The 144,179-nt window shown below is 37.2% G+C and overlaps 8 protein-coding genes across 16 annotated transcripts; 4 read left to right on the forward strand and 4 right to left on the reverse strand.

The window, feature by feature from the left end:
* The first annotated feature begins 9,636 nt into the window (after positions 1–9,636).
* spock2 (SPARC (osteonectin), cwcv and kazal like domains proteoglycan 2) lies at positions 9,637–37,035 on the forward strand. Of its 2 annotated transcripts, XM_046871206.1 has the most exons (11): positions 9,638–9,954; positions 18,944–18,952; positions 19,228–19,273; positions 21,627–21,741; positions 24,981–25,086; positions 25,896–26,010; positions 26,831–26,953; positions 27,262–27,480; positions 33,238–33,300; positions 34,062–34,199; positions 34,838–37,035. In XM_046871206.1, exons 1-11 carry the CDS (start codon positions 9,763–9,765, stop codon positions 34,981–34,983), a joined length of 1,272 nt encoding a protein of 423 aa, XP_046727162.1. In that variant the 5' UTR covers positions 9,638–9,762; the 3' UTR covers positions 34,984–37,035. The 2 variants fall into 2 exon arrangements, with proteins under 2 accessions (XP_046727170.1, XP_046727162.1); XM_046871214.1 differs by lacking the exon at positions 18,944–18,952 and having other exon boundaries at positions 9,637–9,954.
* A 63-nt stretch (positions 37,036–37,098) lies between these two features.
* tysnd1 (trypsin like peroxisomal matrix peptidase 1) lies at positions 37,099–41,019 on the reverse strand. Its single transcript, XM_046871195.1, has 5 exons — positions 39,631–41,019; positions 39,363–39,493; positions 38,892–39,077; positions 38,372–38,563; positions 37,099–37,127 (listed from the first exon to the last, which is right to left on the reverse strand). Exons 1-5 carry the CDS (start codon positions 40,686–40,688, stop codon positions 37,114–37,116), a joined length of 1,581 nt encoding a protein of 526 aa, XP_046727151.1. The 5' UTR covers positions 40,689–41,019; the 3' UTR covers positions 37,099–37,113.
* Positions 41,020–41,814: 795 nt separating this feature from the next.
* On the reverse strand, positions 41,815–46,987 carry sar1ab (secretion associated, Ras related GTPase 1Ab). 2 transcript variants are annotated; one of them, XM_046873207.1, is made up of 7 exons: positions 46,787–46,987; positions 45,509–45,580; positions 45,284–45,403; positions 45,085–45,150; positions 44,833–44,936; positions 44,554–44,685; positions 41,815–42,749 (listed from the first exon to the last, which is right to left on the reverse strand). In XM_046873207.1, exons 2-7 carry the CDS (start codon positions 45,564–45,566, stop codon positions 42,633–42,635), a joined length of 597 nt encoding a protein of 198 aa, XP_046729163.1. In that variant the 5' UTR covers positions 45,567–45,580; positions 46,787–46,987; the 3' UTR covers positions 41,815–42,632. The 2 variants fall into 2 exon arrangements, with proteins under 2 accessions (XP_046729163.1, XP_046729153.1); XM_046873197.1 differs by lacking the exon at positions 46,787–46,987 and adding an exon at positions 46,396–46,459.
* A 429-nt stretch (positions 46,988–47,416) lies between these two features.
* Positions 47,417–55,873, reverse strand: ppa1b (inorganic pyrophosphatase 1b). Of its 2 annotated transcripts, XM_046865174.1 has the most exons (12): positions 55,743–55,873; positions 53,676–53,787; positions 52,337–52,401; positions 51,959–52,012; positions 51,653–51,772; positions 50,868–50,954; positions 50,664–50,790; positions 50,419–50,546; positions 49,631–49,716; positions 49,134–49,209; positions 48,030–48,069; positions 47,417–47,738 (listed from the first exon to the last, which is right to left on the reverse strand). In XM_046865174.1, the coding sequence occupies exons 2-12, from the start codon at positions 53,734–53,736 to the stop codon at positions 47,710–47,712; spliced, it is 873 nt and encodes a 290-aa protein (XP_046721130.1). In that variant the 5' UTR covers positions 53,737–53,787; positions 55,743–55,873; the 3' UTR covers positions 47,417–47,709. The 2 variants fall into 2 exon arrangements, with proteins under 2 accessions (XP_046721130.1, XP_046721122.1); XM_046865166.1 differs by lacking the exon at positions 55,743–55,873 and having other exon boundaries at positions 53,676–53,827.
* Positions 55,874–56,154: 281 nt separating this feature from the next.
* On the forward strand, positions 56,155–59,301 carry eif4ebp2 (eukaryotic translation initiation factor 4E binding protein 2). The gene is made up of 3 exons (XM_046865187.1): positions 56,155–56,475; positions 57,433–57,615; positions 57,734–59,301. Exons 1-3 carry the CDS (start codon positions 56,343–56,345, stop codon positions 57,763–57,765), a joined length of 348 nt encoding a protein of 115 aa, XP_046721143.1. The 5' UTR covers positions 56,155–56,342; the 3' UTR covers positions 57,766–59,301.
* Positions 59,302–60,780: 1,479 nt separating this feature from the next.
* On the forward strand, positions 60,781–74,535 carry pald1b (phosphatase domain containing paladin 1b). 4 transcript variants are annotated; one of them, XM_046865127.1, is made up of 21 exons: positions 60,781–62,475; positions 63,669–63,728; positions 64,015–64,215; positions 64,767–64,869; positions 65,384–65,563; positions 65,855–66,019; positions 66,149–66,309; positions 66,392–66,467; positions 66,973–67,124; positions 67,325–67,424; positions 67,535–67,639; positions 67,746–67,841; positions 67,977–68,111; positions 68,310–68,426; positions 68,518–68,697; positions 69,973–70,170; positions 70,270–70,410; positions 70,525–70,596; positions 70,767–70,907; positions 73,290–73,445; positions 74,151–74,535. In XM_046865127.1, the coding sequence occupies exons 2-21, from the start codon at positions 63,685–63,687 to the stop codon at positions 74,298–74,300; spliced, it is 2,673 nt and encodes an 890-aa protein (XP_046721083.1). In that variant the 5' UTR covers positions 60,781–62,475; positions 63,669–63,684; the 3' UTR covers positions 74,301–74,535. The 4 variants fall into 4 exon arrangements, with proteins under 4 accessions (XP_046721083.1, XP_046721099.1, XP_046721091.1 ...); XM_046865143.1 differs by lacking the exon at positions 63,669–63,728 and having other exon boundaries at positions 60,782–62,475; positions 63,995–64,215; XM_046865135.1 differs by lacking the exon at positions 63,669–63,728 and having other exon boundaries at positions 60,783–62,475.
* A 137-nt stretch (positions 74,536–74,672) lies between these two features.
* LOC124396139 (microsomal triglyceride transfer protein large subunit-like) lies at positions 74,673–83,599 on the reverse strand. The gene is made up of 18 exons (XM_046865154.1): positions 83,455–83,599; positions 83,021–83,205; positions 82,751–82,876; positions 82,081–82,188; positions 81,782–81,898; positions 81,223–81,362; positions 80,934–81,084; positions 80,606–80,745; positions 80,359–80,527; positions 80,178–80,285; positions 79,839–80,048; positions 79,507–79,718; positions 78,362–78,459; positions 78,071–78,192; positions 76,784–77,011; positions 76,424–76,548; positions 76,076–76,246; positions 74,673–75,786 (listed from the first exon to the last, which is right to left on the reverse strand). Exons 1-18 carry the CDS (start codon positions 83,519–83,521, stop codon positions 75,636–75,638), a joined length of 2,628 nt encoding a protein of 875 aa, XP_046721110.1. The 5' UTR covers positions 83,522–83,599; the 3' UTR covers positions 74,673–75,635.
* Positions 83,600–85,211: 1,612 nt separating this feature from the next.
* rps24 (ribosomal protein S24) lies at positions 85,212–88,786 on the forward strand. 3 transcript variants are annotated; one of them, XM_046838339.1, is made up of 7 exons: positions 85,212–85,226; positions 85,685–85,792; positions 86,458–86,523; positions 86,605–86,814; positions 86,980–87,093; positions 88,238–88,257; positions 88,717–88,786. In XM_046838339.1, exons 2-6 carry the CDS (start codon positions 85,790–85,792, stop codon positions 88,241–88,243), a joined length of 399 nt encoding a protein of 132 aa, XP_046694295.1. In that variant the 5' UTR covers positions 85,212–85,226; positions 85,685–85,789; the 3' UTR covers positions 88,244–88,257; positions 88,717–88,786. The 3 variants fall into 3 exon arrangements, with proteins under 3 accessions (XP_046694295.1, XP_046694307.1, XP_046694302.1); XM_046838346.1 differs by lacking the exons at positions 85,212–85,226; positions 85,685–85,792 and adding an exon at positions 85,860–85,882; XM_046838351.1 differs by lacking the exons at positions 85,212–85,226; positions 88,238–88,257 and having other exon boundaries at positions 85,698–85,792.
* The last annotated feature ends 55,393 nt before the right edge of the window (positions 88,787–144,179 follow it).

Genomic DNA, 144,179 nt, shown 5'->3' on the forward strand with positions numbered 1-144,179 from the left:
AATCTAAGCACATAATAACTATCCTGTAGCTAAATTACCATGCTAGCTAACATCAGCTAACTAATTCAGTGATGTTATAGATAATCTTGTGGACCAAGCTGTAATTTCTGTTGTCAGAGATTCAGTAATATTTAAAAAAAAAAGATGAAAATCCTAAAGCAGATAGAGGACTTAAACTGTAAATATTATTTTGCTGAGTGACAGGGGCAGGTAGCACTGCAGCCTTACACATCTATTCTGGGGGCTTTGCCCTTAACCAGGGTTATGGGCTGCATGGCCATTTTGTGTTTTCTCCTTCCTCCTTCAAACTTCCTATGTGTGATTGTAATGTGAAATAAGAAAATTGTTTCAATTATTTATATTTTCTGAATGATGATGTTGTTGGGGTTTTTTTTATTATTATTTCTGAGCAGTTTCTTTTCTTTTATGTGGTAACACTTTAGAATAATTGTTCCACCAACTAATATAACAATTCAGGCCTTAAACAGGAACAAGATGTTCCTTCATTAACACTTTCACTGTTACTCCAATTAACTACTAAGAAAGAAAGTATATTAAATAATCTAAGCTACACATTTTGAGCCTTTTACAGTCATTAACTAGAATTAAATTTTCAGTGTAGCCCCTGTATCGCTTCTCTATAACAACATTTAGAATAACATTAATTCCCAGTAATTAAGACTTAATCTTCTTTGTGAAGATTGACCAGCGAGTATACACTAAGAAGTACTTAATTTTCACTTTATAATACTGCTCTATCCATTGTTTCATCAGTAACTGCAGAAGAACCAGAAACTCACAGTAAATACTCGGTCATCAGAATTGGTAAAATATGATCCCTGTTGCTTTAACTGTGGCATGGTTGTTGCTGCCAGATGGGCTGGTTTAAATATTTCAGAAACTGCTGATCTTCTGGGATTTTCACACACAACAGCCCCTGGTGTTTACACTGAATAGTGTGAAAAACAACAAATGGTGTGCAGAGGGTCTGCAGGCTGAAACACCGTGTTGAGGAAATATGCATTGTTTTGCCATCTACAAAAGCACACAGCACATCAAAACTTGATGGAAAAGCTACAGCAGCAGAAGAGCAAACTGAACATTTAAAGACTGAAAAGTACCTTTTTTATTGTGATCAACTTTATTATAAAAAGCATTTTAGTTTTATTCACTTTTTCCTTGTAATTAAAACTCCTGCTTTGTACCATTATAAAGAATGGCTAAGATTGTAATTGCAAAAAAATGATTTCATGTTCCTTCAACCACTCCTATGTTGATTTGAATGTTTGGCTTCTTGACATTGTAGAAAACAACCTGTAACCTAAAAGTCATCTAACCACCTTGACCTGACTGGTGGCTCATTATCAATCTTAGGGTCCTTAGGTGTCCTTAGTACAATCATTCACCTTTGAAAAATATTATAAATGCAATTAATTCAGAACTTTACAATGATTTCAGTTTTATTCTTAATTGTTAAACACTGGTGCACCAATAGAATGATATCCACCTTTAGATGCACTTTAAATAAATATGTACCATTGTCTTCAGTGAATTTTTATCACACTCTTCTGTGAAGTCTTTTATTTTTTTTATAGTGTGGCTGCAGGGATTTGTGCTTAGTCGGCCACAGGAGCATTAGTGAGGTCAGGCAATGATGTCCAGTGAGGCAACCTGGAGTGAAGTCAGTATTCCACTTCATCCCAAATGTGTTTAGTGGATTTGCGATCATGGCTCTGTTCTTCCACACCAACCTTGTAATTGTCAACACTTCCATGTCCTCCCTGTCATTGTAAAGTGAAATGCTTTCTTTTGTTTATTTAATAAAATAGTCAGTGTAATCTATGCTATTTCATTAAACAGTGTAATTATGTATTCCATGCTATTTAAGCATTTACTTACACATATTGTCCTGAATTCAATTCAATTCATTTTTATTTGTAAAGCGCTTTTAACTTTGCATATTGTCTCAAAGCAGCTGTACACAGACAAAGAATGAATGAGATGTGTTCTTTATGTGTCCCCGAAAAACTACTAGAGATGGCATAAGGAAGAAACCTTGAAAGAAACCAGACTTAAAATGGGAACCCATCCTCATCTGGGTGGTACCGAATGTCCATTTATTACAGCTGAACGATGTTGAGGTGTGCAGTGATGGTGATCATATGTAAACTGTAGTCTTGTGTCAGTGTAGGAGACTGTTGACATTAACTACAGTCCAAATCCAAATCCTCAAAGCTCCTGTTCTTACTCTGTAATTTCATGGCTCTCTAGGCTGTTGATGAGAAACCATCCCCAGCTGCACAGAGTGGCCTTTAATTTAGAAGAACACCATTCAGAGGCAGGCCGGGACGATGCGGGAAGATCCTAGAGAGTAGAGGGGCAGAAACACTGGTCACTAGAACCTCAGGAGCATGATTAACTCGACCAAGAGAGAGAGAGAGAGGAGGGGTGACAGAAAGAGAACAATATGGATTATTAAGTATCCTTATTGTTTTATAAAATTCAAGGACATTGTGCAGTTGGGGACTCCTGCAAGACTCACTATGGCAGCAGAACCAGAAGGTAACACATACATGAGGGATCTCTGGGATAAGAGACCACCCAGTTCACCGAACACTCTATATCAATGATCCCTTCAGATCTGCTCCTTTAACTATGAAAAATCTGCTGATATAAGGCTTGACTAAACAAATATGATTTCAGCCTCGATTTGAACACTGAGACTGTGTCTGAGTCCCGAACACTAATTGGAAGGCTGTTCCATACCTGAAGGAGAAATGTACTTCTGTCTTATCTTAGTTGAGCAGAAGGAAGTTATCATCCACTGTCTAATGTCCTTTACACTCTCCTCAACAGTTTTAAGATGATCTCTGTCATATGGCTTTGCTTAAATATACAACTGTGTATCATCAGCATAGAAACAGAAGTGAATACCATTTTTATGTATCATTTCACCCAGAGGCTGCATATATAAAGAAAAATGCAGTTTGGAAAAATGAGAGTGTGGAGAACCATTTACATCAACAAACTGATAGCAATCAGTCAGATAAGACCTACGCCAGGAGGGAGCTGTTCCCTTTATTCCAACAGCATTCTTTAGTCAAGCAAGGAGGATAGTATTATCAATGGTGTAAAAAGCTGCACTAAGGTCGAGCAAAACAAGTAAGGACAACCCTGAGCAGAGTCTAATAACAGGTCATTTACCACTTTAACTACTGCCGTCTCTGTACTATGATGAGGCCTAAATCCTGACTGATACATTAAAAAAAGTTATTCCCATGCAGATGTGAGCAGAACTGCTGTGCTACAACCTTTTCTAAAATCTTGAAGATAAAGTGGAGGTTTGATATTGGGCTTTAGTTGGATAGCTGACAAGCGTCAAGGTCAGGTTTCTCAATTGGGGGAGTTAATAACTGCAGTTTGAAGCATTTAGGTACATAACCAGTGCTGATGGAATAGTTTATAATTTTAAGAACAGGTTCAATTACTTTTGGAATGATCTGTTTGAAGAAAAATGTAGGCAAAAGCTCGAGAATACAAGTTGATGATTTTGATGAAGAAATAAATTAAATTAATTCACTCTCTTTAATGGGAGTAAAACTTTGTAATTGACAATCTGTTATAATTATAGTGGGTTATTTATGCAACAGGGTTATTTATGCAATAGTTTGGATTTAAATTAATAGTCTGGATTTTTTGCTTGATGTTTTCAACTTTATTATTAAAAAAGTTAATGAAATCATTACTATCGATTGACGGTTTGCATGTTAGTGCATTGCTTATATTTTTGGTTAATTTTGCTACATGCTGATTCATATTCTAAGATTATGCTTGTTATTATGAGGGTAGAGAAATATGCTGATCTAGCAGCACCAGGTTCCTTTTGTCTTGTAATTTGTGATTTGTTTTGTTGTGTTCATGTTTAATGTCTTACACTGCAAATAAACCGATCTGCACTTTCATAAACCTTACTTCTTATTACGTGTAATCCACACAGTAGTTTATCATCCATGCAACAATAGTTACAAGTTCTATAACCTGCAGAACATTCAATATAGAAACTATAACAGAAAATTGCAATAACTTGGTATTCACAAAATGTCTGTTTATTTAATTAATTTAAGTTTTAAATTAGGCAAATTAAATTATTTGAAATTGTGATCAAATATCTTTGCTGTTAGACTTATAGATCAGAAAGTGCAAATCCTGTGAATTCAATAAAAAAAAACTCTCATTTTTTATGAGATTAATGAAAAGAAAAAAATGCACCTTATACTGATCATGAACATGGTAAATATGTGTGACTCAGTAATGAAGGACAATGGTACAGAGCTTTTTTTTTCATTTACCACACAAGGGGGTTATTTGGTCGTTGCAAATGTACTAATTTAACTACATTTCGCATATCAAGATAGAGATTAGCAGCCTCATTTACTGAAAGAACAGTGGGCACAAAAACTAAATCCATTTATTTCTTTATCCATTTATTTTCTTGTCCTCCAGCAGTGATTCTTTCTGGTGTTTTAGCTCAATACAAAGACATTGTGTAAATTATAGAATGACTGAAAGCCAGCCTTAATTAAGTATGTGTGAATCAGCAATGGTAGACCATGGTGGGAGTTTTGTCACTTATCACACAAGGTGGTTGTTGGGACGTTGCCAAGGTACTAATTTAACTCAATTTCTCAAATCAAAATAGAAGTAAGAAGCTTAGGTTATTGGAAAAACAGTGGGCACAAAAATCTAGTATTTACAGTAAATTAATGCTATTTAAAGAAATATACACATAATATGTGCACCATATCTGCTTACTTCTGGAGGGAAGACTTTCCGCTGTGTCTTTGCTCTGAAAGTGTACTTTATTTTTATATCATGCAGATCGATCATATGTCATGCCACGCAGTAAAATATTAGATGTTAGATTTTAATGGTTTTATACAGAGATGTGTGGTGTATTTGTGGTGAGATAAAAATCTGTCAAATATTTGGTAGTGGGGTTGTGATGGTGTTTGTATTTGTGCAGTCCAGCAGTAATGCTTTTTGTTGTTTTAGCTCAATACAAAGATGAAGCATTGATGACAAAAATCTAACTTCAATTCAATTAAAAAAAAAAGTCTTTTAGCATATGTATGAGATAAAGCACGTAGGAAACAAATATAAGTGCTTTGCATACAAAGTTCACAAAATACAAGCATTATTGTAATTTATATTGTAAATAACTTTTTTACTATGCAGGTTAATGATAATGGGAAAATGTGCAATAACAAAAGTGTACACTGGGAGGCATTCATGTGCTATTATAGTTCATGTAAACCAATTTGTTTTAGAAAATACTCTTGGACACTATTGTTTTTCTAATTGCACAGGCATATGTATGTTTAATAACATTATTAACAACAGTGATGTATCAGAGTCTACATTTTCTACAAGCTCTTACTTATCTGTAGTACACATCTCAACCTCTGCCTGCATTTAGAGCAGCTCCAGCAAACAGTACTGAATAGATTTACCCTTTTTGAATATGTGGGGCATTATCCCTGCTCTACATGGGTGGCTCTGTTTCAGAAGAATAGCTGAATTCTCTGTGTGATCGTCCATGGGGCCTTAATGCTGATAGGAAGAGTTGTGTTAAATAGTGAGCAATGCTGAATCCAATGTAGAGGGAGTGCTGCAGGAGAGTCCCAGGGCTGCATGGTGTAGTCTGTATCCATAGAAACGCCATGCTTTTAGAACATGAAGGCTTCTGTTTATATGGGCCGCATCTGCTAAAAGTCCTGAAATCTTTAGTTGCTGCCTCTTCTTTTCTCAATTCTGCAATTGTAAACTTATGTAGCAAACATGAGAAAATGAAAATATATATAAAAAATTGCACATACTTGAAAGAGTTGTTTGTATTGACACTAAAGTATATTTTAACATTGTATTACATATATAGAATGATAACAACCAAACTACAACAAAAGTGCAATCTACAACAAACTATTATATTCTGTTATAACATGTTGTGGTAAATGGAGTGAGTATGTGGTTTGTACCTGTGGCCATCTCCCTCTCCCTCTCTCTCTCTCTCTCTCTCTCTCTCTCTCTCTCTCTTTGTGTGTGTGTATACTCTTAGTCACTGGCTAAAACATTGTTCCATTTACAGTTTGATTTATGGCTGGTGGAGCTAGAAGAGGATTCCAATTCCCTAAGGTGCAAAAGAAACAGTGATGCTGGATAAATCTTGCTGAAAGGCAATGTTCTCTCTTTCAGTTCCCATACGTTGCACAGCACCTCTTTGTACAGTCCTAAGGTTAATATGGTGGAAAAATGTGTATGCAGCTGACACTTCTAATGTATTATGATATATCAGTAAATTAGTGATATATCATACCACCATGCCACATCGCAACATTTCTGCTGCAGTATGGCATAAACATAAACCTGCTTTCAATGGCTGTTTTGCTATTGGCAGAAACAATAATGTATTTCCCGCTGTTTTCATTCTGGCAGTAATAAATTAAGATTGTGATGTGAAGATTCTCCTGACTTTTGGAAAGTTCAGCCATCAAATAAATTCAGGCATCAAGCCAAGTCCAAGGTATTATCAGGCCATGATGTGCCTTTAGAAATATAATCCAGTTTTTTTTTTCATATTTGATTTGATGTCATTCATTCTTAAAGAAGCCCTTGCTTTCATTAATTAAAAACATGCTGTCATTTATGAATACAGTTTATTGTATTCAGAATAATGAATGAATAGATAAATGCTAAATGTTGCAGTTTCATCAGAAGTGAAAGAACTTAGCAATCAGGAAAAGACAGGATATAATGAAAGGGATGGTGTACAAGCAAAGGACAAACTTGAGATCAAGTAAATAATGCCCAAGGCTCAGCAAGAAAAAAACATAAAAACAAGAACAAGGACAAAAAACCTGTTACCCAAGAAACAGATGGGTGCACAAGGGAACAAAGGAAAGACAGGTCTGTGTCACCAGTAAGCAAAATCACATTGAATCGATCTTATAATTATAATATTATTCGCATAAGTCCGAGAGAAAAGCTGCATTACAGGAGTGGCTTAATGTGTGTTGTCTTAGGTTTGCTCATACCTTTTTATTTAAATAAAAAACATAAAGGCATTAAACCTCACATTAAATGTTAAATGGTTTCACATTCACCTTATCTAAAACAAATAACGTTGATATAAAATTTTAAGATCACTTTTATAGCCCTGAAGAACTGCAGTTGTTGCGGCAATTCATAGTTCATGATATAGCTGAGCCTGAAATCCTTCTCTCCAAAGACTTTTTGACCACCGCCTGGTTTCTTCTTAGAGCAGAGCAGAACAAAGTAAGAAGAAATGGAGTGCAAAGATCAAGCAAGAGAAAGTATCATCGTGAACATGCTCTTTCTCAAAATACTTTCCATAAAAAAGAATGATTAATTACGTACGGTTAGTATACTATGTATATTAAGCTATAGTCTACTGATATAGCATTGTGTTTAAATTTTAATTATCTACTTACAATTGATGCTATTAGAAAGTAGAAGCAAAAACAAATATAAACTGAAACAGTGTGTGACCAAAGTGTGTGCACTGTGGCCAGTATTAGGCTGCAGAACTAATTGACTGTGAGAAGGTATTGATATCAGAGATGTGTCAGTATCTCACTGCAGTTGAAAAAGGGTGAAATCAGAATGAGTCAGTATAGCATTGGTCTTCACTGCAGCATATCAGTGACAGAAGTGTCCCAGCTAGGCAATGATGAAAACTGCTGAGAGCAGGGGAAACTGCCCCCCTTCCAATGCTATATAATACAATCTCATTTCCAAACATTGATGGTTCTCCCTCAGAGGATGAGAGAAGAAAGATTGAACTGGCGGCCTGTAGTCAATAGTCAATCCATTCTGTTTAGAAAAAAAAAGGCATGAGAACAGAAATGGGAGAAGGCCAATGAAATCAGTATAATTTAAGAAAAGTTCAGGAAGTTCCAAAAACATTTAACAACCATCTTAATAATAGCACTTAATAAAAACCTATTTTCAAAATTCAAACAGGTTGACACAACACTTAATCCCTCAGGCCCATATGTGTTTATTATACTGAATAAGCAATCTTATCTGTTTATTTAGATTTATATTCCTCTTTGCATACATTTTGAAAAAGAGAGAAAAATGTAGTGGATTAACATATTGTATGAGGTTTAAAATACCTTTAGACATACTGAAAAAAATATAGTCTTAATATATTCAAATAAGCATGTATGCAGTTCATAAAATACATTCTCCATAAAGATTCACTTCATACCTTCTTTGTTTCATGCCTGCAGCTCTATTATTGAATCACCAGTCACTAACAAACTGTACCTAAGAACCTCAATCACATAACCACATAATAAGCAGCCATAGTCACGTATAACATACTCCTTCAATAACATGGTGAACTCCAGAAAGTTCCCCTGGGTGTCTGTGGTTTGGATTTCACCACATACTGATATATGTGAGTGACACAGGATTGTTCTGCACTGTCACTTTGTAGTTAAGATCAAGGATTGAAAAAAGTAATACAAAAATAAAATATAAAAAGAAAGAAAGAAAACACATTTTTAAAGTGCTAGATTACTTATTTGCTCCATTATAATAACTTTTTTGTTCCCTAACTAGTGTTTTTTTTAGATGAAAGTTTTGCAGAGAAAATCTATCACCCATTCAGGGTTCAGCTGTACGTAAATTCACTCACCAATTTGAATACATTTACATATTGCACATTGGATACTGTGGCTTTCAACGATTTTCTGGACCCTTTGCAAATGTTGTCTCTTGCCTTCTCTTGAAAATGCAGGAAGCTTTTAGTCCAGGCATTCGGAAGGTCACTTCCCTCCATGTTCCTTAGGTAATCTGTTCCCTGACTGTACTGTATGTTCGTTTTTTACAAAAGAAATGCTATATCTAGGCACCACTTGGATAATTGTGTAATGATGTTTTGTGTCAGCTCTTTTTAATTTAATCACTATATACTTTGGGCAAAAGTTTTAATCCTGCACATTAACAGAAAATGTAAACAATGTAAACAAAATAAATAAATAAGTTAAAAAATTAAAAATGTTATTAATATATATTATAACAGTACTGTTGACACATTTTGCATTTCCATTTCTGGATGTAATATAAACTTTTTTTTAATGAATTTTTTTTATTTTATTAATTCTTCTTTTTGTGTATCCCCTGAGCTGCTTTTGAATCCATTCACTTGTAATATTTCTGTTATTACAAGTTAAATATTAATGTTAAAAATGTTATTATTATATATTATAACAGTACAGTTGACACATTTTGCATTTCCATTTCTGGATGTGATATAAACTTTTTTTTTCTTTTTTTTTAAATTAATTCTTTTTGTGTATCCCCTTAGCAGCTTTTGAATCCATTCACTTGTAATTTTTCTGTTAATAATAATATTAATAATAATAATAGTAATAATAATAATAATTATTATTATTATTATGTTTTTAAATGTTTAATTGATTCAGGTCTATTTTTGTACTCATCTGTAGAATATAAAAAAGACAGAATGGAATATGGTTGATGCAAATCTTATTGATACACTGCATCTCTCTCTCTCTCTCTCTCTCTCTCTCTCCCTTGTAGCAGTGTGTGTGTAACCAGCATCCTGTAATCGGGTCACATTTCAGTGAAGCCTCAGCATCCATCTATAGCTGTTAGGAGAAACAGCTCCTCTGACTCGCTGCTCTCTTGCGGAACCCTGGTGAAGGGAAAATCATGATGCTCTTGTGTCTTTTCTCTCTTCTCCTCCCGATCCTGGTGCTCTCGGGGTCTCCGGTTCAGGCGGACGGGAAGCGAGGTGGCAAAGATGCGGCTGAGAAAAGCGGCAATTTCATGGAAGACGAGCAGTGGCTGGCCACCATTTCCCAGTACAGTCGCAAGATCAAACACTGGAACCGATTCCGAGATGTAAGTCCGCTTGAACGCACGAGAGAAGCTGCGGGTTTTAATTCGGTTTCATTGTTTTTGTGTGCATTTTAACGTACGGACACGCAAAGTATATAAAAACCTTCAAATACACTTGAATGGTGTGAGAGGTCTGGCGTCGAGTTCGAGTCGTCTTTAAGGCTGTGTCCGAAACCGCAACCTTGTGTTCAAATAGGGTATTATTCTCACTAGATCCGTTTCCGACCCCCGAGTGAAGCTTTGGATGTTTGAGTTTAAATAAGGGCTAAATAAGTGGTATTTGCCATGCATGTCTAAAATAGATGAAGTAATATATTGGCTGGCTTAGTTTACACAAGATAAGTAATGAAGAGGGTTTCTGAAGACCTGCAGGACTGCTCCTGTTTACTGTTGACAGAAGATGTCGGTCACACACTGTCAGATAAGAGGTGATGCTTTACTTCTCCTCTTGTTCAGTTCATTAATGATTTTCATCTTCAAATGCCAGAATATATTATTGTGTACATTTCCATCACAGCTTTTGCAGTGCATATGTGCCGGGTTAATTAGCCCCTGCTTCTGCAAACAGTGAACCATGTGCTATTTCTGAGCAATTATCACAGCATGCACACCTACTTAAACCATACCAGCAACAATATGAAATAGATTAATATACAATAAATACATTGCAAACTAAATTTAAAGGTTCTGTATTGAGAATTAGAAATGTTTCCCTTAGTCTGTATTGACTTTACTGTATGAACCAGCTCTAGAGAATCAATCCCCCAAAGAGAGCTTTTGATTTAACTGATATTTTCCAATGATTTTTCAATCTTATGAAGGACTGTAGAATTCTCTAAATTGTGGCCATAGACATATTGAGATGGGGATGAATTAGAACTAGGAGCTTAACATGATTACACGACATTTTCATAAGATCTACATAGGAGGCCTGTGTATTTGGATATTTGGATTTGTATCTCTTGCATACAAAATAATACACAGGAATGTCCACAGTCTTAATATTAGCCACCTGGTAGGGATCTTTTTATGCATTTGAAATTGTGTAGTTTTTGAAATTGAGTAGTACAGGCTACATACCTCTTCTTAGCAATCATGTGACTGTTCAGTTCTGCACATGATGATTCAATTCATTTCCCTTTTTTTTCGTGTAGTGCTTTTAAAATGGGACACAATCCCATAGCAGCCTTACAGAAACATATTACTAATATAAACATTAAACTAAACATTAGTCCCTATGAGTTTATCCTTACTGGGAACACAGGGAACACAGATTGTTTTCTGTAAGAAATCAGTATATTAATACATTTTCAACTCATTCATTCAATGTATTGCTTTATTGCTATTACTTTTTTAATATAACTGATTACTGCAGAAACCCCAACTCTCTCCTAACTCTATTTATCACTGTGAAGTGTAAGATTAATATATTTTTATGGATCTAACTTAGCCTTTGGTTATTTTTTATTTTAAGTATGTGGAGGTAATAAATACTTTGGTTTCAGATACACTAATCTTTTTGTGGTACTGATCTGACATGCTGTGTATGTAAGATATATGTAATTTCAGATACAGTACCTGGCCTACAGAGTGCAAGATTACTTAATACATATATCATATTGTGCAAACAGAGAAAGTGCATGGCCTCCTAAATCTGTGCATTGTGCATGTGTTTTTGTTTTGTTTCCATGTGATGCTATAGCTTTCGGGAAGTCACATTGTTCCTAATGGTTACTGAAAACTGCAATTTGGGATTTGTTACCTTGTGTCTCTGGTGAGGAGACACTGGAGAACCCCTGTAAATCTGATCCACCACACCATCTCCTGAGAACAGCTCCAGCCACTGCTTTGATAGAAGTGTGAATTTAGCAGCAAGAAAAACTGAAAATTGTATCACATAATAATTAGTTCTTTTTACTATTGTTGGAAGTGAAAGAAATGTATGAGTAGTTTATGTGTTCTCCGAGGTGCTCAAGAAGGATTATTAAGCTGAGAGGCACATCCTTTTAAAAGAAGGCTGGGGCATCCTTTATATGCATTTTTTCAAGCATGACTTGTGTCGTTTACACTCACTAGAATAATGTGTGTTAAATAACTAGTGTGTTAAAGGACACAACTTATACAATTATGATTTCATAAAAGCAGTACACTCTATACATAGATTTAAAATTTTAATATATTAATTAAATGTCAAATTTTTCAATATTTTCTGAAAAAAAAAAAAACACTGGAAAATTTACTAGGATGCTGATGTTTATCGCTGTTCCCATACATGTATAAAAAGCAGTTAAACTGTACTGAGTTCAGATTGGCTCAGTTTATAAAAACATTTATTTTATCTTCACTTTGTATCAGGGCAAAGTCAAATTACCGAAATTGATTCAGACTTTTAATGCCCTTCGAGACACAGAGTATTGAGTGGCATTGTAATGAATGGTAACAGTAATCCAAACAGCAGAACAAAAAAAGCATATGTCCTCACACACACACACTCACAGATAAATATTTAATGAACATTCTTTATTGTCTGCATCATAGGGGGTTTGTAGATCTGAATTTCCTCTACTGGGATAGATAGATTATTCTGATGGGCTTGAAAACCAGACATGTAAATAGCCTAGTTTCCTATTCTGACTGTCTGCATATAGATCTTTGCATGCCCAGTTGATGTTGAGACACCAGTGTATAAGATGCGAAAAAAATATTGAGGCAATTGTGTTTGAATATTACAGTAGATTTGTTTAAGTATACAGTGTATGTAAAGCTTTTTAATGTATTTAAAATGTCACCTAAGTTTAATATTTAACCATGGCTTAATGTTCATGTTGCCTGTTTATTTATATTTTATGAGATTTTGGTGAAGAGCCAAATTGGCAATGAACAATATTTATGATGAGATTTTCAATGAACCAACTATGACTAGTGTGAAACTGGCATTGCTGAGGAGACTCCTGCTTACAATTGTAACAACATGGCAAAGGAGAATGTCAAATCCGATTTAAAGTGAATGGCCACCTAAAAACAATAGACCATTTAACATGTCATGACTGAATATAATTCATTGTAAACAGTCTTTTTTTTAAACCAGTTCCTTAATCTCTGCAATGTTATGCTATGTAAAACAATAATGAAAGGTGACAGAACATGAATATACAGCATTTCCATTGGATGCAGTAACATTGACTTTTAATAATCTGTTATAATAGGATTATACTCATTATCAGTATATATGCAGCAGTTTCTGTGAGTGCATGTGATTGCCCCCTCCTCCATCAGCAGCTTAGAGAGAGTTTCTCAGAAAGCAGGAGTGAAGCTGTCATCTGTTCCACTGAAAATAAACAACGAACAGAGCCGGTCAATCCTCTGGTGGCTGCCAGCCTCTATCTCTCCCCCTCTCTCGGTGTAGAAGGAGCTCATTAAAAGCAGTGCTTTCCCTCAGCAGCGGAAGACTGTGTCAGGCTTGCACCTGTTACACTGCCACTACATTTTTAATGAAGCAAAATGTTTCATGCATCTTCTCCCCAGTTACCTAGTCATTACTGTGGTATTAAGATGCACACTGGACCGGGCTGAGGTGGGTGTAATAATGCTGCTCTTAGGGAAGCCTGTCATTTGGCAGACTTCCTAATTGCAGATAGGAAAATGTTTTCAGCATGATGATGATGACAGATCTTAATGTCTTCATTGGTGGAGTTAAAGTCTGATCAAGAGATTAATGTATTGCTTCTAATCAAGTGCATTAATCACTGGTAAAAATGCATGCTGGTTTGCATTTGTGAGCCTAATAAAATGAATGAAGCATAGTGTAGTCATAGTGTAGTCATAGAGTAGCAGCTGAAATGCTGAAGCATCCATCCTCACCCTCAGCGACAGGTGAGACACCTGGCTGGGTAGTGTGAAGAGTAAACGCTTGTGACAGTCCCACTGGGCATGTATCCCAGGTATATAAAAGTCCCACAGTTTTGTCATGAGTGACGCTAATCCATCAGGGTTGGAACCACGTGGCTGTGTAGGTGGGTATACCCCTGTCGTTATGTTGTCATCATGGCATATGGGTCATGATTATTTGTAATCCTGTATAATTTAATGCCAGCTAATATAACCATACAGTCAGGGTGTAGACAAATCATAATTCAGCAAGCTGCACTGGCACACAGCAGCCAATGAATCCTGTTTTGTAATGTGCTGGTTTCTTGCTCTCAATCCAGTACTGATAAACTTGCAAGTTTGGCCTGAGGGACTGGGCACAGGCTTAATAGGCAGCAGAGTTGAAGTACATTGAAATGGCAGCCAGTAAAGGGAAAGTCAGTGGGGTGTAGAAGCTTCTGGCCACACACCAGTTTTTGGGGGGCTTTAATTGAGTCAAGAGAAACCGGTCTTTCATCATGCCACTCCTGTGTTCTGTGCCCTTTCCTGCTGAATTGAACATTCAGCAGTGCAGGTGCAGTGTGGCAGGCTCAGCACCAGTTTCAGTGCTGTTCAGTCTCATACATTCCTGAGCAAGACTTTTACATTTCATTTCTAAGGCTGTTATTGAACCGTAAAATTTCCATGATATAGACTGTTTCCTTTTTTTTTCGGTCTAAAATATTGCACATGCTAAAATGAAAAGCAGTTTAAAAGCATCATTTGAAATAAAGCAATAAAAGTCTGGATTGTTGAACAGGGAGAATAGGTGAACCTTCCGTCTTATTCTGCTTGCCTTCGCTAAAGTCAAGGGCCAAACATACCTCAGACTGGGAACTTTTCTTTGAAAGTAATAATGAGTAGCTAGGTTATTTGGCAGAGACTTTGTCCAAATGTCAGGGAGGTGCAGTCTGCCTCTAGCCATAATGAGCCAGAGTATACTGGGAATGCGTTTAGGAAATGTGTAAGGTTGACATGACTTGTCAAAGCTGTCAAGATCTGCTCTACAGCAGTCAAGTCCCTTACTTCTTTCTGCTGCTTTTGGGCAGAATGGGTTATTGACTGCGTCTCATGTCAGATTTGCTCATTTAAAGGCATCACTGATTTTCTGTCTCTCTTGTATTGCTCCCTCTGGCTGTCACCTTTATAGCTGTCATTCAGTCTCATTGGGCAGGTGACAGTGTTTTTGAAGCCTGAAGTGTGCACTGAAGACTAACAATTAGGATGCTTTACTGAGTTAGAAAGCACTTGTTAATTTGTCACTAAAGCCTTTATTCAGAGGCTGAACTCAATTTATGCATAAGGATTGGGATTAATTAAGGCTCAGGATTTGTATTAGTTTGCCTTGAGAAATTAAATTTAGCGCTTATATATAATTTAAGCAGGAAAATGGATGGATGGACTGAGCATTATATTATTATTATTATAGAGCATTCTATATATAAAACTGGCCCTGTTGAAACGGTGTCTATTATGCTTGTTCTTCAGATAATATTCAGTTAATGTTTTAGAACATTAGAATACACAGATAAGGAGGATAAACAGGGAATAGACAATGCACCGAACAACAACACGGTGCTTTAATACATTGATTAATTATCTTTTATAGATGACAGTTTGTGACAGTTTTACAGTGTTAATCCCTGCGTCTTGCCACACCACATTTGATCTATACTTTGGAAATAACATTCATTGACCTCCAGTGACTTTGATAAATGTATTATTATTTCCTAATAATTTAAATGATAGCGCATGTTATCTGAGAACCTTTTTTTCACTTTTGGCTGTCATGTGTCATTGTGTATGCAATAGATGAGTAGTTGTACACATTGGTTTCTTGGACTCTGAATCTAAAGAGCCAGACTACTATGCTGAACCTGCCACCCACATCTTTATGTTTCCCTAATAGATAATAGTGAAGCTTGGCATTAGTCAACTGCAGGGCATTCTCTCAGAGCAGTTCGCTTTATTCCGTGCAAAGCCTTTGGGCTTCTTAAAATGATCTGTCAGTCTGGGTCAGAGATGCGTCTCTGAGGAGCTGCCTGCCTCACTCTTTTGGCTCAGAAAACCTCTTCTGAATTGTAGACCTTCAAGCTTTTTCCTGAACATGAAGGAAGACTGGGATGCTCTAAATCAGCTGAGTGGGCTGCTAGCAGTGCTTTTGATGTGCCATGCAGCTAATCTGAAAAGCCTGGTCAAATAAACCTTGTGCATAAATCAAGTGGGAGGCTTATGTTTGCCTGTCTGGTCCAACTGTGCAGTGACAGTAAAAACAGAGTTCTGGTGGGCGCTTTGCTTAGTTCTAGTCTTTTCATGGTACATGACTGATTGGATTCTCAATTGAACAGCAACTGAATGCGAACACATGTATTTGCGAGCTGTGAGAAGCCCACATGCCTGTTAGTAGCCCAGCAGCGTTATCTTTGTGTGGGATGTGAGACCATTCTGAGGCCTTTACCACACTGATACATCTGATACATTTTGATATAGCCTTCCTACATTAAATCAGTATAACAGTCAAACAGCGGATCTGTCAGGAATTTTAATGTCTCTATATCACTTCAAAGGAGAGGAAAGACCTCATACTAGGTAGAGGAAATGAACTGTAAATGATATTATTCACAGTTCCAGCTTCATCCTGAGCTCAGGTAACTTGTAATTCTTGTGTCCAAGTAAATTTTTTTTATTGGTGCATTGGCCCCCACTCCTGACAAAATCTCCTAGGTGTGAATAGGTGTTTGTGTATATGTCGGTGTGTCTTTAATCTCCTTCAATTAATTGGTGAATTGTTCAGGGCATATGTGTCTGTGACTCTTAATGGATGCTGAACTACTGTGTAAATGACTTCATCTTTAAAAAAAAGACCTCATCTGTTATTACATATGTTTCATTACTTACAACCAGGCTACAAGTATGAATCACTCTTACACCATGTTATTTCTTAAATGTAAGGAAGAAGCTGATCCTGTTCATGCAGTCTTGCTGTTTGCTTTTAAAACCTCATGTGCACAAACAACCACATGCATGCATTAAATTCCTATTATGCGTGCCTCTAAAGCGCAGTTCAATTTTGAAACAGCGTGTTAAGAGATTAGAAGGCTGCCAATCAGTGTTGTCATGCAAACGATGTGAAATATTGCGCAGCACTCAGCGATGAGACATGGTCCTGTGAATGATATCCATGACGGCGCACAGTCAGAGGAGTTCTCTGGAATATCTGATATCACAAAGCACTCACTGGTTATCAAATACAACCAGATGTCACCAGATATTTATGTGCTCAGATAGATCTTGATAAAGATATATGAACTGTTCATAAGAGATTAAGTTATAACTGGATTATTTTGGCAGGTTCTAAAATAAATAAGAAGAACCCCATAGCGGCTTATGATATCAGGAGTATCACACAGACTTCAAAATGAGAGGTTCCCAGAGATCAAGTGAAGGCTAGCAGTGTTACTTTGGCTTTATCAGGGAGGGATGAACAGTGTTGAACATTTGACATATTGTCTCTGATACACAATGCAAAGCCCAGTTTTCATACTTATGATACTTTATGAATATAAAACCTCTGCAGTCAGTTAGCTAACGTTATAGCTATCTACATTCTTTTATAGTATTCCCAAGGGTATCATAAGGTTTTCTAGCACTATTACAGCTTTGTAAGGTGAGATAATGTAGTAGCGATGCTAATGTGTTTCTTAGAATGCTGTTATGTTTCTTATTTAATTTGGCTTTTTTTATATTGCAGTATATGGTTATCGCTAAATATCTTGAACGTCTTGATAATATTTAAAAGCTCTATCTCCCGACCCACATGGCTAGGCACACGTTTTGACATTAGGAGCTCGTGCTGTGGCAGTGTTTCTGTGTGGTGTGGCACAGTTTCATGCTGTGACTCATGCTTGTGTTTGCTCATCATCGCAATGATGAAGAACATATTATCAGATCATTTTCTACTCACGCTGCTGTCTGAGTGTAAAGTACAGAACGTAACAACACATGCCATGTAAACACTTGTGATGATTTTGTTTGCAGATATGTTTAATACGCCTAGAGAAACAGTGAACCAAACACAGAAGTCTCGCCACCAAATACAATACCTTCTTCTGCAAGATTTTTGACGCTTGTCTGGACAATAAATAATGCAAATACCAGGATACCAACATCATGTCTGCCAAGTGCTATAGATCACCCAAGGTTTGAAGTTTTAGCCTTTTAGAAAGTGACATCATTTATGACTTTATTGTACAAGCTAAATGGGCAAAGCTTTTTTCATTATGATGGAGCAGAAAGGCGTTTAGTTGGGTGAGGCGGTTTGATTAATGTTATGCAAATGGAAAAGTTGATATTGTGCCAATCATAGAGCAATTTAGGTCTTGAAATGAAATGCCAAAGTGCCATGCTTTTTTATGGGGAATGCTTATTCTTCTATGGTCTGAAACAGGGCTTTCTGGCAGTCATTTTTTATGTACTGTAAATTTTTAGAGGATTGTATTTCTGAAGCCTCTACAGCAAACGGCATGTAATTTACAGAATGGCGGGTATTTACTGTAGGAGTAACAGCAAATAAGCTGTATATCTCTACAGCTACTGACACATGCAGTGGTTACTTTCACCGACTTATAACATCAGCTCTCATTTTCACTGTATGATGCTCACTATCTTGCTAAAAATCCAATTTACTCTTGCTTCATACTTTCTCTTGCTTGTTATAATCCTTGTGAAACTGCATTAAACAGAAAAAAAAATGATTTAAAGTTTAAGTCCAGTCTTCATATTTGCCAACACTTCTTATTGGCATGCAGAACAGCAATAAGCAATGTTTGCACAGTGAATAATTGGTAAAAATGCTCACAAATGTGGCTGTAAAATCCCCGAACAGAACATTTCTGATAAAACAATTTCACTATTTGAGTGCACACATTGGGAATTATGCAAATCCTGCCTAGAGACCAGTGCGATATATAGAGCAGTGATACATTGTCTTCCATTTCTTTTGTTTTATCTCCTACGAGACTTATTCTCCTCTAACTGTCTGCTTTTTTTTCTTCCTCTTTTACTCGTCTGCTTCACGTTTCACCAGGAAGTAGAGGTCAGTAATATGTTCTAAATCTGTCTTGTGTCCTTGGCTTTCTTTTGATGCTTCTTTTTAAGATGAAGAATTTATAAGCATTTTCTTTTTAACTCCAACCTACTTGTGTCTCTCAAATTCCCTCCTTTTGTGTTGTGTTACTGAAACTTTTACCTAATGATTGTTTTTTACTTAATGTTACTGTTCATACAACATTTCTAATGATTTAATGATATGGTATTTAGAATACATATAGATTTATCTCACCAATTAAATCTTTCTCTCCATCTCTTCAGGATGATTACATCAGGTCATGGGATGAAAATCAAGGTTCAAATGAAAGTAAGTTTCATACCCGTCTTTTGAAAGCAGAAGATAAATATAACAGTCAAATCTAGAGTTCATGAAGACAGACATCCTCATTAAACCTGCAGCCCAGGATTATCTATATGTACAACTTTATAGCTGATATGAAATGACCTCTACAAAGTGCTCTAGTGGAGAAATGGCCAGACACGTTTCAACACTGTATCTTGATTTGCAGTTTAAATGATGACCACCGAATCGAGGAGTCCATTATCACATATCTCAGAATGTAATTAATGAATCATTGTCAGTTCCAATGAAGGCCTAATAAGAGTCCTGGAGGCTTGATTTAGCACTGAGTGACATTGGCTTTGTTCTGACCCACTTAAACTGCAGACATCAAAGGAGTTCCTGCATTTCCAGACATCTTTTTGGTTAGCACTCAAAGTCTGCAGCAAAGTCAACTCTGTGACTTCTAGTGATTTTATAGAAATGAAGTATTTAAAAATGTAAGCACAAGTTCATTCTCACTATTAGGCTTTGCAATACAAATGCATAAAGCAACATTTTATTTTTATGTATTGGTATATTTGGTATTTGTGTGTGTTTTTGTTGTATAGCATGGCATTCCGCTTTGTTTTTCTAATGAAACTACAGAATCTAAAAAAAGACATTTCTTTTAAATTACTTTTTAATTAGAAAAACTACACACTGAGACATACTTTTATTCTAACAGTTATTTGGTGAGGAATGGATGTATTTTGCTTTGTTTTAGCTAAAGTATCAAGTCTTGGTTAAATAATGAAGCAGAAGAAAGACATTTTTGTGACTCCATATAACTAAATCAGTCTGATGTAGTGTCCACTGTAACAACATACTAGACAGAGATTCACTCCTCTTTATAGTATGTTGTTACAGTGCACACTACATCATACTGATTTGGAACAAAAAAGAGACCTTTTTATAAACAGTTTTGGGTTGTCATGTCTCATTGGGTCTGGCTTTGGAACAGCAAAATTGATCAGAAGAAACGTTGGCATTCAGCGGCTCTTTTGCATGTATATGATTAACATTTATAGATGGAAATGATGCTGTTGGAATGTCAGAGTCTATACTCACAATTACATACGGTCAAACATGGTGGCTAATTATAGATCACTTTTATGTAAAAAATCCCTCAATAATATACCATCGTCATCCATAATTATGTGGAAAAACATCATACATGTAAAATGACCTATAAGGTACAAAACAATTATACTGTATTATCTAGTGCACATTAGTCATATTTATTCTCAAACATCTGGAGATACATATATTTTAGTCTTTTCAGCTAAATCCAACCCTCTTATGTTTAAAAATTGTAACACATCAGAGTGTCACATTTAGAGCTCTTTGTTTAATCAGGAGTTTGTGTCTGGCATTCAGATCTAAGACCGTGATGAAACAATGCATGAGCTGGACGGTTAGGCCAAGGGGCAGAGGCAGAATTCATGCAAAAGCAGTTGGGATTTTTTTTACTTTTTCCCAAGCTGAATTTAGCTCTGCCACAACACAGTATGTTTAATTTGGAATTGTAACTTGGTTAAAATCAAATCTGACAAAACATGTCCAGAGAGTGAAAATGGAGAATCAGGGGTAAAGAAATATATGTCTAGGGGGAAAAGGTAATGGAATTCTTGTCACTTATCACAGTCCAGCATTTGTGCTATCTCTATAGTGGGTCTGTTGCTATGGCAACATCATCATTCTTGTGTTTTCTTTAATCTTAGTGAGGGTGTTGTGATGCAACATGGTTTATAGATCCACCCTGATACAGCCATGGTACAGCTGAATACAATCATGCTTCTAAAGGAAAGTAAAAATAATTCTTACCATGACAGCGATACAATGCTGATGATGGGACTGTAATGCAAAACTAAGCACATAAAATGCGAAGTGACTTAAGCATAGATGTGATTGCAAATGAATAAAAAGGGCTTTAAACAAACAGTACATATTAAAACCACTACGAAAAATTTAATTGTCATCTTATGTATTAGTTTGAACAAAACTGGATAGTGTATGGAATCATTAAATGTGTATTTTCACATAATTTGTAAATTTGGATGTTAGCTTGACAGAAAGAATGTCACAGAAGCTCATGAAGATTTGCTTTACAGATATTTGAATGGGTTTGCTTATTTTATGTTAGCCTTATACTTATCAAATGTAGATCACCTGACATACAAGTTATTACAAAATAAGTTATTTTGTTTATCTTTATGCATTTAACCACTGTTTCTCTGTAAGCCTGAATTAGTTGAGAGATAATTGTAGTCTCTGAAAAGCCTGTTTGCCCCCAAAGTGGTTGCTATTATATACTAAAAAGATTTCGCTCCTCCTACAGATGTAGACACCACTAAAGACCCCTGCCAGAAGGTGAAGTGTAGCCCACACAAGGTGTGTGTTGCCCAAGGCTACCAGCGTGCTGTGTGTGTCAACCGCAAGAAGCTGGAGTACAGGCAAGATTAACTCATCCATTAACAATTCATCTTACTCTCTTTCAAAGATTTAAAGGTTGTTTCATTGGCAAACAAAAAGTAAATTTCTATCGCTAAAGCTTGGGTGCAGACTTTGGGGACACATTAGAAAATAACTATAGAAAGATGTAAAGAGAAACAAATGTCTGTCTCCCTAAAAGGATTTTCCTTATGCTGTATATAGAAATCACAGTAAATTACCCTCAATTATTGATTTTATGCAGGTGCATATCAAGATCCTTGTCTTACACTAATATTGTAATAATAATATTCCATTCAAAACACATTTAGGGCATGGCTTTCAACCTTGCTATGAGGTCATCTGAAATGTTTATCTGGGAGGGTCGCAGGAACTCTTTAGCAGCCGTTATTGATAATGCCGTTCTATGTACATGAACTTGATTTATGGAATATTTCATTCAATTTGGATCTCCTCTTAAGCCTATTTTACACCAGACTGCAGCGGTGCCTCATCCATCATGCTGTCATGTTAATCAATTTGGCCTTTTCACTGACAGAGCACAGAGCGGTTATTTAAAATAGAAATACACATTTTTGGGTGGCATGCTCGTGGTTTCAAACTAGAAATAACACATAATACTCATGCTGTAGCTTTCAGTGTATGCTCATGCTTTATTTGCTCATATGCCCATATTTTAAATTGCACATGGGTGAATATTTGAGTCTGTTGAGTGCTCTGGCTTTGGTTAAAATTTAATGAACGTTTATAGCAGGAGTATGAATATTTATTATATTTACAAAACCACAGCACAGAAATAAAAGCCCCACACCCCAGAACACGCATTCTGCAATGCTTCTGATGTAAACTAGGCTTAACACTCATGTTACCACAACCTGACCAAACTGACAAACTCAACCATTGCTAGCACATATTTATGGGACTCAGCGTTCAGTGCACTTGTGTGCATCAAATCAAAGTAGTGATCCAGATGGAATGTAACAGCTGAAATGAAATGCACAATTTTGACTGCATCTCCTGAAGCTGCGGTGAGATTCACAAGCCCAGGCTGCATGATAGACACGGTGAGTGTAGAGTGCCTGCAGTTGAGTGATCTCACACAGTGATTTAAAAAAGCATGTGTTACATATGGTACCAATTTGTCATATTTCCCGCTTTGATTGATTGATTTATTTAATAGGGACAGTACTGATTGATCAACAGTAAGATACTGTAAATAGTTAGCCTGAATAGCTGATTTTTATCTGTTGCCCCTTGCCAGATTTTTTAAAAGGCAACCTAAAAATCAAACACACAATAAGTTATCACACATAAACATACAATAACATTTACAATTACATACAATAACACTACAAAGGATAATAATGGCAGTATCGATGATATGCATATAACTACAAATATGATTTGCTTTTAACGATTTCTTTAATTTATATTAAAATGATAATAATATAAATATTAATATAAATGTTAATAATTTGTACTACTCCTTAATTTATTTGGTGAAGTATTTCAATAGTTAATGGCTCTGGTACGCATACACTGTACAGCACAATCTCCTCTAGTAAATGCTCTTGTTACTCCTGTCCTTCTGCCTTGATGTATAACGATGAAATGTAATGTTCAATATACAGTAAGTGATTTTATGTTTTTATGTATTGGCTTGTTCAAATGAATTTGAATCCTCAGATAGAAGGTTGTCTAGCATTTATTTAAAGTAATGCACTATGAATGTTTTAAAATAGCATGCCTATTATTGCTGCTGAATGAGACTATAGGGGTAGGGAGGGGGTTGACTTTTTTTTTTTTTTAAATGAGGACACATACCATAAAAAGATTGGGTCTCCTGCCTTTTTGAGAATTATCTGTATGCAATATTGTATATTACTGATTATGCAATAAGTACATATTATTACACACTGTATCTTACACCACTTTTTTACTGTAAACCAAATGTACACGTCACATAAGCATCTGCAATCTTAAAGCTGTTTGGGGAAACAAACCTCTAGTTTTCATATCCATGTTAACTCAATAATAATTTAAAAATTATTATGTGTGGATTCACATTGAGAATTTGGCATGGTGGAACTGTTCGCTTCCTGGTTTGGTGCCTGAACATTAGAGATGATTGCTCTGTACTAAAGAACTTTAGATTTATCAATATTTTCTCTAATGGTTGCTGTTAGTGAAAAACCCTGGGTCTGGAACAGCATGATACCCCTGTTTGCCTCAGCATAGTCTCCCTAGAGGAAAGCACTGACAGTTTTGCAGCCTTATTGCTGATTAAAAAGTGTTTAAGGAAACTCTGATTGCAGCTGCAGTGAAGGTAGATGAAACCAATGCAGTAAGCAAACAAAGATCAGTTTCTGTCTGCTGAAGAAAACATCATTCTTAGATCAAAACTCACAACATGTTGTATAAAACAAAAAAACTAACCGAAAAACTGATTTTATGTTGTGGAATTCTGTCTTCGATATCACAGGATATAATGTGTTTAATTAATCTACACTTAGTTGTTTATTCTGATCTAGGTCCAAAATCTGGAGCCTGTCCCAGGAACACTGGGGCACCTAGGAACATTTTATCATAGCCAGTCTGCTTAGAGATAAACATGCAAAGAAACCACAAAAAAGTAACACAAATTGCACATTAGTCATGTTCTGAGTATGAATTGGTTTAAAAAAAAAAAAAAACATGAATGTGGTACAATATATGGACAAAATATTGTGTTGCTTTTTGAACATCTTATTCTAAATGTTGTCCCTATTTGCCATTATAATAACCTACAATCTTTGTAGAGGATGTTAGACTAGATTTTGGAGTTCTAAATCATCCCAAAGGTGTTCAATAGGGTTGAGGTCTGAGCTCTGTAGCAGTCTACTCGAGATCTTCTTCTCCAAACCTTGTAAACCATATCTTTCTGAAGCTCGCTTTGTGTAAAAGGGGAGATTTTAGGTTAAGGTGTAGTAGTTCAAGGAAGGGAAATATTTAATGTTAACACATCCAAAAACATCCTATACAATTGTGTGCCTCCATTTATTTCCACATATGGTTGAAAAAGTCAGGTGTCCTAATACATTTGTACATATTGTAGTTAGCAGAACCTTCTAGGCATAGACTTGAAACCCAATAGAAATTGGGTTCAATTTTTGCATCAAAAAGCAAAAGGATGTGCTTGCCTCAGTCTATAAGCAGTCAGTTGACTTTTTTGAGTGTTACAATGATGAGTATAATTTTACAGGCTGAAGCATTCAATGGTGGGTCAGCAGGAGAACAACTGTAAACCGTGTCCCATGTCCTCCTCTGGGCCTGTGTGTGGTTCTGATGGACACAACTATGCTTCTCAGGTAAAACAAATCTGCCACCAATGTGCAAATATGATTTTGTTATTTATTTATTTTGATCTTATTTCCAATGTCAGGAGAGACTCTGAATTATTGTCAAAACTAACAAAGTATATGTTTTTTGTGCAAGTGATTTATTTTTGTGCATGCTACTGAAGAAAAGACTGAAGAGTCATTGCTTGTAGTTATTTATCCTTTCTGACTCTGCTATGAATCATCATGTGCAGCGGCAGTGGGTTGCTTTATTAGTTTCTTTGTCATCATGGATATCGCATTCATGGTAACCCAAAAGTTCCACAAAACCTTAGATGAAAAGCCAAAAGGAATTGGAAATATCAGGGGGTGGGAGGGCGAGTACACTTAAGAAACATAGAGAGAGACCTGAAGATGAAGAGAGAGAAATGAAAGGCGATTTATGCATAGTCTTGTTTTATCCCTCGCTGACCTTGTTGAGAGTCTGAGGTACTGAAGGAAATTAGTTTTCCAAGAAAGATGATGCCTTATCTGAATGAGATATCATTTTTCTTGTGGTCACCTTTATAAAATATTTGTACAGAATCTTGACTATAACTGGAATTTACCCTGAATACATTGCATGAACAATTGAACACATTTATACTTTATTAAAATAATTTTTTATTTAAATCATCAGCTGTTTCTTCCAATTGGAATTTCTGAATTTGAAAAATCCCACTGCTTAGACAAAGTGCTCTTATGTCCTGCCTCACAATAATAATCCAATGTTCTCACAGCAAGTCTTATCATATCTGAACCATCTTTTCTGTGTGCCTGTGTGTGGTCATTCATTTCAGTGTAAGCTGCAGCATCAGGCCTGTCTCACAGGAAAAGAACTGAGTATGAAGTGCACTGGTCCCTGCCCATGTTCCATTACAGCTATGCCAAGTACAGTGACAGACAGTAAACGTGGTATGTAGCACTTTTTCACTGACCATCAAATGACTGCAGCTTTTCTATTAATATAACTTCCTCCATCACTGGACTACCGCAAAGCTTAAACAGCTCTGTGATTTATTTATTTATTGCAGCACCTGCACACATAGCTTTGTTTTTTGCTGCTGGGGAAATTCTCCTTCAGATCACATGTTTGGAGTAGTGGCCTACTGCAGTACTGTGCCGCTATTAGCCATTCAGTGAACTTACAGTGCAGATTTACTCTGCCATTCACTAAACTCATTTCCATAAGTCATAGCCAACAGGGACTCTCATCACGTCCAAATGCGTGTGATTTACAAACACAATTGAGCTAGTTTGCAAGAAAATGAGTGGGTTGCTAGTGCCAGATGCAGTGAAGGATTCTAATTATAATGGACCTTTTTCAAGGACATTATACCAGAGCAATAAAACAACAGGTCGATGTGAAATTCTATACAACTGTACAACGTGAACGATTTAGAGGCATAACCTGACACATTAATTGATAAGACTGCGCTTGCTTAGAAACAGCCTCAAGGCATTTTTCTCTAAAATCCCCTATATTTCCCCCTGTAACACAGAGTACTGGTTCATCAGCATTCCACAGTTTATTGAGTCTTTCTGTCTTTTTCTTTGTGGATATCTTTGGGAGGTTGTGCTGCCCTGTATCACGGATGCCAAAAGGCTCCAATGGTTTCAATATTTCAAAGAGCAAAGTAGATCTTTTTCAGTTGCCTTTCCTATAACCAATTACTTATCTTGTTTTTTTCCCCCTCTCTGTACATTCTGCTTTTCCTCTCACTCTGTCCTACAGACAGTTGTACAGGCCAGGACCTTGCAGATTTGGGTGATCGTCTGCGGGACTGGTTCCAGCTGCTTCAGGGCAACGCCAAGCAGAACAACACACGCAAGCCTGCTGCAGCCACCTCAGCATCAAGTAAGGCCCTAAGCTCTCAGCTCTCTGCTCAACCATTGATTTGTTGCTGAAAAAGATTACACCAAGGAGGTTTTGCTGAGGCTGCCCTAATCCAAGGCTCACTGCTGAGAAAGTGTACACAGTTAGCATGTTATATCAGAAATGTGCTTCTAAGTGCAAGTTGTTTTCTTTGAATCTGAATTTGCACAAATATTTCTAAACCTGCTTTCCCACCTGCCATAAAAATAATAAAAAATCAGGATCAGTTTAGTTCAATTATGTTGCTTTAAAATAGCGTTTAATATTTAACAATGCATTTTTCTGTACAGTTTTGGACCGCACTCTAGTGGCAACCTGTAAGGATTCCATTGGATGGATGTTTTCAAAGTTGGACACTAATAACGACCTCTATCTGGACCAGACTGAGCTGGCTGCTATTAACCTGGACAAATATGAAGTGTGTATCAGGCCCTTCTTCAATTCCTGCGATTCTTACCGTGATGGCAAAGTCTCCACCGCTGAATGGTGCCTCTGCTTCTGGAGAGAGAGTAAGCTAAATTCATACATAGAGTACCTTATGACCTCTTGACCATAGCTGGATTACCGTATTTTCTGGACTATAAGCCGCTACTTTTTTCCCACGCTTTGAACCCCGCGGCTTAAACAACGAAGCGACTTATTTATGTATTTTTCCTGGGTTTTTCTCGGTTTTACAAACTGCAAGCTAAAAAACTGAGCCCCATAACATTAGACTAATAAAACTGCCGAACGGGTTTAGGTGAACCAATTAAAACTCTTTATATTAAATCGCGCTCCCACTGAATCGGGCCGCACCACATCATAAATATGGATGATGTTCCTCTGACGTTTTACCGCTCACTCGGAATGTCTACAGGAAATGCGAATCATTCGTCACGCTGAAAACAACCGGGCATGAAAAAACACACTTCACCTGTGTTCTGAGCTGCACGGCATCGGGAGAAAAGCTTCGTGATTTTTAAACGCGCGACGATGCCAAAAGATAAACTCCAGAGAGAAATTGTTGTGAAAGGAAGGAGGAAGACAGTGAACAATGACTTTGTTGGTACTGTTTAGATACAAGCCGTTGTAACGCGTTGAGTCAGGGTCATGGGAGAGCTCGCTAACTCCAGTTGCAACAGAAATCATATAAGCACAAACAGGTTTCCAAACCCGTGCTTTTTTATTTTTCTTGGCAACAAGCGTTACGGGTTAGACAAAGAAACTTAGAAATGAGCATCAGAAAATAATAAGGACATATTCCTCGGTCTTGCACACGCAGTAATACCGGGAAAATGCGGCAGCAGGCTATTCCCAAAATGCTGCTCTGCTCTTAAAGGCGCCACAACATATTTCACCCGTTACACCGTGTAACAGACACTGTCTTTCGTTAAAGCCTGTATGAAGTTCATTAGATTCAGTGTAGACACCGGCTTATAGACAGGTGCGGCTTATTTATGTTCAAAATAAAAATCTTCAAATTCAGTGGGTGCGGCTTATATTTGGGTGCACTTAATAGTCCGGAAATTATGGTACTTTATATAATTACAGAAGTTAAACATTCTTGAGGTGATTTCATTTCATTTCATTGAGCTTTTTTGCCTTCTTTTTTGCCTCTTGGCCTAAACATGCCAGTCTATATTTGGCATAAACAGTCTATATTTTTTTAGATTTATCTTTTTTTAAATATTAATAAGATGTTACATCATGGTCTAAAAATAGATAAATCTAAAAAAATATAGACTGTGTATGCCACTAGCCTGTGTATATTATGTAGAAAAATGAAAAAGGCAAAGAAGTTGTTTAAAACCAAAAATATTACAAAAGCTCCTATATTTCTCCTTTGCTAGTTTTTTATGTTAAACAATGATCCTGAATGACCCAGATGCGTATCAGCAATTACTGGGAAGATTAAAGATTGCTATTAATGTCTGATGTACTGGTTAATGGCCGTATCCTTCACAATGACAGAACTCATTCAAACTGCAGTGGATTAGGCTTAATTGGTTTTCTAAATATAATCAAATATTTGAGGGCAAAATTCAACCATATGTGGGATGCTTGGATTAGAGTAATCCAAAGCCCTCAACTCCTTCACAAACAGTTTCACCCTCCCTGGCTGAGTAAAGCACAAGAGTGAGGGGAGTACGGCATGCTCAGTTTTGTTATAGTGTCTAGAGATTTTGTTTGTGTAAGGAAAAGAATAAAAGAACCATCTATCTTTTTCCACTGCCTATTCATGGAATTCTGTACTGAAAAAAGAACTACAGTTTCATGTGACTGAGGATTAGCAGATGTTTTATGTGTGGGTGGCAGTGTTGTGTTTGCTAAGGGGAAATCCCTTTTTATATTCTTGTGTGTTTGTCAGTGGGGCAAAGTGGCATATTGCATATTGTTAACACTACCAGGCTTCTTCCCTCTGTGTGCATGTGTGTGTGGGCATGCCTATGCAATAGAACAGGATGAGACTGTTTTACAAAAACAAGCATATGTTCCACCCTCTAAAACAGGAACGGCACAGAGAAGAATCTCTGCACACACAACACACACACACACACACACACACACACACACACACACACACACACACACACACTGACTTACACACACAGAGACAGCAGTTTTGTTCTTATTTTTATTCTGGTTAAGCATTCTCACCTCTCCTGAGGCAGGTGTATTTGCCTTTGGTCTGTCTCATAACCCCCCACCCCCTAGATTTTCCCCAATGGTTGGGAAATAGCCATCATAGGAAAAAAATTGACAGAAAAAAGACTGTCAATTTGTTGATAGTCTGCTCAACCTGAATCACTTGGGGACCACCCGGTGGAAATTCAGCATGAGTTTAAGACTTGAAAGGCATAGATTGTATATAAATCTTTGACTTTGACTTTTGTGTTAGTGATTGGGCAAATGGAGAAATTTGAATTTAATTCAAGTTTATTATACACATATTAGCAGCCTTCATATAAATGTTCCAGAATAATCTTTATGTAGGCATTTTCTTTTAAAAGTCAAAATGACTGAATTCACAAGTAACATTGTAAACTACAATGGCGTATTAGGGCCAATATGGGATTTTTCTTTTTAAAAGAGTTGGGAGGGGAGGGGTTTTAAAATTTAGAATATTGTTAGTTTAAATTTTAGAAAAAAAAGTTTAAAACTGAGGATATTGTGAAAAAAAGCACAGTTTTTTCCTTGCAAAGTGTATATGCTGTTTCTTTCGTGATAGAAAAAAAACTCAAATTTTTTAATACTCTTTTTTTTCTCGAAAATTTTTACTTACAACATGAACATTTTGAACTCGGAAATTCCCCGCCCCTCCCCCTCCAATTCTTTTTTAATCTTAAATTTGCCCTAATACTCCATCGTAGTAAACTTATTAAAATCAATGCAAAGATTCTATGTGCCTTTTTCCTGTGGTATGAACATGAGGTTGCACACAGAAAATTCCTTTGCTAACTTTTAACATAAGCCTTATTTTTTTGGGATGTGTTTTTTTTTTTACTTGATTTGCATGTTTTTGTAGAACTTTGTAGGACATAATTTCATTTTGATAGTATATTTATATTTAGTATATTTAGTATATTTGAGAGTATTAAATGTTTCTTTTACATTTCTCATTCAGGTGCATGGCATGGTCTGTATGACAGCTGTAGTAAATCAATGTACCATTTGAGGTCTCCAATGTCTCCAATATTTTTAGCCATTAAGTTGCAAGGATGAAATTTGTGAAACAAGATGTTGAGATTTATGTGATCAATTAACTTTTTTTTATTTAATTTCTTGCTTGATCTCACTGCAATATGTTTTTCAGTGGATCACACACAATAATGGCTACCAGCCTGGGGGGGTGTGGGCTAGAATGTTTCCTTTGAGACACATGAAGCCAGTCAACTGCATCTTTTCAAACTGCTGTTCAGGGCAGCATAGCACACTCAGAGGAAAGCACTAACCATCATCTTTCACATACATGAGTTTAGAAATGACTGGCTAGTGTCACTGCGATTGACAGCTCTCTTGGATGATTCGGGCACAGCTTTGCCAGAAGTCAAACACAATCTCTGTATGATAGGGCAAATGTTTTTCTGCTGCACCACCCATGAGCTTGTTTAAGAAAGAATCTTTTTGCTCATATGTATTTCAGATGTTTTTGGCTAATTAATTATTATTACGTATACAGTACTGTGCAAACGTTTTAGGCAGGTGTAAAAAAAAAAAAAAAAAGTGTTCCAAAAATTGTTACTAGCTTATTTTTGTCAATAAACAAAATGTAAAGTAAATGAACAGAAGAGGAATCTAAGTCAAATCACTATTTGGTGTGCAAGCAGCAAATCAGCAAAACAGCATCAATTGTTCTAGGTACACTTGCACACAGTTTTTGTAGGAACTTGGCAGGTAGATTGTTCTACTTTGGGAAAAACTAAGATCTTTTCAAATCCTTGTCTCATCATGTAATGGCAGACAGTATTGATAATGTTGAGATCAGGGCTTTAAAGAGGTCAAACCATCACCTCCAGGACTCCTTGTTCTCTATGCTGAAGATAGGTCTTAATGAGATTGGCTGTATGTATGGGGTCTTTCCAAGGAACCTCCGCTGTTCTTCAATGTTACTTGCAGACACTCATTATTGTACTGCTCTCCAGCCCTTTGGTAAACAACTTGCTTCCAGCTACAGCTAGTACAATTTTGCAGCTGCTGCCATTTTTTTTAGCACCCCACTTATTATGTTTTCATGCATAGTTGAGTCGTTTCCACATAAGAGGTATGGCTTTTTGGCCACAACTCTTTCATGAAGAGCATTTCTGACCAGACTTCTCCAGAGATTGGAGGGGTTTACCTGGGTCCCACTGGATTCCACTGGAAGAGTGCTGGACCTCTTCTGGTGACAAAGGAAAGTAAGCATAATGTGCCTTTCATCCGCTGCATTAAGTTTACTTGGCCGACCACTACGCCTACAGCCTCAATGATGCCTGTTTATTTATGCTTGTTCAAAATAGCTTGAACAGCAGACTCTGAAACTCTTACTTTGTTGGCTTATGCAGTACCTTGTGCAGTACATTGTACCTTGTGTTTTGTTTCTGAGCTCAGTCTTGCCATGGTGTATGGCCTATGACATAAAACTGTCTTTCTCAACCTCACCGTAGTAGCGAGGTTTGGCTGTTCCTTAACCAAGATTAAACCTCCTACACAGCTGTTTCTTTATCAGATAATGTGTGTGTTTTAAAGCTTGCAAGTGTAAGAATTGTTTAAAAAAAAATACAAATAAAAAGATTAAAGGGTAGTCATACCAAATATTGATCTAATTTCGAGTTGTCTTCTGTTTGCTTACTTTGCATTTTGTAAATTATAATTATAATTATAAAATATTAAGATTTTTTAAAGCACTGATACTCTACAGAGTTTCTTCACACCTGCCTAAAATTTTTGCACAGTGTACATATCATTGGTGCAGATTAAATTATTACAATTTTCTCAACACTGGGGCCTGTAAGCGACTTTGACCTTTATGACCCTCAAGGGGGTAATGTTGCCAATTGTCCACTTTGGGTGAGTCTGTGCCCACTATAGCCTCAGAATCCTTTTCTTGGCTGATGGCAGTAGAAACCAATGTGGTCTGCCCATCTGCCTTGAAGTTTGTAGTGTTGTTCTGTGATAATTTTTGTGCTCAAACATTTGGAGCTAAAGTAGACTAGCTAGTTTGACCCACTCTGGAGATTTTGCCTTCATAACCACTCACTCTACTTTTTTTTCTTGCAACCAGATTTTTTTTTTTTTTGGAACCATCCTGTGTAAACTTTGCTGCACCTGAAAATCACCAAAAATCAGCAGTTTTAAAAAACTCAAACCAGCTTGTGCCTGGCACCAACATATCAACATTAAAAGTCACTGAGACCATGTTTTATTCCGATTCTAAGATGTGGTGTGAACATTACTTAAGCTTGAATGTAATATTTTATAATTGGTTTCCAACAATACTGAGAAATTACAAAAAACTTTTTAGAAACTATATAAAGTTAATTTAGAGTATATGATCATTTTGACTTTTTCTTAATGCTGTATTTTATTAGTACTCTTTTCTGAATTTGTAGCTACACACATTTATGAAAGTCTATCAGTCAGTAAAAAAATATATATTAGAGCATGTTTTTAATAGAGCAGCTGCATTGGGAAATGAATGGAGTAATGTCAGTTTCATTAGAGGCAGGTTAGTTGGAGAAGCTCAGCTTTTGGCTGGTGGAGATTAGCACACTGCCTCCCTCTAATGCTTTAATTGTTTTGCTCCTCAGAGCCTCCCTGCTTGGCAGAGTTAGAGAGGATCCAAATGCAGGAAGGAGCCAAAAAGAAGCCAGGTATGTATGAACAGTCATATGGGAAGCATTTGAGCCAAGAACCAGGAGGGGGGGGGCTGAAACATTGTGCAATAAGAAGGGATACAGGAAAAAGAAAATGTGAGCAAGATGCCGAAACCGAAGTGAAGAACTACAGAGAGAAGGGGATAATTTTGGTAAAGGACAGATTGATCAAACATCACAGAGGAGATGCTGGAGGAGTTTCATTAAGCAGATGACAAGCACAAGGCTGGGATTAGCTGTTAATCAGGCATGGGGATTAACATGGAGCAGAGCTGGCAGTGGGCAGTGTTGCATGTTTGGCTCTGTCGTCAGCAGGAATCGCCGAGGACATGCAGATGCAGGAATCAGCCAGAGGTGGCCAAACTCACACATACTCCCCAATGCCTTACCACAAGCTGGCATCATCACCATAGTGATCTGTTCCATTTGTCTTCTAAAATGCACATCAGTGTTTTTTTAGGCATAGCCACAAAAAAAAGTGAAAATGCATTTTTGTTCTGTTTTGTACACATAATATATGCAGTTTATCTTTTTACTGTTAAAAAATATTACATTGAGTAATCAGATGGAAAGTCCTTCTCAAGGTTGTTCCCTGCACACTGCTGTCATTTGGCTTGGGTGCATGACCGATTATTTGCAGAACTAAGGCTGCTTTGCAATCTCAGCTATAGTGCTATGCTCAATTTGATTGATGCATGATGCGAGATCGGAAAAAAAATAAATCATGACACGTCTGAAATGAACACGCGTGTTTTTAGGTACATATATCCCCAGCTGTGATGAGGATGGATATTATAGGAAGCTGCAATGTGACCAAAGCAAGGGGGAGTGCTGGTGTGTAGACCAGCATGGAGAAGAGTTAATGGGCTCCAGAATCCATGGCAACACTGACTGTGGTAAGCACACACAACGTGCAGCAACACAAACACACATACCGAGAGCACAAGGCCTCCTTTGTTGCATGGGCTTAGATACACAAAACCATCAGTCACCCCTCTGACAGAAGACCAAGTGTTACATTCATTAGACCAGGTTCATTACCATTCCAAAAGAGCAGTTGTCTCACTTGAAATAAAGGTCTGTAAGATTAATTACTACTGGCTGTGATGAACCTGCAGGTGATAAGAACAAATACTCTGACAGGCTTAAAATAGCCATTAAAAAGCCCAATTTCTAAGCCACAGGGCTTGTTTGTTTTGTTCAAACAGGTAGCTGAAGCATTCTCATTTCTTCCATTGGTACATTGCTCATTTTGCTGGAATTGAATGTTATTTGATGTTCTCAAAGCAAACTGCTTCCTTTCTTTTTAGTTTTCATTAATAGGTGAACACACAACATGCTTGTCATTTGTCACACTTGAAGCAATTCAATTTGTAATTTAGCCATTGTTAAAAGGAAATTGCACAGTTTGTGGTAGATTTCCTGCGATTGTTTTGATATGCAGAAATCATGTTTAACTGATAAAATTAAACAGCAGATTTATTAAATGTTACATGAACATTATGTCTTCTTAATTTGGATTTGTGTTTGCTAGATGAGGTGGCTGGCTACTCGGGGGATTTTGGAAGTGGTGTGGGATGGGAGGATGAGGAGGAGAAAGAAGCAGAGGACACCGGAGAAGAGGCTGAAGAAGAGGAGGAGGAGATGGGGGAAATGGATGATGGTGGTTATATCTGGTAAACCAAAATGAAATGGTTGCCTGGTCAAGCGAGCTTTACTTTGACCACTGATTCAGAGGCAGCTCCATCTCTTGCTGACAAAAAAATGGTGGAAACTGAATGGTTGGACATCTCTACACTGCACTCCAAACAGCATTGGCCATGGTTGGGGGGGGGTCGAGTTGTGATGAGTGTAGTAAAATAATTGGTATGGCAAAGAGTTTTTAAAAAAAGATCTTATATATACACTTGTGAATTTTTTTTTTGTTGTATGTTCAAGATTGTGATCTTCAGATAAAGTCAATAGCATCAGCAACCATAAGCTGGAAACTAGGTAATTGATAACTGGACATTTTCTGTTTAGATGAACTGGAGCTTTGCAAATGCTATACTGCGTGCTTCATCTCACCACTTGACACGTTATTCTTATGCAAGAAGCATACATTGAATGCACAATATATATTTTTAAATGTTACCATTTAGCCCCAGACTTTTATGGTAGCATTTAGATGGAAACTAGACAGACAGACCTTAAGCGAGAATAAACGAATGACTGAATTTTGAAACTGAGCTTTGGTGAACATTCACAGGTTTACCCAACTCTGTATAGTTTTACAAATTCAAACATGCTCTGATAACTAGACACAACTCTGATTCATTATCAGACTACCAAGAGTTTCTGTCATTTAAAGATACAGCACGTCCCGTTGTCTATCATTTGTGCAAAATTATTTCATTTTTCGTCGGTCAGATAAAAAAAAAGAAAAAGAAAGGCCATGCTTCGCATATTCCTTACAATATTCTGCACTTATGTCCTTTCACACAGTTATTCAATTGAAGGCATTTTTATTGCATTTGAGCAAATAACTGATGTCCTAAAAGTGGATATAATGTGGGTTGTGAAGCACTGTTTCTTGAAACTTCCGACATTTTCCGAACTCAGCAACTTTTTTTTTTTCCTTTTGTAAAATTATGCTGTTTTACATGTCATTCATCTGTTTTATCATAAAATCTGCTTAAAAAGTAGGCTAGGAAGAAAAAAAAAAATGCATTTGCTCTGAAATAACAGTATGTCACAGTAAATATATCTATGAATAGCAGTATGGAAAATAAGATACTCAACCTGACGACAGCCAGGGGGGTCTGTCCGTCATTCTATTTGTCTGTCGACCAAATCAGATCCTCTCATCGACCACGGAGAAAGAGGAGTCTATTGTAGTTACTAGGTGTACATAGTTTTGCTGCAAGGGTTTCTAGTTTTGGTTTACACTGAGGAAAACTACATTTATGTACCAAATGCATTGACATTCTTGGTATAAATGTTACAATTACCAGAAAAGACTTAACTTACAAGATTTCAGGGTGTCTCTGGTGTCAGTTAGATGAGAAGACATCAGGCCCCAGTGATTTCATACACATAAAGACAAGACTTTTTGCATAAACATTGTGCAATACATATCAAACACTGAATAAGTCATTACAAACCCCTTCTGGAGAGAACAACACTGTTTGAAAACGCATTTCTTTGCTCAGCACAAGACGGATGGGCATCGTGCATAATCCATACTCCATGCAGATCTTAAATGTGTGCAAATCACTGATATTATCTGGTATAGTAATGCATTCTGACAGATCCAGGCTGTGAGCTCTAAGCAGGATTGGGTGTGTGATGTAATAGGATGTAATGTGCTTGTCTTCTCTTTAAATCAACAACAGATAACAAGTAGTTCTGAAGAATGAATAATAATAGGATTTCTTCTTTTTTCCCCCCCAGAAGGATTAAGGTTTAATACATGCCATTAGAGTGCCTGTCACTTCAGTCAGATTTTGAGAAGATAACTTTTTGTTTGTTTTCCTCGCGTGTATGAGGGCATCACCTGTGAGTATGGATTAAATTGCATATGGTTGTATTGTCATAAAAACATTTATCATTGTAAATAGTTGGAGTATACAGACACATCGTACTTGCCCTGGCAATTGCATTATATTTGCATTTAGTTGCATGTTTCTTTGTCCCAATGTATCATCTTTTTTTGGCTTGGTATAATAACGATTAAAGGCATTGGGCCCCAAACATCGTGTTCTCTTGTACTGGTTAATTCTGCATTTAAGCGTATAATCAGACGTGCTCTCATCAGGTGGCAAAAACAAATTAGTTCTTCTCTCCTGTTGATAAAAAGCAATGATGAGATGTAAAACTTGGCAGTAATTGATCCCAGCAGGTTCAACCCATTTATGACCTTGTGTTTTTGAAAAAGATGCAGACTTCAAATGTTCACTTCAAGTGCTGCATTGCATCAAACTGAAATACATTTACCACTGCACTTTCCTCTGCTTTTGTGAAACTAAGACCACTTAGACTCAACCATATACTTCTAGTAATTCTGTAAATATAAACCTGGTATCTGTAATGCCATAAAGGACATCCAATTATTATAGTGGCAATAAGCATTGATTAACACTGTAGGAAAATTCAAGGTGGATCTCTAAGCTTTGCTTCAGCATGTTTGAAATATTTTAAAGAAAAAGGAAAAACAATATATGGGGCTTTTATTTGACACACAGTGAGTTTACAATCTGAGTCTAAAATACAACATGTCAGAATCAAAAGACTTTTTTTCCCCAGTCATGTTAATGAGCAGATGAGCCAGTTAGACTTCATATTATAAGCTGTGGAAAGGAGAATTTGTGAACGCAGCAGTAACAGTCCATAGTGTGTCTCCAGTCTGAGAACAACTGCTTCAGGCTTTGTTTGTTTTCTAATCAGACTCTCCTTCCCCCCCAGCCTTACTTCAGTCAGTTTCATTCAGAGTGCCTGATAGTCTCCTAAGCATAAATAATACTGACAACAATATGCATGAAGAGTCACACCACCTGAGGGCATTCCCATTTTCAATTTTTCAAATTTGACATCCATTTCATGCCTGACTTAATATTGGCCCACTCTACAACGGAACAAGAAGATACATTTTCAGGAACAATACCCCAAATGACATTGCAAAATAGAATAAAATCGCAAAATCTTTTTTTCTTATTAAAAATGTATTTAAAATCATTAGAACACTACAATGTTGTAGTAATTTATATATTTTAAAAGTTGCTTAAACCAATTTTTTTAAATCTATAATTTTCATAAGTATACGCAATTGTTTCTATAAGTCTCTATACTTAAAAATTATAATTACATTTGATGTCCGCCAGTCTTTTACATCTATCGACCAATGAAAAAATGATCAGAAAATTATGACCTCAAAATCAACTTCCTGCCTTTCTATTCTTTCAGTAGACAATCAGCAATTCGAAGTTAAGCAGTGTTTGTTAATGCAATTGTGGAATGTAAAATGCAACAGGTTGCACATAATGACATCATTGATATTTGCAGTCGGACATAATGTGTATTCACAGCTTACTTTCAGGAATCTGAAGTCTCCACACTTTCCTAACCTCAGCTTCTGTACTGTCCAGTTCCTGAAAGACTGCAGGGTCTTGTGTTTGTGCAAAGCGACTCAGAAGAGGCGCCAACACAGTAACTGGGATGCTGAAGTTTAAATGGGGATATGTGACCTTGGCTGCAAAGTCTCTTGTATTACTGGACACAATACCTGGATAAAAGCAAAAATATTTATGGGTCGTTAGATGGATATGATGGAGATATTGTAACTTGAACCTTAATTACACTTTAATAATAGATAATATTCTGGAATGCTTTATTTTACTAGTCGGCTAAAAACCTTTGGAAACATTAGTTAAATAATGCCCCCTACTGATTAAAATCAACATAACTCAGTGTCTCAATAGCCATATTGATGTGTGTATGTTGACTGTAGGAATGTTAATAGGAGTGAAAATGAGTTCCAATATACAAGTAATTGTACAATTAATTGCACAAGAAATGAGGCCATTGCAGAAAATTATTTAACACTGTGTTACCTAGCAACTCGCCCGTTTTGGCACGAACGACAGCCCCACCACTGGCTCCACAATTCACCGCACAGGTTGTCTGCAGCATCACTGGCTTGTTTTGCAGGTGCACAACTCTGGAGAGAATCCCTGAGGTCAGGGAAGGGCCACAGGTTTTTCCTAAAGCTCCATAACCCAGCACAAGCACATCCTCACCTAAAAACAGAAATCAGCTGATCTTTAACGTAGCTGCTAAATAATGCATCTGGTTTTAATCCCATTCATTTAAAACAATCCAGAACTATCATTTAATCTCAAAAGAACAGAAAAGTTTTTTCCATGAGCTTTACTTTATTCTCATAAACTTCATTTATGACAGTCTGTGAATTTAGGGGTAAGGGAAGGGTGAAAAGAAGTGACTACAAGAACTACAAAAATGGCAGTGTGACTTATAAGTGCTATTAGTTAACATGCAGCTATTCACACCGACTCTCGTCTTACCAGGCACAAATTTGGTGGTTATCTGAGGCACTATGACGTGTGGAAAAGGCTCCTGAAGCTGCACAACAGCAATATCATAAGGAGAAGTGATCTTTGTAGAAAACAGCACTCTGCTACTCACAGTCTGAGATCTGATAGTGAAAAGACCAGGTTTTAACAATTGTTCATTTAGAAATGATTATGGTGGCTTAAAATACATATAATGCATATAAATATATGTACAGTATATATGTAATATATAATAATAAAAAAAAATGCATGATACAACCTTTGACTAGTACTGAGAGTGACTTTAAGAAGCTGTCTCCCATTCACAACGTGTCTGCACGTTAACACCAAATATGGACTTAACATGATTCCAGAACCCCAAACGTGTCCACATTCAACCACAACCACCATGGGGTAGTTTCCATTTTCTGCATTTTGGTGTGCATCACACGTAACATGAGGTATATCAGTGAAAGTGTGTGTTGATATCTGTCTCAATGTCTGATGAGAGGTTACAGCCTGTAATATGTTTCTCAAAATTAAATGCAGTGAACACACTAAAGTCAGCCCAATCCATTCGTTTGACTTCCAACACAGCGGGGAAGTGATTAAGCCAACAAGATAAAACTTGTCTCCATCACTAATGAAGAGGCCTCCTCCCTGAGTGCCAGGCAGACAGCGAGCATCTGTCAAAATCAACGCATTCTCCTCTCCAGCCAGGTTGCTCACGATGCCTTTGCTCAGTGTACTCATGAAAAGATCTGGACAAAAAGAACCGAATGGAGATCCACACGCTACGACCGAGCATCCTTTGGCAAGCATTGTGCTCTTTATCCAAGGAACAGGATCAACTTGGGCATTTGTGGTCATTTTTAGCACTGCAAACCAGCTCAAGAAATTGGAGTTGTAGGGAATATCACGGTCCTCATCACAATCAGTAAACTTCCACTGCTCAGAGCCAGTAAAGAGGTTTTGAAAAGCCCCCTGGAACTCTACACAGTTGATCATCATGAGCAGCTCAGCAGGTTTATGGCACGTTGGTAACGCATTTGTATTGGATCTCTTGTTGGTGCCCTGGTCCACCTTTCCATCAACGTAGTCTATGTAAATTTGAATTTTGCTGCTAAATTTGTCAGCAAATAATATTTTGGGGTTTTGGCTTATACACTCTTTATCTAGCAGGAAACGAGAAAGCACCAGACCGCTGCAGAGCAGAAGGCCAGACTGATGGCTCAACACCACTCCACTGCAGCTCAATGGATTTCCATTCGACTCCTGCGTCTCACTGCAGCTGTTTTCAGAAACAGAGACAACACAGCACATCTGCTCAACAGACATTTTACAAATTAAAAATTTAACACACACACTTTGGAGATATTCAGCCACTATTTCTCCAAATCGCAAATAAACCCAGTTTCATCCATGTAACTTGCAGCCTACTTATGACTAACTGCGTTCGTGGTCCGTTCGTATAACGCAAACCAAATAAAGAACAGCACCAAAATGGCACAAACGACGTAATGCACATCGAATGGCTTCAACTCATTCTACTTTACATTAGACATGTAAAGCACAGCCATCGTTACAAACCGCACTGCTGCTGCCTCACCAACACGCCACAGTAGGTCAAAATGAAACACTTCCGGGTTTCATCTCATTGGTCGTTGTACCGGTGTTCATCGTTTCCCATTGGCCCTAAAGTATAACCTTTAAGTATCCCGTGTCCTGATTGGGGCAGGGCCAAAACAGCAACGCCTAGTTACATGGAACCACTATTCAGTTTTTAATATAGATTTTTCGTTATGCAAATAGTTCAAAAAAATTCTTTCCAGGGTCGTGGTTATGTAAACAACATGCAAATGATTAATACGTTAACATAAAAATGTATTTCTCACACAAACCCATGCTTTTTTGAACATCCAGTTTTCAGATGTAGACCCTCATCCCTTAACCACTCTGCTGTGTGTGTGTGTGTGTGTGTGTGTGTGTGTGTGTGTGTGTGTGTGTGTGTGTGTGTGTGTAATGCTCATTCAGCAAGAAGTGCTAAGCCCAGCTCATTGATGTCAAGTGAGGAGGCCTGGGGTCCAGTGGGGTTTGAGGTTTTACTTTTCCAGTGAAAAGAGAGTGTAATAAATAATACAGTATACAACTATAGTCATGCTGTTCAGACATAGTGGCATAGGGGGAAAAACCACAATCTATATGTGATGATCACCGCAGCTAGCGATTGTGGTCGTAAAAAGTCGAATGGTCGTAAGTTGCATAGGTTGTAAGTCGACGACTACCTGTATTGTGTTGTGTTGTGTTTTTATACACTTTATGTAGTTAGTTAGTAAGATAGATAGATAGATAGATAGATAGATAGATAGATAGATAGATAGATAGATAGATAGATAGATAGATGCCAAGTACAGCAATCTATAATTTATTAATTCAATAAACAGAACAAAATACAAACAACACATAACAAGAATATTCACTTTTATTTTTTGTCTGCGCCAAAATAAGCCTTGGAGAGTGTGCCATTAAGGTTTTCTAAGCCACATTTAAAAAAGATGCAGTTCTATTTACAAATGTGAAAAGTGACTTAACGTGACTGTATTGTACGAGCGTGCTTTATCCAGAAGCTTGTTGTTGTGCATTTACTCTTGCTCATTGTCGCATGTCAGATGTATTTGCAGCTCAAAAGTGCAGAAATAATTCATAAATTTTGAATGAGTGAATGAATTATTGTATATATTGCATCTACAACAGCGTCGCCTTTAAATTAAAGCACCAATCAGTTGTAGACCACACTACTCTCATAAAGGCACACTGGTGGTAATATTGTTTAAACATAAAAATAATGAATATACAACCAACATGCATCTAATTATTGCACGTCTTATACTTGTTGGTTAGTTTCCACATCATGGCCGAAAATCACTTTTCTTATTTGATCAAACGTGCAATACATATTTAACTGAAAATGTATGTAACAGAAAGTGTATGTAATGTGGATAGACTCAACAAAATCTAATTATAATACTATTTATCCTAAAATACCCCCTGACTCAACATGTACCATACAGTTTGCTATCCTTATTGAATTTAAAAGAAAAAATTATGCAGTCTTGAGACTACACAAATATATTTCAGGAGCATATTCTATTTTTGGCACAATTAAAAAATACTACATGAACAACTGTCAGTTTTCATTACATTTTAAATAGTTTACTCCTGAGTCAAATCTTCAATAAATAGGGTCAGGCATATTTGCAGAGGCTGTTGGGTCTTAATCAATTAGTCAATGTATTGAGAAAGCCATCGGAAACCATCCCCGTATCCTTGTCGTTTTAACACGCTGCACATGAAAAGTTCCAGTGGCCTCATGTTCAGCTCCTTCAGTGACACATTGCCCTAAAGATAAACAATCAATTATTAGCAAAAAACATTTTTTTTAATTATATATATATATATATATATATATATATATATATATATATATATATATATATATATATATATTTATATAAATTATGCAAATATAAAGCTAATTCTACACTGTACTGAGATATATTGTGATCAGAGTATTCCAGAATTGTACAAGCTTTAATGCAAAATATATAGTACCTCACAAAAGTGAGTACACCCTTCACATTTTAGCAACCATTTTATGATATACTTTCAAAGGAACAATACTATAGAAATGAAACTTATATTATTGTATGATATATTTTAAAGTAGTCAATGTGCAGCATGTTTAGCATTACAGATTTACTGTCCTTTTATTTATTTTTTTTCCTTTTTTTTTGTCAAAATAACTGGCAACATAAGTGAGTACACCCTAAGAACTAACAGCTCTATGTTGTTTAACCATGCAAAGTCACATGTCCTATTCATCATGTTCATGTTTTTGTCTGTTTGACAGGACAATAGACATTTGTTTATCTTGTATTAGAGCAGGTAATATTTGGTGCTTTCAGTACAATTCTCTTACACTGACCACTGGTCAGGGCACCTAATGGCACCTCATGGCAAGATTTTTCTGAGGATTTGGTCATTACAATTGTTGCTCTCCACAAAGATGGCCTTGGCTGTAAGAAGATCGGTAACACCTTAAAACAGAGGGTACCACTCGGAACTGGCCATAGAAGGGTCGATCAAAGAAGTTGAGCCCTCGTGCTGTGTATCAGGTGTAGAAGTTGGCTTAAAAAATCAGATGCATCAGCCTCTTCTCAAGCTGGTTCACAATAAAGTCCGCAAATGTTTTGCTGAAGTCAACTTGTCCAAGAACATGGATTACTGGAGCCATGTCCTGTGGTCTAATCAGACTAAGATAAACTTGTTTGGCTCAGATGGTGTCCAGCATGTGTGGTGACACCCTGGTGAGGAGTATAAAGAAAATTGTGTCTTGCCTACAGTCAAGCATGGTGGTGGTAGCATCATGGTCTGGGAAGCTGCGGTTCATTGAGCGGAAACATGGATTCCAACATGAACTGTGACATTCTAAAGCGGAATATTATGCCCTCCCTTCAGAAATGGCAGTTTTCAAAAATAATAACAACCCCAACACACCACCAAGATGAGGGTGAGGAATCTGAAGGTAAAGGTGATGGAGTGGCCAAGTATGTCTCAAGACCTGAACCCTATTGTGCACCTGTGGGGCAGTAGAGAACTGTCATATGTTTAACATCCAGCAGCTCTGCAATGTCATTATGGAGGAATGGAAGAAGATTTTAGCAACAACCTGTGCAGCTCTGGTGAATTCCATGCTCAGGAGGGTTAAGTGCTAATTAACAATGGTGATCACACAAAATATTGACACTTTGGATACAGTCTTGACATGTTCACTTAGGGTGTACTTAATTTTGTTGCCAGTTATTTTGAAAATAATGGCTGCATGTTGAGTTATTTAAGGACAGATTAATATGTACTGCAATAAAAGCTGCTCATTTTCTACTCTAAAATATATCCAAGTTTCATTTCTATAGTATTGTTCCTTAAGAGTATATACTAAAATAGTTGCTGAAATGTGAGGGGTGTACTTAATTTTGTGAGATGCTGTATATAATTGTGGTAAAAGGCAGCTTCAAAGAATTTAGGCCGAATACATTTTTTAGATAAATTTAAAAAGCACATTGAGAAATATAAAAAAATAAATACATAGATTAACCCTAAAGACCATGAATAAGCATATGTTTGTTACTAATTCATTTCCTACCTTTCCAGTAGTTTGTCCATGTAGGCCAAATGTTCCTCTCAATGCATCTTCACTTATTGCCTCAGGTCGATCAATTTTATTTCCCAAAATAAGGATTGGCACATTGGATATGGTCTCATCAGTTAGCAGGGCCTAAAATACAGAACAAAAATTTTTAATAGTAATGATGGAGTTTCTATAGAAACTGTCTTTGTATAGAAAATAATTTTTTTATTATTATTATTATTATTATTGTTAATTTTCAACAATGAAACAACAACAATAATAATAAAAGCTTACATCTAGTTCAACTTTGGCCTCATTTAGACGTTCATGGTCAGCACAATCCACAAGATAGACTATTCCATTTATAGCTGGTAAGTAATTCTTCCAAACTCTTCTTGCTGCAGTTGAAGAACAGAAACATTATAAAGCTGTAAAACCGTTATTTTTGTATGTGCCTGCAACTGTAATGTGAACACTTACACTATAAATCATACTGTTTGATCATGATATAAATCATCAGATAGTTTGATAAATCACAATATTTACCTTGTGCATGTCCACCCAAGTCAAATGTAGTGAAAGTCATCCCAGCAATAGTCAACTCTTCTGAAGCTAAAAGAACGCCAAAACAAAAGCAAAATAAACCAAGATGATCAGGTTTAAAATTGAATGCTTACTTTCAAACCTTTTTCCACATTCTGCATGCAGTGTATCTATGCTGCCCAAATGAACAATGACTACTGACTTGGATGGAGTGTTGGCACATGCAGTCCGAGCCGATCATCCTTAAGCATGTGCAATAATGTTGTTTTTCCTGCATTGTCTAATCCAAGGAAAACCAGCTTTCCGGACTTTTTATACAATCCTATAGAAAGAATGGGTGAAAACAATCAAGTATTATTAATACTCTTAATAGTTAAATTACATGAACAATACTTATGACAAAATGGTTTTATTTCTGATACGTTACCTAAAATTTTTAACACACTACTGAATCCTCTGTAGATCCAATCAAATATGAAAGACATTCTGTAGCTGTCCTCTGAAGACAAAGAAATAACAGAAACCGAACAGATATAATGAGACCAACTCATTAATAATTACTATCCCTGCATTTCAAGTACAACATCTTAAGGTTTACATTGTGGTGCAGTTCGATGGACAAAAGCAGGCTAAAATGTGAGCAATGGCATGGATACACCCATGCATAGCTTCTTAAGAACATCTCATTACTATCTCATACCCCCCCAACACCACCACCACCACCACCACACACACACACACACACACACACACACACACACACACACACACAGTATGGCATTTCTTAATGCATTGTCTGATTTGCACAATTCCACTGGATTTTTTACACCCTGTCCTACAGATGCAACACTATTTAGCAACCTACTATTTTTACGAAAGCGTTACAGATAGTTACCCGATACCATGAGCCAATGGCACACACACACACACACGTTTGATATATCAAATGTATGTATGTGTGTGTGTGTGTGTGTGTGTGTGTGTGTGTGTGTGCCATTGGTATATATATAATTTTTATTTTAAATAAATGTATGTTTACAAAGTTGCACTTTCTTTTGCCAAAAAAAAAATTTAAACGTGTTTCGTGTAAAATAAAACAGCAAAATGTCCTCATAAAATCTAAAATGTCGCATATACTTGTACTTATAGGGACACGGTAGGCCTCTTACAGGTCCCCACAAAGATATTGAAACCTGCAAGCCCACGCGGGCGCACATATACTGTACATACACACACGCGCGCACAAACGTCACTGAAATGGCAGATACACACACACACACACACACACACACACACACACACACACACAAATACCATGAAAACGATGCCTGATTCCCGAACTTTCTGTTTGCGTTTTGGACATGTGATAAACGCGACAAAGCGTCTTATTAATAAACCATAATTCTATAATAAACTCAGGTTTTATTAATTGTAACGTGGCATTTACACTAGGATTTACAACGGGATGGAAACATTGTGGCCGTCGAAGCCCATACAAGTCGCCCTGAGTAGCCTATATATAGAGAGAGCGAGAAAGGCCAAGCAGCAATACTAATCCTATTTATCCCTCTAATAAAGATTAAAAAAAAAATCATCATGAAGTCACATTAATATAGTTGTAAATGCATAAGGCCAGTATGAGGGTGTACCCAGTCTAATATGAAGTGCGATGGTATAGCAGAGTCCTGTTTCAGTATCAACGCACCTCGAGTAGTCACTCCGTCAGCTCCAAGTCACTGAAACACACCTCAGCTTCCTCTCTGTTGTATCCACGACTTGATCGCAGTAGATGTCAAAACTGCTTGTAATCTACATTGGCTAATATCTAAATAAATGCGTCAAGTAAACAAACAGACCGTACTGGAGTATGCACTTACTGAGTGTGCGCAGCGCCCTCGTGCGTGTGTGGTGAGAAAGAGTAATGTTAAACAGCAGCTGTGTGTGAAACAGGGGTGTAGCTAAGGGCTGGAAAATACCACCCAAGCATGTAGGAACTTGGACAAGCAGCTCTTCCTTCAAAGCAATGATGGATAAACAATACTGAGAAAAATGTACAACTGAGCAGTTAAGGGTTAAGGTCCATGCTCAAGGGCCCAGCAGTGGCAGTATGGTGGTGCTGGGATTTGAACTTGTGACATTCCGATCCAGAGTCCAATACCTAACCATGAAGCTACCACCTTCCCATTAAAGTAAAATGGTGTAGATCAGTATTCTACAACCACAGACATGTTCACTGGATCCTGCAACACCCCTGGTGTGAGCACCAACCTTTGATCATTAATACAGTATCAAAACGTTCATGTAGTACATTTGATAAACAAAAATCACAGATGACACAGTGGCAGGAACAAGCAGAAAGACTTTATTGATGCAACTTTCAAGTTTGACCAGACTACTACTTTCCATAACAATCACAGACTGTATGCACATTATATATATATATATATATATATATATATATATATATATATATATATATATATATATATATATATATATATATATATATATAAGGATGTGTTAACCCTGATATTTTTCAATCCATTTTAAATTATTTATTCTGTCTATGTGCACATACTCTAAATGGAGGAAATCAGACTGGTCCATCAAGATTGGGCTGTTTTCTCGTCACTTCTGATAATAAAACCATTTGTCAACTGAAAAAGAACAAAATCACATTAGTTTTTACTTCAGAGGTATTACATTTTGCTCATCACAAAACATGACATTTCTAAGCTATTCAGTTAAAAATAGAGTTTCTAGGACTTTGCCCCAGGACAGAAACTGTCTGTGCCCTACTTTGCTTCAATATCTTAAATATTGTGTATTGGAAGGAAATACAATGCTATTATTTTAATGTCACTTAAAAAGTCTATAGAGAAATTTTTGATATTTGTGTTTAACAACCAACTGGGTAAAAAAAAAAAAAAAAAAAAAGAGCCACATACCTGAGTCTGGAATACATCCTGCCTCGCCACAGGGACAAGTCTGGAAAAAAGAAAAGAGAAAAAAAAACAACAATATGTAAAGACATTAAAGACAGGGGTCAAATTTATTGACAATTATAAATATGATTTTATTTTAATATGCTAATATTACGTAGCAAAACTAGAATTTTACATTTCCTGAATAAAATTTGAATATGCAGAATTAGTCACAGGATGCATTTTTTGCTGCAAAGCAGACATTCCTTAAAACTGCTACCTCAAAAAGGTTATACACTGTAGCTTTTAGCATGTAACCAGAGTTCAAAATACAAGTACAGCTACACAGAAAATACACGTCTTCATCTTATATTATAAATCTATCATCATATTATTCCAAAGAGTGCATTCATTTCTACACCAGGAGTGCCCAGGCTTATCCAGAAGGGTAGGAGGAGGAGGAGGCTTTAAAAGGTAGAATCAGGTGTAGCTTTTGCTTTCTACAAATGAAAACCTGAAACCACACCTCTCTATTGAGGAACAGTTTGGACCACCCTGGTCAAGACAGAAACATATTAATTACCTGAGGGGGGGGACAACAAGAAACAAAAAACACTGAACATCCACGATGTACACAAAAGACTTCTTCTTTCGGCTTCTCCCATTAGGGGTCGCCACAGCGGATCATCCGTCTCCATTCCCCCCCTGTCCTCTACATCTGCCTCTTTCAACCAAACTACCTGCATGGTCTACCACATCCATAAACCTCCTCCTTGGCCTTCCTCTTTTCCTCCTTCCTGGTGGCTCCATCCTCAGCATTCTTCTACCGATATACCCCATGTCCCTCCTCTGCACATGTCCAAACCATCTCAATCAAACCTCCCTCACCTTGTCTTCAGAACGTCCTACATGCACCGTCCCTCTAATAAACTAATTTCTAATCCTGTCCATCCTCGTCACTCCCAACGAAAACCTCAACATCTTCAGCTCTGCTACCTCCAGCTCCACCGCCTGTCTTTTACTCAATGCCACTGTCTCTAAACCATTATCATAAAAAATTTAAAATCAGATATAAATATCTCAATTTCATAAACAAACAAAACTTAAGAGGGTTGAAAAAGTTCTTACGCCATCAACAACTGCCTTGGCGTCCTCCACTGAGAAGAAGAATGGACTTCCTGCCTCTGACACACAAGTGTTTTTACTGCAAAGCAAAGCAAAAAGATCACATCTACTAGAGCAAATTTTGCATAAAATAAACACAATAATATATGACAATATTGCTATTATTCTGGTGTGTATTCCTTTTCACATTTCTAGGCTACATCACTATCCGTTACAGATCCTTGTATTGCTTTATTCAAAGACTTGTTAAGGTTTGTGTGTCTAAAATAGATTTTATGATGTGTTCACATTAAATACATTCACAAAGTATTTAATTTACAGCTTGGATTACCTACAGGCCTTGTCCTAGGAAGTTTACAAATTATAACCATGCTAATATCCAGTGCAATTATATGAAATATAAGCACTCTTAATGCACCCACTAAACCAAATTAGTGGACTGAAACACAACACGGTTCTTTAAGCATTACACTGAAATGACAATGTGAAAATAAACTTACCAGCTCAGACCTCCTGCACTGGTCTGTTGTGAAATAAGTGTCTTCCAAAAATCATGGGTGCTTTTGATTGTCTTAATGGCAAAGTCCTGTATTTTTTTAAATAAATAAAAATAAAAAATAAAAACATTAAATGATTGTTCTGAACTTTACAAATATGCATATTGATGACATTGGTTCAGGGTGAAAATTAATTTATTAGCTACAGTAAAAAAATTCTAATGTGAGCTAATCAAGCACACTGTATTTGCAAGCTTAACAAAACGGTTAGACAAAAAAATGTTGCTTATAACAGAAAGCAGTTTTGTGATACATTTATTTGCTTTAAAATATCCGTGTATCCCTGATATTAAGACTCCCTTAATGAACTAGCCTAGTAGGAATTATTCTACAGTCACTCACATCAGATATTGCAAAAAGTTAAAACATGCATACCAGATTAAAAATACAATAATGTGTCAAGAGATAAGAGTTTTCTTCTTACAAAATCTTACAAACTAAATTAGCAACCAATTAAATTAGCAACCAGAACATGATATCTGTGATTGGTCCACTCCTGTGGCTTGCCCTTCTAAATGGTAAGTCAATGAAATTTCTCATATTTTTTTTTCTTCTTCCTTTTTTAGACATGCAGGTAGTTGGGTTGAAAGAGGCAGATGTAGAGGACAGGGGGTATGGAGACGGATGGTCCACTGTGACGACTCCTAATGGGAGAAGCCGAAAGAAGAAGAAGATTCTCTTCTTCCTTTTTTCTATTGACCTAAACAGTGGGAAAAGAATAATGAGAATACCTTGTCTTTAAACTCCCCATTAAAAGCAAACTGGTTTTCAGGCTTCCCATCTGGTACTTTGTACCGTCTAAACCAATCCACCGTAGCTTCAAGGTAGCCTGGCTTGAGTCGCTGAACATCAGCAATATCTGAAATGAACATCGCAGAGCAAATGAGAACGATACCATTTTTATAAATAGTGTCATGTAAAGGAAAAATAACAAAATAAAAGTCATTCATACAAAAAAGTAAATAAAATCACTCACCATTCAAGTCTTTTGCTTCTGGATCATCAACATTGATTGCAATAACTTTCCAGTCAGTTTCGCCTTCATCAATCATAGCCAGTACACCCAGGACTTTCACTTTGATAACTTCTCCTCGTGAGCATACCTGAAAAATATCACAGTTATATACATGTATAAACTAAACTGCAAATTATTCTAATTTACAGATAAATTAATACATACCCTGCTTCCAATTTCACAGACATCAATTGGGTCATTGTCACCACAGCATCCAGTATCACAGTCTTTGTGGCCTGGGTCTTCCCAGGTCTGTCAGAATGGAAAAAAATGGCTGGAGTCAGAGACACCATGAAAACCATGTGAACCACTGTTAGTGTTTTAATGATTGATTTCAATGAAAGCTGAAGCAATGTCAAGCTTCTGTAAAAGAGCAAGTGCAGTTTTTTTATATTTGAACAGAGCAGCCATTTCAATTCCTTATTAAAGAAATATAATGTATACAACTCTACATACATTCTCAAAGACAAAAATCCTGAAAGAGTCCCCTGCTTTACAATACATTAACAAAGTTGGTTTTATATTTTTACTTAATGTTTAAAAAAAGAGCTAATTGCTGCTTCATTGTTTTTATCGCACTTCGTTCTGCATTTTGTGTGCAGCAATGGTATTGTACTGTCAGAAAAAGAAAAAAAAAAGATTAAGTCATAGTCATAAAACCTGCTCTTGAGAGTTAATAAAGCCTTGGCCTTACACAATGTCACAGCATTAGGGAATAACTTATTCTCATAAATATATATTTTTAAAAAAGAGTTTGGTGCTGTTTCTGACAATGGTGCAGACACAAAAGCTGTGGAACTGCCTAGTCTAGGTTATGGGTCTGGAGGTGGACTAAACTAAAGTAAGTCTGGTTCTGAGCATTTTCAACACAACTGATCACAAGTGAAAATGTATTTAAATTATACACAATCTAATTGGTCAGAAAAGTACATTCATTTTGTCTGCCTTACCTGAGGAATTGCACCATAGTTCCAGATGTAACCTTTATGTGGGAAAACACTGGCCACATATCGCAAATTCCCCTTTTTTACATCCTGCTTTATTGGATTAAGTGGGTCCTTTGTGGCAATCTGAGAATAAAAACACGTTAGAACCGTATCATTTACAGGTAAGACACAGTTATACATATAAATATGAAGTGTAATATAAAGTATAAAGTATATAAAGTGTAAATGAATAGGACACGAGCAATATCACAAGACTTGACAAAAACTGCATTGATGGATTGGCTACAAAATTGTATTTATTAGTTATACCTCCATTTTTGCATTTGTCCATCGGGGTACCTCCACAACCATATGGAAAATGTTCTGTGGAACAAAATTTGATATAATTCATATAAGAAGAAGAAGAAGAATAGTTAATTAATATTATTTTAATAGTAATAGCATGACTACTATAGTAGAAGAAAAATAAGAAACCGAGTGAAAACACTATAACAACTGTGCTAAAAGGTTAGAATTGCTGCACTTTTTTTTTTTTTTTTAAACTTACAACAAATCAGTAAAAGTTGAGACATGAACTCTGATTACACAAGTGGTCTCAGGGGAGGAAAAAAGAACTCTTCTATAATTCATCTATAATTACACCCAAGAGTGAAGTAACTTGACAACTAGGTTACAGGAACACAATACCTGGGCTTCATCTGCGTACAAAGGGATGTCGTGAAATGGCGAAATGTATTTTCCATCCTGGTCCTCTGTTTAGAGAAGAGAAAAAAAAAGGTAACACAAAGGTCACAAAGAGAAATCTAAGATACAGTTTCCATCAGTGAATCACAGTATTAATGCTTTGATGATCTAAATAACTCTATGTAGCGTAATGCAGGTTAGTTATTAAATGTCACATTAGGGATCAACAAAAAGGGGTTCTGACTAAATTGGATGATAGATAGATAGATAGATAGATAGATAGATAGATAGATAGATAGATAGATAGATAGATAGATAGATAGATAGACAGACAGACAGACAGACAGACAGACAGTAGAGGAACAGCATTGAAAATAAAATTCATCCAAAATTCAGGCAGAACACAATACAACATAAAACAATACCTGGAATGAAGGAAGACAGACTGACAGACAGACAGACAGACAGACAGACAGAACTTTCACTTTCAAATTCGTTTCAGTATTATTGCGTCTCATGTCGTTTTACTTTTGTTTACACACGTTATACGACAGCCATAAAACCGAAAATATATCATTTAAATGACATAAAATTCGCATCTAAATGATCTTCTATAAGGTTAGTCATAAGGTGCAGTAAAGTCTTTGGGCAGCGCCTCAGGTCCAGGAGACACTACACGTGTACGCGCAGCCAAGTGAACAGGCGCGTGCACAATAATCCAGTTGTGTTCATACATTAGTGTGAAGGATCAGTAGGAGGATCAGCACCCAGCAGGGTGATGTTTTTAACACCTTTTTAACGTTCCCAAAAACTTAATCGAATAATGAACTCGGAAGCACCATGCTTCATCAAAATCACAGCGCCATCCCATCATTTCAAGAATAGCAGGTTAGTCATGGCGACTCCCATAGCAACTAATCATGGCGTCACTACGGACATCATTCCACGTTTCTCTCGGCGCGGAAAAGAAAATCGGATCCCATTATCTCCTGGGGGTATTTAAGTAACAGAACACTCAATTTACACCAGGGATTTATTTATTTGTTGACTGATTTATATATGTGTAAACAACAGATCCTACAGGACTGATGTTCTGTCATGACAATTAACGGAGAAAAACCTGCCTATTATCTGTCCTGACTACAGCGTCCACAGCTACAGCGTGTTTAACACGTGAACTTGACTTCGCATTGCAGATATGTAGAGTAACTCATCCTAAACTGGTAAATGATGCAACTGTAGTCTATGGGACACGTGGCTCATCCTCTCTAGATTCCAAAAGCTGTATCGTTCATTACAGGATTTCTTTTTAGATGATTAAAAAAAGAAACTCGTCACTCACTGTAAAACACCCTGTAGCTCAGAGTGTTGGGATTTCCTCGTTCTTCGATGGAGAAGCTCATGGCTGCCACCGGTACGCGTGAGGTGAGAATGCGACTCAATGACGTGGTACTCTGAAAGTTCAACAAAAAGCCTTCGTGTTGGAGGAGGAAGAGTCACAATTCAGAGCACATGATCCCTCCCTCACTTGCTCGAGCAGAGCAGGAAATACGGGTTATTTTTAGCTCAAGATTAAAATGACTCCTGATGTTAGAATGAACATAAACTGTTTCTGTATGATATAATCTACATAAATACTTTTACCGAAACAAAGACTTTATTTTAGGTATTTTTTATTTTTTTATTTAGAAGCATACTATATGACCACAAATTTGTGGACACCTAACAATCATACCCAAATGCACTTTTTGAACATCTCAGTCCAGATTGAATCCCCATTTGCTGGGAAGTTTTTTATCCACTTTTCTGAGAAGTCTTTCCACTACTTTTTTGGGTGTAAGTGTAAGGAATAAACCACAGTTTCATTAATAAAGTCAGGTCTTTAAAAAATAAATAAAAAAAATAAAAAGGGATATCTGGGAAACTAAATCTAGTCAAGTCAAGTTTATTTCAATAGCACTTTTCACAACAGACATTGTCTCAAAGCAGCTTGACAGAAATCAACAGTCAAGGTGAATGGTGTATATTTATCCCTGATGAGCAGTGGCGACTGTGGCAAGGAAAAACTCCCTTAAATGTTATGAGGAAGAAACCTTGAGAGGGAAACATCCTCATTTGGGTGACATCAAGAGTGTGATCATAAATCTTTCAACAATACAGAACACTGGAGAGTGAGAACTAACATGAGCACTGGAGTATAAGATTATCAGTAATGTTCTTTCTACAGTCTTATACAGTCGTTATGGTTATAAAACTAGGAGCAACTGAGCAACTCATAAAATAGCTCAACATTTAAAATCATCACAGATCCAACACCAGCTAAATTAAATTATCCAAGTGATCCAAAATGGAGAATATTTGACATGATTTGAATATAATGTTCTACCACACCATACCGCACACGGACACTTTACACCACACCATACCACACACGGACACTTTACACCACACCATACCGCACACGGACACTTTACACCACACCATACCGCACACTGACACTTTACACCACACCATAAATATTTTTATTTTATTTATATCTATATCTATATATATATATATATATATATATATATATATATATAAATAATATATATATATTTTTTAATATATATAATAAGCATTTCACTGCATGTCGTACCCTGTATGTATGTGTATGTGACAAATAAAATTTGATTTGATTTGATGTGTTTTAGCAGATGTTTGGATGATGACATTGGAAAGCACTGTCTTAAGTTCTTTGAGTGTATAGAGGTTTGCTGACTGTGATGGATATAATGTAGTTTACATGATTTTCATGCTCACTGATCTATTTGGAGCACTTGTACCCTGTATCATGTTTAAGGAGACTATAAACTCAGAAATGTTTTCGGATCAGATAAAGGTAAGTGTGTTGAATGTGTCGCAGTGTTGCAGTGATTCATCACTCTAATGCGGAGGCACCCAAACTTTTTCCCTATGAAGGGCCAATAATCAAACTTGATTAAGGGCTGTTGGCCAGGGCACATGTTGCATAGAATTAAATACTTTGGGAAAGCTGCAGAATGTTTTATATCATAATGATAGTAAATAGTGTATTCTTTCAAAACAGCAGACGGTTTCTTCTTGTCTGTGTGCCACTGCTTGGATCTGTCCTTAATTAGATGTTTGTTGAGTGGCCCAAAGCATGTTGTACCTTCATTTATATTCTTTACATTTAAAGCTAAAAAATAATGGAAAATGTTAATGAAAATCTATCACTCTGGCATTTTCCCCCTTCTTTCCACTTCTCATATATAACATTTCAGGCTATACTTTGGGATTATCTGCTCTAAAGGAACAAGTGAGACCAAACTGCGCCCACAGCAGGTTTTCCTTTCATTAATTCGAAATTGGTGCACAGAAAATGTTGTTAAATGTTGCTTAGACTTACCAAAGTCAAAGTTCTTCTACCATAACCTTAAGACTAATTCAAGCCTGTTTTATCCAAATGATTATTTTTAGTAGAATGACAAGGACACATGTTCTCCCAGGGTTCCTCCTCTTGGACTGGCTGCTCTCAGCTGCCTACAAAATGTGAATGTGTTTGGCTCTATGTCATGGACTGGTAATGGATTAAGTCGAAGGATTTGCACCCATGGATCACTCTCAGGGATACAGTTGCACCCTATGCAGTAGAGTGACTGTAATGTTGACATCTAACCGATCTGGCTACAGGCTCTGAAAACCTGAGTGAATGAAGTGTGTGACCGGGTAGGCTGCCTACATAGATCTAGATTGAGACGCGCCCGGTATGAACACGTGTTCAGCTCTTGTTTTGCGCTCATATCCTCCGGAGGCGCACTGCTTCCTGCCTGGCGGAGGGAGGGACGGACGGACGGTGCTGACGGCTGGGAGGACGAGGCAAACGACCCAAAAAGCGCCTTAAAAAAAAGACAAAAGAAAGGGGGAAAAGGGCCCGGGGTTCCACCTTCCGTCGGCGTTACAACTTCAGCTCGACACCGCTCAGCTACCCAAATCTAAATTGAATGCAATGTCGTCCAGTCGTCAGTATAGCGAGAGCAGGGCCATTCCGACCAGGACGGTGCTGATCGACGACTCAACGCAGCTACCTCACGATTATTGCACCACTCCTGGAGGCACTTTATTCTCAACTACCCCGGGCGGTAATATCATCTTTAAAATCATCTTTTTTTTTGCAGCTTCAACCAGAATTCACACATAGACGCCTGTCAGTGTGCTCGACATTCGCCTGTGGCCTACTTGCTTCGCTAGAAAGCCCTTTAGCGTGGTCAAAACAAAAACAGGGGCTGAAGCTCAAACGGCGGTTTACTTCCTCTGTAGGCGCACTATTCAGGGTGTCAAAGAATGACTTCTGCTCTCTTGTACAGCGCTCTCGGTGGCCAATCGTGTGCTATTCTGCATGCTGCCAGACGACTTGCCCCGCCCATTTTATTGTTTAAAGTGGCGTGATTGGTTAATATGCAGCGTAGTGATTGAGTTTTCTCCAATCAAAACAGGGATTTTGTGTTCGACGTTCACAGGAATGTAACCTTTAGCCTTTTAGCTTTCAAATGCAGTGTATATGCAAAAACCTGATCACATTTAGAAAGCCATCTCTACAAATTCATATATATATATATATATATATATATATATATATATATATATATATATATATATATATATATATATATATACATACATACATGTGTATATATACATACATACATACGTGTGTGTGTGTATATATATATATATATATATATATATATACATACATACATATATATATATATATATGTATGTATGTATGTATGTATATATATATATATGTATATATATATATATATATATATATATATGTATGTATGTATATGTATATATATATATGTGTGTGTGTGTGTGTGTGTGTGTGTCTATGTATGTATGTATATGTTACTGATGAACTGCAGTAAAAATAATCCATGCTCCAGTTCTGTAAATTGTACATTTCAGTAAGGTGCATTTGCTTTGACATGAATGCATGTTATCATATAACATGACCCTTGTGTTTATTTAAATGAAGGGAAAATCCAGCATGCTCTTGTTTTCATTGCTAACTTGCACGTTGTCCACTCCAGGCACCCGGATCATCTATGACCGTAAGTTCCTGTTAGACCGGCGTAATTCCCCTATAGCCCAAACTCCACCAGCACACCTGCCCGTCATCCCCGGAGTGACGAGCCAAAACATTCTGAATGAGAAGAAGAAGAAAAAGAATGAAGCCAATAACATCAATAACCACGATGGCAAACCAGGAACAGGTTTGTCTTTTTCACTCATTTAAACCCCAATCCTATAATGATAACCAACGTTGTAGTGAATTTTAATTGTAAATGTTGTGGTTGCGGCACCTGTATGAGACTTTGCTTTATGTTTCAGGTGAAGATGCTCAGTTCGAGATGGACATCTAAAGAAGAGGAACCAACATGATGAGCGAATAATAATCTGGCGTCCATGTGCCAGTGGCTTGGCTTGTAGAAACCAATGTTGTGAGCCCTCTCCTTTAGCTCTCTCTAGCTGTTGGTTGATAAATAATCATGGGATAGTCAACTCCTGTTGGCCCAGTGGGCTGCTGGAGCCCTAAAAGTTAACAAATGATGATTAATTGTTTGATTAGGTTTCAGGGCTACCAACAGCTGTACAGTCTTTGGCCACCCAGCAAGGGAAATGTCTGTATTTAAGTGCCCAAATGTAACAATTAATGTAATCCGTTTCACTTGCAAAACAGCCACCAAGAGATTTCTTCATGGTTATTTAGTGCCGTTTTTACAGTAAGATAAACGACCCAAAATGTTCACTGTGTCTGTTATCCAGGCATTTCATCAGTGCACCTTCTGTTACCTCCTTGTTGTTTCATCATTTTCAATAGTCAATTTTTTCAAGTATGTGGGGGTTTGTTTGTTTTGTTTTATTTCCTTAACAAGGTCTAGTAGCATTTGACGAGGGTCGTGCGTTTCGGTTTTGAAAGAGAACCATTTTCATTCCAACTCTTTCGAATTGCGCATTGCTACATCGCTGGAACCATTGTTTTCTTTTTTCAAATGTGCTATAACTTGCTTTAGATTCAGCATGGGTAAATAGTTTTATAAATGCCTAAACCATGCACTTTAAGTAAGAAGCGCAGTTGGAATCCTGCCAAATTTCTACTCCAATATTTTCCCCTTCATCTTTTATTTAATGCAAAAATATCAGTTGGAAAACATATTGATGACCAGGTTGTTTTCCGCTAGTGATACTATGATCAGTTGTCAGATTGATCTTTGCCTGCAATATAATTTGCACCCTGTCTTTTGATTTCTGAGTAAATTCCTGATGATACTTGAAGCATTGCCATCAGCTTTGTGGTCACAGTCTAAAAGAAAAAAAACAGATGCTGTAGTACAAGTGACCCAAAACTAGTTGTTGGTCAAAGGTAATGACAACATGCACAGCTTTTGGACCAGTAAAGGGTTAAATCAGATTTATATAATAGGTAAAAAGAAGCCCCATTCCAGAGCTGGTCTCAAGATGCAGTTATGTCACTTACAATGTGTGACTTTTAGCGCCTACACAGGTGAAATAATAGGGAAGTATATACACCATAATGCCAGTTGTGACGTCTACTTTTGCTTTCCATTTGCTACTATATTTACAAACCTTCAACATCAGTTTAAAATGGTAGGAAAGCACTGAAGTGTTGTCAGGAAGTTTGTTCTGCAATTATGCATCAGTGATAATGCGGTTAGGAAAAGTTGTAACAGCATTTGAGATGATGAATAGTTGCAGTGACCTGGCATTTGATTTTTTTTTTTTTTGTATTATATATTTTTTTGGACTGATCAAAAGCTTGAATGAAACATTTCCAGTACTCCTCTATGCACATTAACTCGTTTATATCTTATCCTAAGCTCAGCATAAAAAAAAAAAAAAATGTATCTATGAAATTTTTTTTTTTTTTTTGGTTTCCTCATACAAAATGGAGAAGGTTTAAGAGTTTCCACAGGAGAGCAAAAGGATTCTTTTAAGTGACTTAAAAGAGAATTCGATTTATATTCTGCTTCTGTGACATTTGTCTTTTTAGCATAAGTCTCTTTACCTATGCCTTACATTACTTAGTGTCACAGCTGTGACAGGATTAAGTCCCTTTTATCCTGAGATTTTCCCCGTGTTTTTTTTTTTTTTTTTTTTTTTTTTTTTCCCTGAGATTAGGATTAAGATGTTTTATCAGAATGCATTTATATCTTTGGAGACATGTCCGTTATTTTTTTTTTTCCCTCTGCTTTAGAGGTAAAAGGTTTGGGCTTGCAGCAATATGTTGGTTGAAATACGAAAAAAAAAAAAATGCTTAAACTTATTGAATTTACTGGGTCCTGATTTTTTGCTAAACATTGCAGCTGTGATTCCCAACCCCATATTATTTGTACTGTCTAAATTTACAATTTAACTTTAATTTCGACTTTAAATTCCAATTGGCAAGATGGAAACATATGGTAAAGCAGATAGTGGCATATTTGCTGAATGTAATCTTGTAATGTCTTGTGAGCTGTCGAATTCGCAGTGTCTTTCAACCCCTTAACTCAAATTTTTACCTTCTGTACCCACTGGATATCATAAATTGCCCATCAGAGACAGTTGTATTGAGCCTTCCCAGATTAATTTACCAAATTCTACAAAAAGTGGCACAGACTGTATTTTTCTTTTTAAATTGAGACCCTGTAAAAATTTACATTGATTTAAATGAAATTCCAATGCCAGTGGACACAATAAAAGTTCCTTGAAAAAAAGTCTTGTTCTCTGTTTTGCCATTTTTAATATGACCACTAGGTGGCATAATAGGCGTAACGATCGTTTTTTTATTCAAATAATAATCCTCAAGAAATTGAAAAATAAATACGTTTCATGCGAAACAGCAAGACAGGAACTCTTGCTTTATACAAAGGCATCCTGTACAGCTGTGTGTTAACAAATTTGTGGTGCTTTTAGGGAGAACCACGAGTGTCATGCTATGTTTTGACTGTGTGTGTATATACCAAACAGGCATAACCTTATGACCACCTGCCTAATATTGTGTTGGTAAAACAGTCCTGACCAGTTGAGCGTTAACATTTTTAACTTATTCAGCAATTTGAGCTACAGTTGCTTGTCTATTGGATCAGACCACACGGGCCAGCCTTCACAGCCTTCACTTCCACGTGCACTCCTCATGACCCTGTCGCCAGTTCACCACTGTTCCTTCCTTGGACCACATTTGATAGATACTGATCACTGCAGATAGAGGAACTCACTGGTCTTAATGTTATAATGTCATAATGTTATGCCTGGTTGGTGTGTGTATGTGTACTAATATATATATATATATAAAATTACACATGATGTGGGAATTCAGATGCAGCATTAATGATTAGAAATAGTGTTAAAAAATTATGTTCAAATGGTGGTCAATAATTAATGTAACTGCAAACACTCAAATATAAAAATAGGAGTAGTTCCCAGTGTAAATAGTTTTTGCTAAATATTTTATAAAAGTACATTAATTCCCATAGTGTGTGCAAGAAACATTCTGTCAGTGTGAGCTTTCGAGGTATAATCAAGCGTGTACTCTAATATCTTTTGTTGTATGTTTGCCTGTATGCAGTTATTTTCCTGTAGTTCTCTAAGCAAAATGATACTATAATAGTATGTGGTTGATCTATATCAGTGTTATACTGTACCAACAGGAATACTCTGTGACATTAGGTGGACAGTCATTTCTCCCAAGTACAGGAAAAGTTCAAAAGTTAGTGAGGAAAAAGCTATAAAAACCCAGTAAATACATCGACTAATATGTATATGCAATACTCTGATGTTCTGTGCTGAGAAAAACTATTAAAAAGATAATAAAGCCATACATATAGCCAAATAACTTTACACATGTCTATAATAGATGTCAATTAATCTTCTTTTTATTTAGTTTTTTCAATTTTTTGTTTGGTAGATTTGGTCATCCAGAAAAACTTTTAAGAAAAATGTTATCAGAATCACAATATTTGAGACAATATCCACAAATGTTCACAAGAAGACAAAAAAAACCCACACTTTTGTGGTATTTAAACTCTTTCATTCCTGTTTTTTAGACAATTAATTTTTGGTGAAACTACGGTGTATAAATGATTCTTGAGAAGTGCTCAGTTGCTTGGAAACCCATGGCAACACTGTCCACGGCGCACCAGCAGGCCTTCAAGCCGAGGGTGTTCTTTATCAGTGCTGTGAAAGGCGCCACCTCTTAAAAAGACTTTATTTAACTGAGACTGAAAGCACTGAAAGAAAACTGGCACTAAAACTAAGGCTGTTTGTCCCCAAATACAAAAGTGACACTTGCGGAATTTTCCGTTCCCATTCACTACTCCACATTTGCATTCGCTAATTAAAGGACACAGTGTGATTATTTTGCACAGATTATTTTATTCACTATTCATAATTGAGAATGTGGTCAAAACATCACTTTAATAGTTGGTTATGTGATTCGACGAAAATGGTGAATTTTATATCCTTCTTCTGTACTGTGTAAAAATGCAGGCTCCAGCAATGTTCTTAAAAAGATCAGATTTAGTGAGAATGTCACCAGCTCTGCTGCTCTATGGCTCCGAGGCTTGTCACTGTCCTGCATTTTCCTGTGGATCTGTTGTTATTGTTTAGTGAAAAGAGCAGAAGAGTACTGATGCCCTTCTTTTCTGTAGTACAGGAGACTCTTAGTGCAAGGTTTAGTTGACTCACTAATGCTTTACTGTAAATGTTCTCCGTACTCATTTGTTCCCACGTTAAAGTGTAGGTGCTACGTTGCCAGGAGATGGAATTGCTGATTGGTGAGAGCATGAGACAAGAGTCCTCCCCCACATCCTCATCTCATATCCACACTCTGTGTTGAATTGAAGAGGTGGTGAGGATAAGTACTTGCCCACCTCCGTTGTTTTCTCTGTGTAAACTAGCCTCTGCCTCTCTGCTGTAGTCTCCTGCATTCAGGCCTGACCACATGACAGAGTACAAATGAGAAAGGATCCATACAGAGGGCTTAGTTCAGACTAGGACTTAGGATGCAAGGTTTAAAACTCCTCTACACATGAGCACTGAAAATCGAATGGTCATATAAGCGAAGAAGTAATTAGGTAAGGAATCTGTTTTATCATGTTTATATTTCCATTTAACAGTGGCTAAAAGATTGTGCTGATTGTGTTCAATGAACATTTTACTGGGGGGTTGTGGCAACATAAAAGTAAAAAGCCCAAGTTATACCACAAATACAGTATTTCAAATAACCCTCGTGTGAAGTTTAAGATAGTCCAGTTCAAAAATAGTTGTTTGGTATATAAGTCTGTTGAGCCTCGTTATCTACGTAAGAAAATAAGTAATACACGCATGCTGTAAATGAAGGTTCCTATATGTAATGGATGCTTGAGTTGCGGAAAAACTTTATTCAAAAGCTTCCAACCTCATGTGTATAGTTTGTACATTAAAAAGGATTTCTTTTTTTATGCATGTTTTTCTTTGTCCACTTCAAAAAAGGATATATCAATCAGAAGTACCCCTCGAACTTTTCTGCTTCCTCCTCTCTGCTAAGCCCCTTTGGAGCTCATATCCTTCCTCCTATCTGGGTGACATCACACAAATGCATCCTGAGCTCTTTTTTTTTTTTGCCCATATTTAGAGAATTTTTTTCCTTGCTTTTTAGTCTGCTCTATTGTGGCACAAATGGAATTTCAATCAAGTCTTTGAAAAGGCCATTACTATACCTGATGGCTGACTATTTCCAAACCCTGGAGAAGACCATTTAGTTATACAAAAGCAAAAGTATAAAAATAAATACATTTGCAAGGACACGATATTGAATGTATTTACATTTTTTAATATTAATTAAATATTGAATTAATTGTGTGTAGAAAATCAATCCAAGTCTATTTTTTTTAAATCTGTTATGCAAAATAGAAAAAATAAACAAATATTTAGTTTATTTCTTATCATCCTTCAGCTTGGATTTGGCATTTATCTGTTTTCAGTGTTGCTGTGTGAGAGTTTGTGTTTTGGATCTGCTCCATGAAAGGGGGTTGTCCTGTGAATGTCTGGAGCTGCCCACAGAGCTGTCTGGCTGCCAGATGTACAGTACTTCTCAGCTGCCCCCTCGGGAGCTCCTACTTCAACTATGTTACTATAAGAAAAGAACCAGAAAGTTACATTAGTGAAGGGGTGACAAAGTCTCGTTGGGCTTTGTCTTTGTGTTTAAAAAAAGCAGAGCTTATTATAGTGAGGAGATTCTGCTAGCAGCACAGATTATTTGTTCCTCCATTTGTTTGTTTCATAAAAGTGTGAAGAGGTCGGACATGAAGAAGCAAAAAGCAAAGGATTTCGGCACAGCTGTTAAATCGTGAGACAAACCTTTACAATTAAATGATAGAATATATGGCACAGAAAATGTGGTATATTTTCAATAATCTTTTTATTGACCTGTTGGAGTGAAGTGTGTGATGTTTGCAGGTTTTTATTTTCATTGTTATCATACTTAAGAGTTATGTGTCTTTGTGCATTAGTAATGGACTGTTCATGTTGTATTATCTTAAAAAAATAGCTTGAAGTTAATTGGATTTCTCCTTGCAAATGTATATTACTGTGTTTTCTGTGAAATTCTTTCAGTGTGTGTGGTCTGATTGCAGCTCGGCGTGGATTATGGGCACTACTGCCAGCGCAGGATCCCAACCTGCATCAGTGACTTCTACACACCACATCGATCACCAAGCTGGTGACATCGCTGAAGACAATTGCTCCATGAACAGCAGCTCTTTGCCAGCGCTGAACATTCCCAACAGCAAGGCCAAATCTATTATCACAAACAAGGTGGCCCCCGTTGTAATTACGTAAGCACATACTAAAATTGTTGTCCAATATTGTATTTAAATCGTGTGCTTTTATCAAACTGTCATACAATGACTTATATCCAGGCAGAGTAGATGAATTATATCCCATACCTAGTTCACTTCAAAGCAGTTGACTTGCAGACTAAAGGTGTATTTATTATGTATAATTTAAAAAATTGCATTTTATGTAATTAATCCGAATGTTCTCCCATTGAAAACATAGAATGCTACATAGCTGAATTTTTTTTTTTTTAACTTACCACTGTTATTCATTTAACACGGCACCCATTGTCAGTAAACAAAATGTTTTCTGATATTCAATATTGATTTAAAAAATAAACAAAAAATATTTGAAGAGTTATGCAGGCTTAATGGCAAGTTAATCATGGACTCATTTTGCTGTTTAATTACTACTAGTTAATTACATAATTATAAGCATGCATATAATCATTAAAAATGTGCTAACACATCTCATCATATATATATGCAAATGCAATATCAGTAGAGACACAAATATTACCATCAACCAGAGACTTATCTATTTTAAACAGGTATAACTGCCGGGAAGAGTTTCAAATTCATGATAGTATCCACGCAGCAAACTACTCTGTGGGAAAAATATCTGATAAACTGCCTGAGCATTACCTAGTGCTGGTAAGTATGGCTTTATAAATCACATTTTCTAACATAAAAAAAAGGGTGGATATTTAGATTTTCTAGTGATATACTATAATGGTGAAATGTACAATCTTCAAATGTTAAAACACAGCTTGTTCTTGAAGGGTTCTTATTTACTGTCAAAAACTTTACATAAACACTTGCCATCAGATTGTACAATTTCTATTTCATCCCAGCACTGAAAGACATTATGAAAGGAAAGTCAGTACCTGTCAAGTCATGTCATTACAACCTACATGTCTCAAAAGCATTGTCATATTTTTAGTGAACATGAAATTTGAAATTAGATTTTTTTTTTATATGATTGCTGTCATATTTCTCTTGATTTGTAATATTTCTAATGATTTATATCCGGAATTCCATGACCGGATTTAAAGACTGAAAGACAAAGAATTCTTATTGTTATAAGGGTTATTTGATGGGTCATGCTTTACCTGAAAACACAAGTAACTATCATGCTTGCAATATTTATATGCTTTTTATTGCCTAGGGGGAGTTTTTTATGGTGCAGGATGTGAACAGTAGAGCAGATGTCTTAAACACTACAGGAAGCTACGGGGCCCCTAACTTCCGGAAAGTCAAGGAAAACTACCCTTTGTTTGGAATGGGCCAGGCCAGCCTGAATGGCTTTAAACAGGTCCTCCAGAAGCTAGAAAGTGAAGCATATGAGGTCAGTGATTCTTACGCAAGTTAAAAAAAACCCTATTCTTTCATTCATGTTCAGGACATGTGTGTTATATCATGTTCTCTACTGTTGAAGTTCAGACTTCAGATTCTGATTTCATAACAGACTATGAAATTACTCAGAGGGAGAGACCAACAAGAGCAATTAAACCATACATATAAATGGATAAACACACCTTTTATTGTTTATTCTAATACACTTTTACTCCCACTATTGCTACTCACCTGTATTATGAAGAATTTATCCACCTTTATATTTACATGTATATATACATAGGAAGTGATATTCATCTGTGTGCGAGAAGAGCCTGTTGTTTTCCTGCGTCTGGATAGAGACTTTATTCCATACACTCCCAGGAGAAAGGAGAACCTTCATGAGAATATACATAACCTGAGAAGTTTGGACCGAGCAGAGAAGCTGGAGCTCTCTATCAGAAAAGAGGCAGGTTATACACTAAACTGATTCATGTGTAAATGTAGCTCAAACTTCTTATATTAGATTTGATTCAACATATTTATATCACTCATTATACTGATTGTGCTTCTTGTTCTTTATTTACATTTTTATCAGTTGTGTGACTTTGCCAAACTCTCAGAGAACGTCTTCTATGTTTATAATGAAATTGAAACCTTCAAAGATGAGCCGCAACATATAAAGATCATGTCTGAGGAGGACATACATGTAACCGAGGAGGTTTATAAAAGACCACAGTTTAGTTTGTCTTCTTACAGGTAATAATTTAGTTTCTGGACTATTTGTTTTACTTTAAATCACATGAATTAAATCGATGTGCACAATACATTTTTTTTGCAGATATTATAGACTTCCGCTTCCTATGGAGGGGGCACCAATGGAGGAGGATTTTGATGCCTTTGTAAATGTGCTTAGGGTAAGAACACATCTCCTGATAATTTACGCATGTATTTGTTTTCAGCTATTTCCAACCTCCTAAAAATGCAAGCAAAAAAAAAAAACTATCTACCCCATGTCGAGTGAAATTAAAAAATGAATAAAATGTAATCATTAATAAAATTGTATGATCGATTGTATTGAATACCACCATGAGTGAAGTAGCACAAGACCATAAGCCAGTAATGTTTTTTACTCCTTTAACCAGTCCATATTACAGTAATTCTGAGAAAATTAGACATAAATAGAATTACCTTTGCAAGTATAAAATGCACTGCTACTACAATGTCTAGGCTTTAGGTATATATCCAGGGAATGGAATAGTTTATAATTATTAACAGCGATATATACCACAAATTGCATTTATATTGTGTTAGCTATAGAAGTAATTTTCAGTATTTTTGGTTAATGCTGTTTTGTTAGTGAATGTCACACACAAAAACTCTTAATACTGCACATATATGATGACATTCTTTGTTACACAGAAAAGCCCTAGTTTGTCAGTATTGCGGGATAGCTCCAGACCTTTACCTGCACTGCTGTTCAGCTGCCAGGTGGGAGTTGGACGAACCAACCTCGCCCTTATCCTTGGTGCACTAGTCTTCCACCATCTACATGGGGCACCGTATGAAACCAGGTGAGGGTAATTCTAGCAATATATTTAAAGTTATCACTCTGTTCTACTCTGCTTTTTGCTGCAATTTAAATATGGATTATCATATTGTATTATATTATTATTGATATATGTATATTTATATTAATCAATAATACAAAATTCCTTGTAACTATACATTTTACAAGTCAAGTTTAATTGTCTCTTTGCCTCTCATTGTCAAGGGAAGAGGATGCAAGGGAAGAAGTCAAGCAGCAGCCAGAGTTTCAAGTCATTGAGGATCTGATCAGTCGTCTCCCCAAAGGTCAACAAGTACTTGATGAGGTTATTTGTCCCAATTGCAAAAAAGCACCACACAGAATAAAACTGTAGTCTTTTTGCATGTAATGCATTCGCTGCAGTCTTAAAAATGTTTTCTATTTTTTCACTGTAAGGTCAATAGAGCTATTGAAATGTGCTCTGAAATGCACAACATAAAAGATGCAATATATGAAAATAAAAGAAAAATGGAGGCAATTAGTGAAGATTATCAAATACAAGTGAGTATACCAACTGGTTTTATCAAATGTTTAACTGGTTTTATCGAATGTGTTTTAAAAGCAGCATGTGATGAATGCATGGTTTGAATCCATTTTATTTTTATAGGGAAGCAGTACAAAAGCCTATTTCTTGCAAAGGACCATCCAGAGTCTTGAGTCTTATTTCTACTTAATTGTTTTCAATGCATATCTTCATGATCAGGTACTGTCAAGTGTATTATTGTTAAGGAATGCCAAATCTGCACAGTGCTTCTTTATCTTGCATTGCTTTTCTGTCTTTATCTCCTTCTTGTCTTTTTTTCTATACATTCTCAAATGTATATTTGTATTATTATAGTATCCTCAGATGTTTGCCCAGAGTTTCAGCCAGTGGCTGTGTGAGAATGCCTGGATCTACAGGCTGCTTGGCAGTATGAACCGTTCTGAGCTCTTAGCACCAGCCAGCCTTGTTACTGATGGCACCAGGATACTGGTAAGACTCATACAAATATTATTTCTAAAATTATATATATAAAATCCCAACAGTGTTTTTTTCTACTCATTCAATATAGAATATTTAAATCGAGTTCTATTGATATTTAAGGTAACATGGAATGCAAAGCTATTATCCAAAATCCACACATTTAACCCAGAAACACGATTTGTTAAGGATAATCAATTTGTTCCAAAGGTGGCCAGTGATTATTTGTCACTAGATTTACTTGGTACAAGCAAGGAACTAAGAGTGGCCAACTTCAGACGAGTTCTTAAGACATCTGTGTATGGCATGGCCCAGCCAAGCTCTGAGGTAAAGCATTGGTTGTTGCATTTATTGGTTTAGTGCTGTTGTGATTCTATGTTATGTGAAAATCTGAAAACAAAACTAAATCCTGTTTCAGGCTGTTTCTATTGTGTTATCTTACCTTACGGACGAGCGAAGAAAACATTCCAGCATTGTATGGGTGAATCTGCAAGAGGAACTGATTCTGGAAGGTAATGGGCAGATGTTCACCACTCGAGAATCAGGCTGTCTGGAGCAGCCAATCCATATGTATGTGCAGAACCCACAACAAAATGAGGTACTTCAAGTTCTTGGTGTCTATATTTGGTGTCACCTCTTCAACACTGCATGTTATTCATTGTTTATAACTATTGATTGTCATGTTCTCGAAAATAATTCACTGTATACAATTGATGTCTCCCAGCTAATTAAGCTGTGTTTCTCATGCAAACAGTTTTAGGAGAGCTATAGTCAAATCCATTCGCGGGCCGTGCATTTGGTACCTGGGCCTTCAGTGGGGATTTACCCGACTTAATTCACATCTTAATACCACCAATATCACGTCGCAATTATAAAAACCATCAATACTATACAAAATGCAATATAACAACATGTGGCATTACAGAGAGAGAGTGTGAATACCATTTTACTAAAGCAAGAAACACAGTTAACTCCAAACCTCTACACTACAACCACAACTGTGCACCTACACATTCTGGAGAAGTTCAGAATCAATATTTGTCTAATAACATGACAAAAACATTAAAATGTAAATAAAATACAACCTACTCACCAGAGATACTCATAATTTGCACCGCTCCTCAGGGGCTGTAAGCCAGTGATACCGCTCAGATTCACTGGTCTGGATGTGGAGAACAAACCCTTTACCGGCCTGAGAGAAGCTAGCTAGCTTCGGAGTTAGCTGACCTCTCCTCATGATGTTTAGCTTTTTTGAAAATGGATTTTAAAGAATGTCCCAAATCAATGTCTCTTCCTCCGTAGGCATAAAAAAGTTTAATTCAGATGTATTAATGTGTGCAGAGCGCTACAGACGTGTTTTGCCAGTCGAACTTGGCGGTAACAGTTTCCCTCTGACCAACTAATCACAGGACATAAAAATTCTGACGCTGTTCTGGGCCAGCTAGCTGGCCCTGTGAGGCGAATATGAAATCTGATTGGTTAAAGAAACAGACTTATTTCTTATAGAGACTAAGGTAAAAAGGCCTGCAGAACAGACTTTGCAGGCCCTGGGCAGATTAGATTGACATGGCAGCACATAGAGGCTGCAATCTGATTGGACAAAAAATCCAACATTCACATACACATACTGGAAGCAGTGCAGCCAAGAGAAACACTACGAAATGAAGAAAATAAACTGTTGGGAATAAATGTATACAATTTCAGGAAACAAATATTAGAATTGTAAATGTAGGTCAGTGCTTCTGATAGTGTTTAGGCCAGCAGAGAAGGCTTTGCTGGAACTGACCGCCCACCACTGGTCAAATCTCACATTGATTTTAAAGACCGAAATTGATATATGAACCATATTCATCAAAAATAATTTGTTTCCCAGACTTTGGAGCTGGCACTAAAGGAAGAAATTCTCAGGTCTGAGAAGTGGCTTGAGGTAGTTCTTGTACAGGAGAAGCAGATGAGAATGCTGAAAAGCTGTCATACTGTCCAAGAAGTCTTTGCCAATCAAAAGAGCACTTATCCAGGCCTCACATATCGACGAATCCCTCTTAATGACTATTGTGCTCCAAAGGAAGAGGTAATATTGCGGATTTCTCTGAGTAAAGTTCCCTGTAAACAGTCAAGAACTGTAAAAACAATGTCATAAATGGTATCAACTGTTACTGCTACTCCTCAGTTTTTTGATCAGCTGTTAGAGGCTATGAAGTGCAGTCTTGGTGAGGACCCAAGTTCAGCTTTTATCTTCAACTGCAGTGATGGGAGAGACCGAACCACTACTGCCATGGTCATTGCCACACTTACTCTCTGGCACTTTAATGTAGGTCATGCTGTCTACAGTCACATGCTTACTGAAATGCATCATGAATGATCATTGTTAAAAAGCAATCTCACACTGATCAACGATATAACATCATAAAAATGATTTCCTTAGGGATTTCCTGATTGTATGGATGAAGAACTTGTAAGTGTTCCAGATGCAAAGTACACAAAAGGAGAGTTTGAGGTACAATGTTTTATTTGCTATGATTAATGAACCACTTTCAAACATGTTCCAGTATGTTTAGAGGGTTAAGGCAAAATAATCAATCAAGCAACCAAGAAGCAAACAAGTAAACAGGCAGATGTGCTGGACAATTTTTTTAAATGTTTGTACTGTATGTTTTACATGTTCAGGTGGTAATGCATGTGGTCAGACTGCTACCCGATGGTCACCGTATGAAACGAGAAGTGGACATGGCCCTAGATGTCGTCAGTGAGACAATGACCCCTATGCATTACCACTTACGGGAGATCATTATATGCTCATATAAACAGGTGACTTTTTGTGCATGCTCTGTTTATACATGTGCGGCTTAAACATCTAAGCAACTACCTGATTGATTACATACTTATTGATGTTTGGCATTACTTTCATATACACTCCTGGGTAAAAAGATATTACGTTTTTCATGGTCATAAAAGAAAACCATTCTTCAGGAAATTAGCAAGAATCAAACAAATATCTCTCCCTGTTCTAGCAATCCTGGTTCCATTTATCAGCTTGTTATCAGGCCCTTGCTGGGCTGCATCAAGTTATGTGTTAAAACATTTTTGTGTTAATTTTACATTAAACATTTTAATCTTCATGATGATTATCTATTATTATTATGGATGTGGTGAGGGAAGACATGCAGGTAGTTGGGGTGAAAAAGACAGGGGTATGGAGACGGATGATCTGCTGTGGCGACCCCTAAAGAGAGAAGCCAAAAGAAGAAGAAGAAGATATATATATATATAGTAAACAAGCGAATGGTAGCATAAGAAATCTCAGACATGCATTTGTTTTATTATTGCTAATTTTCTTTTCTTCTTTTTTTTAAAGAAAAGAAAAATAACAAATTACAATTTGCCATTTTGGGTTTGGCCAATTTTTTGGCTCAGCTGTGAAATCAATGGAAACTCAATTTTTGTAGAGGTACAAAAGATAATGACCCATCCAGAATTTCTGGAACCAGAGAAATGTGTGTGTTGGCAAGGCAAGCCAGAGTTCCAATATTCAATAGAAAGTAAGGTACATTTCATCAGATTATATGGTCAAGCATCCTACAAAGAAATGTGTTGAAAAGTTATCAGCATCCAGGATCTACATGGTCCATGTTCAGATCAGATTTGAGGATAAGGCAAAGCAAGGCGTAAGAAATAAAAGAGTAAAACAAAAAACTTTTATAATAATAATCCCCATACGTGAAATCAATTCAAAAAATAATAAACAAACTAAGGCAAACAAAAATAACTGAATATTTGAAAGGAATTTCATTGTCGTAGGAAAATGGGTTTACGGTATTAACTACCGTAATCTGAGGTGACCATCTTTATCTCTCTTGAGCTCAGAATTCCCCCTGGTGACGACAGTAGGTATGACAAGGATGTAGGAAAATGAATTTAGAGAAATATAAAGCTATAACATTAAACTGCTCAACAACAAATCCCAACACATAAAGCAGGTAACCAGTGCAAATCAGACCTCATTTAGCATGGAAAAAAAAATATGGTTATATTTAAAACACACTTATTTATTGAAGTTGCAGTTAAAGTTAATAAAACAATGTTGAGCCTGTTGCTATCATTCAACTAAAATGTACTTTATTGCAACAAATACTTTTAATACATTTTCCTCCCCACTGTTTGTTATTTCTTATATTTCAGCATGTGTTAAGGTATTCATCTTCATTCGTGTGGTGAAGTCTTCCTGTACCCTTAGCAGAGAAACAGCCTCGAAACAGAATGTTTCCTCTTTCATGTTTGACAGTGGGGATGGTGTTCTTGGGGTTATATTCATCATTTCTCTGCCTCCAAACATGACGAGTCGAGTTGATGCCAAAGAGCTAAATTTTGGTCTCATCTGACCACATCACATGCTCCCAAGCCTATTCTGAAACATTCAGGTGTTCACTGGCAAACTTCAGACGGGCCTGTTCATGTGCATTTTTGAGCAGAGGGACCTTGGTGTGTTACCAATGGCTTTCTTGGTGATTGTGGTCTCAACTCCCTTGAGATCATTAACAAGCTCCTCCTGTCTAATTCTGGGCTGATCCCTCACCTTTCTCAGAATCATCTTTACCCCATGATGTGAGATTTTGCATGAAGCTCCAGAGCAAGGGCGATTGATTTATCTTGTGTTTCTTCCATTTTCGAAATATTGCACCAACAGTGGTCTCTTTCTTACCAAGCTTTTTGCTGATGGTCTTGTAGCCCATTCCAGCCTTGTGCAGGTCTACAATCTCGTCCCTGATGTGCTTTAACAGCTCTCTGGTCTTGCCCATGGTGGTGGAGGGGTTTGAATGGAAGAAGTTGATTCTGTGACTTGTGTCTTTTATACACAACACGAGTTGATATCAGGAGAACCTTCTCAAAGGGACACGAATAATTTGGGTGTGTGGGGGTCAGAATTCTTGCTGGTTGGTACAGGATTAAATACTTATTTCACTCGATAAATTCAAATTAATTTAGAACCATTCTTGAAAGTTTTTTTAATGGACTTTTTTATGATCTGTGTCTCTCTGTTAAAATAAACCTATCATAAAGATTCTAGACTTGGTAAGGGGGTTAGGGCTAGGCTCAGAGAACAGAGACAAGGTCCTTATTATCCTGCTACCAGTTCTATATATTTTTTTATAACAAGTAGTAAATATTTGGGTGTTTCTTCTTTCTTCTCAGATAAAAACAGCAAAATCAGATGCTGAATTGCAGCACTTACGCCTGAGAAGCCTGCAGTACCTTGAGCGCTATATTTACCTCATCCTATTTAACAGCTACCTTCACCTGGGGAAGAAAGACTCCTGGAGACGGCCGTTCAGCCTGTGGATGCACCAGGTGATAGCTTTAATATATTTTTATAGCTTTAATAGAATTTTTATGGTAGGTTTATTTTAACACAGAGAGAAAGAATATAAAAAAAATCCAGAAAATATACTTTAAAGAAAGGTTATTTTTATTTTTGACCCTAACATCCTTTGACAGCTCTCTGGTCTTGCTCATGGTGGTGGAGAGGTTTGAATAGAAGTGTTTGATTCTGTGACGGGTGTCTTTTATACACATCACAAGTTGATATCAGGAGAACTTTCCTAAAGGAACAGGACTAATTTGTGTGTGTGGGGTCAGAATTATTTCTGGTTGGTACGGAATCAATACTTATTTCACTTGATCAAATACAAATAAATTTTTATGTTGTTTTTTTTTATATTCTATCTCTCTCTGTTGGAATAAACCTACCATAAAATTTCTAGACTGTTAGTTTGTATGTAAGGGGGTAAACTTACATAATCAGCAGATTATCAAATAATTTTTTTCCACCATAGTAAGTAGACAACCATCTAATGGTTAATAACTTCTTAAAACATAAAACGTGAAAAACTTATATATAATACCATTATTTTAATTTATATATTACATTATATTATATTATATTGTTATAGAAACATTTTAGCTGCAATAATTCAGGAAGCAGCTACACAGTTTTGCAGCTTAAAATATGAATTAATAGTTGAACAGAAGTATCATGTCTCCTCTCTTTGTCAGGTGGCAGCACGAGCTGGTATTTATGAAATCCTCAATCAACTGGGCTTTCCTGAATTTGAGGCACCTGAGGGTTGGCCATTGTCCAGACTACGCTACCGCTGGAGACAATGTAGTGCTTCTTCACTGCCCATCAGAGGAGAACTCATCTAACCGAATGATTGACGGGATTAAGATTAGGCTGTTTAAATATTCAGGACACTATTATGGGCTTTATCAGTAATGCCAGCACCACCAAGCTATCACTTGACCAAGGCTTTTCTCCACCTAACTGCCTTGCTCAATTCGGATGAAAGTATTTTTGAAATGAATAAATGTAAACAATGATTCACAACTCTGATTATTTCTAAATGTATGCAACTGAATTAAAATTCTGGGTTTGTGTCAATTCTCGTGTGGTGTCAAATTCTGCTTAAAGACTTTAACCCCTTTTCTAAACTAAGCCAAACAGGTTAATTTGCACATCCTGGCAAACCTGGAGATGAATGATTTACAACAGCAGATTACAAGGTTCCACTTTTGTCAAAAAGAGAAATCTGAAGCTAGAATGGGCACAGCTTCACCAATACTGGACAGTTGAAAATTAGAAAAGAACAAGGTGGTTTTTCCAAACTTCAGCTGTCCATTTTTTCAGACTGTTATATGTAAACATTTGTGTGTGAAAATCCCAGGAGAACAGCAGTTTCTGAAATACTCTATGCAGCCTGTCTTGCACTAATGTCCATGATATAGTCAAAACCTCTATGATCGCATTTTTCCTGATTCTGATGTGAACATTATCTGAAGCGCTTGACCTGCATCTACATCGCTTTATGTGTTGCACTGTGTCATTAGAATTGAATGTTTGGATCTGTATGCAAATGAGCACATGTACAAGTGTTTCTATTAAGTGGCCAGGGAATATACAGTATATATTTTCAAAATATACTGTATGCAGGGTTTTCTGTGAATGACTTGTTACACTATTTTAAGAACCTGCCAACACCAATTATAAGTATTCTTCATATTGTGTGTTTATTATGGTGTTTACTGGGTTTCTCAGGCTTATTGACTGAATCAAGATATTGAGGTAGAGGAATTCTTTTTAACAGGACTTCTGAAATGTTAATTTTTTTTTATCTGTAAATTAAAAAAAAATGTAAATGGTAATATTTTATGAACAAGAGTACACTCATTTTTTTATTTTACATAATTAAAGTATAAATCTCATAAATTTTGCTTTACTGTAGTAAACAATTAATAAAGTTTGACCCACCTGTAAGAGTTACAGCATTGTATAGCAAAAAGTAAAGTTTATTGGTTCTAGAATTCAAGAATTTGTTTTTCTCGCTTGTCTAAATTGTACAGGGTGTCATTTATTATAACACTAGAATTCACCTAGAATGTCCCCTTAGTCACTTGTGTATGTCCATCTGTCATACTCAAAGAATTAGAAACTCAGTGCTCTTTATAAGCAGATAATCATAAAGACAAGTTTGTATGATATTTCTATTTGGAGTTTGGATTAAGTACATTTTTACACATCTTTGAATTGTCCCTGTGGAGTGCTGCTTCTTCTGCTGAAACAGTCCATTTTTTTTGGCTTTTCTGAACATGTTTTCTTCTGTTTTTGATGTTTACTCTGGTAGACAGTCTCTCTCTAAGAAGAAAAACGGAAAATATAAGTTTAGCTATCTCTATAACAGTATCAACAGTATTCTGTATTTTAAATACCAAATATTGTACAGTTTTAATATTGGGCACGTACTGTATGTTAGGCTAAATTCATTTGTGAAAATATCTAGATAATTTGATGTTGGAGTCCTTTCATTGGATAATGTAATGCATAATGACAGGAATTATTATTATAATTATTACTGCATATTGAAATTTTGATACAACGTCTCAAAAAATATCATTTTAATTAAGTATTTTCCATGTTCTATTACCTGTAAAGTACAGGCTCTCTGATAAGCTGCAGGCAGTATTGGACAGGTGTGTTATAGAAGCTAACAGTGGTGACAAGACTGACAGAAGGGTCCATCTTCACCACAGTCTCAGCCTTTGTGCTCATGAGTGGAGCATCCACTTTTGCGCTGGCACTGACAACTAGTGAAAACCTAAAAGAAAAGAGGATTATTCTTTAAAAACTATTTCTTTTGAGAAAATCCTCAAGAAAGATTTATCTGTGGTTTGTAAAGACATTATCAATGTTAACAAAAGACATAGAGAATAAAAGGGACAAAGTGATACACACACTCGTTAACTTCACTTCATTAATATAGAATTTGACATACTTGTTATTGACAGAGGTTTTTGACTCCTGGGTGAATAAGCTGAAGGCCAAATCAGCTGAGACATCAACAGAAAGACCTCCATGAAAAACACCCTGAGCTTGTAGTCCAGACTGGAGAACTAAACTCTGATAAAGATAAGATTCACAGTTAGGCTTCAAGAATTATCCTTAGATTTTTTTTTTTTTTTTTTTTTTTTTTGCAAATGCTTTAATGTGATCATTATATGATTTAAATGTTATAGCTCATTATTGTGAAATGTGTTATTATTACATTCTTTCAAAGTATAGGAGCAATCATGGAACAAAATATCTATTATCAATGAACTGTAAAAAAAAAAAAAAAAGAAAGAAAAAGGTTTACCTGTCTGTGATCGAGAAGCAGAATATTTCCAGAAATAATGTTCATTGGTCCTTCACCTGTTGAGAAGTATTTGCTCATCAAGTCTCCATAACCCTGGAAGAAGACAATGGGTTGGATCTGCACACCCACAAACATGGCTGACATTCCTGCCATTAGCTCTTCCTCTTCTGCTTCCTTAGTTGCTCCAGTCCCAAAGAGAGAATCAAAACCACTCGTTTCTAAAGAAACCTGAAGCATACAAAACATATAAACCTTTTATTTGTATTGTAATTTTTAGTTGGTGGTACAGTGGGGGAAATAATTATTTGATCCCCTGCTGACCCCTTACAAAGAAATTAACAGTCTAGAATTTTATGGTACGTTTATTTTAACAGAGAGAAAGAATATTAAAAAAATAAATCCAGAAAAAAAAACATTAAATAAATGTTATAAATTAACTTGTATTTGATCGAGTGAAATAAGTCCCATGGACCACAAATTAATCATGTCCACATAGGAAATTTCTCCTAATATCAACTCGTTATATGTATAAAAGAAACCTGTCACAAAATTAACCTCTTCCATTCAAACCTCTCCACCACAATGGGAAAGACCAGAGAGCTGTCAAAGTATGTCAGGGACAAGACTGAAGACCTGCACAAGGCTGGAATGGGCTAAAAACCATCAGATTGTGGAATTGGCCATTTGTTTTGGGTGATTGTCATACTGAAAGACCCAACCACGACCCATCTTCAGTGTTCTGGCCGAGGTTAGGAGGTTCTCATCCAAGATTCTGTGCATGACCTTATTCATGTGGTGAATATTATTAATATAGATATTAGGAGTAGGATTGGGTGTGTGTTGGTCAGAATTCTTGCTGGTTGGACAACAAAAATAGATACAGGATTAAATTCATATTTCACTCAATCAAATACAAATTAATTTATATATAATATTAATTAATTAATGTTTCTTATATTCTTTCTCTCTCTCTCTGTTAACATAAACCTACCTTAAAATTCTACACTGTTAATTTCTTTGTATGGTGGTAAATTTGCTAAATCAGCAGGGGATAAAATAATTATTTCCCCCACTGTAGATTAATCCCATCTCTGAAGAACTAGTATGTACTGTATATGTAGAAAAATGGAAATTAAAGTGGTACCTTTAGTTCAGATGAGCACGCCTATCAGTTATAGGCTTGTGAAATGCAGAAAATATCATTTTGAACAATGCAAACTGAATATAACTATTTCTGTCACTGCTTTTTTTGGTTTATATTGCAATAATTAATTTCCATATGCTTACCTCCAGTAAGGGCCAACTTCTGCCTCTGGTTTGTGCATAGAAATGACTCCTGCTTTGCTTTAGAACTCCAGCCTCAGAGAAGAGAAATTCAAAGTCATATGATGCAGCCATGTTTTTATTCTCTGTGGAGCAATAAACATAGTAAGATGAAAAATACTCTTATTTTACATAGTTTATTCATACTCACTATACATTTTTTTATATAAATTTGGTTGGACAACTAAAATAGAATCTATAATGTGGTTAAAGTCTACATTTTGAATCTGTGAAGTGAATGGAAATGTGTAATACCTGTCATCAGTCCTGTGTATGTTGAAGAACAACCAAGTCGTGCAAAATGAAAATAATTATTCAGCTTTGGATCTTTCAAAACTTTGCGAATGACATTTCTGAAAAGAGACCAGGGAAAAATATAGAACACATTAGGCAGCATATATTTTTACAGTATTTTTAGAAGTATTTATTTTTCCCAACTACTGTTTTTTTCAAGTACCTATACAAGAGGTGTAATTGTACACAAGATATGTGGTTCAGTACGATTAGGGGGAAGAAATGCAAAACATAAAATTGCTTGTCATTTTTTATTAACACAGTTTATTATTATTAATATTTGTTCAACAATTGATCCTCTAGATCAACATTTGGACAGTTAACATTTATAAAACACTTTGAAATAAAAATGACTGCTTGGTTAAATATTATATGAAATAATATTTGATAAAAATAGAATAAATCAAATTAATGCAATAAACAAATTAAATTGATTAAATAAAATTCAAGAAATGGAAAAAAAAAAAATTAAATAGTTTACATTTGTTAGACCCATTTGGTTAATACAGATGTTTGTGTGTGTTTTACATTTAATATTTAATTTTATAAAGATATGATATACTTATATGTTCTACTTCTTTCAGCATACTTTAACATATGTTTTCATTCCTTCCAGCCTTCATTCATTCACTCCCTCTACATGAGGAATTGTCAGGATTTTCTCCTTTTAAGAGAAATTCTTGAAACTGGACATAAAAAGTAAATTCATAATAATTCATCGCAGGAGTGTTAGCTGCTAACCAGGATGTGTCTAGCGACTAACGTTAGTGCTATTGATTCAATATTTTTCTGTTTTTTTCAACTTTTCATTTCACTGCAAGTTGTGTCCGACATATAACTATGTTTGTGACGAATAAAAAAAAACTTGAATCTTAATGCAATAGTGCTAGCGCTAGCAAATCTTCTCAAAGGGCAATACTATGGAAATGAAACTTGGATATATTTTAATGTGCAACTTGTATATATATAATCCTACCACTGTAGTGGTACAAAAAATACTGTATAAATGAGCACAAGGTTTTAAAAAAAAAATCTCTTAAGGCAAAACCTCAAAGAAAACGAAAGGTTTTCATAAATATTTTTATATTCAAGGCAAAAGATCTTACCCAGCAGGTGAATCTGACTGCAAAATGCTCATAATTTTGGTTGTAAGAAACTTGGAGACCTCCGGCTTTTCTTCTGCAATTTTCAGAATTATCTCTCTGACATCTACATCCAGAGGATCATAAATAAGCAAGAGATGGGCAGCATCCAGACGTATATGAGCAGGAAAAGGCTTCTTTCTTTGGTTAAAAATGTCTCTGGCATGTTCCTTAACCTAACATAGAAGTATATATAAGATAAACACTTGTGCAGTTTTATGCTGTGTAAAAAGTCAAGGTAATTATTTTTCTATTTAGTCTTTAAAAATTTGCTTAATCTTTAAAGATTTGCTTACCTCTTCTGTGATATATTGAATTGGAAAGCTCTGCAATGCTGAGAGTACAATACTTGACAAAGATTTGGAGTGATTGATGTACTGGAGAAGGACAGGCACTGTCTCTGGAAGACAAGCACTTTTTAGGGCTAACAGGTATGACTTTATTTCTTTTTCTTCAGTGGATGCACTCAGCCCATTTACAATCAGTCTCTTAGCATGTTCAACTTCCTTGGAAGTAAAATACAAAATGCAAAAGTTTAACATAGTCATTTCTTCTATACATAGAATTCTCTGCTATGTGTCTTTCCTAATATGTAAGAAAAATAATTTGAAAAAAAACATTTGCTTATATTTTACCTGAAGGTGACACATGTTTGCAGAACACATTTTCCTTATTACTGTTCCAAGAACAATGAGAGCCATTTCATGTGTCTCCCATTCTGCGGATGTGTGTGTAAGGATGCGCTAAAAAAAACATTAAAAATATATATATTAAGTAAAAAGTTCCTACTCATGAGTAAAAAAAAAATGTACTTACTGTGATGATATTAATTAAATGAGTGGATGGCTGAGAGGAGAATGCACAGGCATAAAAGAATTTCTCCAACAGTTTTGATGTCTTTGGTTTTGTGGTGTTGATAAAAGAGACAATAGCCTCCAGTGAAGCGGGTGTTGAGGCTGCTGCAGCCGCATCTATCAGAATAGGACTAAAACAAATGTAAATATATTAACAACTCTGATAGCACAGGGGCAGGCATAATATACTTTAAATACTTTATACTTACAGAAATTTTGCATGAGCCTTTTTAAAAATCATTTTAATTTCAGCTATTTCCAGACGTCGCAGGGATTCTGACAGCTGGAGAAACGTGTTAGCTGTCATTGACTGACCTTTTGTTTTTAAATAATGTAGGATTTTAGGAACCTAAAAGAAATTTTCAACAAAAAGTTAACTTTTTTTTGCCTTTTTACAATATCGGTGTTTTCTTTAAATAAATCAAGATTTATTATCTCACACTTACATAATAAGGCCTACTTAAACCACACGTTTAAGGATCATGAGACTATAAAAACAAGAATGTATGCTGGGTTTGAGAAATCATTGTAACTTACTAAATATCTGTTGGAGGCAGGCCGTTTGACAACAGGTATTCCATAAATAGTATGATTCACATAGCCTGCCTTGAGAGAACTGATCATGTCCTGCAGCGCTCCCCGTGCCTCATTAGGACCAGAGTGTGTTGATAAGAGATGCAAATACTGCCTAAAGACAATGGTACATATTTCGCCACACTTATACACAATGATGGTTTAATCTAAGAATAGCAATATACTAATTATATATAAGGCAATTACTTATTAAGCAATTTACTTTTAAACATTAAACCAATAGACAGTGTACCTTGAAGAAATGTGGATTCCTACTGTAGGATGTTCATCTACAAACATTGAGCGTAATTCCTCTGAAATGACTGATTTTATATGGCTGCGATCCATGGAGAAAACAGTTTCAGAACTTCCAACTGAACTCACCCTGAAGAGCTACACAAATATATGAGCTGTGTTACACCAATATACAGGACAAATATAACATAGTTTAATCAATAAGAATTCTTAAAAGTTTTAAGTGCCATCCTTGGACTAGGGTACACGTCTGCTCATTAGATTATTGTGATATCATGTTAGTAACAATATCAGTTCTGTGGTATTCAACTGTCAACAGTTACCTTTGCAACATGTCAAGAGAGCAGGTGAGCTAGAAAGCTGTTATTTATTTTTGAGGTTCGAGATTTTACGTTACTGATTGCCCAGACAGAAAGCTCACATGACCCTTGGTCTGTGTGCTCGGTTCTCTGGCCAGTATGTTCATATTATTGCACTTTGCAGTATAAGAATCCCTCACGCATTATGCAAATGACAGTTTCGGCCTCTTATGACTACAGAATATGTAATATTCATACCTGGTTAGTTGACATGCCATCAGCCATTCCATTTGCACAGTTTTCATGATGTTTGACTTTGATGATGTCATCCCCTGACATGCTGTATGAGACCTGACACTGTCCTGTTACGTCATCCTGAAATAAAATGAGTCATAAGCCAAAAATATTTGTATGAACCAAATAGCATACTCCTGTCATTCAGTAAAATGTGAAAATATAACCATATAGTAAATTGCTGAGTAACTGGTGCTAAATGTGTAAAAAAAATTACATTCAAATGTTATGAAAGAAAAAAATATAAAAACATTTCATCTTACTTCCATAACGACTCCAGACTGAGCTTGAATTTGAAGCAGCGACGTTAATCCTTTTTTGAAATTTAAGCTGATTGTGTTGTCCAAAGAAACATCGAAAACTCCTTTAATCTGAATACATCCCAGAGGTGTTACTGGACATTTTTTTTTATTTAGCAAAGTAATTGCATGATATGTTGGACATTGTCATGTTTTTTTATAATAGATTGTGTAGTAAATACATGTGGATTCTGATGTTCAAATTAGTTTTAAAAATGTCAGAGAAACAGAAAGAGGTGAATTAAAGAGATAAATACAATCAATGTTACATGTTGATCATTTTGAACCTGTGTGGGAAAAAAAAAATCAAGATACCTACAATACATAACAAAATACTACTCTGAGAGCCAAGAATTTATGGGAACACTATACATTTCTACATTAAACACATATAATAGTTAGTTCAATATTTCAATATGGTAAGGACCATTTTGTATTTTTTTATGCATAGTACCTGTCTTACCAAGCTTCCATCATTCCTTATTCTTTATTAAAAATGAAGTTGTTACATTATGAAGTTTTTTTCTTTGTCTCATTCAAAAATAGTAATGTGGACTGCGGGGTTATTTTTAGCAACACTGCATAACACAGCTCTGTGCTCAACATTTACCACTTGTTAAAAAAATAAATATACCTTTCCTGAATGGAGATGCACAAGAAATGGTTTATTGAAATGTTCAGCGTCACTCATCATGTCACCAAGAACCAATGGTTTGCTGGAGGAGTCACTTGAATTAGGAATAAGTTTGAGATCTCTAATCTGCAGCAGAAATGTGCAAACACCATTAAAAATTAATAATACAATTGCAAGTGAAAAACAATTTATGTACACATGCAATATTAGGAATTTTAAATATTACATACTTAAAAACTTCTAAGTCTTTTTTTTCTAATATCAACTTACTTGTAATTGCAAAAGCTGCTCTTTCTGACTGTTCCTCCATAGTGAATGGATGTGTATGATTGCCTGCATAGTAAATGCAGGGACTTCTTCAAAACTGACCGAGATGGGAGCTACTGCCAAAGACGTGCTGTACTCATACTCATACAGGACCCCCGAATCAAAGTGCTGGCCTGTTCTGAGCACAACTGAAACACCAGCACTGCTTATTCTTACAACGAATCAGAAAACTGAGAACTTATGGAAGCTTTACTTGAATTAGCAATACAGAAATCAGTATTGCACAGTTGTATAAAGATTAGTAAAAGCTGTATTTACATAAGGCATCAGAAATGCAAATGTAATCAATCAAAGAGAACATAATAAATATTGTGAAATATATGTTGGGGCATTAAATTCCTTATAAGAATTTATTTGAATGAATAAAATCGTGTTACCTGTCAGACTGTCCCTAATTCCAATAAGAAAAATGTAGAAAAATGTGGGATAAACCAGTGGCTTCATCTTTCTGGACAGGTGCAGCAAGCGTACTCGTGCAGGTTTGCTTGGTCAGTCTGACAAAGAACAGTGTCAACAAAAATGCATTCACCAATGAAAATGGAGATGATGCAATATAGAAACTGATCTTCTACAAGACAGAGATATATTTTTTTGTACTGGGCCTTAAATAACCATAATGATCCGGATGTCAACATGCACCTCAACAAAACCTAGTGTTTTTTTCTGCTACATTAGTATTACGTGGTGAAATGGATAATAATGCCACATCACAGCTCAAGGGTCTTTGGGTTCATCCTAAGATCAGGTTATTATCTGTGTGAAGGTTCTCATGTTCTCTCTATTCTCATATTGCAGTCCTCCTTATTCCCTAGTTTCCTATCACCTCCAAAAACCAGTTAGGTAGGTGAATTGGCTACAGTTTGTTATTAGTCATGATATATTTCAGTGCTGTTTATTCATTTTAAGTAGATCCAATAACTCGATTTATTATTTTTCAGTTATTAAACTTATAAAAAATTATTTTAGGTACTAACATATTATGTACCAAAGGGGAATGTACATTATATACATAAAGGGGATCAATATTTTATTAATTTCTTTCACCATACATTATGCTGCTTTATGTGAAAAAAACAAACAAACCCTTTTTTTAATCATGAGGGAACATGATGTAGTTTGTCAAGCACAATCCCCAATAGAGAAAGAACATTCAAAAAGGTCTCTCTGACCTCTCCTTTGATCAAACTGAAGTCACACTACTGGAAGTATAACATGTGTCTAAACTCTACAGAAACTGGAGTATAAACCAAAGGATAAAGTTTAACTTTGCTTTAGCAGAGATCCAAATATTGAAACTTTTGACATTTATCATAGCAAAAGTCTTATCTGTAGGTAAAACTGAGATAAGGTGAATAGTGACAGAGGGCACAATGACACTATAAAATGTGTTTGACATGAACCAAACTGTGCATACAGATAAAACCCAAGAACTGATTTGTTTCAATTTGACAAAATCTAATATTGTATGCTGTGAGTTTGAACATTTTCTAGGGACTTATTTTTGATTAATTCATAAACCATTGTTGTCTTCCTTTAGGGCAGTATTTAGGAAGCAATTAAAATGTAGAACCATTTCAATACTACTGAATCTGATTGACAATGTATTAAAATTAATCTGATTTCTCTGTAGCATTGCTAATAATGTTAACTGTGTTCCTGTTCTCTTCTTGGAAACACCAGCTTGTGCTAATGTGTTATAGATCATTATTGTGCCTGCAATTTTGTTAAAAGGATAAACGCATAACTTATTAGTATCAAAACAATATATTACTATCTTTATATATAAAATACACAACAAAATGTAATTTGTATAACAAGGTTGATGATTAAGGCCCAGACTGAGTGTAAAGGAGGCCTAGGTTATCATGTATGCAAAAAGTAAATAACAATAATCAAATGAAATACAGGAGGGATAACCTCAACTGGGTTGGACAGCCTAACATTTTAATGTAAGATATTTAAACATTAACATTTAATATATTAACATTATAATAAAATTCACACAGGACATTCTTCAAGTCATTGTTAGGTTGTACGTTACCATTATGTACTGTAATGCTGAGCTCATAAAACTAGGAGCTACTAACCATAAAGACTGTATAAGACTGCAGAAAGAACATCACTTATAATCTTTTACTCCAGTGCTCATGTTAGTTCTCACTCTCCAGTGTTCTGTATTGTTGAAAGATTTATGATCACACTCTTGATGTCACCCAAATGATGCCCCTTTTGAGTCTGGTTCCTCTCAAGGTTTCTTCCTCATAACATCTAAGGGAGTTTTTCCTTGCCACAGTTGCCACGGCTGCTCATCAGGGTGCTCAGGGAGCTTGCCATCGGCTGCTCATCATGCACACCATTCATCTTAACTGTTGATTTCTGTAAAGCTGCTTTGAGGCAATGTCTGTTGTGAAAAGCGCTATACAAATAAACTTGATTTGACTTGACTATAAGATATATACATTTATTTTTCATAATTTATATGTAAATCAATTTGTTTATTAAATAGAATATGTGTACAGTGAACAATTAATGGTTTATATATGTATTTAAGTACAAGAAGTATTAATCTTATCCCCCTTCCGCAATTTTTTTTTTTTTTTTTTACAGTCAGGCAGTCACACGGACACCCAACCACCAATCCGATCAGGCATATCGCCGGTCACCTGCAGGTCCTCCTTCCTTTTTCTCGTCCCTGTGCGAGCCGACGCCAAGATGGTGAGTTTTCGTGAAATAAATTCTGAATGTAATCTAATAAAATCCTTGCAATCATAAGCACCAAACGTACCGAAGTTTTATAATTAAATGGTATATATGGCCTCTAAATATTTCAAGACTATATTGAGCTGAATCTAAGTGTTATTTTTGTAGTGTAATCCGAAGTGCTTCTCTGTAGGATTGTGTAGTTCAGCGCTCTTAACGAGTGTCCAGGCTCGTGCTCAGGTTACACTGTGGATGGGCAAATAAACACAATTATACAATTTGGCTTTATATATAAAACCCTAGTTTTATTGCCTTTTGTTGTTTTTTTAATGTTTGTGGCTGATGTGTGGAAACGAAACGGCTAGTTGTAGCTTAATGCTAAGCTAATTCGCCGTCCAAGTGGTTTCTGATGCCTCGTCGGTCCTGTTCATAAGTAGCACTGTCGGCTTTGCTAGTTATAAATGTTGGTCCTGTATGTGGTGGACTTTTTTTTTTTTGTTGTTGATAATATTGTTTCATAGCAAGTGATGCTTGTGGTCATAATTTGAATCGAAATGAACTCGAAACCAATCGAATGATGTGTAGCTCAGATGTCATTGGGGAAGTTTAGGTGTAATTGTATGACTGAAATTGCTTGTAAACGTGTTCATGCACAAATAATCATTTCACCTCTTTTTCAGAACGACAGTGTCACACTCAGGACTCGGAAGTTCATGACGAACCGCTTGCTTCAGAGGAAGCAGATGGTAATTAAGAGGTTACAGTCTGGTGGTTAATCTGTACTGCTCATATTGATGCTTTATAAGTGCATATTTTTTTCCCCACAGGTTCTGGATGTTCTGCACCCTGGAAAAGCAACAGTCCCCAAGACTGAAATCAGGGAGAAACTTGCCAAAATGTACAAGACCACACCTGATGTTGTGTTCGTTTTCGGTTTCAAGACTCAATTCGGTGGTGGTAAGACGACAGGTTTCGCCATGGTCTACGATTCGCTGGACTACGCCAAGAAGAATGAGCCCAAATACAGACTGTCCAGAGTGAGACTTGTGTTCCTTTTGTTTTTTTGTGTTTAAAATGGATCTGTATTAATACATTTGTTCTCGTAAACAGATAAGCGATCGTGGCGTTTCCGAAGCAATTTCTTTCTATTTCAGTAATGTTTGTTTATAAAAATGTGCTTTTCTTTTTCCCTCCTAATTCAGCATGGTCTCTATGAGAAGAAAAAGACCTCCAGAAAACAGCGCAAGGAAAGAAAGAACAGGATGAAGAAAGTACGGGGCACCAAGAAAGCCTCTGTTGGTGCTGCTGGCAAGAAGGTACTGTTCATCTATTTGCAAAAAATTTCAATTATGCATCCTTGGCTTTGTCCATGTCATTATTTTTGGTATTTGCGTTTAAATTCTCACCCTTTTTCCATGTTTTAATGTCATCTTTTTTTCCTCGCTTGTTCATCTGGACTGTAGAAGGTAAATCTAATAGGTGAAATGCTTTGAGGTTTACTGGTGTGAGATCCCTTCACGTGTTTCCTATTATCGTAGAAAACTAAAGGACGTGTAGCGTGCATAATATTGCAGGCTACTCATCCTTCAATGATCACCATCTTCCTACTCAAATTAAAGGACTAGTGTGTCAGAAATGAAACGTATGTGAAATGTAACTCCTCAATTAAGATGTATTTTGTCTGAAGTTAATATTTTGTTAGAAATTATCACTTTGTCCCAAATCACGCAGCTGCTTATCTTCACCAAAGAATAAGTTTGCATCTGAGATAGTATAGCAGTGTGATGCTAAACTGGACGCTCTGGGCTTCCATAAGGAGCTGCAGTGCAGCACAAACTTCAGATACCATATGTCTTGTTTGTTCAGCTACATTTTGTAAGATGGTAATTAGGACAGTTCACCTTATTTGAAAGTACTATTCCTTTAAAGGTACTGTACTAAATAAATCAGCTGAAGTAGAAATGCAGTAGTGGACAAATTGTCTTCATTTTCATGATACTGAAGGTGAAAACAGAAATGTCTTTGTCTGGTTTCTTGGGAGTCTAATTGACTTAGAAAGTGATAAATGTAAAGTATTAATGTCTGTAGAACTTAAGTGCAGCAAACCTTTTGTCCACCACTGTTCTGTATTTAGTAGATCTATGATGTACAGATGTGCTAATGAAAGGCTCTGGTGGCTTTGACAAGTTGCATAACCAACCTGCAGAAATGTACTTTAATATTTTATACTCCTTTAACAGTTTCCAAAAATGAATCAGATCCAGTAATACCATTTAAAAATGGCACAACCGTTAAGAGCGTAAATCTTAAGCCTGAAAAGTCATTATATGGAATCTTTGTTTTGGAGTTTAGAATTTAAAACCATTCAAAGCATTTCTTTGCACACATTTATTGAACAAGGCTCTCATTCTTTCCCACATTTTATGCCCTTTTTATTTTGCTCCTCCTGGATGTTTTCAGAAATGAGGTGTCAGGACAAGGTAGAGCGGAAATCAGCATGGTGTGCTGATTGATATCCACTTTTACCTTATTAATTTAGTTGGAGTGCTGTGCATGTTAAACTTATAATACTTTGCCTTTAATTGGAATCTCAGCACAAGCCAGTTCTGTGTGTTCGTCTTGGATGTTTAATTCTAATTATGACCATTTTAAAAGGTCAATTTGCTGATTGTCACTATTAATTGTGACTTAAACTATGAATTAAGAGCAGCATGACATTGTTACCTCCCGTTTTTCTCTAATAGCTGATGAAATGCATGTTTGCTCACGTGTGACTACCAGGTTCAAGGAGTCATCTCATCTTTTATCATTTGATATTTGTAGTAAAATGCCTTCAGAGTGCACAGAGAAGCAGCAGTAGATGACGAAGTAAAACAACGCGAGGTCTTTACCTCAAAGTAAATGTTTTCTAATGTGTACACTTGCTTTTGTTCCAACAGTGAGACCTTCAGGGAAGACCATCATCCTGAATGTTCTTGTATATTGTCTGCAAATAAATTTCTAAAAGGAGCTGTGTGGTGGACTTGTTTACTTTATTCACTGTTGACTGTATTCTGACTGGTATTTTAACAGTACCATCAACATTTAAAAATGAAAACGTGTATGCTCGTGTTAAACTTCATGTAGAGTGGACATTGAATCCAGAAAAGCTGATTACAATTGGACATCTTTGCCAACTCATCACTCACACACGTAGTTTTTGCTGTCTCATTAATTCTCCCAATCGGCTGAAAATAAGGCTTTCATGTTCTTAAATTAGATCCCTGGCAGAATCTCCTTCTCATGCATGAGTAGTCATAACCAATATTGAATTATGAGTTTGTGAAAGCATGCTTGATAAAGTGCTTTTATAGCTTTCACAGCAGGTTCAGACTCAGGATTCATGATCATGAATTGTGGGTTTAAAATGCTTTGGCAAGTAAGTGGTGGCTTAAGTTTAGATTTTACACTTTCTATTAGATGATTGCAAATCAGCCTTACCAACAAGCAATGTTTAAACGTGGTTCAGATGCATTCTATCTTAATGGTGTGTCTAAGAAGCTCACTAGTCAAATTTATTTATGAATGTACAGTGCATTCAAGAGCGTTTTCAGTATATTTGTCATGTATTTTAGATCACTGTGGATGTCTTTATTTTATTCCAGCATTTAGGTGGGATTAGAGTTCAGGGGCAGCACCATGACAAAGCATGAACCCAACAGCGGCAGGGTGGTGGTGCTGTTTGATGTAACATTGTAGATTCGAACAAATCCCAATTAATTATCGGTGGTTTCTGGAGGATTTTCTGGGGATTCTTTGATTAGTTGGACATCTGAGCCAAGCCATGATCTCCAAAGAGCTTACAAAGCATGTATAGAATTTAATTTTTGAAAAGTACCAGTCAAGTTCAGAGGTGTAAAAAGTAACTGAAAATCATACTTGAGGAGCCTGGGGGAAAAAATATTGTACTAATGAAATCCAATCTCCAATTCCCATATGACAATCCTTAGAGTACATGATATTAGGAGAACCTTCCTCATATTGAACATAGGCTCTAAGATGCACTTACCCTCAATACAAAAGTGAAAAGCCAGAAACAGTTGATTTGGGATGTTTTATTTCCTACAATCCAAATCAAATTGTACACTCCCAACACTGCATTAAACAAGATAACCAAACTAAAATGGCTTCTTCTACAGAATAAAAAGTAAAATGTATATGTATTTACAAAATGTAATTGGTAAAGGTAATTGTCAATTAAAATATAGTGAAGTGAAAAAAATATATATATTTAATCATAGATGTAGATTTTAGAAAAGTTTAAACAGCAGTTCTGCTTGCATCTACTTAGAAATAACTTTTTCTAAATGTATCAGTCAGGATTTAGACCTCATCATAGCACACAGATGGCACTAGTTAAAGTGTTAAATGACCTGTTATTGGCCTCTGATCAGGGTTGTATCTTCTTACTTGTTTTTACCATTGATCATGCTATCCTACTTGCTAGATTAGAGAATGTTGGAATATAGGGAACAGTTCTCTCCTGGCTTAGGTTTTATCTGACCGATCGCTCAGTTTGTTGATGTGAATGGTGAGTTCTGCATCTGAAGTTTTGTGTTCTGCAAAGATCTGTTTTAGGCCCACTGCTTTTCTCTTTATATATGATGCCTCTGGGTAAAATTTTACAAAAACATGGTATTCGCTTCCGTTGCTATGCTGAATTGCTAAAATTAGAAATATGATGTTACAGGATGCAGAAAAACTAGTTCATGCTTTTGTTACATCTAGATTAGATTACTGTAACGCTTTACTGTTTGGGTGTTTATGTGCATAAATAAGCTTCAGTTAGTTTAAAACACCGCATCAAGAGTCCTTACTAGATCTAGAAAATAGGACCACATCACCCCTGTTTTAATCAATCAGTCTACACTGGCTCAATGAAATCTCGCATTGATCATAAAAAAACTACTACTGCCATATAAAGCACTTAACGGTCTCATGCCACAGTATCTGAGAACTTCTGTACCATTATGATCCCCCATGCCTACTTAGATCAAACGGTGCAGGCTATTTGTTGGTACCTCAATTAATGGAGACTACAGCAGAGGGCAGATCTTTCTCTTATAAAGCCCCACATTTATGGAAGAGCCTTCCAAATAGTGTATGGGACACAAACACAGTCTCAATGTTTAAGTTGAGGCTGAAAACATTTATTTAGTCAAGCCTTTTATCTGTAGAGTTTTCTTAGGTAAAGGAGAAGATTTGGATGGATCATGGATATAAGGGTGCATCTTAATAAATTAGAATATCATTAAAAAGTTAATTTATTTTAGTAATACAATACAACATTTGAAAATTGTATAATATGTAGATTCATCACACACAGACTGATATATTTCAAGTGTTTATTTCTTTTAAGTTTGATTATTTTGGCTCACATTTAACAAAAACCCACCAATTCACTATCTCAGAAAATTAGAATACTTCATGAGACCAATCAAAAAACATTTTTAGTGAACTGTTGGCCTTTTAAAGTATGTTCATTTGCTGTATATGTACTCAATACTTTTTGCTCCTTTTTCTTTAATTAATGCCTCAATTCGGCGTAGCATGGAGGTGATCAGTCTGTGGCACTGCTGAGGTGGTATGGAAGCCCAGGTTTTTTGACAGTGGCCTTCAGCTCATTTACATGATTTGGTCTCTTGTTTCTTATTTTCCTCTTGACAATACCCCATGGGGTTCAGGTCTGGTGAGTTTGCTGGTCAGTCAAGCACACCAACACCATGGTCATTTAACCAACTTTTGGTAGTGTGGGCAGGTGCCAAATCCTGCTGGAAAATATAATCAGCATCTCCATACAGCTGGTCAGCAGAGGGAAGAATGAAGTGCTCTAAAACGTCTCGGTAGACGGCTGTGCTGACTTTGGACTTGATAAAACACAATGGACCAACACCAGCAGATGACATGACTCCCCAAACCATCACTGACTGTGCAAACTTTACACTGGACCTCAAGCAACTGGATTCTGTGCCTCTCCACTCTTCTTCCAGACTCTGGGACCTTGATTTCCAAATGGAATGCAAAATTTTCTTTCCTTTCATCTGAAAAAACGACTTTGGCCAACTGAGCAACAGTTTCATTGCCCAGGTAAGACACCCCTGACGTTTCTGATTCAGAAGTGGTTTGACACAAGGAATGTAGCCCATAGGTACATCTTTCCGTGGTGGCTTTTGAAGCACTGATTCGAGCTGCAGTCCACTCTTTGTGAATCTCCTCCAAATTCTTGAATGGGCTTTGTTTCACCTTTTTCTACCATATTTCATTCAACTTTCCAATAATTTGCTTGGATACAGCACTCTGTGAACAAAAGCTCCTTTAGCGATGACCTTTTGTGTCTTACCCTCCATGTGCAGGGTGTCAATGATCCTCTTCTGGATAACTGTCAAGTCAGCAGTCTTCCCCCATGATTGTGTAGCCTGAAACAGACTGAGACACAATTTAAAGACTTAGGAAACCTTTGCAGGTGTTTGATGAGCTGATTAGAGTGTGACACCACGAGTCTCCAATATTGAAATTTTTCTTATACTGATTACTGAATTTTGGGTTTTCATTAGTTGTAAGCCATAATCATCAAAATTTTAAGAAATAAACACTTGAAATATATCAGTCTGTGTGTGATAAATCTATATAGTCCATCCCCTGTTGAAAGCAGGAGATGCTGCCTTTAATCTGGCAACGTAGAGGACCACAACAGAGCCAGGGCCAACCTGAAAAGAGGCATTAGGAGTGCAAAACTCACGTTCAAACTCCACATAGAAGAGCACTTCCACAACTCTGACCCCAGACACATGTAGAAAGGCATCTAGACCATCACAGACTACAAACTTACAGCTCAACCAACCAGCAGTGCCTTCCAACCGAACGAACTCAATCGCTTTTTTGCTTGTTTCGATCAAAGCACAGGACATTTCACCTCAACCACAGCTTACAGCCCACTTTCACTCTCAACAATGGATGTCTATTCAGCATTTAGTAGAGTGGATGCATGCAAGGCAGCTGGCCCGGATGGCATACCGGGACGTGTTCTCAGAGCATGCGCTGGACAACTGGCACAGGTTTTCACTGACATTTTCAACCTGTCACTGGCCCAAGCCACGGTTCCTACATGCCTGAAGACCACAACCATCATACCAGTGCCTAAGCACTCAGCTGCCGAATGCCTGAATGACTTTCGCCCATTTGCACTCACCCCTATCACTATGAAGTGCTTTGAGAAGCTGGTCCTGAATCACCTCACTGCGGACCTGGACCCACACCAGTTTGCCTATCGCCCGAACAGGTCAACAGAGGATGCAGTTTCCACAGCCCTTCATTCAGCCCTCACCCACCTGGATAACAGCAACACCTACATTAGAATGCTGTTTTTTTTACTTTAGCTCTGCGTTCAATACAGTCCTTCCCACTGTACTGATCACTAAGCTCAGTGACCTGAGTATCTGCACCTCCACTTGCAGATGGATTCTGAACTTTCTCACCAACAAACCTCAATCTGTTAGGTTGGGCAACCAGGTATCCTCAACCCTCGTTCTAAACACTGGCATCACTGGTGTTCTGAGCCCACTACTCTACTCCATGTTCACCCATGATTGTGGTCCTCTGTATAACTCCAACATCTTCATCAAGTATGCAGATGACACCACCGTGGTCGGCCAGATCGACAACAACGACAAATCGGCCTACAGGGAAGAGATCCGAAGTCTGAAAGCATGGTGTGCCAACAACAACCTGACCCTAAACGCCACAAAGACTAAAGAGCTCATTGTGGACTTTCGGAAATCCAACAGTGGGAGACATCTACCAGTCAACATCAATGGAAATGAGGTAGAGTGAGTCTCCAGCTTTAAGTTCCTGGGAGTTCACATCTCTGAGGATCTGTCCTGGCAGCAGAACACTTCAGCCCTGGTTAAGAAAGCACAACAACACCTGTACTTCTTGAGAAGTCTCAAGAAATCCCATCTGTCCCCAGGGATTTTAACGAGTTTCTACCGCTGCATCATCGAGAGCATCCTGACCAACTCCATCACTGTATAGTACGAAGGTTCCACTGTGTGTGAAAGTAAAGCCCTGCAAAGGGTGGTCAAACCGCCCAACGCATCACTGGCACCCAACTACCTGCCATTGAACACCTTCACCACAGCAGATGTCTGCGCAGAGACTCTTCACATCCCAGTTATAAACTGTTTACCCTCCTTCCATCAAGAAGGAGATACAGGAACATATGCACCAGAACCAGCAGGTTCAGTAACAGCTTTTTTCCATCCACCATCACATTACTGAAATCTACACTACACTGCTAGATCACTAAAAAAACCAAAACACTGTATATAAAAAGAAAAACTAGCAAGTAGACAAAAAAATTACTTAAGTACAGTAATGAAGTACATGTACTCAAATACTTTACACCACTGAAAGAGGTTTAAAAGAATTCCCAGCGGTTAGATGCACTATTAACAACAGGAAATCTCCAAAACTGACAAAAGGACAAGAAAGTTTGGAGCTGCAAACTAGTACTGGTCATTCTGGTCAACTGTATCTCAACAGACTCTTGTATTCATCTGAGCTGTGGAGTAGGGAATGTTATGTTCTGGTGAGACTAAAATAGAACTTTTTGAATATATTTCTAAAATATATATTTAGGTCTAAAAATAGCAGTTTATCATCCAAAGCAGATGAAACATGTTGTGAAACATGGTGATGGAAGAATTATGCTTCAGTGCTGCTTTAGCCTGGAGGATCTAGGCATGATAGAGGGAACTATGTGTAGCTACAAATACTAATCTTTTTTGGCACATAAATTAGACAGCTGCTAATTAGACAGCTGCTTTAACATTGATTTATTTTATCATTTCACCTGCTATTTCAGCAAGGTTATGTAGACATTTTACAGCCACTGTACAATTACACTATACACATCTTACATTGTGTGATCTGCAGAGACACCATATTGCTTAAATATACTGCTGTAGTTGTGTATCCTTTATAAAGCAGTAGTTATGAAAGCGAGCCAAAGGGGTGCAGTATGTGTGCTTTTATTGCATCAGTCGTGCACATGCTTACGATAAGGCTGTGATAATCCTACTGCTGTTCTTTGTACCGTTTTGAAGAGCTTACGAACTGGCAGGGTGTTTAAGAGGATCTTGTTAGAGAAATACCACTGGGTATGCAGCCTTGTGTCTTCAGGGTTCCACTGTAACCACAGAAACTCGGTGCTCCCTGTGTGCACAGACCTCAGTTCAAACCCACTGATTTATGAGTCACAAAAACACTGGGAAAATGCAGGGAAATCTGAAGATTTCATGCCTTTCTGTGTTCCTGCCTTGGGGGCACTGTGTTTCACGGAGGAATATTCTATTGTCAGCACAGGTGCAGCGTGAAAACTGAAATGAGAGATGCAATGTGCTCTACAACTGGCAGCAATGTTTACTGGGTAGTCCGTTTTTATCAAAGATCACATGAGCAATCCCTGTCTTAATGTATCATGCTTGCATGCTTTTTATTTGAAAGATCAACTATGAACATCACAGCAATCATTTGCGAGTAATTGAAATAATAAATGCATTTAAACAACTGTTGATCGATGCGCAGGATGAATGTGCTCAGGTTGCTGGTGGCCCTCTAACTCAACCGATGCACTCTGTTGTTCAATCTGGATGAATGACTGACAACGGTGCGTTGTGTTAATATAGCTCATATCCATATTATAGAAAGAATGTGTAGAATCTGGTCAGCATTCTCAGAAGAGCATTTCATTAGCATGCCTGTAAACAGTGATTAAATATGCACATAATCAGAGTAGGTAACAGCCAATGCGTCCCTCAGGATCCCTGAGGTTAGGTTTGCATTATGTTATATTACATTATTTATTTGCTTGGCAGATGTCCTTACCCAGGGCAGTGTTCAGTAATTATATTTTTTGCACTGATTACAGCTCTGTTTTGAAGGCCACATGGAAACAGACTTTAGCATGAGGTGGAATGACTACTGTGCCAATTCTTGTCTTTATTTGTGCTCTGAAGTAAAAAATGAGTCCCTACATCAAAGAAAATATGTTTTACCACCATTTTTACCTGGCCCTCTGGTGAGGTCTCATCTTAATCAGTGTATTCATTTCAATGTTTGTCTTATGCTACAAAAGAAAAAAAAAAAAAAACATTAACAGAAGCATATGTTAACAAGTGAAGACATAAGCTTGCTAATTAGCTAGTGGAGTTGGATAAAGTAAGAAAGTAAAAAGAAGCTGCTGTCATGTACAGATAGTAGTAATTGGTAATGTAAAATCCTTTTACCCTTAAATCATAATTGTGTAAATAATTTATACATCTAAAGTAACTGGTTTATCCTGGCCAAGGTGGTCACTTTGGAGCCTATCCTGAGAACCCAGTGACTATGTAAGAAAACACCCAATATACACACACTGCTTTAACCTTAGGGGCAATTTAAACGTAATGTAAACAATGTGAAAAAAGACAGTAGCCTGAGTTTCAAATTGAACCAGAAACCCGGCAAAGCTAACATCTGCACCTCCGAAATTACACCTTTATGTGTAAATCAATTGCAGATTTAATATCTATATATATATTTATATCTATATATTTAATAACAGAGTGAAGAAAAGGTCAGTGTCGGTAAACTTTAATTCAAGGCACTGTATATTTGTATATAAATTATTTTAGTATAAATGTTATAAAGAACTGCTATGTTTTACTATATGTCCGTGCCTTTGAGGCAACCTCCACTCATTAATTCAACAATCATGTTTAACCTGATCCACTGTCAATCCAAAAGCCCCTCATCTATTAATGATTTGCCAGTAAAGTATTTTACAAAATGTAATACACTCTGACCTTTAGGACTGTAGTGGAAATTCCTATACAAGGAACTTGTAAGTAAAGTCAGTGAGTGCTTGTTAAAACAGTATTGAAACAAGGCCAGGGTATGTGAAAGTGTCTTTCCACTTCAGTAACAAAATCTTCCACTTGGGGGCTCCTTCTGCCTGGGTTTTGTGGCCCGACTTGTAGTAATAATCAGTCACACACACACTGCACACAAAACTACATTCCCTGTGGCGGAGCTGATTCAGTATTCCACTGGCTGATTTATGCAGAACAATTCTCCACAGGAATGGCTAGAGCCAGGCTGTAGAAAGGGGGAAAAATGTCTCAGAACAAAAAAGACTGTGGTAAAAAATAATTATCTCTGGTGTCATTGTAGAAACAGTCTTTGAGGCTGGTGTCAATAAAATATTGAACAGTAGCACAAGCATCATGAATTTGATGAGAGAAGGGCTGCCGGTGGGGTCGCATCGAGCCGCAGGAGATCTCATGGAATTTTCCGGAAAAGCCGACAGAATGCAGAGCACACGCACACCTCTCACTGCAGTCATTTGACATGTCAAAACACGGACTGCTCCCCCGTCTGCGACCTGCTTTTCTGCTAGCTGTGATTTTCAAATAAGCCTTGTGTCTGAATGATGTATTGCCTAAATATCACATTAGGACATTTCACTCTATTCTAATCTGTATGACATATTTTCGGCTGGTTTTATTCCAGTATGTGCCTGTGACAAGAGGTCTTTCTATCAGATAGTTTTCTACATTTACGACGAATTTGTATTGCTGATATTTTGCTGTGTGCCAGGTGATGCCTGATCACAAAATTTAATCTGTTATGAAAAGGCAATGTGTTGCTAATCCTGTAGTGTAGGTTCAGCAAAGTCCAGTACTAGAAACCAAGTTGTGGGTTTCAATCCCAAGAGAGCCATTATTCAACCTTTGAACAAGAACATTTACCTCCAAATGATTCGACTCGACTGAATGATTTGTTCAAATTATTAATAGCATTCTATAAATGTGACAGTATATAAGCAATGTGGGCTCAGTGGGTGCAGTGGTTAGTGGTCGCAGCTCCAGGCTCCTTGGTTTGATCCTGACCTCAGGTTATTGTATGTGTGGATGTTATTAAATGTTTTCTTTGTGTCTATATGCGTTCCTTCATACCTCCAATAACATGGTGGTAGGTGCATTTGCTGCACTTCATTAGTGTAAATACATTTACAAATGAGTAAATGAGTAAACACATACTCATTTGTGTAAATGAGTATGTGAATGTATGCATGTACGATGTATCCTGTGATGGTTTGACCTGCTGAGGACAGCATTGCCCTTCTTGCATTAAACATCCTTGTCGTTATAATTTACATGATTAAAAATAACTTCTGCTGTCTTTAACCCAAACTGGGGTCACAACTAGTCACATTCTCTTTACATTCTTAAAAGCCTATTTGCTCATCAAGCTACACATTTACTCATGTTAACCTTGCAACTATAAAGCTATAACTTTTTTAGTATGCATACTCTGTATGAGTATGCATTTGTGTACATTGGCTACATATGTACTATTTTAAAAGCATTTTCAAATGATGTAATCCTATGAGATCCTTATGGCTTGGTGCTGGTTAAATGATCCTAAATAATGGTCTAGCCATCAATTGCTGGACCTGTATACATTTCAAATAGAGACACAGTGCATGTACTTAGAGAACTTTAAAGCATACAAGGTATCTCTCGAAGCTTACAACCTTGTTGTTTGTGTGCATGTAAAAGACATACTGTAATGTTTAACAATTAGAGCATTGAGGGTGTTGTAGCACTAAAAGCCAAAGTGCTCCCCAAACAGACACCAAAAACTCACTTGTTAAGTGAACAACATTAGCTTGCTAAACATGTCCATTATATAAACAACTTCTCAGTATGAATGTGAACAAGCTATTTAGCATTAGTTTTTTCTTGATGTAGAGCTTAATTGATCTACCAAACAAACCCGCAGCTAAGCCCGTTAAATTTGTAGTTAGAAAGCCAACTTCAATGAGAGGATAGTTAGCTGCTTAGCTGAGATGAAATGGACACTGCAAAGACACAGATCCTTGGACCAATTTTCCCTCCCAATTGTGGAACAGTCAACAGCATGAAATGACATTTTAGAAAACAAGATCACTATAATCTCCTGATATGCAACCAGGAGACACAATTGACATCAGAATAGCATTCTCTGTGTTTCTGGGATTGACTTCAAATCCATAATGACCCCAGGAAAAATGTTTACTGAAGATATTACTTAACAATGAATGAATGAAGGAATGAAGGAAGGAAGCTCGGTGTCAGCATAAAGTCTGCAGGCAATTATATGTCAATATAATGCCCAAGTCTTTTTCCTGTTTCCAGTTACCATGCAGTGTGTATAGATTTGGAATACTGACACAATGCATATTTTATCACTGTAATACAGCAGTGAAATAAAATACCAACTATAAGGTTAAAGTACAAAACATCAGTTTTGATACTTACGTTTAAATCAAGTGGGCCACCTTGGTATTGTAAATGTAGCCCCTTGTGATTAATCAGACAGATGATTGCTCTGTTGGTCAAAAATAGTGTGACTGAATTTAAAGAAAAGCCATTTTCACCTGAAGTGTTTTACTGTTATCTCTCTACATTATGACTGAAGTAGCTTGCAATTTAGCAAATCTAGCAAAAAAGATGCATCAAAACCAACTATTTGGTACATTACTAATTCTATACAGGTTCTATTGTTTAAAGTATTGTATGGATAAAAATGTAAATTTCTGAAATAAGTAAACAAATTTATCTTAAACAAATATTAACCTGAAACAATACTGAGCTTATGAGCTCATTCTTAGTACAAGTTGGACCTGTGGTTGTTTCTTTTTATTAATAACCTCTGCATTTTTGCAATAGTTACATCATGATCTCTCACAGAATACTTACAACTGGTGTACAGTCTACTCCTGTCTCTGCAAACCGTCAGCTGTACATTTATAAGAGAACAGGAGCAACGTTTCTATTTTTTATTCTGTAGACTCATTATTTTCACCGTGCCAATAAACTAAACAATAAGACAGCATGTTCAATATTAGACAAAGTTCCCCTGACATGATTTATAGCAACATTTTCTTTAATGTTTCAGATTCGGTTGTCTGTATAAATCTTGCATTTTATTGAGTGAAATTTACCTTGAAGATCAATGTACTACATCTGTATCTATATCTATAATCTATATTTTAAGGTTAAAACATGTTGCTCAACAGCTTAAATGACTAGAGGAACATTTTAGTCTGGGTGGTTGCAGGCTTGCAGAATGAGCAACAATAGAGGGAGAGAACGCAGTACGTTGCTTTGCTTTGCTTTGCTTTGCTTTGCTTTGCTTTGCCTGTGTGGCAATGGGAAAGATGACATAAATGGGGCTTTCAACTCTGGGACTGGTAACAGATGGCAATGGAAAATGAGGCTCTTCTCAACAGCATTGACGCTGGCTCCCAGGGCGCTCTCTCTCTCTCTCTCTGTCTCTCTCTCTTTCTCTCTTTCTGTCTCTCTCTTACCCTCTCCCTCGCTTGCTTCTTTTTTTTTCTGTCTCCTCACTCACAAACGCATGGAAGAACAGCGAGTGAGCTCACCGAACCACTGCCACATTAAGTTGCTGCATCGTTGCCCAGGGAAAGAAAAGGAAAATCACAGGAAGATGGAACAAAAAAAGGATAGGGCGGGTGTTTATTATGCAAGACTGGAGAGGTTCGACCGGCCAGTTCTGTCATCTGGACCGAAGCGGCCATCCTGGCTCTTCCAGACGCAGTAAGCAGATGGCGGGGCCGCTTCAGCTCTCCTCCAGAGGCAGCTGCAGATAAAAGACAGAGACAGAGAGGAGTTTGCTTCAGTATTCTCCTTATAGACCGAAGACAACACTAAGCTAAAGAGTATGCCACTGTCAGTGTGGTTCAGTGTGTTGAAGTAGTTCAAACTGTGTGTTGGTGTGTCCATACAGAGCGCCAAGATGACATCTTCAGTGCACCACTGCCACCTTACTCCGAGAATCAGGGCAACTCCAAATTATGAACACAAGGCTGAGCTTGTCTTTACACCCTTACAGTGGAGCATGACGGGCACTAATACCTCATGCCAAAGCAAACACTACTCTATAAATGAGTTACCTGATGTGATGGTTGCCAACACAGCTGCTGTCAACAGTAACAGCAACAAAAAACGAGTAGCTCTATTAGGGATGTTATTTGTGTTCATCAGAAGACTTGAAATCGTTCTCACCACTTTTAAGCAATTACATGATACATATCTTACCAACCACCAGGTATTGCAATTTAGTAGTAAAAGCCACTAATTGCTAAATGTACTTACTGTCACTAATGCAACAGTGACACCAGTATGTTAATTTCAGGATACATTTGAAGATGTAGATTCCATTTGAGAAAATACATTTGCTGAAGGGCCCAATAATATCAGTTCTGCAGCAGTAATCACCATCCAGTCGTGTTGGTACTGCCAATGCGCTTTGTGCCGGTTGCTAGGTGCTAATATGTAAAATGTGCAGGCTTTTAAAAGCCCCCAGGATCTGGCGAATGATTTGCAGAGGCCATGCAGGGCTGGTAGAATTCTAATCATGCACACTGTATCCCAAGCCTGGCTCAGGCTGTGATTTGCCCAGACAAAAACTGCAGAGTGCATAATGAAAACAAGCTGAGTCTCCTCCACTCGCTCCACAATGCTCATGCCACATCACTCACGCTGAGTGCTACCATGCTACATTTACATAAAGGCTTAGCCTTCTGCCATCTGCATATGCTCATTAGATTATTTATTTCCTTATAATTTACTCTCCTCTAAGTCTTCAATGCAGTTAATTTGGTAATGATTTACCGTTTACTTTGAGCACTGTCATGAGAAGATGATTTCTCTGTGCATGCCTCATTTCTGTTTTTAATAGAAAATTGCTCTCATCTCTGTCCTGCCTTGGTGTAAAATCTTTCTGTCAGACTGTTGGCAAACAGTAAGAATAAGATTGCAGCATGCAGTGGGGTAGAGCATCGTCCTATGTGTGTCCTCATTATTTCCACGGAAGAAAATAGAGGTTTGACTGGGCAATCATAGTTTGTGTTGGCAAGCACAAGGGCTAGTGTGGAGGCCAGTGTAAATATAATAGGATGACTGCCAAGAGAAAAAAAGATAATGATCCTGTGTCAGAGCAAAAGTGTCACTCTCAGGTGATCTGAGGTAATCTGAGCTAAATTTGGATCTTTTACAGGTACATGTTTAAATTGACAGCGACTTTTGATATAGGCTTAACTTTACTGCACACATTCATTCTTATTATCCTGAAGCCGTTATCATAGACTATAGACTCAATGATCTGTTGCCTTCTGTCTGCAGATTATCACTCAGCTAATCAAAGGCTGAAGATTGACTAAAAATGATTCAATCAACTGTCTGGATTAATCCAACTTTCCCCCTAGATCGTCCATGCAACGTGTTAAAGTCTGTATAAGACGCTTTCTAATGCCTTGCTAGAAGGTCATTGACACATGCCTGCTGTGAAATCCTTAATGCTGAACACCAAAAGGTTCTCACAGCACCAGTAATTTGTATGTATTGTAATAAGCAAAAACTGCCTTTATGAATTAAAATAGCTTTTAGTTGTTTTTAATAAAATATTAATGATCCAATTAGAAACACGTTAAATGCGTAGATAGAAACGAAACTGAACTGGCTTTCAGATCCAATTACCTCTTCAGTGTTTCACAGCATATTTCATTTATAAGATGGCTGTTTGTTTGCTACATGGTAAACTTTTTTCAGAGAGGAAAACTCATTTAACAAATGCAGGGGACTCCGGAGCATTAATTTTGTGTGTGTGATGTATATGTGCTCCTGTACATTCCGTAATGGATGTTTTTCCCTCCTCTAATATTGTATTAGCAGCTGCAATTCAACTGTAATAGGTGCCATTATTTCCAATGTGTCATAAATCATTTTCTCATGAATGATTTATTGCTAAAGGACATGATGCATCCTGCAAATTGGCAACCTCTAAGACAGCCACTCCCAGTTTAACCAGGAAGCTAATCAAGTAAATCAACACCAGGGGGAGCCAAATAGGGCATTTGAAAGGAGAAGTATTTTGCAGCATCCATTTTATTTATTGAGATAAATAACATGACAAAAGACATTGATGCATAAATAACAATTATGATGCTTATTTATGGCATTAGAGTGATATATTTCAGCAATATAAGCAGGATTTAGGTGTTAACAATTGAAATCCAAACAATATAGTTGGGCTCTGTCGTGGAATAAAGAAATCAAATCACTCCATTTAGTCTTTTGTTAAAAAACATTTAAAAAAGAATTAAATAGGAAAACTGTACCAAAAGATGTCCACATCATATCAGGTATTACCATTCACTGCACATCCATTTTTGGCTAAATGTGAACTGAATTACAGATTAAGGAAATAATTTATGTGTTGCACAAAATACCTTATTTTAGTGAATGTATATGTATTTGGACTGTTAGGCAGGTGTCATTACTGCACTTCATTTGCAAGGTAAGTGACTATGGGATGTGACAGTGGTGGAATTAGTAATGTGCTCCCGCTGTCATTTTTATCAACACAGCCTGCAGGGAGGATGTGATTAAATGGATATTCCTCCTTCTGCATTAATACCCTCTGCCCCACTTTCAATTCCATTTACTTACTGGAGCAAAGAGCAGCGAATTTTACTATTGATTGCAAGAGAGTCTCACTCCTTCCTTGATGTGTTGGACCTGGATATGGCATACGTTTAGAAGCATGAAAACGTGTCTCGGGTTCATAATTATGTTTTCTGTTTCACAGAATTTTAATGGATGAAGAAAAATGGGTTCAGTTTCCCAATACATAATCTTTAAATGCTGGTCACTCATTAGCTTTTGGCTGAATATTGCAAACAATATTCAATAGAATTCTGTAGCGTTATATATCTGCATAAATTAATGTTTTAATAGTGTAGAAGCAGTAACTGCTTTCTCAAAGCACACAGATGCAGCTCATAAACCTGGGTTAAAATCCTCTGAATCAGACTTGACAATAGGCTGCAGGAAAATCAATGGTCATTGACCTTCTTGCTGCCTTTCTGCGATTATGACTGACCACTATAGAACATGACTTGTATAGAAAGAGCTACATTTCATATTCAAGAAGGATATTCTCCCTTTATTATGTTAACACTCTTGCCTGAAGAAAGAAGGCTGCAAAACATATTGCTTGTGTGATGTATGTGTGTGGGGAGAAACGTGCATGATCACAATGAATACTGAATAAAGGAGAATTCCCAAAAGTGCATAAACAGGAAGATTTGGTGTGAATGTGGTATAAACACACACACACACACACACACACAAATATATATATATATATATATATATATATATATATATATATATATATATATATATATATATATATATATATATATATATACATACATATACACATACACAACACACATTTATTCACAAAGTCCATTCTTTACTCAGATATAAAAAAAAATTAATGGAAAAATTATTTTGAACCATTTGTTTTACTGATGCACATGTCCGGCAAATAAAACCGTCCGTGTGGAAACATAGCAAAAGTTCTTTCATTTAAAACACCTTAATTAGCACCAGAATATTTTGCATTCATGCTTTATGATGAATATGGTTACACTAATAATAAACATACATTTGCATAAAGCATCTATATTTGTCCATTGTTTAGAGGATCAAAAACATGAAATGTATTAATTTAACTTACAATTGGAACAGATAAAAATGTGATTAAGTTACGATTAATCACGATAAAATATTTAAATTCATTGATAGCCCTAATATATATGTGTGTGTGTGTGTGTGTGTGTGTGTGTGTGTGTGTGTGTGTGTGTGTGTGTGTGTGTGTGTGTGTGTGTGTGTGTGTATATATATATATACATAAATATATATATATATATATATATATATATACATTAATACATATATATATATATATATATATATATATATATATATATATATATATATATATATATATATATATATATATATATATATTAAATGGTTGAAAGTGTTGATTAAATATATATGGAGAGAAAAGAGATGGATGGGAGGTCAACCAATTCACTTCTCATTTAATTATTCATAGCAACAAGTTCACATAAACCACATGGGCAACTCCTCTATATACCTGCACCTCCATTTAAGGCTGTTTCTAGCAAAGCTGCAATGGTCACAATACAGTTTCAGTTGCAGACACAATATAGCAGATGCTTTTGAGATTTGAACTTGAGACCCTTGCATCATGCCTCTTTGCCATAGGCACAGCTATATTCATCATTTATGAGCTTCTGATTTATGACTTGGTCACCGTTCAGGTCAGCATGTTGCTCCAGCACCATCAGTGTAACACAGGGCCTTCATAATGTGAGTCTAAAGACTGCACAGCAAGACTTTAACGGCTTCAATCAGTTTCCTGGTGGCTAAATATAAATACATAGACTAGTTTAATTTGGCTCCTTGATATAGATATACTAATAAATAAAAATATAAATAAAAACAATGTTAATATTATTAATATTTAGCTTTACATTTCAAGGTGAAGCTTTTTTTTTTCTCACTTGCCCAAGGTACAAAACTGATTACACCTTGTGCACTTTTAATAGATTGGAAATGTATGCATGAGGTCATGTCTACAGGCGTTGCTATTCCAGGCACAACAACTGATGCTTTGATTCCCTGTGGAGAGCTGCCTGCTTGTCCTCTGTAAGATTCAATCTGGGAAAAGAAAAAAAAACACACCCTGAATGAGACATGTAATAACACAACTCTAATCGCATGAGTGGTGCAGAAATATGAACGCAGCAATTAGTGTGATCACCAGACATACACTGTGTGAGATGCTGTGGCAGGACTGCAGTGTGCGTGTGTGTGTGTAAAGGAAACTGTGGGTGCCACTTCTGCCACTGGGGCTGATCAGTCCAGGAAAATGTGTCCTGTTCTGCCACAGAGGAGAGGCTCAGTCAGATGTTCACTATGTATGCGGCATTGTCCGCTTGCCTGTTCGATAGTGCTGGCAGCGAAAGGTGACATCTGGTGACTAATGTGCTCCCATGTTCCCCCTCTTCTCTGGGCAGCAGATGCTCTGCACAGGCAGATAGCAGGGAGGGGGGATGGGGTGGGACAGGAAGATGGACAAAGTGTTTTTATATGTGAACCTGGAGTCAATTTTGATACAGTTTTCTGCTTGCTTTATTATTCAGGCAAATGCATTACGTAGTATAAAACAGTGTAAGACAGTGGTTAGTTCAAATCTTAGTTCAAAGAAATGTCATGTAAATAACAATGATTGAATAGTCATAATGTTAGTTTAAGAATAATTTATTTCTCAAATCTTAAAATGTACCTTGACGCTGTAATGTCACACCACCTTCTGTTAACCAGATTTGAACACTGCAGTTTGAGCTCACACAGTTATTTAGTAATTATAAACACACAGCCTGTGGGATTACTGATGCCCCAGTTGTGCATTATATAAACCCTAGTAGGCAAAATGACTAAACAGATGTTAAATGAGCAGAACTATGGCTGTCTGAAATGATTCCGATTAAAATAATGATGATATGACATGGGCTTTGAAATGTGAGCTAAAAAGGTATGCAGCTTTCTAAAGATAAAATCTTTAGAGTGATGAAATTCCTCTCAGTATTCTAAATACAGGTAAAAATGTTTTACTGGCTATTATACTTTAACTCTTATGTTCTGTGACGGTCTAAAAGAAAGGTTTATTGGATGAATTTTACAAACAACAAGCATCAATTCCTCCAAGACTTTAGGAGGAAACAAACATGGACACGTGTGATGTTCATGCCGAAGTCACTATGTTTCCCTTCACCCACCTCCCTGTTTGATGTCACATGCCTGTGTGCACCTGTATCACATTTTGTGGGTAAATTAGCATGTGTTAGTCTCACCTCACACTTCACAGTTTGTGTCAGGTTTGTCATGCTCATCGCTGTTGAAGAATCAGGTGATGGTTCTCGTTTTTTCGTTTCTTGTCAGGGATGTTTAACATTTGCATGCGAAACTCTATATAGACAGTGACGTGAACTCCTGCTGTGCCACAGTGACATAACAGAAGTTATGTTCATGTATTCAGAAAGTAACAAGGTGAAAGAAAATGATACATGTAATGGAATTGTGTGTGTTAAACTGTAATCTTATAAAATAAATATGGAGACTGTAATAATAAATATGTATGTCCTGGGTCAATTGAAGATACATTCTTCTTCTTCTTTTTCTTCTTCTTCTTCTTCTTCCCATTAATATTATTGTTACCCAAAGATAATTCAGTAACAACATTGAAAAGAAATGAATGTATTTACAATTATGAGGAATACAAGTCTAAGCCCACTGACAAGTCCTGGGAGTTTAATAGGAACGCACCGCAGTGTATTAGCAGTTGCAGTCTTGCTCCCCTCAGCACACACTCCACTCTTTGTCACCCTTGCAGCTTGCGCTTAACCTCTACTTGGCCCCATTGCACAAGTGCAAGGAAAGTTCTTTCCCCACTGTCTCACCCATGAATGGCCCTGCAAACTCAACTCCCTATGACAGTCAAGCAGACAGGACTCTTTTCTTCCACATGGCCCTGTTCATGTTGCATTTCAGCTGCCGTGTGTCTGCACAGCAAGGCTTAAGACAGTTACATCAACGCTTCACACAATGCCATGTTGTGTCACACTGGCTGTGTGATGCTGAGCCGTGCTGTTGTTAGACAGCCTCCAGCCCCAAACAGCATCGACTGATTAGAGAGGACACAAGCTACACTACAATTATTGTATAATCTAACACTGTCTTGGGGAACCATTATGATTCTATGACAGCATTAGCAGGCAAAAAACAAGCATGTGTGTTTCCTCACTCTTAAACTGCTTTTATATTAATGAGATTGGTTTAGCATTCTGTGTGTGTATAAACCCATTTTAAAGGACAACGGCATGCTATTTTTCACCTGAAAACCCCCATCCTCCAGGAGACAGGGAAAATCTGCAATGTGAATATGAATTGGCAGGTTGCCCCCTCCGAGGCCTCTTTCCACCAGCCAGTGCAGTGGATGACAAAATGCACTGCATACTCTCCCAGTACAAACCAGATTCCATCTGTAGCCCTATCAGCCAAAGAAATGACATATTTATCAGAGCGGCATGGTCTCGCAGGCACCAGAGGCACAGTGGCAGCTGACTGGGAGGTCTCTGAGAGTTAACTGAAGCTGTCCTTCCTTTCCCTGCACACTATCGCTCTTCCCTGAGGGCTCTGGTTTATACCATGAAATTGCTTTATACAGAAAACCTTTGATGACATTTGTTCAGGCAGACCAAATGATATAAATTAATGATCAGAATCGTAAATTTTTACATTCACTTGGCATTGCTGTGTATATACTGTATATATATATATATATATATATATATATATATATATATATATATATATATATATATATATATATATATATATATATATATATATATATATATATATATATATATATATATACACACACATTTAATCACTGTTATCATGGCTGGATTGTTATAATGTATATTATACATTCTATATAATAATTATGTATTAATTAAACATGCAAGTAAAATTCGTTTGGAAAAGACTGCTCAGAATGCCTCAATGTTTCTGAGATTAACGATGCCCTAGCTGTCATCAGTGCCAGGAGAGAAAGCTGCATGCTATCAGTGGGCCTGCTCTAGCATTGAGTTTCAAAGAAAGGCCTAAGGGGGAAGCTTCTAATATTGTCTCAGATTCCATGTTTTTCACGAAACTACTGATGCGTGTGAGTCAGGAAAGGGAAGAAAAAGAAAAGAAAAAACATCAGATGTATTTTGAACCACTGTTATACCACAACTAAATGATTCCACCTGAAACCACATGGTTGAGAATTTCCTATCAAAAAGTAGATTTCAAAAACGCTATTTCTTTACTTTTTTTAATCTCCGAATGTAAATGAACCATTTAAACAAAATCTGCTTTGTGATAATATATTTGTTATTTCTAAATGGTTTGTACAAATCGTTTGTGTCAACATTCTTAGAATTAGATCTAGGGCCTGGTCCATGTTTTTCTCCTGTCTCACACACATGCAAACACACAGGCATTATTATGTAAGCAGAGCACAAAGGACAGGCATGCAAACAGCTGTGGTGTCAGCGAGGGCTTAAGTGCCAGGGGTGTGTGTATGTGACGCTCGAAACCTTTCCAAAGAGAAGCCACACTACACTACTGCACACAAAAACAAACAGAAACAGAGAGAACAAGAGATAAAGGTGTTCACAAACCTTGTCTCCAGCTTAGCTTTATGCAAAAGGACTGACATTAGAACATTAGAAGTAGCGTTCATTAAGATAACAGAATAAATGTTTTTTTGACTGGTTGTTTGCTTGCTTTAATAAATGAATGATTACACCAGTAATCGGTCAGACTGAATATTTAAATAAGGACAATATTTTGAAAAAGCAAAAATACTATATTATTCTGCCTGCTATGCGATTTATACCATGCTGTGAAAAAAATCTGTAACGGTTTGGTGGGCAAGAGAAGGAAAACAATTAATTATAGACATTCTAAAATAATGTTATTCTGACTGTTGTTGAAACTAATTTGCCAAATTAACATTTTTATTTTGTGTTTATCGGCAGTATAATATGCATAAGCAGTGTTTCGAAATTGTCACATCGAAGAAAAAAAAAAATCTGATATTTCCTAGAGCTGAATTCTGCTAATACTAATTAAGATATTTGTGGCAACACAATCACTGATATCCTGATCAGAATTTGAACACTCCATACAGTATAATACAATACAAACTGTTTACCTTCCAGTCAAGCTACATTTGTTTATTTCAGGAATATATTCTTGTAAAAAAAATTGCTTTGTTTTCTTTTTTTAAACCAATCTCCTGAAGCGTTCCCACAGGAGCACAGACAATGACTGTCACCATATTAGTCATCATATTACACCAGGCAGGCACGACTCGGAAAAAAATGCCTCAGATCTCTATTAGCTGGGTAAAATCTTCTCCTGTGTGTAATTGCAATGTTCCACTTCAAAGAGTCCGACAGGAGAGCCTGTGTAGGGGTGAGATATCTTTAAAATACCAATTAAAGGAGCTGAGGGAAATATGACCCTCACTTCGCTGGGTCACATCTCCATTCCTAAAATGGAGTGTATTGAAAATCTCATCCTTACCTTTCAGCCATGGTTCAGAGCTTTTATATCAACATCACTACTTCTGTTATTAATTTCTTCTTGCTTAAGGCTTTATAATGTCACACCATGTTTTATTTCTCGAGACACCTTATCCTGTATTCACATTTATATGGAAATTTAGAGCCATATTCATTTGATATGATCAATAAAGTGCTAGTATAAACTGTGCAAAAGTCAATTTGCCCAACTTCTAAGGGGAAAATATTATTAAGTGATTAAATGCAGTCACTGGTTCCGCTTTCACTTGAAATGCATAATGCATAATGATGAATAATAATACATTGCAAAAGGCAAAATGATCCATATTTTCACGAAAAAACATTCAAAGAGAACATTCAAATAAATGCAACATGTGCGTTGGGTACAGTCAAGATATGACAGAAATAGTGTCAGAACTGGTAAGAAGAGGAAACAGTTAAACTCCCTCTGTGCCACATTTGTCACAGTAGCAGAGCTGATGTTCTCTGGGTTGGTAGCCTGATTTCCATTTGGAGATGAGTCGCTATTTGCCCGCGCTGCCTAGTAACTGTCAGATCTGCAGTGTGATTTATGTAAATTAGCTGGCAGGGGCTTGTGGGTCAGAAGCAATGTGTTGTGAGACCACTGCTGGGCAAGCGAACATCACAGGCAGTGGGGTAGAGCTGCACTAACCAAATCGAACAACAGTAAGAACAGCTGAGTCTATTACTCTGTGTCTTCCGTCCCAAATGGGATGTACTCTACATATGTACTGCGATCATTATCACGCTTTGCAACTTAATTGAGAGTGTATGTGTAATCCTCTTTTATTACACATGCAATTAAACATATTTGTAAAATTGTAACAGATAATCAAGGATTACTTTTATAAGTAAAAAAGAGAAGTAATTATTTTAGATTGAGATCACAGCATTGTTTAAGTACATAAAAAAAAAACAGCTTTGGAAGCCAAGAATGTCTTGAAATAACACAGTCAGCTGTGTTTCAATTCAGAAAGTCGCTGATTACTCAAGTCTGAATTCATTAAACACCTGACAAGAGAGAAAAACGTGGAACTGACAATTATACTCGGCGTTAGAGGAATGTTGAAAACACCCGATCTTTGTAGCAGAAGAATGGTTTTCCCTTCTATTGATTATCTTTCAAGAGGAAATATACAAGAGTAGAAATTCAGCCGTCATGGTGATAGATTTTTTCAGTATTGCACATGAGCTGAGATATGTTAAGTTATCAGAAGGATTAACTATTTTCAGAATTGAATGTCAAGATAATAAAATGTACAATTGTCCAATTACTGAGCAGTGAAGCTTCGAAGGAAAAAAAATCTTTTTTAAAATGAATACATAGAACTAGACTAGAAATCCATTGTTTTGGGTCTGAATCAGAGCAGCACATTTTTTATGTACATCAGAGCTGCCATAAGCTTTAAGCCATTCTTATCTCTTCTACACAGCATGGCTTAGGGAAACCTTCAATGGGATCACCAGCTAAACAAACCTGAGCAGAGAAATTCAAAGTGTTTTTCTGTTACATTTTTCTACACATTTGACACGGTAAATGCTATACAATGGTTACCCCCTACATGTGATATGATAGTATGCAGTATATGTATCTATCCAACCCAGAGCATGCTGTAGCAGTCCTTTATTAGATTAATGATATCCACATTTTCTGTTCAGCAGAGAGCCCTTTGCCAAAACAATCAAGAGACCTCACGCAGGCACTTCTTTAAACAGAGGCAGAGTATCATGACATAATTAGAGCAGTGCAGTGCTTTGTGACTACACATGCACTGATCAGCTTGGTTTTCAGAACACAACATGAAACGACTTGGTGAAGCCGATCTGCTGGTACTGCTGCAGATGGTCTCAGGGCCATGTGTGCCAATGGGAAATCTAATTGCACTGCATTTAAAAGTATCGGTTTTAATAGCAGGATTCTGGAGTTTCCCGCTGGCGCGTTTTAATTAGCTTGAATACATTAGGCTCCTGTTGGAGCTCTACCTGCCAGGATTGATCACTGAACTGGGACTACATGCCTGCTATTTGCATTCACACACATGGGTAACACACAGTGAGGACACAAACACAAAGATACACACACACACACACACACACACACACACACACACACACACAAAGAAACACACATTGCTTTTCTTTTTAAAAAAGGCATTGGTTCTATTTAATAACTCATTCAGAACACTGGTGCACTTGTGGGTGTTACATTCTTCAAGTAATTTTTCAAATAGCTGCTTCTCTTCAGCAGGCATTGGGGCATTGGAAGGACAGAAGCCAAGCAGGCAGTAGAAAAAAATACTGTTGAGCTCTAAAAGAAAATCCACTTCTCCATGACACACAAAAAACCTGAAACCTAAATGGATGTTGATCTTTTCTTTTTTTTTCAAATTAGACATAAACAAACCCAAGCACAATGCAGTAGCAGGAATTCTGAAAAATAAGAGAGCGCTTAAGAAAGGAGAAAGGATATACCCCTCTTGCTTTTTTTCACTTGTTACATCTGTTGACATAAACAAGTGTCTCTCCAGACAGTTGGAATGTGGATGCATTCAACAGCCAAGTCAAATCTGCTTCACAATAAAGATACACATTGTTTTTTTAACCTTATCATAGGCTTAACAGTTATTGCTGCTGTAGTGTTGCTCCCCAGATTGCTATAAAGCTCACTGCAGACTACACAATGCTAACATGCATTTGGGTAGAATAAAGATAAAGAGAGAAAGTATTGCAGCAAGATCAGTTGTAAACAAACACACAACAAAAACAGTGTCATAACAGCAGAAATGTCTACGAACAGCAGGGATTTGATGTAACAGGACAGACAGATGTGTTGAGACTAAACCAATATTCTCATTCACTATTAGTAACAGCTTTTATTGGGGCCCAGAGTGTTCCTGGAACTGTGGGTGTATGCCCTGTACAGACCACTAGTCCAATGTAGCACACCATGTACACACATTTACGCATACTATATATCTTTTTCAAGGTGAGAGCAAACCAGAGAACTTGAAGGGAAGACATCAAATAGCTGAGCTGAGAAATGAGACATGAATTGCTATTGTTCAGTATTTGCATTTGATTCTTCTTCTTCTTCTTCTTCTTCTTCTTCTTCTTCCTCTTTCGGCTGCTCCCATTAGGGGTCGCCACAGCGGATCATCCGTCTCCATACCACCCTGTCCTCTACATCTGCCTCTTTCACACCAACTACCTGCATGTCTTCCCTCACCACATCCACCACATGAACCTCCTCTTTGGCCTTCCTCTTTTCCTCCTACCTGGTGGCTCCATCCTCAGCATTCTTCTACCAATATAACTCATGTCCCTCCTTTGCACATGTCCAAACCATCTCAATCTCGCCTCCCTCACCTTGTCACCAAAACATCCTACATGTGCTGTCCCTCTAATAAACTAATTTCTAATCTTGTCCATCCTTGTCACTCCCAACGAAAACCTTAACATCTTCAGCTCTGCTACCTCCAGCTCCACCTCCTGTCTTTTACTCAATGCCACTGTCTCTAAACCATACAACATCGCAGGTCTCACCACAGTCCTATAAACTTTCCCTTTCATTCTTGCAGATACCCTACTATCACAAATCACTCCTGTCACTCTTCTCCACCCACTCCACCCTGCCTGCACTCTTTTCTTTACTTCTCTAACACACTTTCTATTACTTTGCACTGTTGACCCCAGGTACCTGAACTCCTCCACCTTCTCCAGCTCTTCTCCCTGCAACCGCATCACTCCACTGCCCTCCCTCTCATTCACACACATGTATTCTGTATTACTCCTACTGACTTTCATTCCCCTTCTCTCCAGCGCATATCTTCACCTCTCCAGGCTCTCCTCAACCTGCTCCATACTCTCACCACAAATCACAATATCATCCGCAAACATCATAGTCCAGGAGACTCCTGTCTGACCTCGTCCGTCAACCTGTCCATCACCACTGCAAACAGGAAAGGGCTCAGGGCCGATCCTTGATGCAGTCCAACCTTCACTCTGAACCAGTCTGTCGTACCTACTGCACACTTCACTGCCGTCACACTGTCCTCATACATGTCCTGCACCACCCTCACATACTTCTCTGACACACCTGACTTCCTCATACAATACCACAACTCCTCTCTTGGCACTCTGTCATACGCGTTCTCTAAATCCACAAATACACAATGCAATTCCTTCTGACCTTCTCTATACTTCTCCATCAACATCCTCCAAGCAAATAAGGCATCTGTGGTGCTCTTCCTCGGCATGAAACCATACTGTTGCTCACAGATGGTCACCTCTTCTCTCAGCCTGGCTTCCACTACTCTTTCCCATAACTTCATGGTGTGACTGATCAACTTAATTCCCCTGTAGTTACTGCAGGTCTGCACATCTCCTTTATGCTTAAAGATCGGTACCAGCACACTTCTTCTCCATTCCTCAGGCATCTTCTCACCTTCCAAAATCCTGTTAAACAATCTGGTTAAAACTCCACTGCCATCTCTCCTAAACATCTCACGCTTCTACGGTATGTCATCTGGTCCAAACGACTTTCCACTCTTCATCCTCTTAATCGCTGCTCTCACTTCCTCCTTACTAATCCTATCTACATCCTGCTTCACCAACTCCACATCATCCAACCTTCTCTCTCTCTGATTTTCCTCATTCATCAGCTGCTCAAAATACTCCCTCCACCTTCTCAACACACTCTCCTCACTAGTCAACACATTTCCTCTCCATCCTTTATTGCTCTAACTTGCAGTACATCCTTCCAGCTCGGTCCCTCTGCCTGGCCAATCGGTATAAATCCTTTTCTCCTTCCTTAGTGTCCAACCTCTCATACAGCTCCTCATATGCCTTTTCCTTGGCTTTCGCCACATCCTCTTTACCTGCTGCCGCATCTCCTTGTACTCCTGCCTACTTTTCTCATCACTCTGTCTATCCCACTTCTGTTTTGCCAACCTCTTTCTCCTTATGCTCTCCTGCACTTCCTCATTCCACCACCACGTCTCCTTGTCTTGCTTTCTATTTCCAGATGTCACACCAAGTACTTTTCTAGCTGCCTCCTCATCACTCCTGCAGTAGTTGCCCAATCATCCAACACCTCTTCAACACCACCGAGCCTCTGTCTGACCTCTTCCCTGAACCTCACACTACACTCTTCCTCCTTCAGTTTCCACCATCTTATTCTTCTTTCAGTCCTCACTCTCCTCCTCTTCTTCTTTGCCTCCAAAACCATCCTACAGACCACCATCCGATGCTGTCTAGCTACACTGTCCCCTGCCAACACCTTACAGTCTCCAATCTCCTTCAGGTTGCATCTCCTGCATAGCACATAGTCCACCTGTGTGCACCTTCCTCCACTCTTATCGTCACCCTATGATCCTCCTTCTTCTTAAAATAAGTGCTCACCACTGCCATTTCCATCCTTTTAGCAAAATCTACCACCATCTGCCCTTCCACATTCCTCTCCTTAAAACCATACCTACCCATCACCTCCTCATCACCTCTGTTCCCTTCACCTACATGCCCATTAAAGTCTGCCCCAATCACCAAACTTTCTTTCCTAGGTACACCATCTACTACTTCATCTAATTCACTCCAGAATCTTTCCTTCTCCTCCATCTCACAGCCAACTTGTGGAGCATAGGCACTGATGACATTTATCATCATCCTTCAACTTCCACCTTCACGATCATCACCCTATCAGAAACTCTCTTCACCTCCACTACACTCTTACTATACTCTTCCTTCAGAATTCACCATTTCTCTTTCCATCCACACCATGATAGAACAGTTTAAATCCACCTCCAATGTTCCTGGCCTTACTCCCTTTCCACTTGGTCTCCTGAACACACAGCATATCTACCTTTCTCCTCTCCATCATATCAGCTACCGCTCTCCCTTTACCCGTCATAGTACCAACATTTAAAGTACCAACCCGAACCTCCACTCTCCTACACTTCTCCTTTCCCTGCCATCTCTGTAGACGCCTTCCTCCTCTCCTTCTCCTCCTTCGGCCAACAGTAGCCCAATTTCCACCGGTACCCTGTCGGCTAACGATACCTGTGGCGGTCGTTGTTAACCCAGGCCTCGACCGATCCGGTATGAAATTCTCATTTGTGATCCGCATATTTGATTTGGCAAATGTTTTTACGCTGGATGCCCTTCCTAACGCAACCCTCCCCATTTACCCGGGCTTGGGACCAGCACTTAGAGTGCACTGGCTTGTGCATCCATAATGGCTGGGTTAGTATTTGGATTTGATTATTGCGTCAAATGTGGTATTTGTACAAAACAGTGCAATTCTTTGCTCACTTGGTAGCTTTGTATTATCTCAATGTCATAATCATTGCTATCGACCCATTATGTAATTTGTGTACTTGTGTTTATGTATCTATGTTTTTTTTCTGTTAAATAATCTGTGCATCCACATTTTAGCATTTAAAAATGATGCAAATAAATAATGCTTCCTGTTAGGTTGATGTTATAAGGTATATGCCGTGCATCAGCAGCAGCAGCAGCATCATCTGATGCATCTGATCTGGTCCACTTGAGACCCAAACCTGTTCCATCATCACAATGCCCCTGTGCACAAAGTGAGTTCCATAAATATATACAGTGGTGTGAAAAATTTGTCACACTTTAATGTGTCAGATCATCAAACTAATTTAAATATTAGTAAAAGATAACACAAGTGAACACAACATGCAGTTTTTATTATTAAGGGAAAACAAAATCCAAAACTACATGGCCCTGTGTGAAAAAGTGTTTGCCCCCTAAACCTAATAACTGGTTGGGCCACCCTTAGCAGCAACAACTGCAATCAATCGTTTGCAGTAACTTGCAATGAGTCTGTTACAGCGCTGTGGAGGAATTTTGGTTCACTCATCTATGCAGAATTGTTGTTATTCAGCCACATTGGATGGTTTTTGAAAATTAACCGCCTTTTTAAGGTCATGCCACAGCATCTTAATAGGATTCAGGTGAGGACTTTTACGAGGCCACGCCAAAGTCTTTATTTTGTTTTTCTTTAAACATACAGAGGTGGACTTGCTGGTGTGTTTTGGATCATTGTCCTGCTGCAGAACCCGAATTCGCTTCAGCTTGAGGTCATGAACAGATGGCCGGGCATTCTCCTTCAGGACTTTTTGGTAAACAGCAGAATTCATGGTTCCATTTATCACAGCAAGTCTTCCAGTTCCTGAAGCAGCAAAACAGCCCCAGACCATCACACTACCACCACCATATTTCACTGTTGGTATGATCTTTTTCTGAAATGCGGTGTTATTATTACGCCAGATGTAATGGGACACACACCTTCCAAAAAGTTCAACTTTTGTCTCTCACTTTTGTCAGTCCCCAGAGGGTTTTCCCGAAGGTTTTGGGGATCATCAAGATGTTTTCTGGCTAAACTAAGTTGAGCCTTTATGTTCTTTTTGCTCAGCAGCGGTTTTCGTCTTGGAACCATTTTTGCCTAGTCTCTTTCTTCTGGTGGAGTCATGAACACTGACCTTAACTGAGGAAACTGAGGCCTGCAGTTCTTTGGATGTTGTTGTGGGGTCTTTTGTGATCTATTGGACAAGTCGTCGCTGTGCTCTTGGGGTAATTTTGGTCGGCTAGGAAGGTTCTCCACTCTTCCATGTTTTTGCCATTTTTGAGTAATGGCACTCACTGTGGTTCGCTGGAGTCCCAAAGCTTTAGAAATGGCTTTATAACCTTTTCCAGACATAGATTTAAATTATTTTCTTTCTTGTTTGTTTCTAAATTTCTTTGGATGTCTGCATGATGTTTGGCTTTTGAGGATCTTTTGGTCTACTTCACTTTGTCAGGCAGGTCCTATTTAAGAGATTTCATAATTGTGAACAGGTGTAGCAGTAATCAGGCCTGGGTGTGGCTAGAGAAATTGAACTCAGGTGTGATAAACCACAGTTTTAAAAGGGGGCAAATACATTTTCACACAGGGCCATTTAGTTTTGGATTTTGTTTTCCCTCAATAATAAAAACCTTTATTTAAAAACTGCATGTTGTGTTCACTTGTGTGATCTTTTCCTAATATTTAAATTAGTTTGATGATCTAAAACATTAAAGTGTGACAAACATGCAAAACACTTTCACACCACTGTAGACTGCATGAGTTTAAGTGGAAAATCTTCAGTGACCTGCAACAGATCTCAACCCTACTGAACAGCTTTGGGATGAATTGGAACACTGGCTGCAGCTTAGGCCTCCTCACCCACACCAGCAGTACCTAAATGAGCACAAATCTGCACAACCACACTCCAGGATTAATGAAACATCTTTCAGAAAAGCGGATTTTTTTTTTTTTACAGCAAATAATGACTAAATGTTTAATTAAATTTCACAAAAAAGTACATATAAATCTTATGGTGTTAACAAACTTTTGTTCATAATCTTTTAGCTTATGGTTTCTGCCGCTTGCCTTTCACAGAACAGATTATTAACCGCAGAACAATGCTGCTTTGCCAATCAGTGTTCACAGGCCCTTATTAATACCAATAGAAAGTACCTGAACACACTTTGGGAGTTTTGTATCTGAAATGTGCCTGTATCAGTCAGCGGAAAAGAGCTGACTGTGGTCCAATTTGGGTTATAAGGGTAAAATGAAGAGCTCAAAATGAAAGAGTTGCATCAGAAGCCCGAGGGCTCAGTTTGGCATCAATTTCACAGGCACCAGGACGGCAAAAGCTGAAATGGCATTTTTACTTCTTTCTCTGTTTCTTTGTGAAGCAACTCCTAGGACTTAAAGTGGTATCTAAACAAATCACTATAGTGAGTATTAAAATATATTTAACGCACCTGACATGCCCAAATAATACCAAATTTTTAAACATCATATACGTGTCTTTCAGGTTACATTACAATTAAACTAAAATAAATTTAATCGTTTCTGATACTGTTATGATACTTATGAAGAAGCAGAAATAAAAATATAAATATTTTACAGCTCAGCTGACCAAAAGCTGCTTCTATTCTTCTATTCACTGAGTGGTGCTTTAAAGCTCATAATGAATTGAGATCTCATTTGAGCCTTTGATAAAAAAAAAAATTATCACAAAAACCTGTATAAAGTATGATGTGGCAGCACTGGGTTTCTATTCACAGACTTCAATATTTCCACAATAATGGATAGCAGAGGGAAAGAGCAAAAAGAGAGACACATAATTTTCAGAAACTCACAAGCCATGCAAGAGGCTGAAGTGTATGTGTTTAGAGAGCCAGAGTAATCTGAAACAACTGGGGCTTTTTAATAGCTAATAATCAAAGCAGATGTTCATCTGTGATCAAGCCAAAAAGGAGCGCTTTAAGAGTTTGCATTGTGTAGGTGCTCGCTGACATTTTTTCAGCAGGCTCTTAGCAGGCAGCGAGGTAACATCAGTTCCAAATCTCTGAGACTGAGCAGACTGCAGACAGTCTCACTCTAATACCAATGTAAGGCATCCAAGTGCTTGAAGAGCTGTAAAGTTAAGGGCTGCTGAAAATCAGTATGAGTTGCAGACGTGTTCTGGGTCCTCGTGTACTCACCATTCGATTCAAAGCTTCTAAGGTACAACTGATTCTTTAGGAATTCCTTTGAAATTATGCCATTAATTAACTATTAATTATTTATTACTTCTATAGGAAGAGCATGTAATTGCACAAGTAATGCAATCTATGATTATAGTTCTATAATATCAGTACGATCTATAATCTATAATCTATAATCTATAATATCAGTACGACTGTTACAGTGTAAAAATGCTTTTTGGGGGATAAACCACCAAATAAAAACAAATCAGGCTAATAAAAGAGAAGTGGAAGCTCAGTGGATAAGATTTTGGATCAAAACGAAGGGTGACATCATCAGTCTGTCACTGCTGGCCCCTTAACTGTTCAGTTGAATATTTATTAAAAGTCATCCTGGATACTGGTGTCTGCCTAATTCTCCAAATATACAAAGGTTTCAATAACTTAGATTTTTGTTTTTTATTTGTGTTTTGTTCTATTTTTTTTTTTTTTTTTTTTTACATTTGTGATATATCCCTAACAGTCATAAATGAAGTATCTTGAACATTTCTGACACTCAAAAAACTACATAAGTTTAGACAGAAAATAGATAAATATCAAAGAGGAAATGTTTTTAAGAGCTAAATATTCCAACAATACAGCTCAGACATTCCAAAGTGCCAGCTACTGCAGACACACAGCAAATCTTATTTCTTTTTTATGGGGTGCCATTTTTAACATTTTAATATAATGGTAAGTTGTGGTTGTATTCATTTATGGATTTGTGTTTTGTATTGCTTTCTTTCAAGTCATTCATAGAAAAACGTGTTTTCCCTACATTTTATATACATCCCCAATTCAAAAAAAGGTGGGACATGTTTTAAAATTAGGAATAAAAAACTTTAATTCATATTAAAAAAGTGTATGATTTAAAGCATGTCAGTCAATGTTCACATAGTCACATTGTCACATAATAAAGCAAGTGCAGATACATGTGCTAGTCAGGATGACAAGAAAATAAGTCAGTTTCTGTACTAGCTGGGTTTTCTTCTACACTGGAGATCAAAATTAGAGAACAATTTATAAACAATTGAACAATTCTGAAATAATGTCATCTTCACTGCTCAACAGCTGAAGGAGTTTTTGTCCTGTCTATACCATGCTACCAGAACACCTTTTCCACAAAATAACAGGCATTTAAAAAAGAAAACATTATTTTGCTGAAAACACACTGATCAAAATTAGAGAACAACAATGACTGTAGCATGGAAAAAGATTACAACAAAATTTTCTGAAGGTTACAACAGTCAGCAATTAGTAGAAAGTGTACAGGCCTCTGCTCTGAATGACTTCAGCACATCTGCGGCCACAGGACAGCACTAGTCTCTCACACTGCTCTGGTGTGATTTTGGTCCACTCTTCTTCCAGTCTCCTCCACAGTTCGGTGACTGTAGTGGGTTTCTTGGCCATAACTTTGTCCCCAAGGATTTTCCAGAGGTTCTCTATTGGGTTGAGATCAGGACTCTGGGCAGGCCATGTCATTATTTCAATGTTTTCAGTTTTAAGGAACTGCTTTACCCGTTTTGTTGTGTGACATGGAGCGCTGTCCTGCATGAACACTGCGGTGCTGATTGGGTGATGAACGCAATGAAGGAACCATATGTTGTTGAAGAAGGTTCTGATAAACATTTGCATTCACTCTGCCATGTAGCTGTATAAGAGGCCCAACTCCTGCTGCAGAAAACATGCCCCAAACCATGACACTTCCTCCTCCGCTTTTCACTGACTTATTTACACACTTTGGGTTCAGTCTTTCTTCAGTTTGTCGCCGAACATAATGTTTCCCATCGGACCCAAATAAATTAAACTTGCTTTCATCACTGAAGTGAACTTTGGACCAGTTCTCCTCTGTCCACACAACATGCTCCTCAGCAAAGCTTAGTCTAGCCCTTTGATTCTTTCTGCTAATGAGAGGTTTGGTCACTGCAGAGTGGGCTTTCAGTCTAAATGCTCTTAAACGTCGAAACACTGTATGACGAGACAGATCCTTACCCTGTTCAGCGCTGAACTGGTGAGCAATTCCAGCTACAGTGTGGAAACGATTGCCCATTGAGATCCTCCGCAGTATCCTGTCCTCTCTTGTATTTGTCTTCCGTGGACGACCAGCCTTCTTGGCGGACTTGAATGAGTTTGTGATGTTGTAAAGATTCAATATTCTTGAAATCACAGATTTGGAACGACCAACTTGTCTTGCTATGGCTGATAGGGTCATTCCTTTGGCCTTCATCTGGACAACCTGCTGCCGGAGGCTTTCAGTCACTTTAGAACGGCCCATCTTGCAGAGTCAGTGAAACTGGACGTTAGGCTGCCAGTTAAATAGGGGTTGACAGATAATCAAGGAAATTAGCACCAGGTGCCAGAATAACACCAATAACTGGGAGGTATCTGAAAGTGTTCTCTAATTTTGATCAGTGTGTTTTTTGCAAAATAATGTTTTTTTTTAAATGCCTTATTTAATTTGAGGAAAAGGTGTTCTGGTAGCATGGTATAGACAGGACATTATTTCAGAATTGTCCAATTGTTTATAAATTGTTCTCTAATTTTGATCTCCAGTGTATATATGCTCATATGAACACATAAGGAAAACATTCCATCATATCCTGCTTGAGGATATAAAATAAAGTCCAATATCAGTACTGGTAGATATATTAAATTGGCAGATTGAAAACATTTTTATAAAAAACAAAAATGTATAGGTTAATTATATAACAATATTCACATAAAGCGGCAAAGATGGGTGCAAGTGCAAAAACTAGAAACTAAACAAGAGTTTATACAAAAGGAACTAGTAGCAATGACAACAATAAACATGACAAGAAACATACTATACATCAACAAAAGCTTTTACACACACACACACACACACACACACACACAAACCCATAGATAGGTGTGTTATTTAGGGTAAAACATATGTGATCAGTGACATGTGACTGTGTCATGTGAGTGCAAGGGCTAATGGGTAATGAAGTCCATGTGCTGATTTCAGCACAACCAAGAGCAAGATTTTAAAGGTTTTAAAGGGATTTGCGTTGGATTTTGAAATATGAAGTTTGTCTCAATTTAATTCATATTTACCTCTGGACAGAATAATGGACCAAGTAATAAATAGCATAAATGTGAAGCTTTTTAATGGTATTAATAACAAATCATTGATTCAAATATTTGCAAGAACTAAACAAACAGATAAAGTTACATAGTAAAGGATAGCTATTTCTTTTTGATTTCCTTAAATTAAAGACTTATGGGTTTACAGAAAGATGAAACTGTGTACTCTCTCTCTGTGTCTCTGTGTCTCTCCTCTCTCTCTCTCTCTCTCTCTCTCTCTCTCTCTCTCTCTCTCTCTCTCTCTCTCTATATATATATATATATATATATATATATATATATATATATATATATATATATATTGTCTCACTTCAGGTCACCATGTTTTCATTTGCAAGTACTCACAATGGGATGATTAAGTCTTATTACTTTCAATGTCATACTCAGCTGATGTCATTTTATGGTTAAACAATGAGGACTGTACCAGACCTCAAAGCTGCATCAAATTGTTTGCCTGATGCATTTGAATTAAGCTGTGTTTATGTAATTCTCTGACATAACAAGTAGGAACACTTCATAATTCAATTCACTTAATGAATCATAAGTTGTCTCTCAACATCAATTACGTACTCTGTGCTCTATATTTACAAACCTATTTTTCAAAACCTATACAGATTTATTTCACACATCCTAGGATAGATGGGATAAACTATATTTGCTAACCAATGTGATGTGGAGGGGGGTGTTTTGTTGTTAGGGTAACCGAGTTTCAGAAAGCAGTGGTTCACTTTTAGCCCGGTGTCCTTTCCTATGCTGCAGAAAAGTGCGTAATGGATCAAAAGTGAGCCCAGGAGACCTGTGTCTGAATCAAACCGTTCAATACATGCCAGCACTGGTTTCTTCGTCTCCATGAAACAAACAAGGCAAGAGTTAGAGGCAGACACCTGATTTAAGGCACTAGCCTAGAATATATTTACAATTTTCATAAAGAATTTATGCTCAGTGCCTTAGAGTTCCTTTGCATTGACTTTGCTTTAAATTAGGTCATGAGAAAAGCTACAGTGATTAACTCAGTTTTTAGTAGTTTCTGAGGCTGTAAAGATTAACTGTAAGTATACAGTGCTTGTCTGCTTGATTCAGTGTGTTTTTGTATAAGGGGTTAATGTGCTAACATGGTGTTGTCTTCCTGCAACAGTCTTTCTTATTCGTCACTGTCTTGTTAACGGTTGTCTGCCTATTAGTCTTATCCTGGTTCTCTTTCCAACATGCAAAAATAAATAAATATATAAATAAAATAAAGTAAATAAATAAATAAAGGAGTTACGAATGACAAAGAGCAAGTGTACACAGCAGTGCGTCTGCCCTCTTTAGGACTAATTTAAGACCCTGCTGAATTTGATTAGTGCACTGTGGATTTATAGCACCTGGGATTTTTGTGTAAGTCATTAACATGGAAAGGCACTGAAAGAGGATGCTTTATACAATTAGGGGTGTTTTCTCATACTGCCTGGAGCTTAATCACTTTGCCCACACCTGGGCAGAGTAATGTTTTTTTTTTGTATTAAATTACAATGTCCTAAAGAGTGACTGAACAAAATTCAGTTGTATTAACACCACTGTCGCTACAGCTGAACTGGAACAATAGCGTGTTCAATGGGTTTATGGTGTATGAACACTGCTGTGCTACCTAATTCATTGTTAATAGGTACAACAGGAGCAATAATTTATCTGGTTAAGCTTTTAATCAGTAATACAATATAGAAATTCACAGGAATAGCTGTTTAAATCTAGGGCTGGACAGCCATTTCATGCCACTCCGTTCATGTGGAATCCAATTCCAAATGTCTATGAATTACATTTGTGTAAGTGTCAGGTGTCAGTGCCACACCTTCAACTACATCTAGTATATACTGATTATATTGGTTTGCTCTTGAAATACTTCATACATATATATATATATATATATATATATATATATATATATATATATATATATATATATATATATATATATATATAAGCATAAAAAAATCACTGTCCAAGAAATTAAAGTTTTCTTATCAGAACTGCTTTGCATAATACTCAAACCCATTGCTCAATATGATACAGCATTAAACTCTGATACCAGTATAAAGAGATTATGGTTAACTTACAGTACATACTTCGCTTGTGATGATCTGCTTTTCATAAGTGACTACGTGAGAAATATACCCACATGTGAAGAAGTTAAGATTTCTGCATGTAATGATTTAAACTTACACATTAAAACTCAAGTTAATTCACATGTGTTTATATGGACTACACTTATATAGACAAAAGTATGACATTTTAGCCATATGTGGTTGTTCCTTAAACTGTTACCACGAAGCTGGAAGCACAAATCAAATCAATGGGATGTCTTTTTGGATGTGGTAGCATTAAATTTTCCCTTCACTTGAACTTGAAGTCTCAAACCTGTTCCATAATTACATTGGTCCCTGTGCACAAATTGCACAAAGCTACATGAAGATAAGCTTGACATGTATTGGAGTGGAAGATCTTGAGTGGCCTGCTTTAGAGCTCTGACCTTATGCCTATTGAACACATTTGGGATGAACTGAAATGCTGACTGCACCCCAGGCCTTCTCACCCTTCATCAATACTTGACTTTACTAATGGCCTTGTGGCTGAACAAGAGCAAACATCCACAAACACACTCCGAAATCTACAGGCATATCTTACTTTAAAATCAGAGATTATTATTATTTCTGCATCAAAAATCATTTGATAATGTCTTGCTTAAAAATACATTTTGCCTGTTTGCAACACTGTATCACTCAAATAAATTTCATTCTTCACACATACACTTCTGTGCTAATAAATGACAATTAAGAATCTTGAATCATGATTCAATAGCCAAGAGCAAATTTATGAATTTATGGATAGCCTATGACAATTACAGATTAATGCATGTACAGCAAAGTAAGAAATAAATGTTGCATGAGGTACTCTTAGTACTGTTAATAAACATACAAAAAATGCTGAAAGAGTGTAGACTCAGTCTCTTATTGACTTTGCTACCGATTCTTCAGCAATGTACCGCCCTTAGCATTAGCCAGTTCATTGTGCATGTTTTCTCTAAAGACTGTGTTGTGTTAGTGCCCTCAGGATGTCCTTGCCTACAACATTCATTCTCTGTGGCTTTAATCCCAGTGATACATGTGCAACCCATAACCTGCCTGGAGTTTTGGCCGTCTGCTCACCATTATTACAGGGAACCTTTAATTGCACTTGACATCCATTTGCCGATTAAGAGTAGCATGCACCCTATTAAAGGAGTCCTCTCTGAGAGCATGGATTGGTCTGGATGCAGAGGGGAGACTGTCTTTATTATTTCATTTGTCACTGTAGGTGGTGCGTTAACAAAGGACACAGGTTGCTCTTATCAGACACACGTCATGGGACACAGTGAGCTGCTGTAGTGGCACTGTCATAAATCTTCCACACCTACTCGCCTCATCCTCACCCACACACTGACTCACCTATAAGTGGGCACAGATCTCTCTAAAGCACGGTAGAATCAGACGTCACTCAAATCACATTTACACAATAAAAGTAAATAATAAGTGACTAATTATGGCTATTGAATGTCAAAGTATTCACTTTAGATACTTGTGCAATCGCTAATGTTTCTTTATGATTCTGATGTCTTGACGCTACATTACGTTGTTAGATTTAACAGCATTACACAGTTTCTTTTAAAAAGTGTCTTATGTTCAAAAAAGCCAAAAATGAAAGAAGAAAGAATTTGCAGGTTATTCAGAGTATTCGCAGTAGTTATGTACAGATCAGTCCACACCAGTGCACAGAGGCAGAGGACAAAAAATAATCTAAGCAGCTTGTTATCAGTAGTCTCTGTGGGTGTCAGTTCTACAGTATGTGTGCACACTTTCCTTATCAGTTTAAATCGAACATACTGTACATAATTGTTTGGACAGTGAGACAATTGTGTAATTTTGCCTCTCTATTTCACCACATAGAGTGGATTTAAAATGAAGCAATCGATATGAAATTAAGGTGTAGACTTTCATCTATTATTTAAAATATTGCATTAACAGGTTGGGGGGGACCTAACGTGGCCAGGTGTGACCGGTTTCCTCATTATTTCAAAAGGATAGTAGCATGATTTGATTCAAGTGTTGTAAAAAAGCATTTGGTAGCACTGATGCTTGCCTACACTAATGTTTGCCATCATCTTACCTCAGAGACCTCATCACATCTCGCACTGCGCCACGCTGTCTGAGATCCTCCAGCACTGCTCGCCCGGACCACCTTCTCTCAGAATGCCCCCTAGATTTCCAAGTTTGCTTTGTAGAATTCAAGAGTTATATTCATATTAAGTTTGTAATCTTGCGTACCAGTGCAGATTTGCTAGAGACTCAAAGCATTTGTATATGTCGCTCTGGATAAGGGCGTCTGCAAAATGCCGCAAATGTAAATGTAAATGTAGTAGTTCTTGGATCAATATATACCAAATGTGTATAACTGTATTGCAATTATTTTTATATTCTAATACTTAACTTCAGGTTTATATTGATTAATAAAAAAAATGTTGTAAACTGTTCTTAAACAGATTTACATTATCATTCTATTTAAATTTCTTTGAATATACTCTACGAAGGTATCCATGTGTGTGTGGTCACTGGACAATCTTGGCTATATGTGGTAATTTCCCAAATTCAGTGGGGGTCCATGCATTTGGTACCTGGGCCTTCAGTGAGGACTTAACCGACTTAATCCACCTCCTAATACCACCACTATCACATTGCGATTATAAAAACCATCAATACTATACAAAACCTTAATATAACAACACGTGGCATTACAGAGAGAGAGACATTTCACATATGGAGGGTGAATATTATTTTACTAAAGCAAGAAACACAATTAAGACTCCAAACCTCTACACTACAACCACAACTGTGCACCCACATCATCTGGAGCAGTTCAGAATCAATATTTGTCTAATAACATGACAAAAACTTTAAAATGTAAAAAAAATACAACCTACTCACCAGAGATACTCATAATTTGCACCGCTCCTCAGAGGCTGTAAGCCAGTGATACCGCTCGTATTCACTGGTCTGGAAGTAGTGAACAAACCCTTTCCCGGTCTAACTTTTCTTGAAAATGTATTTTTAAGTATGTCTGAGACCAAATCAATTTCTCTTCCTTCGTAGGCATTAAAAAACTCTAATTTAGATGTATTAATGTGTGCAGCGCAGACGTGTTTTGCCAGTTGAACTTGTAACGGTCTCCCTCTGACCAACCAATCACAGGACAGAAAAATGCTGACGCTATTTTATGAGGCGAATCTGAAATCTGATTGGTTAAAGAAACAGCGCTATTACTTAAGGAGACTACGGTAAAAAATGCCAGCAGAACAGACTTTGAAGGCCCTGGGCAGATTAGTTTGACATGGCAGCACATCAAGGCTGAAATCTGATTGGACAAAAAATCTAACATCCACATACACGTGTAATATACTGTTGGGAATAAATGTATACAATATCATGGAACAAATATTAGAATTTAGGTTGTAAATGTAGGTCAGTGTTTCTGATAGTGTTTAGGCCAGCAGAGAAGGCTTTGGAATTGTTACCATATATTTGGAAGGGAAATATTTATCCAGAATGTATTTGCATGCCCTAGCATTACAAGTTATACTTGATTAAAGTAGCCAAAAACCAAGGCCACTGTGCACAAAGTGAGGTCCTTGAAGACATGTTTGGAGTGGAAAAGCTTAAGTAGCCTACACAGAACTATTACCTTAGACCCCCTGCTTCATATCAGATCTACTCTAAAGTCTTCCCAAAAGGAGTAAGGACTAAGTCCATAATGGGTCAGCTGTCCACATACTTTAATCCAAATATAGAATGTACAGAACTACCTGTAGTACCAGTAAATCTTTTAAAAATATGTAAATCTAACAATCATATTCCTATTCATTTTTTGTTTAAATTAACAATAGTTTATAGATTATATTTTCCTTCAGCATATACATGCAAGAAGGCAACATTGATTAGCAAAACAAACAAAACTAAAAAAGGAAAATCAGATATCTCATTAATATGAATAGACAGAAATATATATGATTACCTATAGTCTTAAAATGTTTTGCTCTTAAAAACAGAGTAACCTGGCAGTTTTTATTACAGATTTATTGTTCCAATGGGAGACCTTGCATTACACACAACTCAGGACATAAAAGATGGCGCCAGTTACTTTTCAAAGTGCTTCTTGTTGAGGATGAAATACTACTTACTGTCTTGTGGATATTAAAAATGAAATACAGAGCCATTTCCTGCACAGGTTTAGCCAATACTGATCTGTTCTTTAATAGAGCAACATGTCACACATCTGAACATTGTCAAATGGACACTGAATGTCTACTTTAGTCATGCAATTATTTTTACTCTGTAATTAAGTAATTTTCAGAAAGTCATTAGAATCTGTAATCTACAGAAACCTTGAAATTACATTTTAATTGAGACAGTAATCTTTTTTTCGCAATCTTTCTCTCTCACACACTTTAAACATTTTAGAATTTCAAATGAAAATCTTTTGCACTTGAATAAATATTGAAGAAAACAGACATACAATATATCAATATACAGACATTGTAAAAATCAACCACAAGTATTTTAGAGGAATGAATATTATTCTTTGAAAAGATGTTTCTTTAATTGCTGTGTAAATTATGCTTTTGAAGATTCTAAAATGTTAGTCCAAAATCCTATAACAAAGCTAATCAATTGGGTTCAGATGTGGTGACTGTCAAAACCATAGCATATGATTTACACCATCTCCATACCCTATAAATGGGGTCAGGTTCATCATGGAAGGGATCACTTCCATCAGGATAGAAATGTCTCCCTGTGGTTCTATTTTTCTTGTATTGTCTGCAATTTAATACCATATAGAGACACTTCCTAAAGCAAGAATTTCTTAAAGCAAACATATTCTGAAGGAGATTACAGCTAGCATTGTGGTGGATAAATTGTGGCCACTTGTCTTTACAATATTTGTTTAGTTAATTGATGTTTGGGGTATTCATTTATGCACAGCTCTTTTAAGACCCTGCCCAAGCATCTTAAAGGAGTTATGGTCTGGACTTTGATATGGCCGTTCCAAAATCTTGGTTTCTTTTGACTTTTGCATTTAGATATCAATTTGCTTGTGTACTTGTACATCATTGTCCTCTTGAATAACCCAGTGTCAGTCCAGCATAAGCTGCAGGACAGATGGCCCTCATATTTGTCTCAAGAAAATTCTGCTATAAAGCTATCAGTCTTGATGACATCAAGTTTCCTGTGGATAAAATGTAAGTCCAAATTATTATCCCCCACCACTTGAGTTGACAGTGAGAATGTGTTGGTCCTGATATGCTATGCTATTTTTTTCCTTCCACATATGGTGTAGTGCATGACCAAAAATCTCTAACTTGGTCTCTGTCATATTCTTCTGCCTAGGCACCCTTATATGAAAGGTTTACTTGTAAACCTTTTTTTCTAATTGTGTAGTCATTAACATTGAGATGTAATGTGCTTACAAATTATATATCTATTTTTATCTTTCCATCTCCTTTTTCTTTGTGTATATATATATATATATATATATATATATATATATATATATATATATATATATATATAAACAGTAAAAAATTCTTGGATTGAATTTGCTAGGATGTTCACTCTTCATTTGCAAACAATCCTTCCCACTGTAACCTTGGAGAGGTGTTAATTGATCTGTGGCTTCTCTAGAATGTATAAAATGTGGCAGTCTAGCCCACATGATGCATTTTTTTTTTTTTACCTGATGGTGGCAGCAGACTGTGTAAACATTGTTAGCTAAAAAAAGATGTTTGTAAGCATTGAAAATGACAGTTTAATTTATGATTCTTGACACTCTGACTAGTTTGTGTCTTTGCAGCATCATATGCAGTCAGTAATGAACTGTGTTTTGACACCTTTCTATCACAGACAGATTTTTAAGCAATTTGTGCATCAGTAGCTCTTCTGTAGGATTGGACCAGACAGGCTAGCCTTGCTCCCATGCACATCAGTAAACTTTGGGTTCCCATGATCCTATCACTGGACCTTGGATCTTGCTGTTTTTTCTTAAAGAACTTTTGTCAGTTACTAACCACTGCAAAATGAGAACACCCCCCTTAAGACCATTTTCAAGATGCTTTTATACAGTCATCTAGTCATCACAGTTTTGCCAGCACCTTTTTAAAAGGGGCATGAACGCGTGCGCTTGCCCACACTTTTGCTTCCAGTACTGAACTTTAAGAAAGAACTGTTCACTTACTGCCTAATATATTGGACCCCACAATAGATGGCACTGTAATGAGACAATAAATTATACTTGTGAAAGATTATGTCAGTGGCTGCATTATACATTATGTACAGTATGTGTGGATGTGCATGTGCATATGTATGTGCGAGTGTGTGTGTGTGTGTGTGTGTGTGTGTGTGTGTGTGTGTGTGTGTGTGTGTGTGTGTGTGTGTGTGTGTGAGTCATGGATTCCACAACATGGGAGACCACAAGATGTTCAAAACACTCCTTGCAAGATTCTGACACATGTTGACATGATTGCATCATGCAATTTCTACTGATTTTTCAGCTGCAGTTCCATGGTGCAAATCTCTCATTGTACTACATTCCAATGATGTTCAATTATGGTGACTGGGAAGGTCACTGACACTCATGTTGTTAGCAGCAATAGTCAGTTGCTGAAGCATTCAAATCATAATTGATTGGTATTAATAGGCCCAAAGAGTATCAAGAAAACATTCACCAAATTATTACACCTCTTTTACCAGTCTGGACTGCTGACACAAATCAGGGTTGATACATGGATTTTGCTGTTGGTGCTGAATTTTGACCATACCATCTGTGTTCTCAGCAGAAGTCAAGATTCATCTGACCAGGCTGTTAACTGTTAGTGAGCCTGTACCCACTGCAGCCTCAGCTGTTCTTGACTGAAGTGAACTCAACGTGTCTGCTGTTGTTTCCCATCTGCCTTGAGGTTTTACTTGTGTTGTATTCTGAGATAATTTTGGTGGAAACGAAAATATTTACCTTTTTGTCCAGAACGAGTGTGCTATTATTGTTGCATCAAGCTAAAGTTTATTCTGTTCAGTTAGTGGTCAGTGAAATTAATTGAATGTAAATAATTTTAGAACATTTGAATGTGCTATACACACAATTAGAAAAGTGTTGTTTATTACTTTTGCTTATTCCTGCAGCCAGCACAAAGAGAGTACTTGAATATCCACTAGCAGGAACACAAAGAGGTCAATAAACACTTGTGATCAGTGCAGTCTTCTCTCACAACTTACTGTTTTACATTCTCAGTATAGACCAACATCCTAGGCTTTTTTGCTGCATTGTACTCTGCACATAATCCATCGAGGAGATAGTTCTAGTGGGTTGCAAAAGCAACTCAGTCCCCCACTCTCTTTTGCAGAGGTTCAATGGCAGAAAATCCATAGCCTTTCTAAGAGGAGGAATTCCATTAGATAATAGATATGGAATCCATCTCGATTCTCCACCTTATCTTCTCTGAGGGTGAGAAATCAATACATGAGCTTCAGCTGAACCACCACAAACAACAATAAATTGATGGCTGTGTGAGAGAGAGGTAGTTGGGGGAACTGCTATAATGGACACAATGAAACACGCCTCATTGGAGGTAGTCATAAATTACTTTGTGTTAATTGTGCATACAGTCTACCAAATGTAGTAGGGGAAAGCAAGAGTGACTAAGAACTGTAAAATGGGCAACAAAGGAAAAAAGAATGGATATAAAGGTAAATTATTTTTTATGAGGAACTATATGCCATGCAGCATAGAAGCAGACATTTCCTTTCTGGCTCTTTAGTTGCAAAAGAGTGTGTGTGTGTGTGTGTGTGTGTGTGTGTGTGTGTGTGTGTGTGTGTGTGTGTGTGTGTGTGTGTGTGTTTTGGGGGCGGGGGGGGGTGAGGTAGGCTGGGTTTTCAGAGTGTTGTGGTTTCCTGTTGGAACACTGGGACTGCCAGGTGTGCTGTTTGCTGTGGCTGTTACCATGCAACACATTCCTAACAAAGCCGAGAGCAGTGAGCGGATGGAACGAGAAGATGCCCTTTACAGACTTTTCTCATGTCCCATATCGTTCTAGTCCAGCTTTGCACACAGTCAAAAATGATGAACTGATTAAGCAGCATATTTTGGTCTCTGAAAATGTTTAATATGTAAGACATTTAAAAACCCTCTGATACACTCAATAGAGCAATTTTGTCATTCTACAATACTGTACAATAGTAAACACTACTCTCTTAATTATATACATTTTTACATTTTTACATTTTGTTTTACATTCCAAACTAATAACAATTGTCATTGTAAGAAGTGCCTTCAGTAAAATTGATTCCAACCACAGTGCAGCATAATGTGCCACAGGAAATTGTTTTTGCTAACGGTTATCAAACTGTGTGACTTGGGGCACTGAGTAAAATCTGGACTATATATCTTAGTGAATCGTTTGGTATCTAGCAATATAATGAACATTTGTTTCCATAATTATAGAATGTGTGCTTGTCATCTGTCTATCTCACTGTTTCTCCAAAAATAATGTTAACTGTTTTTTAAACCCTTAATATCTCTAATGTGGTAACTCTGTTTTAGGGTTCATTATGGAACAATTAAAAAATCTAAGTCAAAGAATCCTTAAAATCTTTAATGAATTAGTATAAGTAATATAGTTATGTTTCATATCACAAGAAGCATAAACTATATGGCCAAAAGTGGAATTCACACAGAGTCTGCTGTAGAATTACAACTTCCCTTCACTGGAACTGAGGTCCCAAATATTCTTCAGTAAGAGTTATGAAAACATCTCTAGGTTACGTATGTAACCTAGAGACATTCCCCTTCAGGAACTTGAGCTAGATCAACAATGTTTGGGAATGAGTGTACAATACCGCCAGACTGACCAATCCCTGCCTAGTGTGCATGGACACAGCTAAGTCAAAGGAGCCTTAGAGGCCGCCACACTTCGGGTTGAGTAAGCTCTGGCCCCAAACGGAGCAGGGAGACTTACAAGAGGAGTGTATAGTATCCACAATCCACCTGCTATGGGTATAGGGAGACCAATCTTATACAAACAGTAGCAGACAAACAGCTGGTCTGACTTTCTCCACACGGCAGTTCTGTAGACGTATGTGTGGATGTATTAAGCTTCTCCTGCAGTCTCTGGGGTAGAGAAAGGCACTCACCATGCCTGGAGTGAACTCCAGACAGGAGGGGCTAACAGAAAGAACATGAAGGTCCCCAACACTCTTTAGAGACGAGATGGCCAGTGAAAAAAACAGTCTTGACTGTTAAAAATCTCAAGGACATCTCAGGCAGGGACTCGAAGGGAGGCTTAGACAGGGACTCCAAGACTATGGCCAGGTCCCACGAACGTACTCTGGGTCGCAACTGAGGCCTTAGCCTCAGGGTACTGTGGAGGAAATGTTTTACAAACAGGTTTTTTCCTTGGGACTGCTCAGCCAGCAGAGCATGATAAGCTGCAATAGCGGACACGTAAAACCATTAGGGTGAAAGGAGACAACCCTTTCTCTAACTGTTCCTGAAGAAATTCCAGCACTGGGCCAACTGGGCAGTTAACTGGGTCTAACTGGTGACCTCCACACCATATAGTGAACAGGCACCACTTTGGAGAATTTTTGGCACTTCAGGATTGGAAAATGGTCTCTACCACCTCAGTAGAAAGACCAGTGGCTAAGAACTGTGCTCCCTCAGAGGTCACAGATACAGTCTTCACAGCTCAGGGGTGGACATCTCCCAGGGAGGGTGTTTGAGAATGTTTACCAGGGCGGTGAACCATGACTGGCCTGGCCAGCACGGGGCTACCAGGAGGAGATGGACTTCATCAAAGCAAACTCTCTCTAGAACTCCCGGGAGTATCGCAACGGGAAGAAAGTGTACAGGCACAGTTTAGGCCTGCACCAGCATCCGTTCAAGAGGAACTGGGTAAGTGAGGGAAAACCAGAGGGGACAATGCGAGGTTTCTCGAGTTGCAAAGAGATCCACTTATGCTCAGTAAAACCTCCTCTATAGCTGCTCCACCACATCCAGGTGGATCCTCCACTCCACGGGCCTCAGCCTCCTCCTCAGCTGCTCCCTGCTACCTGGTTCAACCGTCCTGGGATGTATACTGCTCTCAGTAAAAGCAGCTTCATTTGGGCCAACAGGAGGTTCTGTCATGCCAGCTTGCAAAGGAGGCGAGACCGCAGACTCATTGGTGGTTGATGTTAGAGACCACCAATGTGTTGTCTGTACAGATCAACACATAATGGCCCCTAAGGTCTGAGAAAAAAATGCTTCAATGCTAGAAGCACGGCTAGCATCTCCAGGCAGTTGTTGTGTCACAAGAGATGGGGCCCTTTCCATAGACCTTGGGTGGAGCAGCCACTCATGACCATCCCCCAACCCTTGAGTGAGGCGTCCATCATTACGTAACGTGACAACAAGGAGCCCCCAACACAGGGCCCTCTAACAGGAACCCTGGGTCTCTCCACATGCCTAAGACTCGCCACATGACCTTAATTGTGTGGAGTGGGTTGCCCTTCCAGGAGAACACTTAGGCATATAGACTTAACCCCAGTTCCTTCATGTGGGCGAGAATGATATCTTAATGCCAAGAGATCTGATTGAACCAATATCAACCAATCGTCGATATAGTTCAGTATGCTGATGTCCCAGAGTCTCAGGGGAGCCAGAGCCACATCCACACACTTTGTGAAGGTGCAGGGTGAGAATGCAAGTCCAAAAGCACTGTCCTAGGAGCCTCCTGGGAGCCCCCACAAATTTATCAGTGCTGCCATTGACCAACCCATGGCCCTAGCAATCTCCTTGGTGGCCCTGAGACCCAGGTCTGTAGCATGATGCAGCTCTTTTATTTTGTTGTGCCTACTTTCCTCTCCCTCGTCTATCTTTAGCAGGTCAGTCTGGTAGGCTTGCAATTCCACGATGGTATGTAAACAGCCACCAACCTGAACTGCTGGCGTATAGCACCGGGCTTTCAGGGACAGTGCAGCACCAGGTTAGAGATAGATGGCCAGTGTCTCTTCAACACGGGGCATTCTCCCATAACTGCACTTTTTCAGCCCCAATACATAAGAGTAAAGAGAAACGTTAGGGCTGAAGAGGTGGGCCAAATAAGGGCTGCCCCAAGACCTAGACACTTCAGTGTGCAGATCAGGAAAAAAGGGCAGGCCCCAGCATGGAGGCAGTGCTCATGGTTGCAGGAAATGCTTGTCCAATTTATTCGGCAGATGCTGTTCCTGACTTTCTGCTGGCCATACAATATTGAGCTTGGCTACAGAACAAGTTACTACCTCAAAGAGCTCCTCGAAGTGGACTGGCTGTAAAAGCACCTGTGAGAACCCTGTGAGAAGGTGCTGGATCTGGTAGGTGAGGAAGGAGAAAGGGACAAGCCCATCTCGAATCCCTCTGCCAGGTCCATTTGCAAACCCCATGACGTCAGACGGCGTTTCACCTCAGCAGAAGCGGGACCAAAACCTCAAAGAGGAGCGAGAGCGCCCTCCTCGAAGAGCGCTCTGCGGCAGCGAAGCGTGTGCAGGGACATACATCCGCAGTGCAAGCAGTTGGCTCCAAACATGCCCCGATTCCAGACAAGCTACACAGCCTGAAAGACTGCCTGCTTTTATATTGCATTTGCATTTTCAGATTTATTTATTTCGTATATATTTTTACAGACTTACCGATACTCACCTGCGGCAAAACCAAACACACACAGAGCGCTTTCTGAACAAACAGACGCTAGAACCGACTCCACAGCATGTGCTTTTATAGCTTCCTGGTCGTGACATCATCCCACCAGTGATGTCGCGCTTTTCCGTTTTCCGTAATCCGGACTGATTACACACGTGGTTCAAAACGTGGCCACGCAGAGGCATTCCCAAATCATTGTTGATGCAGCTTCGAGTTCCCAAAGGGGAACTTTGTTTAGATTGGAGTGGAGAACTCATGTGACCTGCACAGAGTCTTAAACTCAACCCCACTGAACAGTTTTGAAATAAATTGGGGCCTCCTCAACCATCATCAGTGCAAATTGTCACTAATGCTAAATGGCATTTGAGTTGAATGGTAATATAATGACAGCATTCCCAAAACAGTGACTGAGATTATACCGGCTGTTCTAATAGCACATATGGTTGTTATTGATCAGGTGTTCACAAACTTTTGCCAATATTGTGTATGTTCAAGTCTTTGTTCTGTACATGATGTGCTATATTGTATACTGTATATTGGGTCTTGGTTAGTTCCCTTTAATAATACTGGATCCTTAATGGAACTAATATAATTTTTTTCTAATGCTGCAGATTCACTCCAGACTTAACATTGCTCCACTAGTGCAGAAGATTTCCTACAAACCCATTGTCTACTTAAAATGAATGTTGTGGTGTTAATGTCACTCTACTATTGAATTAAGTTTCATTTGAATGGAAGTGATGATGGGAAATGAAATAATGTGGCATACCACATGTACTCCTCACGCTGACTGTGTCACTATGTGTCATTATGTTGAATTAATGGTGAGGAATTACACATTTAGCAATTATGCATCTAATATGAGGTAAAGTGTAATAAAAAATATATATATATATATATATATATATATATATATATATATATATATATATATATATATATATATATCTTTAGTCAACGAAATGTAGAGGTTGTGGAACATGCACGTGAGTACACAAAATGACATTGTGGTGTGTGACATTCTTGTGAGTCATAAAAGGAAGTGCAAGCAGAAACAAAAAAAGACATCATATAACAAAAATATTTCCTCAAAATGTCTGTACTCTTTTCTGACATGCTGTTTGTGAGGATTTTATTGGAATAGTGAAGTGATTAAATTTGAATATAGGTTAATTAAGTGCAAACATAATAAAACGGATGCATTTTGTACAGTTAAATGTAGGATTGTATGCTTGTATGGTTACAGTAGCAAAATGTTTTGGCTTGTGAAACACAGGAAGAGCCTTATATGGAAGCTGACCTCTCAGCACAAAGGGAAGCTTACTTCTGCTGGATAAAAAAAAAGCCTAATGTAAGCCAATAATTGTAAGTAAAACCACGAAGAGCGAGCTTTAAGGTAAGAGATTAAGGTACTAGAGTTGCAACCAATTACAAAAAAAAAAAAAAAGCATGTAATAGACCTGCATATCCACTGTAATAAAATAGCACTGTTTCAAGTTTTGACACATTTTTGTCACATATAGTCACTTTTCTTTAAGCATGCAGAACACCTGGTTGTGCTTTATAAAAGTTATACACTGCATAAAATCTTTAATAGAGGCCTAGACTTGTCATAAAAACAAATTGAAAGGCATTCGCTCTGAGTAAAACCACATACTGATAGCTGTTTACTTGCACTGCATGCTTAGTATTAACAGTGAAATAGCATTTTCTAGTATGCATTGTAGAGTGAGAACTCTCTGCATAGCGAATCTAATAAACATTGTTAATTCAATTCATAGCATGCACTCAGTGCTATAACATGCTCCACCCCATACACCGGCATGACTGGAAGCCTTTTTGATTAATTACGTTACTGGAGTCTTGTGGAGAATCATATTGATTGCTGAAACAATGCTACTTTCTCTGTGTCAAAAAGAATAGAACAAAAGAGATTGTTGTTCTCCATTCATATGTTTTCTCAACTGTTATTTTGTTCAGAACAACATTTATGAAAGTGTGCATGGAGTCTTCAAATCGTTCCTATTTTGATGTGTTGACATTTTAGTGCTTTGAGCCACGGCTCAAGGCTCTCTCGTTTGTTGCCAGTGATATAATGAGCAGCGACCAAAGACTGCATGTGTACAACCACATGCCAAAGCAGGGAGCATGAAGCAGAGACCATATGTGACAGACACAGCCAAATGTTAGCTAAATTGGCTAGTAGAGTTTTTTTCTGATTCATAACAGATTTGTGTTAACTTTTTTTTTTTTGTAGCCTTTTTTTTTTTTTTATGAGCTTTCAGGGAGAATGATGCCATGCTTGACAGTTAAGTAGCTGTATCATTCACCAAATAATTAAACTGTTATACACTGCAGTAATGTGAAGCATAATTTTATCGCAGACTACACTTACTTGGAGCCTGGCCAGGATTTGGGACTTTAATCAGTGATTCTTTTAACTGGTAACAAATGTTTCTGTGATTTTGTCTGGGGCAGGATGTAACAAGTGCATATGAAGGCATTGTACATATTATTAATACAACTTTGTACACATTGAATGCATAAGAATATGCTGTTGTATGTTAGTTTTCTAACCATAACTGTCATAGAGTATATAATTGCCAATTGGATGCCTGTTGTAACGTGAACGAGGTTCTGAGGCAGGCTGTGAATACATTTCATTTGGGCTTTTGCATGACGTTTAGTCGACACAGACAGATAGGTTCAAATCAGAGTCATGTCTACAGAAACAGGTTAATAGTGTCAATTCACTGGAAATATTGCTTACATGTACTTATTAAATAGAAAAGACTTTGTGTAGGCCAAAAGTGGGGAATATAATAATAAGTCCTGTTTAAAGTAATAAGAATTTGTTATTTCAGAGACAGTTAATGACTGTAAACTAATTAAGTTCAATAAAATTACCTGAAATATGAAATATGTTAGATTTGCTTGAAGTCTTAGTAATACTTACGCATGTGTATGCTGCTACTTATTTCACGTTAGTAGTTAAATGGGTGTCTTTTGCTCATACTCAGGATGTACTCCCTTGTGAACAGTCTGTAGTTCTTTTGATAGTCTACTGTTTCTTAATAATCCTAATTTTTTAACAATTCAATCCAAAAAGTACAGACAGGCAATTTATATATTATATATTATATATAATTTATAGTATTTAGTCAGCCACCAATTAAAAAAATTAAAAAGATGAGAGAGGCCTGTAATTTTCATCATAGTTACACTTCAACTATGAGAGACAAAATAAGAAAAAAAAATCCAGAAAATCACATTGTCTGATTTTTAAAGAATTTATTTTGCCAATTATGGTGGAAAATAAGTATTTGTTCAATAACAAAAAAAGCAAGATTTCTGGCTCTCACAGACCTGTAACTTCTTCTTTAAGAGGCTCCTCTGTCCTCCACTTGTTACCTGTATTAATGGCATCAGTTTGAACTCGTTATCAGTATAAAAGACACCCGTCCACAACCTCAAACAGTCAGACTCCAAACTCCGCTATGGTCAAGACCAAAGAGCTGTCAAAGGCCACCAGAAACAAAATTGTAGACCTGCACCAGGCTGGAAAGACTGAATCTGCAATAGGTAAGCAGCCTGGTGTGAAGAAATCAACTTTGGGAGCAATTATTAGAAAATGGAGGACATACAAGACCACTGATAATCTCCCTCGATCTGGTGCTCCAAGCAAGATCTCACTTTTCTTTCATCTCATTTTGTCTCTTATAGTTGAAGTGTTCCTATGATGAAAATTACAGGCCTCTCTCATCTTTTAAGTGGGAGAACTTGCACAATAGGTGGCTGACTAAATACTTTTTTGCCCCACTGTATATATATAGTCAGCTACCTATTGTGCAAGTTCTCCCACTTAAAAAGATATATATGTATATATATGTGTGTGTGTGTGTGTGTGTGTGTGTGTGTGTGTGTGTGTGTGTGTGTGTGTGTGTGCCAAAAGTTTGGAAACCTTTAATCTTTTATCATTATAAGGCACGTGAATATTTACTTGAACAAACAGATATATAAATGTACACACATTAAACTTTCTTTTCTTTGAATAATTCTCACTTAGCATGAATAACAGCTTTACACACTCTTGGCATCCAGACAGTTCAGCTAAAATACTTTGGGGTTTTTTTTGTAAAACTTACCAAATGTGTTCTTTGTTAGTTGGATATATCTTTCTGACAAGGTGATCCAGTTCATTCCAGAGCAGTTCGATAGGATTTAGATCTGGTGACTGGGCAGGCCATTCCATGAGAGATAACACACCAGACGACTGTTTACTATGTAAATAATGCTTACAGAGCATGGATGTATGCTCCAGGTCTTTTTAAAGTTGGCTCCAATTCACCACAGTCTAGATTTAAATGCAAGGTGGTGCATTCCTTTGAAATACCATTTTTAACATTCCCTGCTCAAAAAAAACCCCAAACCATTAAGCTTCCACCTTCCATGTTTGATTGTGGGAATGGTTTTCCCATTTACATAAGTTCTTCTGTTAGAGCCAAAAATGTCCAATCTGTCAGCAGAACTTTTTTCCAGTTATTCACTGTCCAATACTTGTGTTTCACAAAAGAACCATGCATGTGTCTTAAAAATGATAAGATACAGGGTGTTTCCATACTTTTCACAGCCACTGATTATCTAAAAAACAGAATTATGATCTTGGGACATGCAGAAACTTGAATTTTCTATAATTACATACAACATACACAGTAGATCACAGTAGATCAGTACACATCACAGTATCGCTCTTTAGCCTATGAGGAAGGCCGGATGACACTCAGCCAGTAGATGTCAGTCTTCTCTGTAGTATCAGTGCCTTTTCTCAGATGCCTTCACCCTGGAGGGCTGTGGAAAGGCCCAAGGTTAAACACTTGATGTCAGGAGATTATTTAAGTGTGAGATACAAGTCTCTAAGTGAGCCATTAGCGTGGATTGGACTCAAACACAAGCACTAGAGTTCATTACAATGTTATTAAGTACATGTTACACTTGAGGCACAATTTTCAATTACAACATATTACTCAAGTAACATGAAAATCCACTAGTCAGTATGCAGTGATTTATTCCTAACAGCAAACACAGTCATCTTTAAAATAACAGCAGGGCTCCTGCAATAAGGACGGGATAACTGATATTGTATATGGTATTTCGTTTGCTGCAGGGCAATTTGACCAGATAACATAAAATATATTAGATAAAATACTATCAAATGTAGAAAATCACAGATTTGACTTCTAGGTGATAAGTCATTTGGTGTATTTAAGGCTGAGCAGGAACTCAAATAAAAGATATCCTCTGTCTGTGCCTTTATATAATTTATCTTCTAAGATGACGTAAGACCTTGGAGAATCTCTTTTTTTTTTCATGGTCTGCTGAGCAAAGATGGGGAGACCACCCTTACTGGCAACAGAGTGCGAGTTAATTTCATCCCACACAATAACACAATCTCACAGTCTATTGTGCTCCCCCTCTTTTCCCAGTTTGTGTTGGCGAGAGGCATTAGCATCGCTGTCATTGAATCATCAGAGCCTGAGAGCCACCACTCCTTTGAAGGATTAACTTCATTAGCATGTTTTCATGCCACTTGTCTACTAATTGCCCAGTTGAAGCGCCCACTTGTTGTGCTGGTGAAACATGCCTAGACATCAGAAATTAAAGCTGCACCTTGTGTTTCTGAAAGTTATGTCATGTGTGGACTTCTTCTTCTACGTTGAAAGATTTTTTAGCTTAGTGACCACAACCAATAGCCATATTTAAAATATAATATTTAAAATAAGTGGTGCACACAACACTGTGCTCTGCCGTGGTCATGATAATTTTCTAACTTAACATATTTTCCATGAGCAGAAAAGAAGCTCAGTTCCACCTCTGTGACCCTATTGAGAGAGACAATTATTCCAAAATTAAACAGAAAAATTGCATTTATATATTTATATAGCAACTAATCTCATGCACATTCTTAGTGAGGGCTTAAAATGAAGTTTGATTGTCTGCTACATTTCTGCGTAGCCTCATGATGTCATGTATGAAGAGATATTTCTCAGTTTCAACCTGCTAGCTCATGCCAGTTCTCCAGTAATATGATCCACATCCAATAGTTTTGAGAAAATGCTGGCTTTTCTTAGACAAGAGCTTTATTTTATTTCTTCGAGAGGTGATTCAGTACCTCAGCACTGCAGCAAGCTCACACTTACAACAAATAAAAGCATTCATGAATTTATGAATACTGTTTAATAGTGACAACAGGCGAATTTGGTAATATTGTATGGTTTTGTGTTCTGCAAGTTTGATCTGCTGGGTATACGTTTTCAATGTTTTCTATGTAACAGGATTTCTTCTCCTAGACTTACAGAAGACTGCAGTAATGATTATTTGGCTTAGCTATCAATAAGCAAAGCTTCCAGTAAGTCTTGTTTGCTTTTTTAAAATGTATCTGACAATAGAGTAGTTTGTTTCTCATTATGATTCATTTCCTACAGCTCACATATACAATAGATAATTATTGACAATCTATGTCTTGTGTGTTTGTTTGTTTGTTTTTGCAAAACAGACCATTTGGGAATTATGCTCACAGTAAACAGCTCCATGCACAAATTATAAATAAGTCAAATTAGTAAAATCCCTGAGGAAAGGTCTGAGAGGCTTCGAAGGTTATATAGATTATATATAATTCAGTATTATACATCATCTGTATTATATCAGAATTTATTTTTGCATTACTGTAGGACATGCGTTATATCAATCAATAAGATGTTTGAAGTGCTTATCTCATATGTCATGAATATTCTTCAGCTTTGAGCTACTTAATGTTTGCTATAAGATGTAGGATGGCATTAGGTGACTCCAGGTGCTTTAATTTTTATATGCTTGCTGCTCACCAAGAGTGATTGTGATCATAACCTCAGGTTACTGATCTCTGCATCTTGACATTTAGATAAGATGTTTTATATAAATAAATTCCAAAACATTTATAACTAGCAGCCGTCAGCTGTTGTTGTTATTTCATGTTGTGTTCTATAGATGATCTCTAATTAACACAAAAGCTGTAAAATCTATATTTGCCATACAGAAACATTATTAAATGTAATAATTCAATAATAATTGACATAAATAAATGCATAAATGTAAACATGGTGTGATGCAACCCTTGGGTAGGATTCATAAAATATGGTTTATGAATCATTAATAATAATTTGTATAATTTAAGGTTTCTATGTTGAATCTAATCTACTCATTGTTAGGGGATAGGAGGGCAAATAAACAAGTCCAAATTCAGTTCTTCATTAGGAAGTTCAAAATGAACCTTAACTCACTATCTGTCCATTTAGTGCCCATTGCAACCCCCCTACCCTCCTTCATGCATGGCCTGAGGGAGCAGTTAGCTCTCTCAATGCTCTTGCTCTATTGTGAGCACACATTGATTGCTTCTACCCTCTCCAAAGCCAGCCGAGCCAGTCAGCATGGGGTACAGGCTGTCTGCTTTATCTACCACCACTAACATTTTTCACTGAAATAAAAGAGGGGGAGAGAGAGAGAGAGAGAGAGTCTTCAAGAGAGTTCCTTCTCCACTCTCCTATACAACAAATAGTTGGCCAGATGCATCTCTCTCACTGTCTCAATCAAGCGTCTGCTTTCAGTGGCTCTGCTCCAAAGAGGATCAATAGTGTACTTAAACAGATTTCTCTTGTGTCTTGTTGTCAAATATATTGTGCACCTCTGCCTTTCTGCGGTGGGTGATCTCAGAAATCTCAACGGCTCATCTTCTTGTCGTTTATC

This window comes from Silurus meridionalis, chromosome 2 (assembly GCF_014805685.1).
Source record: "Silurus meridionalis isolate SWU-2019-XX chromosome 2, ASM1480568v1, whole genome shotgun sequence".
Lineage (NCBI taxonomy): Eukaryota > Metazoa > Chordata > Actinopteri > Siluriformes > Siluridae > Silurus > Silurus meridionalis.

What these genes read in the sequence shown, in the direction of transcription:
- LOC124396139 (XM_046865154.1), bottom strand. Translation starts at nt 83,521, where the DNA reads ATGAAGCCACTGGTTTATCCCACATTTTTCTACATTTTTCTTATTGGA. An exon ending in CAAACATGTGTCACCTTCAG is followed by an intron (nt 80,049 to 80,177) that starts GTAAAATATAAG and finishes TTTACTTCCAAG; the next exon opens with GAAGTTGAACATGCTAAGAG. An exon ending in AAAACCTCTGTCAATAACAA is followed by an intron (nt 76,247 to 76,423) that starts GTATGTCAAATT and finishes CTTTTCTTTTAG; the next exon opens with GTTTTCACTAGTTGTCAGTG.
- ppa1b (XM_046865174.1), bottom strand. Translation starts at nt 53,736, where the DNA reads ATGAGCTTCTCCATCGAAGAACGAGGAAATCCCAACACTCTGAGCTAC. An exon ending in TGTACGCAGATGAAGCCCAG is followed by an intron (nt 52,013 to 52,336) that starts GTATTGTGTTCC and finishes TTTGTTCCACAG; the next exon opens with AACATTTTCCATATGGTTGT. An exon ending in AGAAGCAAAAGACTTGAATG is followed by an intron (nt 50,547 to 50,663) that starts GTGAGTGATTTT and finishes TGTTCATTTCAG; the next exon opens with ATATTGCTGATGTTCAGCGA.
- spock2 (XM_046871206.1), top strand. Translation starts at nt 9,763, where the DNA reads ATGATGCTCTTGTGTCTTTTCTCTCTTCTCCTCCCGATCCTGGTGCTC. An exon ending in GACACAACTATGCTTCTCAG is followed by an intron (nt 25,087 to 25,895) that starts GTAAAACAAATC and finishes CATTCATTTCAG; the next exon opens with TGTAAGCTGCAGCATCAGGC. An exon ending in CCTCTGCTTCTGGAGAGAGA is followed by an intron (nt 27,481 to 33,237) that starts GTAAGCTAAATT and finishes TTTGCTCCTCAG; the next exon opens with AGCCTCCCTGCTTGGCAGAG.
- sar1ab (XM_046873197.1), bottom strand. Translation starts at nt 46,444, where the DNA reads ATGTCCAAAACGCAAACAGAAAGTTCGGGAATCAGGCATCGTTTTCAT. An exon ending in AATCAGGCATCGTTTTCATG is followed by an intron (nt 45,581 to 46,395) that starts GTATTTGTGTGT and finishes CTTTGTCTTCAG; the next exon opens with AGGACAGCTACAGAATGTCT. An exon ending in AGGCCAAAGTTGAACTAGAT is followed by an intron (nt 44,686 to 44,832) that starts GTAAGCTTTTAT and finishes TCTGTATTTTAG; the next exon opens with GCCCTGCTAACTGATGAGAC.
- tysnd1 (XM_046871195.1), bottom strand. Translation starts at nt 40,688, where the DNA reads ATGTCTGTTGAGCAGATGTGCTGTGTTGTCTCTGTTTCTGAAAACAGC. An exon ending in ACTCTCAGTACTAGTCAAAG is followed by an intron (nt 39,494 to 39,630) that starts GTTGTATCATGC and finishes TTTCACTATCAG; the next exon opens with ATCTCAGACTGTGAGTAGCA. An exon ending in AACCACCAAATTTGTGCCTG is followed by an intron (nt 39,078 to 39,362) that starts GTAAGACGAGAG and finishes TTCTGTTTTTAG; the next exon opens with GTGAGGATGTGCTTGTGCTG.
- rps24 (XM_046838339.1), top strand. An exon ending in TGCTTCAGAGGAAGCAGATG is followed by an intron (nt 86,524 to 86,604) that starts GTAATTAAGAGG and finishes TTTTCCCCACAG; the next exon opens with GTTCTGGATGTTCTGCACCC. An exon ending in CCAAATACAGACTGTCCAGA is followed by an intron (nt 86,815 to 86,979) that starts GTGAGACTTGTG and finishes CTCCTAATTCAG; the next exon opens with CATGGTCTCTATGAGAAGAA.
- eif4ebp2 (XM_046865187.1), top strand. Translation starts at nt 56,343, where the DNA reads ATGTCGTCCAGTCGTCAGTATAGCGAGAGCAGGGCCATTCCGACCAGG. An exon ending in ATTCTCAACTACCCCGGGCG is followed by an intron (nt 56,476 to 57,432) that starts GTAATATCATCT and finishes TGTCCACTCCAG; the next exon opens with GCACCCGGATCATCTATGAC. An exon ending in CGATGGCAAACCAGGAACAG is followed by an intron (nt 57,616 to 57,733) that starts GTTTGTCTTTTT and finishes TTTATGTTTCAG; the next exon opens with GTGAAGATGCTCAGTTCGAG.
- pald1b (XM_046865118.1), top strand. Translation starts at nt 63,959, where the DNA reads ATGTATATTACTGTGTTTTCTGTGAAATTCTTTCAGTGTGTGTGGTCT. An exon ending in TAGAAAGTGAAGCATATGAG is followed by an intron (nt 65,564 to 65,854) that starts GTCAGTGATTCT and finishes ATATATACATAG; the next exon opens with GAAGTGATATTCATCTGTGT. An exon ending in TTTAGTTTGTCTTCTTACAG is followed by an intron (nt 66,310 to 66,391) that starts GTAATAATTTAG and finishes TTTTTTTTGCAG; the next exon opens with ATATTATAGACTTCCGCTTC.